This window comes from Megalops cyprinoides, chromosome 7 (genome assembly GCF_013368585.1).
Source record: "Megalops cyprinoides isolate fMegCyp1 chromosome 7, fMegCyp1.pri, whole genome shotgun sequence".
Taxonomy (NCBI): Eukaryota; Metazoa; Chordata; class Actinopteri; order Elopiformes; family Megalopidae; genus Megalops; species Megalops cyprinoides.
This window is the reverse complement of record NC_050589.1, coordinates 24,553,451-24,697,204: the sequence shown is the minus strand read 5'-3', so window position 1 is coordinate 24,697,204 and position 143,754 is coordinate 24,553,451. Positions and strand designations below refer to the sequence as shown.

Genomic DNA, 143,754 nt, shown 5'->3' with positions numbered 1-143,754 from the left:
ATGACAAATCCCTAGTGGTTCCTTGCTGGATTTACTCTGGTTTGCATAACTACTTCCATTAACCAAAAATAAAATTACTGGAAGGTAAGTTTTTAAAATCTCACTGTAGATGTTATTTTCATACAAAAAGTGCATCAGTGACTGCATTACAGAGAATAAACTCATATCCGTACCATCTGAATTACAAGTAATTTGTAAAATAATGGGACTGGATTAAAAATTAATTCCGCATTCACATTTAGTATTAGTCATTGTCATTTTATTAATGTCCAAGAATAACAATATTCCAGCATATTTTCTGCATCTGTTTCATTCATGTCACAAACCCACAAATCTATGTACACGTAATCGTGCATGATCAACAAATGGCATTGTAATCTTTACTCCACACTGAACACTACTGACCGAGATGTCAGTGAAAAGCAGCAAAGCCCTTATGGATTAAATAATTTTACAGCTCATTTGTTTTAAAACACACTTATTAACTCCCCAAGAAACATTCATATCTAGATGTACAACAGAAGTTTTAGTCTACATTAGTCTGAGGTCAGCTGAATGTAAAATGGTGTAGCTAATATCTTTCTTGGATGCAAACAACCAAAAAAAGCCACCGCAATATCACCGCAAGACAAGGTTTGTTGCTAGGTTCAATTTTTGTTGTTTGGTACTGTGGCAGCAGTATGGGGCTAGCGGTCTGATGTAGCTGTGAAAAACTGGATAAGATGAGTCTGGCTGTAGGTTGTAGGTTTGAATTCCACCACACTGAGTCCTCCCATTGTACATTTAATGCTGAATTGTATGAGTACATACCCAACTCTATAAAAGGACAATGTATGACATGTTAAAAAACTAAAATTTCACCCTAGATTAGGTTTTACAATACTAAATATTTGTGGAAAAAATTGCTATTTTGAGATTAATTCAATGCATAATAATAACATAAAGACACTTCCTAAATGATTCATGTTTGTTTGTTTTCTTCACTGAAAGCCTCAAAAGACAGAGTGATTAATGTAGATTATAAATCAAATAATGTTTTTTCATTAAAGTAGCTGTGCAATGTTACCTTCTCTCTGAGGCATTCTCATGGTTTCAGTCTCTATAAAAATCAGAGGTAGGAGATCCCTTCACCTGCATGCAAACAGACAACTGAATTGTCACTGGCAAACCCACAGGAGTCGAAAACATGGAATGTATATTCATTGTTGTTGTTTTAAGCTGTCTGGGCTCCACGAGGACTCTAAGAGGTCCAGATGTTGCCATTTATTATTTCTGTTTGCCTGTAAAGTCAAATGTATAGTACTGCAGGCCATTTGATGCCCATAATTTGTTTCTGAGTCTATGTGATTCACAATGTCAAATATTGATGTGGGAAGAGTCCTGCCCCAGAATAAAATGAAAGAGAGTAATCACCTCTCATCTCCTTTGTTACTTGTAGTGACTACCAATGTCTCCAGCTCATGGGAGTTCTCCAAACATTTCACCTGCAAGACAGACACCACACTGTCAGGTGGCAGAGCGGGGTCTGTTGACTGGGCTCAAAAAGAACCTTGCAGGGAAGCTGTGGCAATACTTTGAATACTACTATCAGGTTCCCTGAGTAGACCTCAGCCCCTGGAGGATGATCTGCACAGCTCCCTAAATAAAGATACATGATTTTAAATGCTGCAGTTTATGGTTGTTGCAGGGGGAATCAGTTGCAGATGCAGTAATGGCCCTCAAAAGCTGACCCAACCACAGGCACTAGGGGGCGCAAGAGGTCAAAACAGGTTGGAGAAGTAGCAGCAGCCAGCAGAACAGTATTTGGTATGTTTTATGCTTTCATTTTACAAACAGAGGGACTGGACACATTGTAAGGAATCTAAATATATATGCTGTAATGCTCAGAGACACAGGCAGAAAGACATTTTTGTGAATCAGGTGTAATCAGCACATTTTCACTTTCTCTACTCTTTAAATGAAAGTAATGTTAGATTTTGTCTTTTCAAATTCAGCTGCTTTCCCCCAATAGTTTGTGTTGCCTCTACCGTTTTCTCAATACTCAATCACACATGCACATTATGACAATATACGCTAGATGTCGCTGTGCTATTACTTGACCTCAACAAAAGGCGAATTCAGGACACTATTACTGAACAAAAGTTATGATTATTACCATAGAAATGGACCGTGTTTATAACCATACACAAATCCATTATGGATTATATGTCTTTGTATTTGTCATCAGTGTGTCAGACGTAGCTCCTTGCCTCACCCTTGAATACAAAACACGAATAATTTATAGCGGATACCTTCTTTAACCTCGCTAGTCTAACTTGTCAATGCATGTTAACGAATGAAGCGGAGATAGCCGAACATTGAAGTCACTCCCTTCGCCGGAGACAGCCCGAGTATTTCCGGAATTGTCCGACGTTTTCCGAATCGTCCGTCCTGCCGGACTGCTGGAGGCGGCCGCAGCGCCATGTTGAGCGAAATCTCCCTTCTCAGTGAAAAAGGACTTTTAAAATAACACTTACTGAAAAGCAAGATTAAACAAGTCAAGCAGGAGAAGCCGGCGAGATTCCTCCGGGAAGCATAACCGAACCGGATCAACGGATACCCCGGCCGGGGAGGGGGAGACAACCCCCCACCGTCCCCCATGAAGATAAAACCCCAATAAAACATAGCTAGCTAGCTAACGTGCTAACGTTACTCTTTCCATTAAAAAGGCATTTTTATATCCCGGCTTGCCACCGGGAGTTAGCTAGCTTGCCTAGGCCTTGTGTGGGAAGAATTAGTTGCCGTGTTTTTAACATAGCTAGATAGCCCGCTAGCTAGCTATGTATTCTTTTTTTACACCGCTGTATTAATAGCTAGCTAGCTATTTCTTATTGTACATATTTTCTATATTTTGTTTAAATTTTTGCAATGAGTTTGCCGCCGAAAGCGGTACCGAAATCAGCCGCTGCCGCAGGAACTGGACCCGGACCTGGGCCATCTCCATCGAGCCAACTGCGGACTCCCCTGACCTCCGTGCCGCTACCGGGAGCCCCGGTCACTCCGCAGGCGCCCGCTGTGCCACCACCGCAGTATCCTTCACTCATAATACTCTCCTCCATTGCATTGGGGTTTCCCTGAGGAAAAAAAGCTTGTTTTGGGAAGGAGGGGGGCGGTTTCGAGGGGGGTGTTAGCCAGTTAGCAACACAGCTAGCTATCGAGCGTTTTAGGAGGTGAAGTATACCGGCTGAGGGTAAATGTTCCCAACAAGCTCACTAACGTTAATGTTACTTATATCGGTTTACGGAGTAACGGTCACTTCAGTGGAATTGTACCAGTGCATTTATTTGTCAGATAGACAGCCAGCACATACCGAGAAAGAGGTAAACTGTGGGGCATTAAGGGATCAGTAAGTCGGCTTTGTTCTGTGAACTTGGCAGTTTCGTTTTTCAGTGTGCGATGAAGTGTATGGTAGATAGCGAACGTTGACTATCTTGCTCGCTAACTAGCTATCAGATGTTAGTCAGCTGTAATAGTGTTTCAAAACCCAAGACCCGTGTTGTTGCCTTATCCTTATTAAAGGTAGGTACTTAACGTTAGCTAAGTAGCTAACTGTGTGGGGCCTGCCACGGTGTCGGGATTTTTCCCTACATCTTTTCGTTTGCTATAGGCAGCCGTTGATATGTGCTATGGCCTTTTAACAAGCTAGTCTTTGTCAGTTCGGTAGACCGGTATTTAGCTAAGACAGTCACGAAGACTAGCTAACGTTAGCTAGATCTGGTTACATCCTTATAGTTGGTTCATTTGAGATTGCTTTACTTCATGTTTAGCAAGACAGATACGATTATCCACGCGAGTAGCTAACGTTAGCTACCAGTGAGAGCTAACTGCACTGTTGTCTTTGTTTACGGCCAAAGCTAGCTAGCTCGCTGGCTAGTGCATCAGACAGTCAAACTGGACCGCCGGTGTGGTAACGTTAGCGAGCTATCCTGCTGTTTTAATATTTGATACGCTTGATGTAAGGGACAGCTAGCAATATTGTAGTCCAGTGAACAGTTGAGGAGTGGTATATAGCAGTTGTCATTTTTCTCTATGCTGCTGTGTAGGTTATATGCGTGCCGATGGTAATCAAGCATGACTTTTGATACAGGCTACGTTACACCGTGAACAGATGCTGCGCAGGTTTGATCGTATTTAATGCTGCGTCAAGAGGTTCAAGGTGTGTGTAATCTGTGCTCTTGCTAAACTTGATTGTCTGGAGTGCTGGAATTAACGATTGGCGTAACTAGATGAGAAATTACCAATTCAGATGGGAATGTCTGTAAAGGGTCGTAAACTGAGGACATTCCGTTAAACACGATTGGGAGTCGGTCTATTTTTTAAATGCCCAGTAACATAAGCTTGGCCTAGTGCCACGGCATTACTTTTTAGCTCCCAAGAAGATACGGGTAGGTTAAACAAAACCTGCATTAAACAGCAGTAGATGACAGTTGATCTTAATGCGCCCTCATCTGTTGTCGGCTGTATGAGCTAATGAAGAGTTCATCAAATATCCTAGCTAGCCTAGGGGTCATCGGTACAGCGATTCCAAGATTGCTTGGTTTGATTTTGTAAGACAGAAGAAAATAATTTGTATTTTTCGTGTGTCATCATTATGCTTCACTGCCGTTATTACAGCGCCCCTCTGTGTTTTCTAATTATCGCTGACATTCAAGGTCTGGTACTTATTTCAGGGAGCATTTGAGTTTGCCACCTTGTCGCCGTGTCAGTTGGAAAAACGGACTCCTTTCCCATGTAGGCATGTGGAATCGTGCTTGTCCCACTTGTTGGTGCTTTGTGTGGGGGTTCAGCCTATTCAGGCTGTGGCAGTGCTGTAATTTTACTGCTAGCCCTGCAACCCACACGTGCTTACCGATGACACGAGGATGCAGATGCTGCGAAGCACACATTTTGCAGAGAGTAGCATGGTTTCTTGTGCAGTTCATTTTACACCATTGTATGTGAAAACAGCCTAAATGGATTTCATTTCTGTTACTTTATTCCAACTAAAAAGTATAAATGTGTCTAACTGATGACAGTTTCTCTGGGTTCATGGGCGGAATTGCAGCGTGCTGTGAATTCCGTACGACGTTTAACAGAGATCCGTCCAGTGTTATATTTTTACAGATGTTTTCATTGTAGTCGTGCTGCCGTTTCCCAAGGCTTGGATGCCATCGTAAGACTGTAAAAGCACGCTCTGCTTTGCTAAAATCGTATCTGGTAAAGGTGATGCTACTGTGCGCCTGCCCACAAGCGAGGCGTTTGTTACCACGCCTCAGTTATAGGGGATGAATTGACAGAACGCCTCCCACCAAAGACGGATGACGCTGTTATAACTCCAGCTCCAAGTCTTTAAGTAGTTATTCATCTACTTATTTATTTTATTTATTACCATTGAGCAAATCAGAGCCTGCAGGTTTACTCCAGAATGTGGGAAGATGACTAACTTGAAGGTTTCATCGCCTGTCATCCCAGTTCTTCCTTCTGCTCTTAGTGAACCTTTATTTAAGAAAGAAAGGCAGCTAGACTGTCTAATCATGGCCAGATTGCTGCTGAAAACATCCAGTCTTGCAAATGCTCATCTTCACGTTCAGCCAAATGTCTTTTACTTAGCAGTTGCAGTCTGGAGCAACCCATGTCCAAGCTGGACAAAAAGGCAGTCCTTCCTTTGCAAATACAAATCAGCGACAGCTTACTCGGAATAACTGAACCACATTTGACATGGAGCATGGTAAACTAGTCTCTGCTTTTAGGTTCTATTGTTCTGATCACAGTATTAAGTCAATATTTCATCCGGTCTATAGACCTCTTCTAAGGACTGTAGGATTACCATCAGGTTAAGTTCATATATACACTGGGGTCCAACATTATTGGGACACTCACTTTTTTTTTCTGAAAACCCACAATATTTTTGCTGCATATTCCATCAGACATTGGGAAAGTCATATTTATGTCAGTGTCAATTTCAGCTTCATCTTCTGTGACCATGTTCCAACCTTGTTAGGTTTATATAGACTTCAGTATGAGTGTTCAATTAGGGGGCAGGGCAGCGTTCAGTCAGGGCTAATTGAAGTGATGGTCATTTTTGTTCACTTGTCTGCACTCAATAAGTATGCAGGTACCTTTTAAAATTAAGTTAATGTCATGGAATTGTCAGTTTGTTTGGCAGAATTAATGTCATACATATTATTAAAATGTTGGAAATAAGGGTAGTCATCAGGCAATTGTGTGCCAACCACATAAAGAGATGTTTTGAAAATGTTAATAGTTGCCAAAACATGTAACTGTTTTCGCCACACGATAAATTAGGTTCGAGTGATAAAACTAATAGCTACATGGACACATCCACACTTATCCGAAATGCCCAGGTGTCCCAATAATTTTGGACCTCAGTGTATACATATACATATATATGTGTGTATGCATACATCGTATTTATATATAGGTATGCGCAGACATTATAGCCACATTATTGTTTCATTTGGCTATACTGATATACCGGCATGGCTGACCTTGAAAACTGATCTTATTAGCTCTTTATTAGCTAACTCATTGCTTGGAAGGCAAGAATACCAATGAGATGTGAAAGCTGTTGCAGCTGTTGATAAGTAAAGTGCCATCAGTTTCAAAACCTTCGTGAGAGGAGTATGTGTAATGTAGCTCTATAGTGAGCGATGATGTGCAATATTGTCATCGCTCACTCACGTCCATTGTACCTAAGGCCATAGCTAATGGGGCTCTAAGTAAGGTCGTGAATGTCGGCATATGTATATTGTTGAAGAACCTGTGATGGTATGTGGGAAAACTTGTATTCTGCGCTCAGTCTGTAGTGTGATAGCTCTGTCAGCATGTTTGTAGTCTTGATAATAGGGATGAATAGCTTTAGGATCCCTCTTTTTCAGTTGATCGTGGTCTGAGGCTGGTCTAGTTGTATGCTTTTTCTGTCACTTTGCTTTCCTTTCATTTCACACTGGTTGGTCAGGACAAGCTGTCCACTGCAGCAGCCATGAAAGACAAAGGCGTGTAATAAACTGGGGGAAGCAGTATGGCGTAGGGGTAAGGAGCAGGATTCCTAAGCCTGGCTGCTGATTCAGTTCTCAGGTGGGGCCCTGCTTATGTACCCCTGGGCAAGGTATTTAACACTAACTGCCTCAGTAAATAACCAGCTGTGTAAAAAATGGTGAACGATGTAAGTCGCTCTTAATGAGTGCTTGCTAAGCAGAGAAATGAAAATAGGGCTGGGCGGTATAGCCGTCACGGTATATTGGATAGCTATTTTTAGCGCAATAACGGCTATCCCGGTATGCGGTGTTAGGTTTCTTCCCGTAATGTTTTCGCTTTGGTTATACCTGATGCGGGCGCATACCTTCTCCTTTATTAACAATAAAACAAATAATTCACTGAATAATCGACACCAATCGTGTATTTAGAATAAATGATTTTGCTCGTGAAACACAGCAGATTGTCTGTAGTTTGTGTACTTGCGAAAGCTACAACGTGAGATTGTTTAATTAACAAGGATGGCATTTATCGATTTAAATTACATTACATGCTCACGACACAGCTTTTGTGAGGTCTGTGTTCTAAATGTTATTGTTCACTGCTCTCGACCTAACCTAGAAGTTTATTCTCAGTAATTTAAATTGATTTAACTAAATTTAGCTCCATTTTGTAATTTGAATTTTGTAACACAAGAAAGCTATAATGTGAAACATTTAAGAGAAAGCTTTGGGATTACTTGCCACTTAATTATTCAAATTGCCATCCTTGTTGATTAAACAATCATGATGTAGCTTTCGCAATAGCAAACAAATTTCAGATAATCTGCGGTGTTTCGCGAGCATAACCATTTGTTCTAATTGGTGTCGATTAGTCTGTGAATTATTTGTTTTATTAATCAAGGAGGATAAAGGGGAACAGGTTGAAAGTAATGAGACATTTAAAGGTAGTGTTCGGGCTTCCCCTGTTTCCAGCTCACCCGCCGCCACTGCTCGTATCTATTCAATGTTGATATCACAGCAACAGCACTATGCTGCTTCCATGTGGTAGATAGAAACACATGGCTACAAAGATAAAGAGTGAAAACATATGCTATGTGTTTTTCAAAGCTAATAGGTAAGTTAACCAACATATAGATACAAGTGATATTTTTCTGCCCCGGAAGCATTTCACTGAATTTTAGAGGTGTGCTCCTGCATCAGGTATGACTAAAGGGAAAACAATACGGGAATAAACTTAACGCCGCATACTGGGGATAGCTGTTATTGTGCTAAGAATAGCTATTTGATATACCGCGACGGCTATACCGCCCAGCCCTAAATGAAAATGAAGACATGTGTAAGAGTCATAAACAAGGGCATGTAGCTGCATTGGTCTGTCATTATGATTGCTTGGAGTTGCAATTTTTACTGCATCTCTATTTTTAAGCAAGCTCTACCTGGCTTTGTGTCCATGCCAGTCCAATGATTAGAAACACTGTCCTTTAAATGGCGTTAATGGTCCGGTTCGGTTTTGCATTTGGGCAATTCTTTTTTTTCCCTTTCAGGCTGTAGAATATGAATTATACCGACACAAGACAATATGTTTTTGTTGTGCCAGCGCCAAGCCACATTCCATTATGGCCAATGGTGTCAACCACACCACTCCCCTGTTGTCGCCATGCTGTTTGTTTCTCGCAGTGCAGTTGCTGGGCTTGGCTTATGCTCTGCAGTGGTAGAAATTCACAAAATATTTGTGGAACCCACAGACCTGTACCAAAGCAACTTGACTCACAGTTTGGCGGGGACGTACAAATGCGATGACTGCGTAAACGAGTTGTTGCCGCTGAACATTGATCTCAGAGCTGTGTTCTTAAATGAGAAACGTCTCATGACCGTGGTTTTTGGACTGCCATGCCCTTCATCACTCTTATGGCTGTGGTCAGGTTGTGATGGCTGCGGTTGAACCATGATCTCTCCAGGATGCTGAACAACACAAACACTCTTGCTTCCCTCAGGTTTCTGCATTCCTCAATTCCCTTCAACGTTCTGTTCTTTCTTACCACTGTCTCAGCTGTTTAGCCTCTCCATCACACTGTGTCTTCCCCATTCCTGTTCTTATACCCCATTTCCATTGACAGCTGGATAACTTCTGTAATATCAGTCACCGCTTTCTGAGCCTGCAGCCCTGGCATTTCTAAACTCCCTGACAAAATAGAGATTGACTTTGCTGAACTTAATCTCTTACACCCATTTCTAGCTGCTTAGATTAACCTTGTTTTTTTTCCTGAAGTCCTGCAGTGCATCATTTTAAGTTTTCCATTTCTTGACATCTGAGTTTCTCTGACGTCGCAAGTGGTTTCTACATTGACATTTGCTCATGTTTCATCATGCTTGTCATGTGATCAGTTGTTTGCATTCAGTCTGTCGCTTGATATGTTTGTTGCAATCAGTGCCATATGTTTTGAAAAACTGCTGGCCTTACAGTGTCTGTTTAGTGCCAATACAAATATTTCAAGGAATAATTCTAATAATAGCCTAATCAAAGTTGCTGAATTATTCATACGGTTTGTTACCACACTTTGACCCTGCAGTGCCTTTTAAACCTTGTGGATGTCAAGTGGACTGTCATAAACCCACCTTCACTTTCATGTGTTTCATGATGCGGTGTGTGGCTGCACTGATTGCCATAACTCTGCGGACCAGCAAAAACAACAGCACTATTGTTAACCCCTCCCCCTCCTGATTATCAGATGTGGGAGAGCTGAGAGACCACAAAGGAAGCCTTCTGCCGGAGCTGAACGGAGGCACGGTTTCAGTGTGGGCTTCAGGGTGCCGTTTACACACTGCGCACTTCAGCGCACTCTGAAGGCCGGCCTCTTGCTCTGCTCTGAAAGCGAGCTCATGTTACGGTCAAAGCCAGTCAGAGGTCCGCAGCTGGTCTTGCCTTCTGGCCATTAGAGATCAAGAAATAATAACAGCTGGGATCAGCGTCTGACCCCAGGTGTCTGACCTTTGATGTGGACAAGCAGTCACCACAGGGCAGCTTCCTCCTGTGATGTCATGCCTGTTCCCAGAATCCCTTGGGTTCCGATCAAAGGCCAGCCCGGCTGTTTGGCTGGTCTCTCTGCCTGTCGACAGCTCATCTCTCGGCAACAAAATGGGGATTCCCCCAGCTTACTTACAGTAAATGTTTGTTCTCCTTGATGTTCCTTCCTGTTCACATCGAAATAAGTCCACTGTCCTGTACAAGGCTGTCCTTCTCTCATTCTTCACATAGCAAGGATGTCAGGCTCTTACGGTCTGGTGACATGGTGTGCTTAGTAGACTGTACTCCTGTGGAAGGTTGAGAGCTTCTTTTGGGCACAGTAATATGTTTGCCTTATACTTTTGAAGACAGTATATTGAAATTTTGCTGCAGTACTCCAGGTTTAGCATTTAAAATATATTCATGTGTCAAATTTTCTTTGTTAAAAGCCAAGCTGTGTATAACCTCAAATAAATCAAACTGTAACCTGGACTTAATATACTGGAAATAGTGTAAGAGGGCCACAAACTTTTGCTACATAGACAGTTTGAGGTGTTTGTCTAAAAATATCAAATAAAGTCAGTGAATCATGAGTTTATGTAATATGTACCTGCTCTAACTGTGGGGAGTGGGCATCACTTCAAAGCTCTGGAAAGATCTCTCCATAACAAAGGGCAGTGGGTATTGACGTAATGCTCGAACACGTCCGTCCAGTGACTCGGATTTATTGCACCGCAGCCTGCAGTTCTGCTACATTGTCATTCGCCCGTGCCCGTCTGACAAATGAGAGAGCGGAGGAAAGTTTTAAAAAACACAGCGCCGGCGTTTATCTTGCCAGAGCAGAAACCGACGCTGCAATCAGTCCTGCGGGTCCGCTGACGGACATATGGGATTGACGGGCCCAGATTAGGCAGAGCCCTCATTCTGCTGCACTCAGGTCCTTCAGGTTCCTCCTCCTCCTCCATGCGAGGACCTGGGTTTATGCAGCACTCAAAGCAGTCAGCCGGCAGCCACACACACACACACACACACACACACACACACACACGCACACTCGGTTAGTCACCGCCACTATGCGTGCCTGGTACTGGGTTGTCGAAAAGGAACATCTTGCGCCTGGGGATTCTTGCAGAATGTTCCGTGTTTTGAGTGTCACCTTTCTCTGGTCAGTTCTGTTTGCCCATCCTCACCCTCCCTGTGCCAGCTGGAAGAACTATCAGTCGGTTCCCCCTTATTATCCACAGCCTAGCATTGCTTTCACTTCCGACTACTGAGGTGCCTTGTCCTTAACTTAGTTCCAAATTGAAGTGGGCATTGCATTTTTTTGCAGTTTGTGTGTTGTTTTTTTTGTGAATGTCTGAGACAATCACACTAATGGGAATGGTAATCTTGATTACACCTGATGCTTTACCCATAATTCAACACTGATTTACAAATCTCAGTGTGGTAAAGGGGGGTGTCCAGTCTACTGACACTTTCTTCTTAACTTAGATGACCAAATTTAGACATTTAATTTTAAATGCATATATGCAATATATGCAACATTTATCATTACTCTTCAGTCTTTTTTTGCTATTCCCTACTATTGATGATATTGTAGTGTGTATATTGGTTGCTGAAATTTAAGAACACAGCGCCATGGAAGTTAGATTGGAGTGAGCCTGTCGTAGTGGCCAATGGCAGTAGGGCAATGCAGTGGTCCCATAAGACCGTGTGTGTGTGTGAATCTGTGTCTGCTCTCATGGTGAGGGGAAAATGGCCTCTCTGCGAGATCCCTCTCCTGTCTCCACTCAGAAAGCACTGTCCAGGTTTCCCATAAGAACGCCCCAGCCAGAGAAGGAACGGGGCTTTGCTGCGTGCCTGTGTCATGCAGTTAACCTGCTAAACTTATGGAAGGAACTGGAAAAGCAGCTGAGGCTTTTAGGAGTTTAAAAAATAAGGGAACAGTTAGACTCATGGATGTATCTCTGCATTGCTTCTCTTCCGTCTGGGGTCCAGTGGCACTCCATCATCCTCTGTACTCCAAAGTTAGCCCTGTCTCTCTAACTGATGACTGATGCCGTGTAGGTCAGGACCCTAGGAAAAGGGGGGAGCCCCTGACTGCGCTCCCCTCCTCTCTGCTCTCTCGTGCTGTTAGCATTTACTCTGCACAAAGTGGCGGGTCGTTTTTCGGCAGTGTGCAGGAGGCAGCTGAGTTTTTATGGCCTTCCCCATCACTCCCAGAGCTGCAGAGCAGTGTAGAGAGGGGAGATGCTCCCGTCGGCTGTCTTCTTTCTCTCTCTGACTCTCACACTCTCTGTCTCCCCCATTATTTCTCTCTCCCTCCTTCTCTCTCTCCCTCTCTGTCTCTCTTTCTTTCCTTGTAGTTGGTTCCCTCTTCTTCTGTCTCAGTGTTTCTTTCTTTCTGATTCTCTGTGTTTGTCTCTCACTGTCAGTTCTGTTAGCTTTATTTCCATAACAAGTATATTATTATGTTGCCAAAGCATGTGCTGAAATAAGAAATATCAAATAGAATGATAAAATAATAAAATCTAAATAAATAAATAATATAATAATAAGAATAAAATATAAATATAGCAACGGGCACTTATAGGTACTTATTTTCTTTTCGTATCTTCCATATTACCCTCTCTCGGTGCCTCCTCGATTTCTCTGAGGTGAAGGGGGGCGGTCACACATGAATGAGATTCCCAGCCAGTGGCTGTGCCCCGTGTTGGCGGGGGTGTTGGGGACGGGGCTGCCCCTGTTTTCCGGAGCGATGTGCGCTACGCTCCCCAGACAATGGCAGGTCTGCTTAGCATGCAGGGCTGGAGCCCAAGGGGGGCCGTTCTCACCGCCTGCCAACAATGGCGTCTCGTACGCGGATCAGGGCAGACACTGAGGAGTCTTTCTTCTGCCCCTCTTTGACCGTATGTGAGTGGAATTCCTGGAGATGTTTCCTCAACAAAATGGTCAACACTTCCTGCTTGAGACAGGTCCCAAGGGCCTTGTATTATCTGTCTTTCGGTTCACATGCTTTTCGTGGAGTGACTAATATCTTCCTAAATTTAACATTGATTTTAAAAACGTATTTCATGGAAATCTAGATTACAAAGGATAGAAATGTTCTTTTCAAAATGGACGCTTTGTACACTTGTGCGTTCTGAGGGCTTTGGGAGTGTTGGATGTCATTTCCCTGTTGCCTTGTAATGCAGAAATGGTAATGAAAGCTAACTCTAACATGTGGTGATTTTAAGAGGTCCTGGTAGTGGGAGCCCAGAGAAGAAATGCTTGTGGTGTTCCACAGCATGTGAACATGTTGCTGGAATTGCTTGCAAGAGGAGCCAGCAGCAGTCAGTTGATGTGAGGCTATGTCAGTTCCAGTAGACCAGCGTTTCTCAAACCTCTCCTGGAGTACCACTTGTCCTGCATGTTTTAGATCTCTCCCTGTTCTAACACAGCTGATTCAAATGATCAGTTTGTTATTAGGCAGCTTCAGGAGTTCATAACAAGTTGATCATTTGAATCAGCTGTGTTAGAGCAGGGAGAGATCTAAAACATGCAGGACAGGTGGTACTCCAGGAGGGGTTTGAGAAACGCTGCAGTAGACCATTTTCTGGTAGTGCCCTGTTTAGCAATCCTGACCAGACCCATTGGGGGAAACTCCAGGCACTACCTGTCACTTGACAGCCCCAGGTGTATAGAATCGATTGGTATTGTAATGGGTTGCACTATTTCCGTCTTGATTGGCTGGTGACAGAGAACCCCAGGGAGAGATGTGATTGGATAGTTGAAGCATAATGTAACTTAACAGCACACCTGTGACTACTTTTCCTAGCATTCCTCTTCCTCTTGCCCACACTGATCAAACCGTTTAGTAAATGTATTTTTTTTTTCATTGTAACAGGGCTCCAGACCATTTAGTCGCATTTTGCGATCATTTTTGGAGACTAAATTTTATAACTAGGCGCACCAGTGCGACTTGCAAATATGCCCGCATATGCGAACATTTTTTGAGAGTGTGCAAGTTAAAATTTCACGTGGTCGCATTCGTGCGAGTGCATGATGATCATTTTGGTGGCCTTCCCGCACGGGTACTGCGTTAACCATTGTGGTAGAAAGTAGTACTTTTTCTTCACTGGCTTAGTCGGTCTCTCCCTACACGGGCACTGATGATGAAATGCACGAAATCCATTTAGCTGTTACCCTCTTCCAAAGATGGAGCGGTCTATAGCTGATTATTTTAATCTTTTAGCACGTAACTTATTTTATGCTATGTAGCGTGCGTAATGTTACATGGTTCATTATGTTTTCATTAGCGTTATTAAGCTTCTCATAGTTTTCACCACCGCATTTGCTATAATTTTTAGAGTTAAATCGCTGTTGCCTCAAAGCTAGAATTAGCTAGAATTTTTCCAGTCTCGTGTTCTAATCGCACCAGTTTTAGCATACGCGCTAAATGGCTAAGCACACCGGTGTGACCGTACGTGGGAAGGGGTTAAAAAAAAGAAAGACTGGTGGAGAGGGAGAGCCAGCGAGAGGTCCCGATTCAGACACAACTGATGATGAGAGCGCAAGTGCAGGCAGGGAGAGGCCGACTGAGCCAGTGAAGAAGAGAAAGTAGTACCTGTGGTTGCGGTACGAGGGAAACTTAATGTTCAGATTAAAATATTTTGCAAATATCAAGTCTCGAGTCACTGTCAATCTTTACATCAATGCAAAACTAGGGTATGCAGATTAAGACAACTATTCATCAGCATGCGAGGTCATTGATTAATACCATGCTGCACAAAACAAAGGGTGCGACCAAATCATGTGCGGGTGTGACCAACTGAGAAAGTGCTACCAGTGGAAAAGTTAGTCTGGAGCCTTGTGTTTACATTTGTAAATTTATGTTTTGGTGTTTATGTTTAAAAAAGCACCATTTAGCTTTTTTTCTCTTAAAGCACTACTTCACTTTGTGCCTTTTTCTTTTAAAATAAAACAGCACATTGCTATTTCTGTAAATTGTCTATTTATTACCAAAGCATTTATCAGTAATACAGTTAAGATGGAGAAAATATGAATCTGTTGCATTGCATGTCGATTTAAGTGGTGCGCCTAAATTTTATGCTGGTGCTCCTTAAACTTTCAGTAAGGAGCACCAGTGCTGCTAGTGGAAAAAGTTAGTCTGGAGCTCTGTTTTAATGTTAGTAGTAGTGTTATTCAGTCAAGGTTCAGTTGTAAAATAAAAGTCCTGTTTGTTTGCCTTTAGCTCTTCCTGTTCGTCCCTATTCACTGACACCATGAATGTGCTCACTTTGTGGCCAGGCAGAATGCCCTGGCTTTGTGATGTCTCCTGAGCTGTATGCTCTGGATGTGTCTGTATTGCATTTTCCTTCTCTATCTGGCAGTCCTTTCTCCCTGCTTTTCTGGTTAACTGCCTGGCTGAGCAGAGGGTGAGGCCTGCACTCTGTGTCTTTACATTTCCGTGATTCACTTTTGCAGCTTATGGACATGTGACTAAGCTCTGTTTGGCTATTCTAGCCGGTGTGAAGTGAAACCAAGCACACAGGCCAGCACTGCTGCATCCTCTTTCCAAGAAGGGCACATTCTTGGCTGCTTAGTATGGTAGCAATTAAACTGGAGTCCCAGCAGCCAGTAAGTTCTCTCCTTGGTGTCTTATGAATGGAACCAGTTGCTTGTCTTTGTGGTATAGTCTGAATGGAGCCAGCGGGTTATCTTCCAAGGCCAGTCTGAATGGAGCCAGTAGGTTCTCCGTTTAGTGTGTTAAAAGTGGAACATTTGGTTCTCCCCTTGGTGCATTTGAAAGGAACTCATAGGCTCTGTTCGTAGTGCAGCCTGAATGAAATCTTTAAGTGTTCTCCCTGGTACAGTCTGAATGGAATTCAAAGGTTCTCTTCCTGGTACAGTCCGAATGGAGTCAGTAGGTTCTTTTCCTGGTGCTGTCTGAATGGAGCCAGCGGGTTCTGTTCCTGATGTGTTCTAAATGGAGTCTGTTGTTTAAAGGACAATTGCGGAGGCCTTCTCATTACAAAGGCCTTACTATTGTCAGGGCCCGGGGTCGGGCAGAGCATGAGGGACCTGCCACCGTGACCACAGAGATGGAAGGCACCCCGCCTCTCGATTCCTCCATCAGTGGCAAGCCTAGCTCTGTCTGTCCTGATTTGAAACTTAGCCTCAGCTTGGACTGAGCCTCAATCCGTCATTGCTGAGAGCAGAGATGAAGACGTCTGTTCTGAGGTTTTGGAAGGCTTAACGGTGGCATCTGGGCAGCAGTGTGGAATGGCAGATGTTACAATCAAAAGTTTGTTGGGGTACTGTTGCTGAACCCTTGAGCAAGGTACTTCACCTTGATTCCTTCAGGAACTGAAAGAGACATCTAAAATGTGAGCCTTAAGTTTCCCTAGATCAGGATATCCTAAGCAATCACATGAATATTAGTAATAACAAAGCTGAACTGAAATTGAAGCTCTTGTTCTGTTGTTTTTCAGTGGAGTAGGATCATTTGTTTGGCTGACAGTTTTAGAGGATGGTAATGTGGTGCTTGTCTAACAGGTGGTCCAGGTGGCTCGGCGGTTCTGCCAAACATAACAGAACAGAAGCTCAGACCTGCCCATATCTGCTGAAATGACTTTGCTTTGCATAGAATTCAGTTTGAAGCCTCATTGAACGTATACATGGATTTGAACTGTGCACTTGTTAATGCATTATGCCATGTTATTACAGAGCTGACACTGAACTGATAGATGGAGTCTGTTCAGCCACTGAACTGCAGTTAGAGCAGACCTACTGTAAATCCAGTCAGAGTAGGCATGGTTTTACAAAGTCTTCGTTTTTGGTTGGTTTAGATGCCGCCCCACTTTTCATACGCTCTGGCCCTGACTCTCCAGTTCTCCCGTGTGTGTGGCCTTCTCCTATTACTGCTGGCTTCCGCACCCCAGAACATCAAGGTCAGATAGATACAGCCATGTATCAGACCAGACATCATCTCCGGGGATGATCATGTATTAAAATGAAAGAATTTATGTGCAAAGGCTGATCAGTCAGAAGCAGCTGCCAACTCAGCCTCTCAGTCAGTGCAAAGTAGGCGTTTCCCATTACATAAGAGGGAAGTGCTTATCAAGCAACTCTCCTCACTGAAATTAGGGATGGTCTGTACATAATTATCTCATACAATATCTGTAAATCTGACAGATATGGCCTATGGCCGGTAACTCGGGGTATGTCTGTAGGGCTTTCACTGTGGGATCTCCTGACCAGCTCTGTGACATGGGCAGTGTGCCATCCTAAATTGTGGGCACGGGCTTCCCCCATCACACAGATGCTGTCCCCTGCTGAGGTCCTTTCTGCACTGCTGCAGAGGCACTGACAGGCAATCCTGACTGCAGCACCTGGCCGTGTAATATTCTGTCTCTGCCAGTCAAGGTGGGCTTTTACAGAGCCCGTGCATTTGATGCTGAATCTGCAGATTTATGCCCAGTGTGTACCAAAGGCCTTCAGAAGCAGGACATGTTTAGACCTCTGTGGTGTTCACTGAAGAATTGTACTTTTTCTGGAGAACTTCTGGGAAGATTCTGCACTTAGCATGAAATGTATTTGCTTAGTTTGCTTAAATGTGAATCCAGTAAGCAGGGATTGTGGCACAAATTTGCATCGTTTATTTGCACCTGCTGTTCTTTGGCCTTTGGCTTTGATCCTGAAAGTAAATTCAGTTGTGTGGGTACAGGGGGCAGGGGCCGTAGTGATCTCGTTAGACTTTGGAATGAATCCTGAAATAAAATTGCAAAAAGTGGGTCAGGCGCTGGGCCCTAGGTTTAGGTGCCCCGTGGGGGTAGTTGGTAGCCTCTCCATAACCGCACTGCCATGTAGCTGTGGTCTGCTGGGACCTGGAGCCTCTGATCTCTCGGGCCGCGCGGCAGCCCCCGCTGCTGCCTTAGCTCCATTTGGCCTTTTTAAAGCGGAATGCTTCTCAGCAGTTCCCCTCTCTCTTTCCCCTCCCACTGGCGCAGATCCAGGCAGAGACGGAGGCTCCAGTCTGCCAGCAGAGAGAGGGAAGAAACGAATGCGAGGAAAGCCAAACCTTGCCTTTCTCTGAAAGCATGTGACCCGGGCACCATGCCGCTCGCTGACACCTTTAGCTGTCAGAACAGGTTGCTCCAGCATTTCCTTTAGCGCTTCCTGTTCAACTACCTCCTCTGCAGTTAGGGCGCCATAGAAACGGGAAACGGGGTTTCATCAAGCCTATCAAAGGTGTGCTAATCCTTTACTTGCTAAAGAAGAAGAGTTACTGGGGACCCGAATGAGACCCTGGTAGCATCATCAAAAGCCAAATGAGACGCACAAGAAGCTCTTTGTTGCCAAACTGTGTAATAGAATAGATTAAACATGACAGTAGCTAATCACTTTGCAGTGATTGCGAGTTTACATTTAATTGTTAATGAAGTTCAGTAATTGCGTGTACTACTTATGTATAATGTCAGTAACACACTGTTGGTGATAAAGATATTAAATATTAATATGACTTTACATTTGATTAGTATCAAATTTGATGTATTTCGTTGTATTTTTGCTTGTGTTTGCCAGCTGGGTAGAATTCACACTTGGTGAATTGGCAGGAGCAAATGTATTCATTGCAGGAAAGGAATGATGAGGGCACTAACAGTTTATTTTTCTGCTGAAAATAGCGTGCAGGAAAAAAGAATCTGCACCCTGTTGCTGACGTGTCTGGCCTGAAAGGGGCGCTTGGCTGGAGTTTTCCTTAATGCATCCCTTTCCCAGGATTCCCAGAATCCAGCCACCCCTGGAGGACCGGATCTTTCCTGCGCAGGCCGGAGTTGCGGCCGTCTACAGTGTGAGTGTGAGCCCCGTGAGCCCCTCTCTCTGTCGTCTGAATATGAGCTCCTCCACACCCCTTCACTCCTCTGTCTGTGCCCCTGCCTCTCTGCCCAGCACCACCCTTCTCTCATTCTCCTAACCCTCTGCCTTCCCATTCAGCCACACCACCCCCCCATTCTCCTAACCCCCTGCCTCCCCATCCCCCCACCGACCCCCCTGACCCCCGTGCTTCTTCACTCAGCCCCACCCCTCTCTCATTCTCATAACCCCCTGCCTTCCCATTCAGCCACACCCCTCTCTGAACCTCCTGACCCCCTGCCTCTACATTCAGCCCCACCCCGCCTTTAAACCCCTGGCCCTCTGCTCCTCCCTCTAGCTGCGAGGCCCTGCACATGCCCCCACTCCTCTCTCTGACTCTCTGCAACCTCTCCCCTAGTGTCCTAACTGAGCTGCTACATGCACCCCAGCTTCTTGCTCTGAACCCTCTGCCTCTCCATATGCTACATCCTTTCTCTCTCACTCTGATTTCACAAACACACAGTGCTGTGGAATACAAGCAGATTGTCGGAATCAGCCATACTGACTGGCCTCCTCACCAATCTGCGCTGCCTCATTTAGAATGCCTAATCTCTCCTGTTAATGGTCTTGGTTGAGGGCTGCTGCTGACTATGGTAAAAGGTCATGTTTGTTATCCATGTTGTTCTGTGGAACTCTGTTATCTCCTGAACTCGTGGGACTCCTGCCAAATTACGCCCCCCACCCCCCTCCGTCCACAAGGTCAGTTCCAGTTTACCGCTCAGGTAGACACACAGCTGGAAACCATGATAATGATCCTAAGGTGGCGGATCAGCGGAGATTAAACTACGTTAACTCCCCCAGGCCTGGAAAATCTCTTGTTTGAGCTGTGGAGGAAGTGCTGAGCACTGGCCCCCGCCCCCTCCCTGTGCTTACTGAAGTGACTCTACTGTCCCGACCCATGTGCTGTTGTGTGACCTTTGACCTGCTGCGTCATGGTGCTGCGTCGTGTCACCCCCGCCGTTTTCGGGCACTCCTGTCCTGGCAAACTGCGGCCCCTGAGATAAGCTGCCTAATCCCAGGTTTAACTGGAGAAGTGGGTCACACTCACTCAGTACCTGAGATTACTGCTGCCTCACAAACCTGCAGCCCATCGGTCCGGGGGGATTGACAGGTGTAAGAGACTCTGTATGAGGGAGAGTGTGTGTAAGAGATGGTGAAAGAAAGTGTGAACTCCAGTGTGTTCTGTGTGTGAATGGAGGGAAACTGTAGTTGTATTCTGCCTGTGTGTGTGTGTGTGTGTGTGTGTGTGTGTGTGTGTGAGAGAGAGAGAGAGAGAGAGAGAAAGAGAGGGAAAGAAATTCAGAACACAGCTACAGGCAATAGAATTTCCATTCTGGAAAAAGGAGAGCTGGTTCCAGGCCATTTTACTGCTCCCAAAGGGTGGGGCTCCTGGTGCGAATAAGAATAGCTCCACCTGCAGCAGGTAGAGCAGAGTTGCTGTTCTCTTCTTAAAGACAGCTGGTCAGTCCCACGATGATCGGAGCTCCGCCCAGCATTTATTTTACACAGTGACCGCAGAGCAATGCCCTCAGTCCAGCTCTTAGTCCCCCACGGCCTGGCCCTGGCCTTCGTGATTGTACACAGCTGAAATGAGATTACTTTCTCTCTGCTGGAGAGATCGCAGAGGAGGACTTTCTCTCCAGTGAGGCTGGCCTTTGTGTGCAGGGAGGGACGGTGGCAGAGAGGCGCAGAGCTGGCAGCTGTCCCGGGAGCGGAGAGCGAGTGGGGCAGCCTGCCCTCATCCCAACCCAAAATAAAGCTCTCTTTCTGTCATTCAGTTCATCCCTTCATCTGTGCTGTATTGTCTCTGTAATAATGTGGGCGTTTCCACTCACAAAGCGGGAAGGAAGTGGCCCCGATTCTGTGCGGTCCCTCTCTCCCCTGCTCCTGCTAGCCTGCTGTCGCGCCCTGCCGTGGATCGTTTGCTCTGGTCTGGAATGTAACTGAGCCGGCAGCTCTCCGATTGGCAGCGGCCCTGGAGAGCACTGCCACCTTTGCGCTTCCTTCCTGTCCTCACTCTGGGTCTCTGTGTGATTCAGGTTCCGAGGCCCACTGGCCCTCCATACACAGCACACGAAATCGCCAAGGGACACCCTAACTTGGCGGGCACGCCGCCCGGCCACGCCTCTTCCCCTGGCCTCTCTCAGGTATCAGTAACCACAGCACATCTATATCGCTATCCTAAAGGCTGGGCGTCAGGTGGAGGGGTGAGTGTGTCCGCGTGCCGCTGTCTCTCTCTCTCTCTCTCTCTCTCTGCATGTGTGTGTCTCACTCCTCGCTGTCTGTCTGTGTCTGTGTCCGTGTCCATCCCCGTCTGTCTGTATCAAGCTCCACACCTGCCAGCGCTGTCACCCCAATCCTGTGCGGCGGCGTAGCCTGCATGTACACGTGCATACAGGGTTAGATGTACTCCCGCATAGACAGAGATGTGATCTCATGTTGATGTTACTCAAACTCAGTGACTTAATCAGAACTCTTCTAGAAAACTTTGAGGTGAGCTGTCTAACGCTGATGCGCTTCAGCAGATATCCTCCTGTATAAATAGATCATTTGGGTAATGTAGGTCAATGTAATGTGATGTAATGTAATGTAATAATGTCAATGCAGGCCTTTACATTGTGATCTGTCTTCGCTTCAGTTTAGCTTTTGTCAAAGGCGCACACCTGTCCAGTTTAAGTCCTTTTAAGTGATGCGTGCACACGCATGCCGTTTACATCCTGCATTGCTTTGAACATCTTCCCGGCTTTACAGTCAGTAGGTTAGATCAACTTTTACGTTGTTGTATGGATTGTAAATGTAGTACATCATCAGTATACGTGAAACCGCACTACATCAAGAGCAGTCAGTGAAAAGTATTTCTTTACTTGTTAGTGGTGTGGGGTGAGAATTCGCACCTTTGTGGTGGTGGTGTTCCGTTTTTTGCAAGGAGGTAGTCAAGTTACGCCTAACATTTAATTTAGGTTTGTTTAATATACACTATATGGATAAAAGTATTTGGCCACACCTGTTTTTCAGGGTTTGGGCTAGGCCCCTTATCTCCAGTGAAGGGCAATCTTAATGCTTCAGCATACCAAGACATTTTGGACAATGCTATGCTTCCAACTTTGTGGCACAGTTTGGGGAAGGTCCTTTTTCTATTCCAACATGACTGTGCCCCAGTGCACAAAGCAAGGACTATAAAGACATGGTTTGATGAGTTTGGTGTGGAAGAACTTGACTGGCCCGCCCAGAGCCCTGACCTCAACCCCATGGAGCACCTTTGGGATGAACTGGAATGGAGATTGCAAGCCAGGCCTTCTCGTCCAACATCAGTGCCTGACCTCATAAAGAATGAATGAATAGGCACAAATTCCCACAAAAACACTCCAAAATCTTGTGGAAAGCCTTCCAAGAAGAGTGGAAGCTGTTATAGCAGCAAAAGGGGGACTAACTCCATATTAAAGTATATGTATTTGAATACAATGTCATTACAATGTAATGGTCAGGCGTCCGAGTACTTTTGTCCATATAGTGTATATTGGATGTTAACTGCATCTGTATCTTCAGATGCTACAATTTTTCCAAATTTCTGGGTATTTGCACTTTTAGAAGACAGAATTGGCTGTTGAATGAACGTTTCTTGGTTTCTTAGTCATTTTTATTACGTAATGTGCCTTGATCTTCCAGAGAAGGAAGGCTGTGTCAGCCATGATGCAATGTCCATGTTTAAAATGGAACACGGCCAACTGCAGGTAGCTTGGAGAGAAGGAAACAGCCTTGCTTCTCTTGTGCCGCAATGGAGAGGGAGAGGAGTGTGCTTTCACAGCTTCTGTTTGAACCGTATGGCTCTTATCTCTAATGATTTAAAGGGAGGTCCCGAAGGTATTTCACTGTACCTCATGAGAGCATGGGTAACATGAACACGCATTTGACACGCTGTACAGTAACTGAGTAGAGCTGTTCTATATTAACTTTCGGAATATGCAACAGTGCTGTACACGCACCATTCCGGCCCAGCCCTGTACGTGTGTGTGTGTGTGTGTGTGTGTGTGTGTATGTGTGGATGCATGTGTGTGTGCCGGTGTGCATGCATATGAGTTGTGAGTGCGCAAAAGGGACATCAAAGCCCTTATCGTCTGCTGCAGTCTAATTGATTAGCCCATTAGCGGTCTCTAAGTGGAATAAAACAGAAAGCCACAGCACTTTTGAAGTGATTTAAATCTTGTGTAATATAGATAACTCATGCATGTACAGCAGTAAGCAACAGGACAGGGGACAGCTGTGTTGCACTCTTAATCACTGTTAATTTGAATTATCATTTGGAATGTTTTATCTCTCGTATTTCTGTGTACAGCAATAACCGATGCCTACATTCAGTTAAAGAACAATGCCCTTTCTCTCTAATTCTCAGTAACACCAATCAACAAATTGTTGCTGTGCTTTTCTTTTGTTTCTTCATTCTTGTCACTCATTTGAGCCCTTATTGTACTCATTAAACACCTAGGATGTCACAGTTAGTTCGGCTAGCGGCCTAAGCCAGAGAATTTCCAGACCAATGAGAACGTGTGCTTGCGCACAGCTGTACTTTGGCTCACGTCTTCCCCTTGGACTCTTCCTGCTGACCGTTTGCATGGCAGTGCTGTCTGTGTGTGAATGTGCATGCGCGTGTGCGTGCATGTGCGTGCGTGGGTGGGTGTGTGGGTGTGTGTGTCAGGGTTTCCGCTAGGATTTTTTCTTGCCGGTCCAGTGTCTGGAAAGAATTTATTTTACCGGACAAATTTGAAACTTACCGGTCATGTTTCAGTAACAGTCTATATTACAAACGCAAATATAACGTACACCTAGGTTGATGAAAGAATGACAACGACCTCAAATTAGTTTGACTATTTAATGAACAGTAACGATTGAGCAAAACCTCAACATTAGCCGCTAAAAAGGCTATTACGAAACATCTGAAACCTGTAATATCTGTAACCTTTTTTTAAAAAAGGCTAGGCCTACATGGCATCAAATGTAGCCTATAGGCTACCAGGTAACATTTTATTTTGTCCTTTTTTTCATTGCGGCAAAGTCGCAAAAATCAAATGTGTCCACTGTGTCTTTGCAGCTTGCAATGCGCATAAGCCGCGTCACTTTCTCCTCCTCCAGACGAATAATTTGATTCTGCAAAGAAAAGCCCCTCTCTGCTGGTACTCTTGACACGGACAGAACACAGGCAATTTTAGCCAGTGTAGCCCAGTTGGGGTACAGCTCGCTGAACTCATAAATAAGCACTTAAAACACAAATGTCCTATTTAGGGATAGCCTTCATTATAGCTACGTTTTGTATGAGCATTATTACCAGACATTTTGACCGGCAAGTTTTTAATTTATCGTATTTTTATAAATTTTGCCAGGCAAAAACCGGTAATTAACAGCTAACGGAAACCCTGGTGTGTGTGTGTGTGTGTGTGTGTGTGTGTGTGTGTGTGTGTGTTAGGGGGTGTGAGGGGGTGTGAGGGAGTGTAGATGTGGTCGTGGGCGTGTCAGCCATGTTTCCTCTGAGCAGAGAGGAGGCGATGGCTGTGACAGGGTAGCGGAACATGATATTGGTGCGTTTAACGGCTTTTGTTGAAGTGCGCTGCCAAAAATGACCATATAGGCCCACTGCAGCCTGTTAGAAACAATCCGGACACGTAGATGTGGGAATTGCTGATGTTCTTATCTGGAGCGAGCCACAGTGCCATAACGGCGAGATGCATACATTGATAAAGCATTAGGCTGAAGCACAGTGTTGAGGAGTACATGTTCCAGCCCAAGCTGTTACAAGCCTGTGCAGTGCATGCTGTGAGTTTCGGTGCACGGTGTGGGAGTGCGCACTGGCGCGCTGGTGCTGTGGGGTCTCCCTCCCATCTGTCCAGTCAGACTGCACGCTGTCGTTGCGCTCGCTGCCATGGGGGGTCCGTGCTCGCCGCACTCAGCCCTCGTGTCTCGTCTCTGTGTTTGTTTATGGATGTATTTTTAATGTGTCTGTTTTTAGCCATAATTCTGTCTGTGCTGTATTCTTGTACACGCCGTCCCCACTTTACGCAAACACGCATGCATATGCGCACACACACACACACACACACACACACACAAGACACACACACACACACACACCTCATCCTGTACCGGGCACAGAGTGACTCAGCTCTTCTGGAGCAAGTCCCCTATGTGATGAAAGAGCTCATGTTGCCACACCACAGCCCACCTACATCACCCCCGAGGAGGCGTGCAGCTCTATTAATAGCCCCTCCAGCCGGCATGCCGAGGGAGCAGAACTTTAATTATCCCCGGCTCCGCTCGGAGCGCTAGGGAACAGCCTACCTGATTGGCTGCTGCTGCGGAGGATCGCTCTGCTAATCATGCATCAGATCACATCCCACCACACCCACCAGCGTGGCAGCTTCCTGCTCTCTCTCTCTGAGTCCGAGCAGCGAGGGGAGGGTGGGAGAGAAAGGGAGAGAGAGGGAGAGAGGAAGAGGGAGAGGGAGGGAGGGAGGGAAGGAGAGAGAGAGAGAGAGAGAGAGAGGGAGAGGGCAGTGCTGTAGGGGCTTGTGCAGCGTCTGCAGTGTCTGCTGGGGAGGGAGTGCTCTGCACCCCGGCGCCTTCGCTCCCAGCCCCCCAGTGCGGGCGTGTTGCGTGTTGTGAAATGACCGCGCTCCTGCTCTGACACCCTGTTCTGATCGCTCCTCCGCGCTGTCTATCTCCTCTCCCCCTCCGCAGTCTCCTTACACCTCCGGGCAGAATGCCGGCACCACCCAGCTGGTCTACTCTCCGCCCACGCAGCCAATGAACGCACAGCCACAGAGTCGCCCGGTAAGTGCGCCCGCCCAGATGGCCTCGCTTTCTGCAGGGGGGATTGGGGAAGCAGTGGATCATGCCTGCTTTTGCTCGGCATCTGCAGCTGATTCATAGTGGATTTGTTGCTAAATTGTGACGCTGTGGGTGGTGGTTGTGGTCCTGAGGAAGAATGTATCGTGTTTGAGTCTGATGAGAAGACGTGTCTGGTGCGCCCAAAGCATCCAGCGACCCACAGTTATGCCAGCACTGTGATGTCCGGATAGGGTGGGGGTATTGCATGAAACGTCAGCACGACACTCAGACTGTTTACAATGTTGTTGTTATTAGTATTATAATGAGTATTATTTCATTTTATGTGCATAGTGCTTTCACTGTACTCCAAGTACTTGGCAAGGATATAGCAGGGAGTAGTTAAGATTATAGCAAGAAAATATACAAAAGTCAATAACAGTGTGAGGGAGAGTGAAAGGCTGAAAAATAAGCAAAAATCCATGAAAGGGGACATGGCCAATGAAATAAGCATGGAGCGATTCAAATCGCTGCTCATTTAAAAGGTGTGTCTGCCGGCCACTTTTAAAACAATCTGTGTATCTCTTTGTGTGTATTTGGCCTGTTTGTGTGCAGAAAGCTTGACCTCACTGAACTGGGAGAGGAGGCATATGAGGACACAAACTCCCTCAGGCCTTGTGCTTTTTAGTCACTGTGTGCTGCATGCCCAACTCGCCGTGTCATTTGCTGCTGTTATTCTCATCTGTTGCTTCTCTCTCTTCCTGCTTTGCCTACACCCCCCCCCCCAATTCTTCCCCTCAGTTTGCAACGGGGCCCCGGCCTTCCCACCATCAGGTAACGTACCTGCACTCCTCTCACACTGCTCACCCCTTACTCAGGGTTTATGTTTAACATAAAACAAGTCTGTGCTCTGGCGGAATTGCATCTGTCATGTGTTCTCTGAGTCCGGTACTCAGAGCTGTGTGCCTGGGCGTGTGTTTGTTTGGTTATGGGTTTTTTTTTTCCCCTCTTTCTTAAAATCACAATATCATTATGAAGGGACCCATCACAATCCCTGCAAGCCGTGTGCTTTGTGCTAATGCCCTGCGGACCAACTCGGCCGTAGAAGCCTGTTTGAAATTTTGCTTCAGGTTTTCTTTTTGTTTCGTCAAATTTGTCGGAAATAAGTGTGCGTAAATGCAGCGCCTCGAGGATACATTCATGCCGAGATTCCGAAAGCGCCGTCCTGAGGCAGGTGGTGCCAGTGGCCCGTGTTTCAGGTGTCTCCTGGCAACACGCCCTACCTGTGGGCAGGGGCCCCAGGGAACGTAAAGCCCTCTTGTTCCTGTCCTGTTTTCCTGTGACTGTGCCCTTGTGTGTCCCATAGTGCTTCTTTCCCATTAAATTACAGCTCCTCTGAGCAGGGAAGTGCGAGCAGAGATTAGCAAAGAGCTGTAAAACATGCTGTGAAAATGAGTGTTCTTTAGGCTGCTGCTGGAATGGGTTTTGACCTACAGTTGCTAGGCACCCAAATGGTGCACTGCCTGGGAACTGGACTAGGAGTTTACAGGTTCGATCCCCAGGAAGAGAATTAAATTATTACAAATTGTTATGTTACATTAAAAATGACAATAATGTAATGTTAAAAATGCTATCCAATCAACTCATGACTGTTTTGGGGGTAGAAAGTTGGAGGCTTGTCTCTTCCCAATGTACAAACAATTATCATGGTCACAAGCTGGCAATTGCTTGCAACATTAACAAGGGGATGCTGTATATTTAGGCTGTTGCATAGCCTAACCTGAACTCATTCTGTGACTGTGACAGCTTCTGCTTCTGTGACAGCCATATTAGTTTAAGTGTATAGAAGTCTCCCTGGGTAAGGGAGTAATACAGTGAATTTTCATTGTATATGTGTTAACTGTGAGGCTGAATAAATGGTAATCGTTTTTTGGTTGTTGAAAGCAAGCTTCATTTGATTACAAAAGTAAAGCTCAGGCGGGCGTGGTTTGTGATGAACATGGAAATAGCTTGCTGGATCATTTGGGACAAGGAGCAGTCCTAAAGATCAATGCACTGTAGCTCTGTGTCAGTAGATATAGCTGGAAACCAGGATCCAGTCTAACCAGACAAGCAATGACTGAGCAAGTCAAGATTGAGTTTCATATTGATGGACTGAGTAAAAGGGAGTCATTTTTAAACAACTCAGCTTATCCTGTTGTGCTAGGTGGATACCTTGTTAAGGATGAGGAAGTTTTAGCGCAAGGTGACATTACGATTGGTTCAAATTATTATATCACTGATGGCACAGGGTAGCTCCACCCATTACAGGTCTAAGAAAGACTCATTGTGACATCACTTTGGTTAGTCGGCTGGTCATGCAGCCTGAAGGAGAAATAAGAGGAGGAGTATGTTTCAGCTCTCACACAGTAATGAAGAGGACTGTGCCCCGCCCTCCTGCAGACCTCTGAGACATCATTTATTCACTGTGCCGTTTGCTGCAGTTGCTTTTCAGAAAACCGGCTGAAGCCCTGTTCCTCTAGAGTGCGTGTCAGGATTGCATCGCCCACACGCACTCCACGCTTCCAGTTTGGGGAGATGAAAGTAGAGCAGATTCTGAACAAAGGTTGTTTCACTGGCATTGCTGTCTGTCACATGCCAGTGTTCAGCATTGCTCATATTTCAGAACCGTGTGCACACTGATGCAGCACTAAAACTGAACCTCACTCATGTGTTAACAGAGTCATCCCTTGTGGCATCAGGAGAAACGCTGTAAATGCTGGTAAAGTTCTGAAAATTCAGACTTGGTCACTTCCATTAGCTTGCAGCGTTCTGCCTGATAAATTTCAGCTCATCTTCCCTGCACTGTCAAAGAAGGAATTGAACGTGCAAGCTCAATTGGTTGGCATAGTACAACTTCCAGACCCAGTTAACTGAATGTTCCCAAATACAGGTAGCTGCTCACTGTCTGAGTCCAGCATGGGGCTTTGCCTTCTGTGGCAGATTTGTTTGCACTTCAGTGCGCCGCTGTACTTGCACGACTTTTTGTAATTTGGTAAACAGAACACAGTGCATCTCCGTGTCGTCGGTACCCCATGTCGATCGTGTTTTCCCTCTTGTACTTCGTACTGCAAAATCATGCTGGACGCATGCTGTTGAGTAAGAGGAAGTAATTAGCGTGACTGCCGGGGCACATTTATGTAACCTTGCCAGTACAGCGCCCGTTGACATTCTCTGCACAGCTACAGTGACGGCAGGCCGTCTCCTCCAAAAATTGAATTTCCCATAACGCATCATTCACGGCATGACTAAAGCTCTGTCCAGGCTGCTCTCAGTTTATTTTTGCAGTCATTTTGCGTCTGTTGACTGTTCACTGAGTAAAAGTGAATAAAGACATGTCTGTGAGAGAATAATGTGTGGGTGGCCTTTTTTTAAAATCGGTTTCCACCACTTTATTGTGGCTCATGGGTTTCTCTCTCCACACGGTACTCAAAGTGATGGTCTCGTTTGCCTTTCTGTGCTGTGTGGGAGCATTGTTTCCCACCTGCTGGCCCACCCCTGCTCTATGCAGGCCTGTGAGCGCAGCAGCACAGAAGGTCAGTGGATGGACTGAATGTGACTCATGCAGGTGTCTGCACGCACATATCTGGTGGAGAAAGGTTTCTTTTTGGTAGGCTTTAATGGAGGCGAAGCTATAACAACCAAAGGAGAGGTTGCATGTTTATCTTTTAAAAACTGTTGTACCACTAATGACAAATTAGCACAGTACAATGAGATGCTTAGAGCAAGTTACGCTTCACTTAATTCTCTGAGTGCTCTGGCCTCTAACCAGGCAAGTATCTCAGCTCAGCTATGTGGCATCGGTCAGGGAAACTGGGCAGAGGTTCAGATGGCTCTGCTGAATGCTCAAATGTCTAAGGCTCATCTCATTTCAGGTACCGAGATTCATAAACTCATGAGGCAGTTGATTCATGACGATTGCATGCTACAGCTTTTCCACACGCTGTATAAATTCTATCCAGCACAAGGTTAGGCTCAAATGCACTCTGCTGGACTGTAGTTGGGCTGCCGTAGTGCTGCCATACTCCCTTCTTGGAGTGGAACTTTATGGGTTTTACCAACACTGAGCTCCCAGTTGTTTGAGCAGCAGGTGTGATAGGAATGTGAATTCTTCTGTATGATGGTCAGGTTGACGTTCTGCAGCTGCTCTCTGTGGTGAGTGAACAGGCGTATGGTTTGTTTGCTTGCAAGGGGTGTATGGAGGTCAGCATGGATTTTATTGACGTAGAGCTTTACTGTGTAGGCCTACATATAGAGCAGATGTATCGCTCCAGTCGGTCATCTGGTATTGTTTTGATACTGCATCCATTGCCTGTGTTAAAGATGAGGACATTCAAACAGGAAGTTTGTACTGTTGTAGGAAGATGTTATTTCTCTTAATTGTGTGTGCTGGTGTCTGATAAAAGTCATTTTATGTCTTTTGGAAAGATTGTTCATGGTGGAAAATTCCTATGGTGTTATTCACCATTAAACCCACGCTGTTCGCCGGCGAGCGGCCTATTTCCGTCAGTAATGTGCTACTCATTAATGGAAACTCCTTGCGACGGAACATTAGCTATGCACATATGGAATTAGTGTTGCGAATGAGGTGACATCATTCTCTGCCTCGAATTCACTATTGGTGCCTGTCAACATGTGGAATATAGAAATCAGGTCAAGTGTTTACCAATGCACCGAGCTGAGGGAAAGTTAATGTCTGGCTTTGCACTGTGCAAACTGATGTTGAAGCCTGCATAGCATCATTATAAACCTTTATTTGTGAAAACAATGAGTCAAGGAAGTGTACACACATCAGCTGACTTACGTTTGAAACTGCATTAGGCTGAAAAGAACAGAAAGGGCTTTTATGAGATAAATCCTTAGTTATGATAAGCCGGTTCTCATTACTGATTTTGTTTTTGAACAGGTGCCCTGCAAATAAACAGCCTCTTAAAAAGAATATTGTCGTTCCAGGTTCAGGTTAAGTCCAGGCCAAGAGGGGAAACGTTAGAAAGCCGCAGGGTCGGGTCCAGCGGGCTTCCCTGGCTCCTGTCCCTTCACACTCTGTGTGGCTAAGCGATCGCGTTAGAAGGAAAACAGCGAGAGTCAGGGCTGGAGTCTGGAGCTGGCTGCTGATTGGCCGGCGCCTGCGAGGGGTGCATATGGCAGGGGAGAGCGGGGACTCTCGAGTGTCTGTGCAGTCTAGCACTTCTGTGCTTCCCGGGGACGACTTCTCTCTGAGGAGAGCGAGGCACCTGAGGTCTCTGTCAGGTGGCACGTGCCTGTTGCTTACTGACACCACCTGCTGATTTCAGGGACATAGCAGCGGCACTGCCTTCTGGAACAGTTCACATAGTCAGTGACATCCTTTTTTTTTGTATTTGTGGTATTTTTTTTTAGCATTTTTTATTACATTGTTGTTATTTTTAATTCCACTGAAGGTGATCAAGTGCAGTGCTATGTGGTGTACTCTGGTGCGGGTACAGCCATTGGTCTTTGAGAGACACAGATGAAAGTGTATTCTGAGGACAAGGTTATTGTTGCCAGGTCAGGCTGGGTCGCCTGAGGTCAGCCGAGGTCAGTTAAGGTTAGCACGCACTCCCCATGCCAGCTGTCACCTGCGAGTGACGCTGATCACAAAGACCTGCACGGGAGAGCCCTTACTTGCCATACAAGAGTGTGAGAGACTTTGTGTGTGTGTCTGTCTATGTGGCTCCTCTGTCCTGCACACTTGTTAGTGTGGTTTCCCATTGGCTTCTCTCTTTTTCCTGCTTCAAAACTCAAGGGAGGATTCAGACCCATTCAGGTAACGTAAAGTGTCTTAAGTGCATGGCATGAGTCCACACACCCACCCTCATTTGCTGCCGCCTCATCCCCCCTGCCACGCCCACCCAAAAGGAAATCAACCCCGCCCTCTTTTTCTCCTCTTTTTCTTCAGTTTCTTCCTGTCCTGATTTGTTCCCATGGTAATACAGGGAACAATACAGGCCCTCATTACTTATTTACTGGCTTTCCATCATTTTAAACCCATCTTCTGCAATATGAATGTGTTTCTTCCCTCTGTTTACCTCTTTGAAGTATGTTGGTGCATGCTAGAATTTCAGGGAGCGTAACGTTTCCGTGTTGAGATATTTTCACAAGATAAGGATGTCAACTGGAAGGATGAGCAATCTAAAATTTCTTTGAAAGACTAGGTCATTATGAAAACAATTCTAAAATAATCAGATAAATAATCAGAATGCCTGTTTCTTTTTTCTTACCTCCCTCCCTCATATCATTTGCCTGTAATTTTCTCTGTGTACTGAGAATGTGGCGGCTGCCTTGGTGAAATGAAGCACTGTGATCCAAAGCTTCTGAGCTAATATGATGGATTGTGGCTCATGGCAGCTGATTGAAACAATTCAGTCAAGTCTGTTTTTTTTTTTATTCTCCCGAATTGTAACTCCAAACCTACTTAACTGCGCACAGTCAGCCACAGTCAAATGAGTCAACCGCAATCTGACCACAGAGAGCAGAGATCATCTTAATGAGCAGTTTCCTCTCGATTCGGAGAGCAGGACGAGCCAGCTCTCCCCTCTGCCTCTGCGAGGCGGGGCGTTCTGTAGCACCGCAGTGCGACCCACGCGTACGCACGTGGCACTCCGTGTCATCAATGAAACGGGATATTTGCCACGTCCATAAATCTCCCTGCTCCGTGCGTCGTGTGAGTCAGCTGGTAGGAGCTGACCGTATCTCTACTGAGTCAGTTTTTCCATTCCCTGGGGGCTCTTGCGCATGTCTGAGGAGTAGAAAAAAAAAAAAAAAAAGCTCTCTTCTGTTATCTATCCTTGCCGTAGGCATCTCTTCCCGCTCCTAAGCATGTGGACGTATGAGCAAGGGATATGCATTTCAAATATTTTGATATTTGTGAATTCCTGTGGCTCATGACTTTGAATATTTGCATTATTTTCTTTCTTCCCCGCAAGGCCTGCATGACACTCGCAGTTCTTTCTGGTTAAATAATGACTCCCTGCAAAGAGAGCTGCAGTCGCTCGCACTTTCAGGCAGGAAGAATTAATGTCAATGAATTATCTCAACTTATGCAGGGTTCTTTGGTTCATCTTAGACAGTATTTCTGAGGCAGAATTTTCTGCTCTTTAACACACATTCAGACATAAAGCCAGGTAATTGGTAGGCAATCTCATGGTTGTGTATTGAAACAATGACAGATTTGGTCCCATCCCAAAAAAAAGATAGTATGTCTCCATTAGGGACCTGGAAGATCACAATAGGACATTGTAGTGTAGAGAGACATTGAGAGCCAAGTGGCTGCTAACCCCTCAGTGCCAGATACCCTGCCCCCTGTCAGCACCAGCTGGGAAACAAGGCCCAGTGGAAGCCTTTAATGATGAACTGAGCAGGTCAGTGCCAAATACACACAAGCTGTCACATTCACACACAAACGTACATATACACATACACACATATATTCAGCACATATATTCACAAACACCGTTACACAAAGCATTAACACACAGACAGCATGTCGACACACGGACTATTCATGCACACAACACGCTCGCATACAAACAAATACACACACTTTCATGAAGAGCTAAATGGATCATAGACTAATGTAAGCATGTGCACGCTTCCACACACAGAACATACACACACACAAATGCACACAGTTCATCTAAGCAAACGCGCACACACACTCATTTATGGTGGAAAACTGAGCAGGGTGTTTGCTTATCTTGGTTCAGTCCTTGTTCCTACGTGGTCATTATTATTTTATTTCCTTCAAAGGAGTAGTTTTGAGTTTTTCTGATGAAGTGTGCTTGCCCGGTTTCAATTTTCAGTGGGCAACTTCTTGGAACTTAGAAAATTAAGAACAGACAGGATCTGTCTGAGGAATCCTAAGAGTAATGTTCTATTACAGACAAGAAGCAAGCAGCTACGGTGTAGTGAGAACAGGCAGCAATAGTGATTTTTCCCATCGACTTAGTATAGTAATTTGTAGAACAAATTTATACTTAGTAGTGGAACTCACAGCGTCCAAATACAGTTTAAGCAATTGTTGAGGCTTCCCTGTGTCATGAATAATGTTGCATAAGGCTGTGACCTAGTTTACATGTTTCTGATCACAAGAGTTTGGAACAGTGGTTGGATTTCCGCGGGCACAGAAAATGTCTCTCTGCATTCAAGCTTGCCGTCACTCTGCGAGTTTAGAGAACTTCCTGCAAACTTTTTAACTCCTCAAAGAAGTCACTCCCTTCCTTAACATCCAGTGACGGCGTCAGCATCACTAAAGCTAGTTTGGGAAGTTAAACTCAGCTGATGTGGTTGTTCAAAATTTGTTCACTTAGCCTGTAGCAGTTTAAATTGCACTTGGTGTTCACATCCTTGCAAAAAAAGTTCATATACAGGATATTTATGGCAAAAAATGATTGTTTTTTCATAGTAATGAATAAAGAGTAAATAAATAGAATTCTGGCTGCCTAATGGAGCAGTGAATTAGTCACTGAAAAACAGTATTTATCAAACATACTGTGAACAGGCCAGTTCCTGCCAAGCAAGCTTAGTGTTGCATTAAATTATTTTTCATAGGTCTTCAGTAGTCTGAAAATTGCTGCTTTCTTCTCGTTAAATACAAGAGAGCTTAAGTCCAATAATTGAAAGCACAGGAACGACCAACAGAAGACGCAGTAAGAATGACAAAAAAAACCCCTTCAGCTCCTCACTGCAAGTAACAGCTGGACCAGCAGCATTTCCTCTGGTAAATTTGCACCGGTTTTCCCTCCTGTGGTGCTGTTCCCAGAACAGTCCTCCGGCCTTCGTTTTACCATCCTATCATATATCAAGCCAGGCCAGACTGATCCACACGCATTGCTATATCCCTGAGCCCAGCCTGTAGGGTGCTCCTGGGGCACGAAGAACAGGCAGGTTTTGACACGGGTTATTTCTATCCAGACAACCTGCTGTCCGATGGTTTGCTCAGGAAATATTTGCTCTACCTAGGACTTCTGTGCATTGATGCACGAGCCTCTGGGGTGGATGAATGGGCCCTTGTATCATTTCTCAGCTGCTGAGATGGTGGAAAGGAAGGCTCCTGTTTGGGGTTTTTCCCAGCATTCCAAGTACCTGTCCCCTGTCTGAGGAGAGAGTAGCAAGGCAGTGGGGACTGGCAAAGCTGCCATTCCTGAAGCATGGGTCTGAAATATCAAACGCTGACGCATCCAGGTGGATTTTGGTGTGTTATTGCGAATGCCAATGGGATCAGGACAGGAGCAGCATGCTGAAAGCAGGCACTGAATAACGGCGAATGCACAGTTTTCTTCAACACTTTCAAGCAGGGCTCGCTGGACCTGCACATCTCCCCGTTCAGATGTCCCTCATACCTCAGTCAATCCCTCATTATATCCCCTCTCTCTTATCCCTCCTGTATCCTCACTTGTACATTCCCCCTCTCACCACCTCTTTTTTCCCTCTCTCTTATACCACTGTCATATCCAATCCCCCACTCTCATGTCCCTTGTCTCACCCCCCTCCATACCCCCCCCCCCTCCATATGCCCTTCTCTCATTGCCCTATGTCATCCCCCTCTCTCACCCGCCTCTCTGTCCCCCAGTTTTTCCAGAGAACCCAGATGCAAACGGCGCGTCCCACCATTCCAAGCAACAGCCCTTCCATCCGGCCGGGGTCCCAGACCCCCACGGCAGCAGTGTACTCCCCGAACCAGCCCATCATGATGACCATGACGCCCATGCCCTTCCCCTCTCCTCAGGCTACGCAGTACTACATCCCCCAGGTGAGGGCACGGTCTGCAGGGCCGCTCCACGCCGCTGGGCTGATCTCGGAGCAGTGAGCGGTCATTAACCCTCCCCCGTCCCCCTGTCCTTCCGCAGTATCGCCACAGCACGCCGTACGTGGGACCCCCGCAGCAGTATTCGGTGCAGCCCCCAGGGCCCAGCACCTTCTACCCCGGCCCCGGGCCGGGGGAGTTCCCTGCCCCATACCGTGAGTACCTCCCACACCTCCAGGCTGCCCAGGCTACAGCCTATCAGCAGCATTTTCCAACAGTTACAGTGGCACCCATGCACAAATTCATTGTTTCATACAGACACAAGCATGTATGTGCACACTTTCTTAAATAGAAAAACATGCACACAGACAGTCCCACACACAAAGGCATACATGAACATAGCCTTACACACACATACATTGACTCCTCTTGTTCCCTCTATATGAGTATGTCCAAACAGCCTGTAGCTGATAATGTAGAACAGCATGTTATAAGGAATATACATCTCATAAATGACAAAATGATTTATTTTTGTTGACACATGAAAAACCACCACCACTTGACAATCACATTCACATTTAAAATGATTTGTCACTTGTTTCACATATCTGTGGTTGACACGCATGTGTATCATGGGTGTTGAGCGAGGTTTCTGTATGTCCTCATTTTGGCCTGTCTCCCTACTCAGCGGGTCCCCCATACTATACCGGACAGGCTGTCTACACCCCATCTCCACCCATCATTGTGCCTACACCACAGCAACCTCCACCAGCCAAGAGAGAGAAGAAAACAGTAAGTTTCCCAGCATGCTTTCCTCTGTGCAGCCCATCTGTGCTCTGATTACTCATTGGGTTGGGGGGGAGGGGAGGGGGGGGGGGGGATTTCCTGTGAATCATGAAAAAAACATTTATGTTGACTTTTTTTGCAGAATTTCTGAGCTTTAATATTGGAACAATCACACAGCAGGCTCAACGTTAGAAATATAACTTGGAAGCAGCAGTGTTTCCAGGAAACTGGCTTTAGTTGGGGCGTAGATTGGAAGTGATAGTGAGGTGTACTCCGCTCTCTGAGGAGATTAATCCAGACAGAGTAAATCCCAAAAAACGCTGAAATGCAGCCCTGACCAGAACATCTGGGCCCACACTCAGCAGTTCATACCAGTGTCTCCTTTTTACCATTAGATACTTCTAAAAAGAAAATAGTTTGAAAACATTACAAAACACATCTACCCACTTGATAGAAAATTTTTAAATTGCATTGAAACTGTGTGGATATATATATGCAAGAATGCACGTGCACACAGGTGCCAGATAGTGTGTACGTACTGAAATGCATAATTTCAGTGTGGTTAATGTGTTAGCGCTGGTGTAGGAGGACTGCAGTCAGGAGCGCAGGGCAGCTGTGAGATTCTGGCGCTTTAGTGAGGTCCCCTGTTTCACGTCATTGTCCTCCCAGATCCGTATCCGAGACCCCAACCAGGGCGGCAAGGACATCACGGAGGAGATCATGGCGGGGGGAGGCGGGAGCCGGAATCCAACCCCCCCTGTCGGGCGGCCATCCTCCACCCCGACCCCGCCCCAGGTGAGCTGCGAGTGCTGTGCCGCAGTGCAGGGCCGGCCCGGGACGGGCTCAGCTTACCCCCGCCGACACACTACACGCCTTCGGCACCGCCGGCCCCCATCTCCCGTTACATGGAAAAACCACACGGCACACTCCCTTCGTGTTAGACCGTGGGCTGGGTTCAGGGGAGATGCTGCTTGGATTAGGCTGACAAGTGTAGTCTTATTCGGGTTCCCCACACAGCGTACAGCAGTTTGTTCAGAGCTGTGTGTAGGGTGACTGACTGGTGGTCAGTATTGATGATGGCAGAGGCTGATCTAGTTACACCTCGTCTCTGGCGCTCAGCCAAGCTTTTCCCCCTGTCTGCCCCTCCCTGCCCGCAGTGCCCTCCACAGTGGCTCTGACAGCGCCACCTGCTGGCACTGAGGGCTACGGCAGGAAATGAGAAAGCACGAAACTCTTCACTGTGTGCTTCACTTGGCCCCGCTCCAATGGTTCCGTCTCTGTCTAAATTTCATCTACAGAGACATCCGCTCTGTCTGCCTGTGTGCTGTCTGGTCTGTGTCATCAGGTGTTCATGTTTATCACCCATTGTGATGTTATCAAGATCTTTTCTAATGAATCCGTTTTGCGCTCGTGTGTACGTCGTAATCATGACCTTGGTTTCCGCTGACACCTTCAGAATGCAATGAGTTCTTTTTCTCCAAACTCCAAACAGAGAAGAGATAGGACTGTGCCCCATCCCATATGAAAGCAGACGCGGTGGTGTATTGGATTGTCTGAAAATACCTCTGTGCCTCATCTTAACCAGAAGACTAGGTGTCTGCTGCATTTTACTTCTGACCTCAGGATTTTGAAAAATGACTCCATTGTTACACAGTAATGAAACCTTCCATACCACTCTTGGTTTCACTGAAGTCTCATTTCTTCTCTGTGAGTTGTCTCTGTTCTGCAGAGCCTTGACAGCATCAGCTCCTAATGGCGGGTCCCTGTCAGCGCGTTACAACGAGGGAGTGCTGAAATGACTTTATTTATAATTACTTAATTTAGTGCTTGTTCATGAGTGTGTAATTTTAGACACAAGCCTAATGTTTCCAGAAAGCGTTGCACAGAGAGAGAAAAGAATCACAAAAAAGGAAGTGCAGCCTGCAGCGATTCCTCGGCAGAACCGAAGAAACAGAGCTCAGACGTGCATTCGCTGGCCGCGCTTTTACCCACTGTGCTTGTCTGCATCTGTCATAGGCCCATCTCTCAAGTGTGTGTGCCCTCTTCTCCCACTGCGTTCCCTCTACAAAGACCCCGACTCATGATCACACCCAGCTCTGACACCAGGAAAAAAGTGCTTAAATACAAATTACCCGCGGACCTGCTTCTCTGCGGTGTTCTTTACAGACACGTTAGCACAAGGATCACATGAAAAGGAACTTGTTTTGTAGGTTGCTAGCAGTGACCGATTTTCCCACGAATTAGAATGAAGTTCTACAGAACTGGTGGGACATAGTGAACTTATGACCAACCGCAGATTGCATTAGTTACAGAGCAGCTGTGCTTGAGAGCTCCTGTTTATGTAGGCATGAGTGACAGACCCCCAGGGTTTGTAATGGCACATTAGGAATATAGCGTCACCCATGCACCAGACTGAAAAATGGCACTGTTAGCTTTCCTTGCCTAAATGTTCGCATTCACTTGAAAGATTCTTAAGAATCTTAAACTTTAAAAGCTTGTGCTGCTTGAGCTTGTGCTGCTGTTATGTAATTGTCCATTTATTTCAGATTTGTTAGTTACCCTCAGCACTTTAAAGGTGTAAATTGTGATAGTGTAAGTTATGTGTGTTATGACTGTAGTCACTGTATCTATTTAACATTAACATATTTCAAGGCGTAATTGCTTGTCATTGCTTTGTAACCACTAAAGAAATGCCACACTACACATAATTAAATGCAGAGGAAGGTGCTTTGGTTTTGCCAGGCGCCAGCAACATAAAATACATTTAAATACTGACATTGTGTCCATCTTCCATCTGCATGTATAGCTAGCTTCTTCGGCTGGTCTCATCACCATTTTTTGTGGCAGTGTTGTTTAAGATGTTCAAACACTGGTTAGCAGACGCACTTCTCGAATGCATACAGCTGTAGCCCCAGAGAAAAGGAAATGTATTTCAGACAAGGCTTTTGATCTGCGCCCTTTGGTGGTCTTTGCAGAGGGAATCCACACTGCTGTTTTGTGACTCTTCTTCCTCGTCTCCTCCTTCGACGTTAACAGTATTCGTCTCTCCTCTCTTTCTCCATCTCTGTGCTCCATTCTTTTGAACTTCCCCTCCTTTGTTTGCTTCTTCTGACCTGTGTGCCTTCACTGCCCCCTCCCTCCCTCCCTCCCCCTATTTCTCTTTCTCCCTCCCTTCCCCCTCCCTGTTTGTGTTTCTGCCCTTTGTCTGCACTCTGTGTGTGTGTGTGTGTGTGTGTGTGTGTGTGTGTGTGTGTGTGTGTGCGCGCACGCGTGTGTTCTCCACGTTGCTAGTTTTTATGTCCGCACCCTCATTATCCTCACATTTTCTACCTCAAATCCCAGCAGCTGGGCAGCCAGGCCCCGGACCCCGGGCCCGTTGGGTACAGTGTGGACAGCGCCCAGCTCCTCTCCTCCACCGTCGACTTGAAACCAGGTCTGACATCAACGTGTCTCTCAACTCTTAAAGCAGTGGAGGCTTCCGCTGTCGCAGGACTGACTGTAGCTGGTGTGAACTGAGTTGTAAAGGCTAACTGGAGGAGTGTAGGTTGTGGATGTTTGCCTGGTTGTAGCTCTCCCCTCTTCACACTCTGCCTGCAGATGAGAAGCCAAAGCTGGAGCCTGCAGCCCTCAAGTCTTCTTCCCCAGGGCTCCGGCTGCTCGACCCCCCCACGGAGAAGAGGGACAGCAGTGGCCCCGTTCCAGACCCCTCCCCCCCTGAGAAAACAGAGCTTCCCCCTCCGGGCCCTGTAGTGGCCCCCAGCGTGGCCCCTGTTCCTGCTGTCAGCCCCAGTAAACCGGCGCCAGTGGGGGAGACTCCTGAACCCCTGGCCCCCAAGGAGGAGCCCAAACCGGTCCCCTTGGCTGCCCCGCAGAGCGCAGACTCTGAGAGACCCCCTGCAGAGCCAGCCCGCAGCCAGTCCACCTCTCCAGCCCCGGTCCTGAAGGCCATCAACGGGCTGACTGAAAAAGAGGCCGGCGACCTGGACGCTCCGCCCCCGGAGCCTGTCCGTCTGCCCTCCCCGCCCCAGAGTCAGCCTCTCCCACTGCCCCCTGACGCCCAGGAGCCCGTCTCCAGAGAGGCGCGGCCCGAGAGCCCCCCGGCCCCTCCCACGGCGGTCCCCGCGGCCCCCGCCACCCCGGCTGTCCCCGCCACCTCCCTTCCAATAGTGGCCTCCGCTGCTGTCACTGCCGCTGCTGCTGTCCTGGCTCCGCCCCCCGGCCTGCCGCTCCTGGCGCAGGCAGGCACAGGCCCGGCCCTGAGGCCCCTGCTGGGTGCAGAGGCGAAAGACACCCTGTGCAGATCAGGGGCAGAGGCAGAGGCCGTGCTGGACAGCACGGCGGACCCACAGCAGCTGGCCAACTCCAGAAAAAGCCCGATTACAGGTGAGCTCCAGGTGTCTGCTGCGCCACTTCCAGCAGCACAGCCCATCGTCTGAGCAAACACCCTTATCGTGAGCACTTCAGATCAGCCAGAAGTAATTGTTTTTCAGTGAGAGCCCTGTTTTAAAATGCATCACATTAACCATTGATGCTGACCCTCGCTTGTCTCTGGTGTGTTGAAAACAGGTGTTGAGTCCATTTTGAGCCCTCCCTCTGTGCTTCTATTCTGCTGGAAAGACACACCAGCTGATCAGATCCCTTGTTGCCCTGTGGGATATTACACTTGTGAACTCATGAGCAATTAAAATTAAGGGCACAAAAGCAAAGTAAAAAAGGAAAGATGTGTTTGAGTAACAGAGAGGAAAGCGGCCCCTCCAAGTCTCTTGCTGTGGCAATGCTATGGCACTGCTCTATAAACTGCATGCCACAGGACTGCTCACCACAGCCACCAACCTGACAGCCAGTGTCACTTCAGCACTCAAAGCACATTGAACCACCTTGGCCCAGATTGGCACCGGAAGCAACTTTCTGCTCAAGTTGTTTTGTACTGTACAGTGTGTCTGAACAGAAATGGGAACAAGCGTACAAATACAGAACAGAAATGCTGAAGAAAATGAAAAGGAGACCTTCTCATTGTTAGTGAGAAATTGTTGCCGAGGTCATTTCTTAAGAAGGATCCTGGTATGGGCAAGCTTTAGTTTCTCGGTTTAAGAAAACTTTCTTTGAACTGCAGATGAGCTAGTAAGCAGTGAAATAGTAAAAATGCAAATGGTGGTACTTAACAGCCTTCTGCAGGGATGCCCCAAAAATGACACTGTTAGGACTGGGGTTCGTAAGTTAATATTGTGTCGTGTAAAAATTCTGAAATGGACTGGTAATGATAAAATAAATTAGCTTGGATACGTTGAGGCCAATGTCATGTTCACGTGTAACACATGGTTATGCTAGTGCCAAAGAGATCGTAGAAACCTTCAGACCGTGCCTCCTTCCTCTTTTTTTAACACAAATAGCCCTGCCGCTTTATGAACAAATGAAAGGGTCTATTCTGACACATGCATATTTATTTCCTTTCCTCACGCCTGTCTCTGCGCTCACAAAGTCTTGCCTGCTGACATCCCCAGGTGTTACCTGATCTGTTTTCAGGATGGACACATATACTAAATCATACAGACAAACCATTCAAAAAGTAAATGAGAACTTTTCAGCCAAAGAAAATACCCACATTTTCACCAGCGTCCAGGGTCCAACTATTATTTCACACTTGGCGAGTTACCCCAGTACATCTGCTATTGTTATATGAAAATATGGTCTGAAGTCTGAAGAAAGGCACCAGTCAGCTGAAAGTTAGTCAGATTGTCTCATGTTCTCATCAGCTTTAACTGCCCTTTTATGTTTTTCTGACATTAATTGTTTCTGTTTCTGTGCAGCCCAAGCTGCTCCGACTGCACCAAAGACCTGGAAGAAGCCAAAAGAAGTGAGCCCTGTGGGAGAAGTGCTGGACAAGGAGAGGGAGGTAAGGGCAGCGCAGCTTTCTGGAAAGGCGTGCCCTTCCATGTATCGCATGCTTGTTATGGGAATTACAATGAAGGGCACCTCTGGAGTGTGAAAAACCAAAGCCGCGAATTTTGCTATCCATCTTACTTAGGCACAGCAGCCTGTAATTATAAACTGATTGAGGCCATGTTCTCTCCCCCCCCCACTCCAGGAAACACCTGTGGGGGAGGAGTCTGGTGACAAAGCCCTGCCCCGGGAGGCAGAGCGGCAGAGCCCCCCGCCCCCCGACCCAGAGGAGAGCGCCCCGGTCCTGGAGGAGAACGGGGAGCGCGAGCCGGAGCCCGTGAGGAACGGTGCGGAGCACGCCTCGGAGACGGAGAGCAGTGACAGCGGCGTCACCTCGGGCGAGAAGGACACCTCCACAGGGGCGCCCACTTACGTCTTCCAAGAAGGTGGGGACCCGTCTCTGCATCCCGCTCTTAGTTAAAAGCTGCTCCTCTTCATTTGTAATTTAATGAGTTTAAAGAGGTTTAGATTTTAAACACCCATTACTACCAAGTCCAGTAAAAAGTAATGGGTTTATCAGCCTATTAGGTGTTTGTGTGTAATTTATTTACACAGCAGCATATTATTGAACTGAAATTACATTTTTACATTATGTTTCTCATCTTGCACATTGATTGAATTGCACATCCCAAAAGCATTATTGTACAAATTAGTATATAATTTTTACTCGTATAATTGCGAATGCATCATTTATAATTGAGTGACTCACGGTAGTATCAGCATTAATAATGCACATAAATGAAGCGTTAACATGTGGTGAATGGCTGGTGCATGTCCATGATGGGCGCTCTCTCTCTCTCCGTGTTCCTGCCTCAGAGCCTGTGGAGCCTGATGGGAAGAGGCAGTATGACAGGGACTTCCTGCTGGGGTTCCAGTTCATGCCAGCCTGCGTGCAGAAGCCAGAGGGCCTGCCCCCCATTGCTGATGTGGTGCTAGACAAGGTGCCTGCCCCCTACAGGCCTACGGTGGTACTGAGGCAACCTGCTTTGGTCGATAAGAAGGGGGTTGTTGATGGTGGTGGTTTGTGGTAGGGAAGGAAATGGCAACGACTCTCTCTTTCCTGTAGATTAACCAAAACAAGCTGCCGATGCGTCCCGTGGACTCGCGGGTGATCTCTCGGGGGCCTGACTTCACGCCCGCCTTTGCTGACTTTGGCAGGCAGAGCTCAGGAGGCAGAGGAACACCGGTGGGTCACACACGCATGCATGCACACACTTACACACATACACACCCTCACAATCATACACAAACTTACACACATACCCTCATGCACACTTGTGTGCGCACACACGTGCTTACACACACTGACACATATACATGCAAATGCACTCACAATAATATGCATGCACAAACAGTCACAGATATACCCAGACGCCACACAGTAAGAGTCACAAAGCACTGCGCGCTATTATTCTCTTTCTGCTGGAACACGGTCTCTCTGTAGGGGTGCTGCTGTTTCTGACAGAAACCAACACAGATTCATACTGTGGGGAAAATACACATATGAAACATTTTGTGAAACTTCATCACTGACTTTTAAGCACATTCCCCTCTTTGAGGGGGTAAAAATGTGAAATCTTTGAGTTTGGCAGCTATAGTGACAGGATGAGTGGCACTTTGGTAGTCAACGCCTATTGGATGCCCCAGACCAAAAGAATGACAGTGCCATCTGTCTGTCTGTCTGTCCGTCTGTCCCTCCAGCTGATGAACGTGGGCCTCAGACGGCCCCCGCCGCGGAAGATCATCATGAACGTGTCTGTGAATGATGAAGTGCAGCTGAAGAAGGCGGAGAATGCCTGGAAGCCGGGGATGAAGAGGGAGAGCGGGGCAGATGACCCTGAAACCCAGAAAACACAGGTGGGTTCCCGTCCCGATGCAGAGAAGGCCCCTCCCCCCTCCCCCCACCCGCACTGTCCGTGGGCCGCTCGGCCTCCGCGACTAATGCAAAATGGCTTTCTGTCAGAGTGCCTCAATATGGTATTGTTCTGCCTTGGTAAAAACTGATCACTCAGAACAGATTTTTATTTTTTTTTCCAAAAGTTTCTTGCATGTTTTTTGTGTTCTTTCTGTTTGTGTTTTGTTTCTGAGTTTTTGTGGTACTTATCTTTTTTGTTTGCGTTCTTCATTCATTGCATCATTTTGTTAAGTACATTGCTTTTGTTTTAATGAATAATGCATAATGAACGGACATACAACAGAAACACTCTGTGACCGGGAGAAATAGAATTGTCTGGTCGTGTGACAGGAAGTGCCCTCTGCTGATTGGTTGTATGCTCTTCGCCAGGAGCTCTTCCGAAAGGTGCGAAGCATTCTGAACAAGCTGACACCCCAGATGTTCAACCAGCTGATGAAGCAGGTGACAGACCTGACCATCGACACGGAGGAGCGTCTAAAAGGGGTCATTGACCTGGTCTTCGAGAAGGCCATCGACGAGCCCAGCTTCTCGGTCGCCTACGGCAACATGTGCCGGTGCTTGGCCACGGTGAGCTCCAGATCTTTCTGTTTGTCCACAGAGTGTTGATGTACATTGATCTCAGGTCAGGCCCCGGGATTTGTTCATTCGTACATACTAATCTGTGTTTTTTTCTGTATTTTAAATGGCAAATTAAGCTCATTTTTTTTAGACTCTATCCATGTGTGCTATGTACAGGAAACTAGAGAAATTACCTGTTGTAATAGAAGCAAAAGTGGTATATTGGTATATTGTACACACACACACAGGCACTCACACATCTTCTTTCTCCGCCTGGCTCTGTAGCTCAAAGTTCCGATGGCGGACAAGCCAAACAGCACGGTGAACTTCCGCAAGCTGCTGCTGAACCGCTGCCAGAAGGAGTTTGAGCGCGACAAGGTGGACGACGACGTGTTCGAGAGGAAGCAGAAGGAGCTGGAGTGCGCGGCCTCGGTAAGAACGGCACAGCTGGACACTGCTCCACAGCACAGTGCAGGCTCCTCAAGAACCTGGAAGCTGCTCACCTCCCAGAGACCTGAGCTTGCCTCTTTCAAAGTAAAGCCCAGGGAAGGTGCTTGGTTAATACAGTCCGTGCATTTATAAATCTGTCATTTGTTTGTATCTTTTAACCCTGTATACTTAACAACGACTCTCCAAAGCTCCAGTTAGTTGTACTGTACATGTTAAAATGATCACTGCAATGTCTTTTCAAAGAACGGTCCTCTGTACCCTTCAGTTTACAAAGCCGGAGCAAGACTGGGTGCAGCATTTAAACCTGTATATTCGTAGAGTAGGACTGTGTCACAGTGCAAGCCTGCAGTCCTACCTGGACCTTTCACTTCCAGCCTGCTGAAGTGGTCCTTCACGGGCAAAGGCGGCACAATATATAGGGCCCTCTCCCAGTCCCCTCTCACGCCCTGTGCTCCTCCCTCCTATAGAGCTGATATATAGGGCCCTCTCCCAGTCTCCCCTCACGCCCTGTGCCTCTCCCTCCTGTAGAGCTGATGTATAGGGCCCTCTCCCAGTCCCCTCTCACGCCCTGTGCTCCTCCCTCCTGTAGAGCTGATATATATGGCCCTCTCCCAGTCCCCTCTCACGCCCTGTGCCCCTCCCTCCTATAGAGCTGATATATATGGCCCTCTCCCAGTCTCCTCTCACGCCCTGTGCCCCTCCCTCCTGTAGAGCTGATGTATAGGGCCCTCTCCTAGTCCCCTCTCACACCCTGTGCCCCTCCCTCCTATAGAGCTGATGTATAGGGCCCTCTCCTAGTCCCCTCTCACGCCCTGTGCCTCTCCCTCCTATAGAGCTGATGTATAGGGCCCTCTCCCAGTCCCCTCTCACGCCCTGTGCCTCTCCCCCCAGACGAGTGAGCGTGAGCGCCTGCAGGAGGAGCTGGAGGAGGCGAAGGACAAGGCCCGCCGGCGCTCCATCGGGAACATCAAGTTCATCGGCGAGCTCTTCAAGCTGAAGATGCTGACGGAGGCCATCATGCACGACTGCGTGGTCAAGCTGCTGAAGAACCACGACGAGGAGTCGCTGGAGTGCCTCTGCCGCCTGCTCACCACCATCGGCAAGGACCTGGACTTCGAGAAGGCCAAGGTGAGGGGGAAGGGGTGGCGCTTCCCAGCCTTATGCAATGCCACCGCCTTTATCATGATCGACCAATCACTGAGTGAGGTTTGAGCAGAACCATATGGAAGGAGGGCAGGCGAGAAATGTTCTGCTGCTGATACACAGCACTATGTAGTCCAGCCTCCTTTGTGATGACGTAATGACCGACCAGTCAACGATCAGCCAAACTGATTGATAGGAGAAGGGGTGCAGTTGCCAGCCAGCTCACTTTTTGGATAATAGCAGCAGTTTGTCTCTGAGAAGCCTCCAGATGAGTCGAAAGGGGTTTGGCAAAAGTTCGATTGCTAGCTTTAAAGTATATACAGATCATAAATAAATTGCCCATAAACATTGAGAACTTGAAATTGAGATGGCTATTAGAGGGTGTTTACTGTATCACTACTAATCGTTGTAATGGTACTGTGAATTATCCTTTCAAGCTAGATAGCTTTATCGATATCTACTGAAATTAGAGTTTTGGTCTTTGCTGTTTTGCTCACCTTATTTAGACACTTAGCAGCTTGAGCATCAGGTCTCTTCAGCCTCTGTTCCCTTTGCGTTTTGGATAAACACATTTAGCAGCGTCTGTAGGGTTTAGGTCTCAGTGGTCCGTGTGCTATAAAGCGCGCTGACTCTGTCTGACGCTGGTGTGGTTGTAGAAGGCACTTGTTAATGCAGCGCCATGCCTGGTCTCCAGGCTCCAGAGCAGCTGGTTTCCATTGTGTGTCTGAGGGGTGAACTGCGGGCCCCGCCAGGCAGGAAGCGCACCCCAGAGGTTAAACGCACCGCGCTGTGCTGTTGTTTGGCCGTGCTGCGCTGTGCTCTCCCTGGCAGCCTGTGCCGTGCACAGATGACTTCCAGCTGCGCCGACTGGAGCCTGCTGCAGCCAGCAGGGGACTGAACATGCGGCTCTTTCTTTCTCTTTCCTTTTACCCTCTCTCTCTCTCCCCCCCTTTCTCTCCGTCACTCTTACTTTTTCTTTCTCCCTTTCCGTGTCTCGGTTTGCCAATCCCTCTGTCTACCTCTCTTTTTCTCCTTTCTCCTTGTTCTATCCCTCTTTCTCACTCCTCATCCTATCCCTCTCTCTCAGTTCAATGCATGACTGTTAAAAACAGAAGGAATTAATATTCAATACTTTTACAGTGTCAAACTTAAAAAAAAGTCGGTTCTGTCTCTTTCTTCCCGAACACTCACACTCTCATTCTCTCCCTCCATCTCTCTTTGTCTCTCCCTCCTGTTTCCCCCTCTCTCTCCCTTCTTTCTCCTGAGTGCTTTTGATTTCAGGTTGTGAAAGGGTGCCCCAGCTGGCTTCTCTCTCCTTTTCTGTCCATATGGATGTATTTTAAAAAGCTGTGAAGGTGTCAGGGCTCATGTCTCTCACATGACTTAGCCTATATATATTTTGTAAAAGCTTATAATAGTGCATTTTGATTCTGTCATGGGGCTGTATTTGGTTTCATTAGCCCTGCAGTCTGAATTTTGAAGACTGCTGCGTGTTTGGCCTGGGTAGCCAGTCCAACACAGGGCGGATGTGCTTGTCGTAATAAATCCAGTGAGCGGTCTTCCCAAATCTCTTACTGCTAAGACATGTCTAAAAATCTTTTTATTCATGGTAGTGTGTGTGTGTGTGTCTGTGTGTGTGTGTGTGTGTGTGTGTGTGTGTGTGTGTGTGTGTGTGTGTATGTGTGTGTGTATGTGTGTGTGTATGTGTGTGTGTATGTGTATGTGTATGTGTATGTGTATGTGTGTGTGTGTGTGTGTGTGTGTGTGTGTGTGTGTGTGTGAGAGTGTGTGTGTGTAGGGTACCTTTCATACTGCAGTATTAGTATTACTGTACCTCTTCACTTCAAGTGTGTTCCCTTCCTCCCGTGTTTTCCTGTCATTTTACATTGATTTTCAGTTTGTAGACATTGATTTTTTAGTTTGAATCATATCTGACTGCTCAGACAGCTGCTTTTGATGTACCTTTGCCCTGCCATGCATAGATTCCTACACGAGCCAATCATTGTGCGTACTGACATTTTCTCACCCTTGCCACAACCTCTGTCGTCTCTCCTCAGCTCGTTGAGGTTTTACAGGTCTCCGGGGAGGGGAAAGGTCAGAGGTCAGGGATTACCTCATGCAGAGTGGTGATGGCTCCATGCGTACTGTAAACTGAATTTAGTTTTATGCATGACCACTTCCTCAGTTTACAAGAAGCTCAGCCAATCACGAAGCGTCTGGCTATGTCACAGAAACATATGTGGAAAATGGTGTACGATCTGTTATCTAAAGAGCTGACTGCAGTCCCAGAAAAACTAAAGGTGACATTGATGTGGTATAAAATGATCTGTGAATGCTTTATCAATGAAAATAGAAATGCCCTCCATATGTCTGTGGGGTATTTACTCAGTGATTGCTTGTGAGCACTCTGGCACTGCTGCAGACTGCATTTGGTGCATTGTGACTATAGGGGCTATAGGGTCTCTTCTCCCTCTCTCCCTCTCAGCCTCGCATGGATCAGTACTTCAACCAGATGGAGAAGATCGTGAAGGAGCGGAAGACGTCATCTCGGATCCGCTTCATGCTGCAGGACGTGATCGATCTGAGAATGGTTAGCATGGTGGCCCGTTTACAAGCTCTGTGCTCTGTCCTATGTGTATTTAATGTTGGCGGTCCCTCACCACCATGTGCAGGTCTGTACATTAAGCAGTATTTCTTAGTCATTTTTAATCTGCCCAGAATGTCCAGACTTTTTGGCTTTTTGCCTCTGTCTGTGTGATACAGTGCCATTTTACTTCATTGGTTGCAGCTGCAACAATTAGTAAGAAGATAAATGTACTTGATTGTTAAAGTAGTGGCAGCAATTTAATGTGCATCATATGCCTGATCAGCTGGGGGACTTGATTGTGCACCTTACTGTCTTGAATCAATTGCTGATATTCTGCACACTAAGTCAGAGAATCAGGCAGTCAAACACCAAGTCAAACCAACAGGCTGCCGTTGTGTGCTGGATGCTGACTTTCTCTATAATGATCCTGAAGTAGTGAGTGCCGAATGCCTTGCCTTCCTTTTTCAGCACAACTGGGTATCCCGCAGAGCGGACCAGGGCCCCAAAACCATCGAGCAGATCCACAAAGAGGCCAAGATCGAGGAGCAGGAGGAGCAGAGGAAGGTGCATCAGCAGCTGCTGTCCAAGGACAAGAGGAGACCAGGTCTGATCGGCCAGCTAATCCTCTTTCTGGCTTTAGTGTGTGTGCTCGTGTGCACGTGTCTGTGTGTGTGTGGCTGTGTATCTGTGCACATGTTTACATTTGTGTGTGTGGGTGTGTGTCTGTCTGTGTGCATGTGTGTGCTTGTATGCGTTTATGAGTATGCCTTTGTGTGTGTGCCCAGTGAAGGAAGCATGTAGGCTGGATAGTGTGAGCTCTGGTGACCCCTCTTTTCCCCTCCACAGTGGTCCAGAGAGAGGAGACCTGGAACACGGTCCCTATGACCAAGAACAGCAGGACTATAGACCCCAGCAAGATCCCCAAAATCTCCAAGGTACTGAGTGTGTGGGTTTTGCGTGGGTTGGAAAGCACATCTGCCCCTGTAACAGAATATGAAGATGTGCTCTGGCAGTCAGCCCACAGGTTCTCTACACACTGTTTATCATAACCGCATCTCTGTTACACAGCTCGGGTTGGAGACGCATCGCTGTAGATGCAGGGCTAGAGACTCTGTGTTGGAGATGCAGGGCTCTGTATTATGGTTCAGGTTCTTGGCCATGTTGTAGTTGAGGCTCATATGGTTTTGAGCCTGAGTTGGGATGTCACCTCCTGTTGGATGACATTAGGTGTAGGTGACATGCCGAGGGAGGATGGAGCTGGCGTAGTCAGCCTGGTGTGGTCAGGTGCCTGTAGTCTAGAGAATAGAGGGTTGTTAAACAGCTTCTCTGGATGTGGTCATGGCTGGTGAAATTGGAGCTGGCAGGACCAGGCCATCCTCTAGGTGATTTGCCTGACTGGGGTTGTTCAGCGATGTGGAGGAGATTCTAGCTGGATGTCCTCCATCCATCAGTAACAGGAGACGGGGGAGATGGCCGGCCATGTGCATCCAGGTGTGTCCGTGCGTATTCAGGTGCATTCAGGTGTAACCAGGTGTGTCCGGGAGTCTGTGTTGCGGAGGATGGATGATTGTCATACAGCTCAGCCTCAGTGCTTGTTGCTCCATGGTGCTCGAGTCTGACGAACAGTAAGATTGCAGTATTAGTCCCCTTGTAATGTCAGAGTGGCTCCTGAAATAATGACAAAAATAAGCATGTCGTCTGATGGAAAGTCTTTCACTCACAGTAGTTGAAGAGGGTGGGATTTCTGTGTGTGTGTGAGAGAGCATTCCCCTCTGGAACCTTGACTGGACCACATTCAGTTAGCCTGTGGAGAGCCGTTTAAGATACACCACACCACAGTCTATGAAACACAGGGAGTCTGCTGTGCAGGCACATCACTATAACCTGTCGATTTATTGTTAAGTGAATCGATGAATCGGCCAATTAATGAAGAATGCAATCAGCTAAAGTGTCTCATTGCCTGACAGCCCAAATAAGTATCCACCCACAGCTTTTCCTGCTGTCCCTGAAGCACAGCTGCACTTTGCTGCGTTGTTAAGCTCCACGGCGCCATCTGCTGGCAGAGGTGGTATACTGAGCACAGAGCAGTGACAGCAATGTGGAGGAGAATCAGTGCTGCTGTGACCAGACCTCTAAACAGGTGCCGTTCTGTCTCTCTCTAGCCGACAATAGATGACAAGATCCAGCTGGGGCCGCGGGCTCAGATCAATTGGGTCAAAGGCAGCAGTGGAGGAGCGGGGGCCAAGGCCAACGAATCAGGTGAGGACCCACCGGCTCTCTGCTGTCTCACGGCACCTGTCCCCGGCGCCCCTCCTGAGTGCTCACAGCTGTGGTTCTCCTCCGCCAGATTTGTCGCGGTCCAGTGCCAGCAACCTGAACCGTTACTCGGCGCTCCAGTCGACCACGCCCCAGGCGGCCACGACCCCTCCCTCTCTGCCCACTGACTTTGACTCCAGGAGGAGTCTCAGCAGGTAACGTCCGCTGGCACCTAGACTCTCAACATTCTCTTCCTATAACCTGAGTCAAACTCAGGGAAAACTAGTGGAGACTTAATGATAAACAAGTTACTCTATTAGAATATTAACACTGTCATAAAGTTAGGAATATGTACGTGCTGGTAAGCTGTTAAAGTGACGTCACAGTGATGTTTTGAGGCGCATGCTGTCCTGCTGGCGGTCAGCAGGAGGCGTAAGAGTGGCCCTGAGTGACATACGCTTACCCCTCCCAGCCGCGGCAGCTCGGGGCGGGAGCGGAACGATAAGCCGGCGAGCTCGGCGCCATTGCGCACCACTTCCTTCTCCCGGGGCGGCAGCGCCAAGGAGCTGCTGGAGAGCCCCGCTCTGGCCGAGCTGCGCAGAGAGACCGCCGACACGCCCAAGCAGCCCAGTGCAGCCGAGGACCGGGCCGAACCGGACCGCAGGCCCAGGGACCCGGGTAAGCGAGACCCGCAGAGCCTCAGAAACCTAGCCCACAGAGTTACAGAAACGCAGTCGTAGACTCAGTCACAGAAACCGTAGACCCAGAGAGTCATGGAGACGCACACAGTAACAAAAACGCAGAGTTTCACAGAGACCTTGGTCACAGTCCCACTGCGCAGTAAAAACATCAGTTACAGCCCCCCTCAGACGCACGACACGTCTGTTCTATTCTCATTGCATTTAGTCAGTGTTTGGATGTGTTCTGACCTCATTTCGCATAGTCAGTGTTTATGCATCACGGTTCGGTAGTGAGGGGTGGTATGGGGTGGTTCTGATCCGGTTCCTCTCTCTTGCTGCAGTGAAACCTGAGGCTCCAGCAGCACTGTGTCCAGAAAAGCCCCTCCTGTCAGAGGAAGAAATGGAGAAAAAGTCAAAATCCATCATTGATGAGTTTTTGCACATTAGTGACTATAAGGTACGCTGTGAGGAGTCACATTTTAACACTGTTTATTTTGGTAGACAACAAGTATCACATTCGTGATTATCAAGCACATATATTTGATAACATAGTTAAAATGCGTGGCCAACAGGCATCACTATGTAAGTGAATACAAGCTGTTGTCTTATCAGTTATAAAGCGAGAATGTGGACTGCATAAAATTGTGCTTTTTAGCATTTAGCAAATGTATGAGTAGATCAGAGATAGTCTGGAGCACAGCAGAACCTTTCCTTCCTCTCGCTTTACTTTTGTAATGAAGCTTGGAATATAATGTTAAACTTACTTAAGCATACTATGCTGTTATTTTAATTCCTCTGATTGTTTTACACTGTTTATAAAGAGGGGTGGGGTCCCCTCCAGTTTGCCCTACATGTCACAGGTGTACTTAGGTGGTGTAGTGCTTCTTCGGTGTCTGACTATCCTGCTTGTGTATGTGTTTCCTTCTCTCTTTCTCCCTCCCTCTCTCCCTCCCTCTCTCTCTCTCTCTCTCTCTCTCTCTCCCTCCCTCTCTCTCTCTCTGTCTCTCTCTCTCCCTGGGTGTGTGTGCTTGTGCATCTATATGTGTACCTCTTTGTTTGCGTGTATGTGTGCGTGCGTGTGTGTGTGCGTATGTGTGCATATCTGTGTGTGTGCATGTGAATGTGTGCTTATATATGCCTGTATATATCTGCGTGCAGGAGGCTGTGCAGTGCGTGGAGGAGCTGGACCAGGCCTCTCAGCTGCACGTGTTCGTGCGGGTGGGTGTGGAGTCCACGCTGGAGCGCAGTCAGATTACACGAGACCACATGGGGCACCTCCTCTTCCAGCTGGTGCAGTCCGGGACCCTCTCCAAGTCCCAGTTCTTCAAAGGGTGAGGCTCGCTCCATGAATATACAATCCACTGCAGCCCTCAGACCCAGCCCTGCTCCCTCTCCTGTAACGGCAGATAACTGGAAAGGCTGCTGAATACATTACCCCTCCCCTAGTATAGAGTGCTGAAGTCTCTGTCCGCCTGATGCGTTTGAATGGAAAATAAAATGTAAGCTTCTGAATAAATTACTCCTCCCCTAGTATAGAGTGCTGAAGTCTCTGTCCGCCTGATGCGTTTGAATGGAAAATAAAATGTAAGCTTCGGAATAAATTACTCCTCCCCTAGTATAGAGTGCTGAAGTCTCTGTCCGCCTGATGCGTTTGAATGGAAAATAAAATGTAAGCTTCTGAATAAATTACTCCTCCCCTAGTATAGAGTGCTGAAGTCTCTGTCCGCCTGATGCGTTTGAATGGAAAATAAAATGTAAGCTTCGGAATAAATTACTCCTCCCCTAGCATAGAGTGCTGAAGTCTCTGTCCGCCTGATGCGTTTGAATGGAAAATAAAATGTAAACCTGGAAGACTTGACCTGTTACGTTATCAAGCGGAGTCACGTCCCATGTCAGCCCTGTGGAGGGGTCCGGTTACAGGGGACACTGCACAACACGGGGAGAGAGCGAGCGAAAGACAGAGAAGGGCCGTGTTGGAGTGGGAGGCTGAGGGGGTGAGGGATGACCGCTTGACTTTATTACTCCTGTCCTCCTGTCCCACAGGTTTGCCGAAACGCTGGAGCTGGCCGACGACATGGCCATCGACATTCCCCATATATGGCTGTACCTGGCCGAGCTGGTCACCCCCATGTTACGAGAGGGAGGAATCTCTATGAGAGAATTATTTAGGTGAGCGTGTCCGCCGAGCTGCCTGTCAAACCCGTCATCACGTGAACCATTTAACCGAGAGGTGAAAACGCCACGCTTACTCCCCGGATAGAGAAGCAGCACCCACAGGGTTAATAGAAATGCCACGCCTCTGCTGAGGGAAGCTCTGAAAGGCAGTCTTTAGCACTGGCGTAACACCAGGGCGCTTTCAGCTTTGGCACTCACACAAATGCTGCATCTCCACGCGCACCGAGAGTCCCAGCGCTGCAGCGGTACCAGCTGACACAGGGCGTGTGCCGCGTCCACACGACCCCAGGACTTATGTGCCTGTAGAGACCCTCTGCGACAAAACCTGCCTACCAAGTTTTGCACAGAGGTTTGTAAATGGATGTGCATCCATGTTTCTGTGCATTTAGCCTGTCAGTGTCACCCCCTTCCTTTAATCTGCCTAATTACCTTTAATGACCTCAGCTGGTACATTGCAGTTTCAAAGACAGTTTTGCATGGGAGAAAAACCCCCTAAGAGCAATGTATAATCAGTAAATACAGTAACAGGGCACTATGGTTGGATTGGTTGCATCCTTTTTCTAGCAGTTTTTTAATTTTAGTGATTCATAACTTGCTATTCTGCACATACACCCTTTTTCTTGCAGTTCCAGTCGCTGTTCAAATTGTTGCGCTGGCAGGTCATGTAACTTCTGGTTTAGCAGTGTAAAGGCTGGACTTACGTGAAAAAGAGTGTCACCCTTGTTTTATACCTGTATGTTTTTTTAGAGGAAAAAAACATCATATCAGTACATTTACTAGAAACTAGTTTAAAAGCTTAGAAACCACCAAAGATCATTTTTTTCTGTCTTTTCCTGCAGTGAATTTAGCAAACCTTTACTTCCTGTGGGAAGAGCTGGGATATTATTTTCTGAAATACTGCACCTTCTATGCAAACAAATGGTAAGTGATTTCTCTGTTTGCCCTACTTGATTTTGTGAACGCCGCAGTGCAAAATGTTTTGGGAAGTTGTAACAGTTTTGAAATGAGAGTAGCACCTACGGTGTTGGTCTTGGTAGTTCTCAGCACTAGTAGGGAGGTGCTGGGAGCGATTTGTGTTTGGGGGTTTTTATGTTGAAGGTGTTTATACTGTGAAAATGTGATTTTCCTAGTACACCACAGGGGGTGGGACTTTCCGTGCCACCATTCAGGAGATCAGATCATTGTGTCTGTGTGCGTTTGTTTGCGTCTGTGTGCGTTTGTTTGCGTCTGTGTGTGTGTGTGTGTGTGTGTGTGTGTGTGTGTGTGTGTGTGTGGGGTGTGTGTGTGCATGTGTGTGTGTGTGTGTCTGTGTCTCTCTCTGTCTCTGTGTCTGTGTGCGTTTGTGTGTGTGTCTGTGTGTCTGTGTGTGTGTGTATGTGTGAGTATGTCTCTATCCGTCCTCCTGTGCTGTTGGCTTGACGTGGGCCCGTCTCTCCTGCAGAGCCATAGGAAAGTGGGGGCCTTATGGAGGGAGTCTGGTCTGAGCTGGGGGGACTTCCTGCCGGAGGGGGAAGATGTGCACAGCTTTATCTCTGCCCAGGTGAGCTGCCCAGGTGTCCCTGAGAACCACCGAGGAGCGCTAGAGAGTCTCGCCTTACCCACTCTTCATCCTCTCTCCCTCCTCCACCAGAAACTGGACTTCACCCTTTCGGACTGCTCGAGTCCGGATGAAGCACTTTCGAAGAGAGCGCTTTCCCCTGAGGAACTGAATAAACAGCTGGAGAAGCTGCTCCTCGAGGACATGGCGGGCGACGAACAAATCTTCGACTGGGTAGAGGTACAGAGGGACAGCTCGCTCCTGGTCCTCGTTGTTCAGAGCTTGCATGTGCCTGCATACCAACCAGAGCTGAGGAGTGTGCAGTCCAACTGCTAACCCCAAACAAATTTGCCAAATGAGTTTAGATTAGTTTACCAAATAAGCTCTATTGCATTTAAAAACAGTGAAATAAAGGTGTGTACTTGCAGCTGATTTTGGTGGAGATGTGATTCTGGTCTTCCTGCATTCCAGGCAAATTTAGATGAATCACAGATGAGTTCACCTCCATTCCTCAGAGCTTTAATGACTGCTGTGTGCAAGGCAGCAGTGACAGGTAAGTGCTGTTACTGTCATGACTGCTGGGTGTTTAACCTGTGAAAGGTTAATGTGTCAGTGGTGTTAATGTAATGACTTCTGTGTGTTTAAGTGGCGAATAGTTAATAGTTAACATATCCGGCTGGTATTGTAATGATTACTGTGTATTTAAGCACACAGTATTCATTATAGTAAAAGGCTAGTCTGTCGACCTTGTTGTGGCTATTATAAAGAGGTAGAGCTCAGACTCTTGTCATCGGAGTATTTAATGCCTAAATGGGTCTGCACGGTCCTGTCCCTACTGCTCTGACCTTTGATGGGTTGTCTTTGCAGGCCTAGGTATTTCTGTCTGTCCGTCCCAGTGCACCGTTGCCCAGACCATGGGCTGTGCTCTCTGTGCAAGCCAAGAATTCTGTCATACCGTTTCATTGCAGCTGCTCCTTCAGTCAATGCTAGCTCTGCTGTAGTGTGCCGTATAGCTTTTACTGTGCCAAACTGCAGTGTTCATCAGGGGGAAAGCGTATAGTGGGGCACATGCTTTGCTTGGTGCTTCCTGCAGCTGGGAGGGAATAAAAGAACAGATCGAAGAGATGAACACCCTCTGACCCTCTCGCTGGCTCTCTCCGTCTGGCGTAGGTGACGGCACGACTTGCAGAGTGGACACCACCATCATCCAGAGGAGGCTGCCTGTATTACTCAAGTACCTTAACTCGGACACAGAGCGACAGCTGCAAGCACTTTATGCACTTCAAGCATTGATAGTCAAACTTGATCAGCCTCCTAGTAAGTACCCCAATGCAGGTGAGAAGTTTGCCTTTTTTTTTTTGCCTAGCCTTGGTTTTGTACCACACTGTCATTTTTCTGCATGATAGCAGCATTCACTGTTTTAGGGGCTTGTCTTTTTCCCCTCGAAAACAAGAAAAACATATGTCTCCTGTGGTATGGCATGTACAGGACTGTATTTCTAAATTCCGTCTCTTGTTTTGTCTGTCCTGGTCCAGATTTGCTGCGGATGTTCTTTGACTGTCTGTACGACGAGGACGTGATCTCAGAGGACGCTTTCTACAAGTGGGAGAACAGCAAGGACCCCGCAGAGCAGCAGGGCAAGGGCGTGGCCCTCAAGTCCGTCACCGCCTTCTTCACCTGGCTCAGAGAGGCGGAGGAGGAGTCGGAGGATAACTGACAGGAGGAGAGCAAGTCTTCGCCAATTAGTGCAGAATGGCCAACTGTTGCTGACAACAAGAACCGCTTCTTCGAAACAAAAATGAATTACATATGCACAGACGGGAGCTGATTGGGGGTTGGAGTCACATGGTACGGTACCCAAGAAAAGCAGCGATTTCAGTTTGCATTCAAATGGCCAGAGCACTAAATACATGTATTATTTATAGAAAATATTTAGTTTTAAAATTTAAAACTTTTTTCTTTTGTTACTTTTTAAGAAGAGACTTAAAAATACCATTTCTGTGCAACAAAGAATACAATACATAGGTTCTGAACTCTTTAATTTATTATTTTTTTAAGGACTGCAAATATGGAAGTTTATTTAACATTTGCAGAAGCTCAAAAACACGGAGAACATTGACGGTAATAGAAATAATAATAACAATAATAATAATGAATAATAATGACACTGATAGCCTCCCTGAATTCCAAGCCTTTTGATTTATAAAAATAAAAGTTACTTTGGGGAAGGAGGGAGGGCAAGGTTACAGGGAGGGTTGATGGTTTAAGAGTTCAAAGGTTAAAGGTTATTGTGAAATAACCACAAGAACCGTTTCTTCTGCTTTGGCTTGCTCTATTGGAAATGTATATAATCCTCCAAACAGGCAAAAATCAACATTCAGGAAACCAAGCAATCTGCAAAAAGAACTAGAAATAAAAAAAAAAAAACAAAAAGAACAATGCAGTACACAAAGAAAAAAAGAAATGCACCAACCTGTGCAGAAACACGTTTACGTGACATTGCTGATTCTAAAGAGCTTGTAACTCCTCAGACTCATAGAGCAAATTTAAAGCTTGTAAATACATTAAAGACAAAAAAGATATTTGAAAAACAAACCAAGGCCACGGTGGTGTGTATTTCTTGTCGATCGAGTGTGGTTTAATCGGTTTTAATGAGTTGCAGTATCTACTATCATTTGTACCAACGAACAAAACACGGGCGTATCCAAAGAACTGTAACAGGTATGGCTGAAACAGTCGGACAAAAGCATGTTTGTATCAGTCATCGGAAGTGGACCAGACTCCTGACTAGACCTGTACACTTGGACCTCCCTATCTGTTTGAGTGCTGTCTTTCTGCATTTCTGATCCATGCCCCCTGGTGTCCATCAGGATGGCTTACACAAACACCACGATTCCTCACTTAAGACGGTTTGACACCAGATGTGCTCAGCAGACTGCACACACATACATGTATGTATAATGTGTGTGTGTGCATGCAAACTTTCCAACTAGTACATATGGGCAGCCAAGAATCAAACTGTCAGCACAGTATGCTTCACTGCTTGGATCTCAAAGTGGAAATTTAGTCACTTCTGCAGTTTGATATGTTTTGTACTGAAACACACATACCTAGAAGTAAGTGTCCCATTGACCTCCAGAAGTCTGATCGGTAAGCTGGTAGGTATGCAACTTATTTCACCCCCACATTTATATACCAGGGATACATATGTCTACGACATGGTTTGTGTGTAGAGGAAAAAAAGGAATCATGAGGTTTGTCAGTTTATGAAAACGGCTGTAGACACTAACGGGCAGATGGGTTGGGCCATGAAACCAGGTCTTAAGGAAGGCAGTGATGCAGAATGAGTGCAGGAAGTCACCCACAGCACCACATTTCCACCGGGCCAGAACCACTACTTTCTCTTCATACGAGACCAGGCAGGCCAAAGATCATCTCAGCCAGGAGCTGTTGTAACAAAACGTTTTTTGTTTGGAAAAGTACTACTTTTCTGAGTTGGCACTTTGCGTGGAAGATTTTACAAGCACATGGAAGTTTTTTTTGTGGTTTTGTTGTTGAATTTATTTGTTGACACTCCCATTTTGAGGGTCACCTGTATTTTAACGATGCCATGTCTTACTGGGAAAATAGCTTTACACCTGCCTGTTAATTGTTTAGCACGTATTTGTGTGACCTCTCATACTTGCTAGGTTCTGACCTTGGACCACTAGAACTGGATTTGAATATCTTGGTGGTACATTACTAGAAAGCAGTCCTGCTAAAGAAGTCTAATGGTGGGCGCATCAAATACAGTGCACTGTTAAGCAAAGCAAAATATTTTCCGAGCAGACGTCTACAGCATTGTGACACACGATATTTACAAATCTCAGTATAAATGATATTCATTGTTAGAATTTCTGATTCAGCCATGATAAGGGTTTTTGCCATACAAAGTTACACTGCTGTGTAATATAATGCTAACATTTGAAGCTTGTGTGTAGAATTAATGGTTGTGTGCATAATGCTAAGGGATGTACTAGTTACGTCCATACAGTGCTTATGGTTTATTTGAGTACAACAAAGTGGACTGCGAATGGTTTTGATAAAGTGGTTTTTTCATTTTCACTTTTACAGATTTTTAATCCCCTGTTCAACACATTGTGAACATCCTACATTAAGTTCTGTAAATTGCATCATGTCCTTGGGAAAATCACGTCTGGTATTGAAAGTAGTTTGATTGCTGCATTGTGAAATGAACCACATTATTATGGGGAGGATCCACATACAAAGTGCACAGAATGAAATCTCTGCAAACCAGATCCTATACATTTACCCCCACCCCCTTAAAACAGGGTCAGCTAGTTGCTAGGCAACCAGCCATACAGCCGCTCCTCTCAATGTGTCCACCTAAAACTGTCCAATCAGCACTCGGAAGCACTCTATTCAGAAAACGGATCCAAGAGCCTCCTGCATTCCATCAGCATTGACTCTACACCAAAAAGGCATTACTGCCATCTTGTGGCCATGTTGTTTTATGGCCAGCACATTCTGTCCTTATAGTTACTAGAATACCTCTGAAACTAAACTGTCCAATAATTACCAAACCTCGGTAGTGTGTAGAATGGATTATCTAGGATATGGGTCCTCAAGTCAAATGTTGGGTCCCATTTGGGGGTTGAGAAAGACTTTCGGGAGTTGTCTTTAATCACATTAAGAAATCTGAATGTTGGTGAACAGTCTTAACATATCAACTACACATCTGTGTTGGGTTTTGAACTTGACAGATTATCATGAATAAATATCTGATTAAAGTGAAAATCCTAATATTCAGCCCTTTGGAAGATTCTAAGAACAGAAATTAGGGGTATGAGTATGTCTGATTCTACAGTAGCAATTCGTATTGTACTAAATCGTTTGAATTGTCACCTTGTGCTAAAAACACAAATAAGTCTTGTTAAATCATGTCTCGAACTTATGTGAACTGTGGAGGAACCTCAACCATGTGGTGGATGAGGTTTTTCTCCTCTGACATTACTGAAGTTAGAAGGCTATCAAGGGCCCATGCCTTGCAAACTGTGGTCGTGTCAAAAAAGGATATGAGATGGATTTTGCTGAAAAGAGAAATAAGGGCCACGTAAGGTGTTCAGTACCTTCTCTGTTTGTATCTTCTGGCCTGTCCTAACAGTTTATCAACATGACCAACGGTGAAAGAACTGCACTTATAATTGGATGATTGCGGGTTCAAATCCATGGTGGGGCACTGCAGAGGTTGTCCCTTAAGTGGGGAGCTTAAGCAGAATTACTTCAGTTAATAAAATAAATGGATTAAAACATGTTAAATATAGGCTGTGGAAGGCACCTGGGGTAAGTGCCTCTGCGTAGGCAGTGATAAAATGAGAACGATGATAAAAATGACAACACCCTCCTAGGCTTTCAAGCACCTTGGAAAAATGTGAACTGGTTTTGTTTTACACATAACCTATTCAGATGGCAGGTGATTTGTGTGACAAATTTCAAACCTCTGTGAGTCCAAAAGGTGGAAAAAGGCTTTGAGGAGTCCAGTGTGTACCGTCTCTGTTCGCAATATGGTTGGAAATTTTGAAGTGTCTGCAAGTTGTGACAAAAGGTAAATGGCCATCCTCCCAATCAAAACCACTTAAGGGTATGATGTGTTACCATAAACAGAGGGAAAACAGAGTGTGGAACCCTGATGCACCCAAATACAGCTAAGCATTATACTGTGACATTAACTGCATACTTTAATACAAGCATAAGGAGTGCTGTCCATCAGAAAATGCAAAACAACAGTGTCACCACATACATGGCTGAGACTTCAATCAATGCAATTCGTAAACTTGGGGATGCATATTAGGGACCTTCTAAATTAACAGAACCAATTGTGTATGTGTGTCGTGTGTGTGTAATATATATATACGAATTGTCCAGCGAATGTCCAGTACTTCAACTTCAACGAGGGACGTTTTAAAAGCCCTTACTATGTGCGTAGGCTGTACAGTCTTAGCTGACATTACGCGTACGCTCAAGCACACGTTCATACATCGTGACCCTATCAGCAAAACCCTGAAAAGCAGTTACCATCAAAATTAGCTGATTTTGTGTACAGAACGTCACGGTCATTTAGTATTAGGCAATTACGGGAAAAGCACGTATATCAGCGAATCATTGGTTGCACCAATTTACAGAATGCACAAAGTGTGTTGTATTCCAGGTTATTAGTGTACCGACAGAACCGTGGCGTTTAGTTCAAACGTGGCGAAAAAGAAAACGTTATCCGGAAATTTTACAGTATGTCTGCTTGGAGAGACCTTTCACCGACGGATGAAAACCGCTCTTTGACTAGGGTACTGCTTTATGCCACTCTGTCAGCGCTGTATTTTCAAACACCAGTATTGCTATTTTTACCAAAACACACACAACGTATGTTGTAATTAAGCCTTATTCAAACGCTCCACTGTGATATGCGACGGACGTCTGATAATCGTGTTCATATATTTTTAATGTACCCTGAAAAACGTCTGTTACAATAGAACACGCCAGGCGCAACCCGACGTACCGTTTACGCTGGGAGGCGTGGCACTGGGACTGATCAAATTCTAAAGAAAGGAGAGGACGGTTTGATCAGCTGTAAACAAATATATACATTTCCACAAAGGTAAGAAAGAAAATGCAATGTTTACACGAAGCAGAGACGACTGCATTTGCGATTACAGTGCTTGCGTTGCTAGGTTTGCGAAAGCGTTTTTTCATTGCAACTTATTGCATTTACCCCTCGGCTCAATGCAGCGCCATTACTGTGTTGGTAATTGACAAAATGGCCATAGTCGATTTTTTTCTCATTGCTACAGATGCATTTGACTTGATATCACCTTTGTAACCTCTAACACCACATTTATGAAAATACCGCATCGCTACCGCCCAGATAATTTGCAGCGCTAAGTTAACGTTTGCGCCATGCACAAGCTAGGAATTACACTTCTTTATTTTTCAGAACATAGCATTGAATGCATTAGCTGCAACTTGGTGTTGATGTAGGCCCTAGTTGTTTTAGGTGCGCATGTCAAGGTAAATTGAACATTATCACCGCCGTCGTCAATAGCGAAGTACATGCTCGTTGTTCGTTCTCTACACCTGTCTTTCTTAGTTCATGTTAAGTTATTAATGTCTAATAATGTACAGTATTTTTCATTAATAACTGGCGGACTGGTGTTTTTTATGTATTTACATTTCATGTTGAACACCAATCACTGATGCGTATTTTTACAACAGTTAGGTTAACATGATATTCCAGCACATCCATTAAGTCTCTGAAACAGGACGTATATGTGTGAGATGAGAGGGGACGCTGACATTTCTTTCTTACTGCTTTTGAGTTTCAGGTTGAACCATGCCCATTCGCCGTGCAGCAGGGGCTGGACCCCAGGAAACGCCCCCAAAGAATGCCCCTGATGGAGGTGAGAGCACAGTCATGTTGACTAAGATCTGGGTGGTCCCACCTGGGTGACACAATCCATCTGAAAAAAGAAAGTAGCTCTCCTTAAATGCCCTCACCTCGAAGTTGGTCTCATCATGGTTGCCATAAACATGAGGTTTTTTTAATCATTATCTGACCAAGTGTAAACTAGCTATTGGAGAATGAGCCCCATTATTGGTGGAGCTACCATGTGCTATAAGTGACTCACTGATTTGAAACAATCGCTGTGTTTTGTTATGGAGGGCAAAGTCTTCTGATCAGTTCAAACGAGCCAGTGATTACCTTCAGTCATAGTACATTGCCACTTCACCCCTTATGGGTTCATGAAGCCTCATTCTTAAAATCAGTGTTATTCAGAGAGATAGGCTGAACCGTGAACACAATTCAGTCTTAAAATGTAATGCACTGTGCGATTTGACCTGAAGACACTCTCTTTTTTGTGCTGTGTCTTATTCTCTTTCTTTCTCTCACTCGTTCTCCGTTTCTCCTTCTCTCATGCTCTCTCTTTCCCCCTGTCACAGCTGACCCGGATGCCAGCTCAGAGGAGTCCGTCTCCACAGGGGAGGAGCAGGAGGTGGAGGCGGCCCCCGCACCCCCAGCCGAGGAAGGGGAAGAGGCTGTAGCGAAGGAGGCCGGTGACAAAACAGAAAACACTGAGCCAAGGGAAAAGCCACAGGAGAAAAAACCTGAAGAGGGGCAAGGAGAGAAGAAAGAGTGAGTTACAGTGTCTGTTGTTAAGGTTAATTTGTTTGCTACTTCAATGTTTTGAGTGCAGGAGACCCCAGCTATAGAGATGGCCAACGTGAAAGAGACTTCTCCCCATACACATACCCCCCCTCATTTTCTTCATCCTGATGATGTGCAGAGAGAAGGATGCTGGGAAGGAGAAGGTGAAAAAAGTGAAAAGGACCATCCCTGCCTGGGCCACAATTTCTGCCAGTCGCCGAGCCCTGACCCAGAAGTCCTCAGTGTCACTGTACAACCACCCCAAGATGGAGGACATCCTAATTGAAGCCATACAGGTGCGTCACGTTAAGACACAAGGGGAACCCGGGGAAGGAATTTGTTTGGACATACAGTTGCAAGAATTTATGAATTATCTTCATATGAGTGATTTTCATGTGGATATGGTATGTCCTAGTGTTTTCACTTTTTTTGAAAACTTGTTAAATTGAAAGCTTTTTCAAGCTCCAATCACCTACATATGTTTAATAAAAATTTATTGGATGAATTGATGATGATTTTTCAGAGAACCCTAGATGTGTCTGAAATACTGATCAATAAAGCTGTGTGGCCTGTTACAAAGTTACAAATGTTACTGAGTTTCTGTGCATGTACAGCGATAATGTTTTAATGTGTTCTTAAGCAATGGCACAGATAGCAAGCACCCACCCTTCTCTACATATTACAGGCATGCAAAGAAAAAGCATCTATGTATGCCATCAGGAAGTACATTATGAAGAATTATGCTTCCTTGGAGCTGGACAAGAGGACCTTTCTGCTGAAGAAGGCTCTCAAACGGTTGCTGGAGAAAAGGGCTATCAAACAGGTAACCTGCTCAAAGTGTCTGTCACCTGCACTGAATCTGTGCAGCCAATCAACTGATCCTTATGTCGATCCTAAATGTATTTGTCCTTTAGTATTGAGCTTCAGTTTGTGTGTGTGTGTGTGTGTGTGTGTGTGTGTGTGTAACCAATAAGCTGCTGATTGACTGCTAGTAGTAAGTGATGTGAACTACACTGCTGAATAGCCAGTAATCAAAGGTGTTCTGTTTGTTGGCTAAACTTGGAAAACCCAGCTCATTTTTTTTTAAAGAAAGTTAAAGTAAAAAATAATATCTCAGTCTCTAAGGTTTATAGTGGCAACTTAAAGTTAGAATTGAGTTTCAAAGAGGCTGACATATTGCTTAGTAGGAACATGTTCAGGAACAGACACTGGTTTTGATTTTGTGAAGTCTCACACATACCATCTAATAAATGTGTTTATAATCTGTGACAGAATTTTTTTTTTTGCATTAGTACAATTGCGGCCTCACAGTAGCACAACTGTGGAGATCATCTGGAGCAGGTTCTACAGTCCGGTTTTGTTACCGTTGTTATCAAACCTGAGAGAGTCAGGTCCTTCTGAAATGTCCTGTTCATGTGCTGGCATGATTACAGCTCTGTGGGTCTGAGGGGTAGCCATTTGCAATCCCCTATGTTACCCACCTCCTCTCTCTCTGAACGACCCACTTCCCTTCTCCCTGTGTGATCCACTTCCTGTCCCCCCGTGTGACCTCTTTCCTCTCCTTCTGCAGCTGAAGGGGAAGGGCCTCTCTGGGAGTTTCAGCATCTGCAAGCAGCCCCAGAAACCCACTGGGAAGGTAAGAGACAACAGACTCTTAGTGGGCTTCCACTGAGGTGAACCTTCAAAGTGCATAAAGATAGTCAGGAAAACTCCTTGTTTCACTTTTTCTACAACCTTGAGTTGAGTATTGAAAACCGGCTGTGACTGTGGTTCAAAAGGCAGCCTTGATTATAGACCTCCTTGTTAGAGTTTATGGCTAGCATGAGGTGGTTATGTCAGTGGTTATGTCACTGGACTCTGGACCTCAGGGTTTGTGGGTTTTTATCCACAATGGGGCACTGCTGTTGTACCTCACTTTCCCAGTACAGTGCTGCCTTTGTTGGCTACTTAATGTCTACAGTGTAAACCCTCCTAAGCGTCATCTTTCAGGAATAGGGCATCTGACAAGCAAATGAATGCTATTAAATGTTGTAGAATGGAAAACCTGAGAGGTGCTTTGTGTTTGTGCGATTCCCATGCAGAAGCCAATGGTGGCATCGTCAGCAAAGCCAGAGACACTGGGGGACACTCTGCCACTGATCATCACTCAGCTGTGTGAACCCAAGGAAGCCTCCTACATCCTCATCAAGAAGTACCTGGAACAGCACTTCCCCCAGCTCAACGTGGAACACAGGTGGCTGTATATACAGGAGGGAATACATCAGACAGGTTTCTCATGGCACTTCTTAAATCCTGGAAAACATTCTCACCCAGAGGAGTCTTTTTAACTAGGAAAGATTAAGGAGTCAGATACCCTACTCTTCTATGAGTGTGCAAATGTTTTGTGTAGACATACTTGTCAGTAAACAGTATTGGCATGTTATAGGTTTAGAATGTGTTTACGTCCTGCGAGTGTGTTCAACGCTATGTGAAGACACCATTTTGATTCAGAAATCAGGGTTGGGGTAAATGGATTGAGGTGTCAAAGCACAGTGTTGAACAGTAAGTAATGATGACTACTGGTTTTCAGGGAGCGCAGGGGATAAAGCTTGGTGCTGAATAGCTTGTGATGATGTTCCTTGGTTCATTGCCAGACCCGAGCTGCTGAAGAGTGCCTTGCAGAGAGCTGTGGACAGGGGTCAGCTGGAGCAGATCACTGGCAAAGGAGCCTCTGGAACCTTTCAGGTCAGTCTTTGTTTCTATAGGAGATGCTGCCATGAGTCGCACACCCTCCCTCCACTGCTTATATTTCCAATGGATTTAAAATAAATTTGACTTTCACATTTGACTTTAAAGGGCTGGTTGCTCTCTATTATGAGTATAATCTGACCCAATCTAGTTTTGAATAAATTGCCTGTCTTTAAAGGAACATGCATTGAAAAAAGCCAGGGTTGTTGAAAGTTATATACAGCGGTTTCTACTGAATTTCTCCTATGACGAATGTAATATTTGAATTTTTGACAGCATGAATTAAGATCATGCAAAGATCCCAGAGCACTTTTAAGCAAAATTAAATAGAAAATTGAAATGAGCCAAAACTGAACTAAGGAGCAGGTGTATGAAATTTTGTGTCATGTTTTATAGAGCAGATTAAATGCTCTACTTTGCTGATCGCAATTGTTATGTATCACAGACCTGTATTTGTGGAGTATTTGTCTATAGAGTATAGAAGGTGTTTGCATTTGTGTCTGTGTTCATATGTGTCGGTGAGTAACTCTTCTTGGTTCCTCTTGTAGCTGAAGCGTGCCGGGGACAAGGCACTCCTGAAAGGTGGCCCTCTGGAGGATGCCATCTTAACCGCCATCACCGCCATGAACGAGCCAAAGACCTGCAGCATTACCATATTGCGCAAGTTTCTTCTGGAGAAACACAAGGACAGCAAGGTCTACCTACTCGGTAAGGCCCAGTGCCAGGGTCCTGATGTCAACTGCCACCCACACAACATGTTTGTCCCGGACTGCCACCCCGAAAAGGCTACTTAAACCACTACACATGTGGGTCTACCCTACTGAGGAGAAACACTGCACTTAAATCTATAAATGTGGGTTCAGTTGTTTCTGTGCTGGATAAATGTTTGGCAGGCTTCTAAGCCTTGGCATTATGAGGAATAACGACCTGCGGTTAATCGGGGATCAATCATTATCGTTATTTATGGAAGGAGTGATGACAGTGATGATGTGATTTATTGGTAGTGTTTACATCTTACAAAGGTCATTAGAGTTCTGAGAGCTAGAGCTCTCTGCAGAGAAATCATTACCAGAAAGGTCAGCTGCATGGTGGTATTAGAGGCTGATGGTGCAAACGAATAGCGCTGATTTATTCTAAATGTAGACGTGAATGTGTAGCAGTGTTAAAATGCACTCTTTTCCTTTGCCCTGCCGTAGTGAACAACCTGAAGAGAACTTTGAAGACGTGCAAGAGGCGGGGCTGGATGGAGCAGATCACTGGAAATGGCTTCAATGGGACCTACCAGCTGTGCTACCCCTTCTATCCCAGGTGCTGTAACATGACATAGTGCTCAGTCAAGCGCTCGGTCAGATGAGCCCTTATACGATAATATATGGAAAGCACCTGGTCATAGATGGACCTCTGTACACTAACATATAGAAATTGCTCGGTCATAGATGGACCTCTCTACATGTTCGGACTTTTACACCTGGGTCATGGGTTTTCAGCCTGCTGTGCTTAAAGCCTTATGGTTTGTCTCACCTCTTCACAGCCCAGCTATGCTGTTCCCAGAGAAGGAGCTGCAGAAACAGAAACCCAAACGCAGGAAGGTGGAAGAATCTGATGAGGAGGAGTCCGAGGAAGAGGAGTCGTCAGAGGAAGAAGAGTCTGAGTCAGAAGATGAGCCTCCCTCCAAGAAGAGGTGGGTGTAACGACCCCTCGAGACACTTGGTGGTGTTGACTATGAACCTCGCACATTGCTTAGCTCTATTTGAGTTGGCTACATACATTGACTAGTCAATGATGTGTGAAAAGATTCTTTCCCATGTTGCTGATTTTTGTCGCCCCCACAGGAAACAGCAGAAGAGGCCACCTCCCAAGGTGTGCCGCCCCCCTCCCACCCAGAAACGCTGGCCTGCGGGCCAGGCACGAGGCCGGGGGAGCACTCAGAAAGCCAAGGAGCCGGTCCGCTCACCCGCTAAGGGCAAAAAACTCATTCCCGCCAAGAAACCGGCTGCCTCCACCAAGCGACCAGCACCCCCTGCTAAGAAATCAGCTGCACCAGCTAAAAGGCCGGTGCCCCCTGCCAAGAAACCAGCGTCTGCAGCCAAGGCATCCTCTCCCAGGAAAGCGCCCCCTCCTTCCAAGACCTCACCAACCAAGAAAGCTGCCCCTTCAACCAAGTCCAAAACACCAGTCACCAAAAAAATGACAAGCAGGGCACCGAAACGCTTGGCGCCCAAGCGTGCAGCACCCAAGGCAGTAGCTGCCAAATCGGCCGTGAAGGCCAAACCGGCTGCACGCAAGTCCCAGAGGTCGAGAAAATGAGTAACGTGGCTCAAAGGGTCAAAGGTCCGCTGTAGCAATAGACTGCAGTGCTTTGGCATCCCCCTCCCCTTTCTCCTCCCCAGCTCTTAAAGTTTACTTGTTGGAGAAACAGTATTACCCTATTACCCTCTTTGAAATAATTGTTACGTACTAAATCCAACCGCTAGAACATGATGAATTGAGGTTAGAGAAAAGAGGAGAGCTTTCATCATTTCTCCAGCAAATTTGTGTCAAAATTGAGTATTTTTGGCTTTTTAATCTTTTTGATAATTTGAGTTGGCAAATAAATAGATGATTGTGTTTTCTATACATATGGTTATATAAGCTTTGCAAAATTCAGAAGCTTTCGTATAACAGAATACTTGCCTTGCCAGTTGGTTTTGAAGTATAGCACTTATTAAAAATACCTTTTTCCCCCACTAAAGGAAGATCTCTTTTGGAAACAGAATGCTTCTGTGGGGTGATAATTTTATTTTTTCATAATTTAATTTATTTTCCTTGCATGCCATCTTTGCTAGGCCCACACAGTTGCCATTATCTTGACTGTTGGTAAGGATTTTTAGAGTGTGGTCTAATGTCATACTGTTTCAATGGCATGTGCAATGACATTTCTTTCAATGATCATTGGTTAAAGGTTGGAGAGAGGACAGCAATGGCTCTTAAAATCCCCCTAGTATCATTTTGTGTAAAGATAAACCCAGGGAAAGTATTTACTGGATGTATCCAGCATTCCTCTGTCAGCCTTATGGGGCCACTGACATGATGTATCCTTGGTATGTGCAACTAAGCACTTTCCCTGTGTCTCATTTTCAAATACTTACTGACTTCTCAGTGGCAAGTGGGTTAACTATGGTTACCATTTAACATGTATAGGTTGTAGTTTAAAACTGTAAACTTTTCACATGCCAACTGCCCTTGTTAAAGGCTAAAGACTTTTGCACATAGCCAAAATGTTTAAAAACAGTGCTGTTCAAAAGTGTTAGAAGGGCCTGGGTTGTGACCTGGCATGCCTGAATTGGAGTTTGGGGGGGGTCTATGGTGTTACTTTTGCATTTAGTGTAGATTTGATGGAAACGTGTACCTAATTCCAAATTGTTCCTGTATAACATACACTTCTCAAGTAGAAACTTGTTTTCATTATCTTGCTTTAAGTTACCTTATTTTTTCTGTTGACTTTGTTATATGACATGGGATACAGGACAATTGTAGAGGGCAGAGCCTGATTTAAAAGACACTCATTATTAGTGAATGAAGATGGTTAAGAATAAGAGTCAGCTTTGTTTTGGAGAACTTCTACTCATACATTCTTTGCATGCATGTAATAATCCAGGTTGTGATGCCTTTTCTGTAGTCAGTAATAAAGTAATTGTATATTTGTATCCAGGTAGTTGTATTCCAGACATATTCTGGTTTCCAGAAATAAAAAACTGACCCAGATGAACCAGGGTCTGATTTGTATTTTTCTTTTACAATTTTAACTATATTGACTTCCAGTAAAAACATCGAGGTTTAAGTATGTGAGTCATATATTGTAATTAATTTTGTTGAATTCCTCAAGGCATTTAAAATGGGCTTAGATCCTGAGGTAATGTTTGATTGGGGGAAAAAATCCTCTGATAAAGAAATTGCTCAAGGTTTTCCTCTCAGAGCTTTATGATTTAGTATGTTCCTTTGTCATTCATGTTATACAAAGTAAAGTGTCAATAAAAGTCACTTTTAGATGTCAGTTCCAGTTATGCGTGCCTGTGTGGGCTTATTTCTAGAGAAAAAGACAGGATTCCAAAATATATGGTTATATCCAAAAAAACATGCCTTTCTTTAAAGCACTGTGCTCCTTTGTGTAGTAGTGTTGGTTGGAGACTAAGGAGTCAGGCTGCTGAAAACGATATGTCTTCAGAAGTCACAATCTCACCCCACCTCAGCGAGAGGTTTCTGAAGGCTTCCTGGAATCTGTACACCCCTCCTGCACACATTCAGTCAGTGCTGACTTCTAATGTAATCAATACTGAATACATTGAGGAGTAAGCTATTTAGTCCTATTGCTAAAATGCTTAATTTTCTATCTGCATTGCTGTGGCTTTATGTAAAAGACAACAGATTCTGTATGTAAACTTCAGATAGCTTGAACATGACAAACTGTCATAGAACAGAGGAGTGTTCCTACACAAGCCATATAGGAACAAGATGATGAATCACAGTCAGGAGTGAACACAGAGTTTTTCTATCTCAAAGAGAGCCAGCCATATTAATACAAAAGCATTTGGTTTTTGAGGCACAGCTGAGCATTGACAAGCTGTTACACCATCACTGGTAGGAGGGCAGTGAAACTAAAACTATTATCACATTGTAACCTACAAGAGGTAGGGTAGGTTAGCTTCAATATGGTGTCACCTAAAGATGAACAGTTCCTGTTGCTATAGTCATTGCCCTTTCCCCTTTACTATACATTACAAACAGCAAATCTTTCTTCTGTGTCAGCAGCTCCTAAAATGGTGACAGGCTACAAGATGAAACCAGTGCAAGCTTGATTTGCATGTGGTAGTATGATCGGTAGTAAACAATTTCTCAGCATAAGCACAAACGTATACAATTTTACATGAGTTCCACAGTGTTAGACAATGTGTACATAACCGTCAACATATGCCATCTGGCAGATACAATGCTAAAAGTGTAGAATGTGCATCCGGGAGTGAAATGCAGATTGAGAAATATAACAACAAAAAACCAATCTAATGTCTTGATTGGTTATTCACAGGTTAATTGATGTAACTTTTATATGTCAGGGCATGACACCAGCTGTTAATTATCCTCACTGAACTACAATGGGGATAGTCCATTTGGCCTGGGGGTATCCCAAAAACAAAATGTAAACAGGTGGATACCTTGGTCCCATTTTCTTTCCATAAAAGAAGTCACATTTCACGGAGACCTTTTTTTGCCCCTACGTGGAAATACGCTCAAGTTCGATTAATACACACATTTATCAGTGTATGGAACACTGCTCACCAGATAGACACTTTACACACAAATACACGTAGGGTCGGCCTCCTGTTCTAAGTGTATACATCTGCAGACTACAACCCCAATCCCACAGAGAATTAATAAGGAACCATTGCTGAAACCAGCTAAAATTACTTCCAGCAATGGGGGGAGCTCCATACTTCCAACTCGCCTGCGGTTGTTACACTACATTACTAAGAGGCTGGAGAAATGGTATGGGTGGTACGTTTTAAATCAGGGTAAATGCATTCATGCAGGATTATTGATAAATATCAACAATGAAAAAAAAACCGAACTAATGAGTACCAACTTCAAAATAGGTAGCTTTATTCATATTGAGATGTCGGTCTGATTAACCATGTTTAGTGCTGTGATCAAAGAAGCAGAGTAAATCTATCCTTTCATACAAAGTCCTTTCATCCCATCAACTAATACAGATACGTAAAAATGATGGGTCCCCCCCCACAAAGACTCTCATGCTTCACATTTGAGATTAATGAAGAAACTGAGAAGCACACAATATGTCTGTCAAAAGACAAAATGTAGAACCCTCAGTAAAGGCATGGCCATTGTGCATCCTCTTTGGAGAACAGCAATTTAGACATAACAGGCATGAAGACACACAGTTGCATTATTTTAGAGAGAATTTAGCTGCAGTTAGTCTTATTCTTTTAAATTTGGTTTCTGCATTCATGCTGAAGTCAAAAGTACTGCATGCTTGGTTGCACAAAATATACCTATGTTGTACGGTGAAAACCACTGACTAGACAGCCGGTTCCGTCTCTTAATTTGTTGAATTCCATTATTCTGTCTAGTGGAAATTATAACAAGAAAACCCTTAACAGAGCCCTATTTACTGAAATTTACTGTAAAATATTCAGTCAGAAAACCTTAGTGTGATTCCAAACTGAAAACAACACTAAAGCTCAACATATTTCCAAAATGAAAGAATTTGATCTACAAGTATTTTATGTTATGCGAGGGAATATAGATTAGTTAAGAAATAATGTTATAAAACCCTTGACCTGTAATAATCTTTGAGAAAATAATGAGGAAAGGGCGTTTGCAGTAAAGCAGCAGGGTAAACACTTAAATTGAAACAATTAAATGTTGAGAGATCGGACAAAATCGACTCAAAGCTGGTTGACCATACCATTACAAAACTGTATTTACAGCACATTTGACACACTGCCAGTCATGTCCATAAATGTACAGGTAATTCTTGGTTTACTATCCTTTCACAGGAAGCAGTAAACAAGCACCAATTCTACAGGCTTCATTTCTCTGCAGAAAAACTCAGTTTTATAATTAATAACAACCAAAAAAACACCATATAAAGCATTAGGTTTCATTCAACAAAAATATATTAGAATTATTGGAAAAGCCTATCGGTATGTGACCACAAGTTCCAGTCCCCAACTCATACCTTCAACACAAATGGCTTAACTACAGGAATCTGCATTCCGTAACTTGACTTTAGCAATGAACCCAATCGTCCCCTATGGTATATATGCTACTTGTGCTCATTTCCCAGGACAGCCTGCTCCTGTGAATCTCGGCTGACACGGTCTGTGGCTCTGTGGTCCTCCATCAAACCTCCCTGAGGGTGATGGACTGCTGTCCGACAAGTGGACTGCGGCAGCAACTGCGTCCGTCAGAGCCGTTTCTAGAGCGACCGTCGCCCCCGGACGGCAGTAGAGTAGCAGTAATCAGTGCAGAGGCGCCAGGTGCCTCCAGTCCAGTCCCGATACCAGCGCCCCCTAAAGGCCCTACGAGTCTTTCAGCATGCTTATTCGAGCAAAGATCTTGAGCGCAGGTCCCAGTTTGATGTTCATGGCGCTCATGAGGTGGTCTTCTTTCAGCAGGAGAAGAGCCTGGCCATCGATCTCCTGAGAACGGAACTCCTCTGCAATCTCCTGGCAACCTGAAGAACAACAGACAACATCAGTCTTTACATCACAGCGCCTACACTAAACCGGCAAAAACTACAGCTAAAGTGGCATGCATGGGTGGGCTCTACACACTGTTCTTGTCATTACACTTAAATAAACACCTGACCTGTTTAAGATTCATCTGTAAGGTAAATCACAAAGAGTTTGACAGAGTGCTTCTCTGGCGGACTCGTTTGCAGTGCGCACCTGGGAGAGAGCAGATGAACTCATACACGTGTGCCACGTTCCACTTGGTGGGGTCACTGGGCAGGAAGTGCTGCGTGAGGAGGGGCAGCTCCCGGACGTGGCCCTCCCCTTGGTCCGCCCCTCGCTCCCCCTGAGACCTGAGGGCCCTCGAGCTGGCGGCAGACAGGGGCGAGGGGGGCTCCTCATAGCTGGACATGTCTGAACATTGGCTGGACTCCCCCTGGCTGGGCTGGGAGGGGAGCGGGGATGACACTGACACGCCCATCGTCTGCTGGGGCACGGAGGGCCCCTGGAACACATGCACACAGCAGTCAGTGCAGGCAGCAGTGGTTAGGAACATAACCATTACCCATAATAACAATCGTAACCCCCGAGATGTGCTGGTGGGACTCCCAGGTGGTGCACTGCTGTTGTGCCCCTGAGCAAAGTGCTCGCCCCAAATTGCTTCCATAAATATCCAGCTGAATACACGGATGATATGTAAGCTATTTAGGTCACTTTGGATAAAAGCATTTCCTAAGCAAATAATGTGCTGCAATCACTACAAAACAGTTCTGATATTACCCAGAACCTCTTCGCAGGCAAGCAGGCTTGTTTCAAAGGAAAGAGAGAGGTTGAGACTGTTGTGGGTGTGAGGGTGGTGGTGGAGGTGGGGGTGCAGGACCGCTCACCTGCTTCTTAGCCTCCGTGTTCTGGGCGCCGCTGCTGCGCGATCTGGCCTTCTTGTGTTTCTCTGTTTTACTTCTATCTGGATGGATAAGGCCCATTCGCTTGGAGCACCTGACGCTGTACCTGCTCACGAACATGAGCAATGGGAGAAATTCAACCATCATTAAAAGAATCATTAGTTTTTAGTGCCGATGTCCTTAATTATTATTATTATTAATTACTGTGGTGGAGATTTAACTGCAAACAGGCCTTGTCTTTCTCAAAACACTTTAAAACTCAGTTCTATCACGAAATGCTCTGACTCTGGGTGATGCACTGCATTCTTACTTTTTCCCCCAATACTTCCACATTAGTTTGGTGGTAGCTGAAGTTACACTAGTGTAATGCAATCAGTTACAGGTAAAATCCATTACATGACATTTAGAACGATGCAACTTGCAATTAAATGGAATAGACACATTATACAGTTCATTCCTATAAAACCAGACCCTTGTGAATTACAGACAGTGATGTATATACAAGATTCCACTGACAGACTTCACAACAGGATAGGTGTTCTTCATGCATAATACATATTGAATATTACGTACATCTGCACAGTCAGAAAGAAATAATAATAGTCCCTCTAAATTTTCAGTTAAAGTTACTGTTTTGAGTTCATGGTGTACTGCTCTGAAGAAATGCAAAAACTCTCCTAAAGACTAAGCAACAGTGGGACTTAAATTGACAGAAACTTTGCATGGTAAGATTTGACCCATGAAGACGCAGGTTTAAGCACGGTTCAGGGAAACAAGTGATCCACCTTTTGGCGCACACCGTAGAACAGAACCTCTTCGACCGCTTGAAGTTGCTCGCAAAGTCGACCAGGCCACAGAGTTCACATTTCAGCATGGGCTCCTCCTCCTGCTCTTTCAGCTCTGAAAAAGAAGCAGAGATTTCAACAAGGCCCACCGGGCATGTGCTGCCAAAACAGCCCGCTCTTCACCAGGTAGAGCCCGCCTCACCTGGCTGACTCAGGTCCTCCATCTCTGAGTCAGTGGGGTGGCTCTGTGGGGGCTTCTCCGGGTCTGACGGCACCTGCTGCTTCTGCTTCTTCAGGTTCTCCATCAGCAGGGACGGGCGCTCCACCTGTGAAATACAGCACACAGACTCAGCCACTGCCATGCCTGAAAACCCCAGCCCTACACTCCACTGCCAACGCTTTGCTCTTTCTGTTGCTCTGGTCTACACAGCTAGCGTATCTGCAGGCTTCAGTTCCAGGCTTGGGACAGGGATGACTGCTGCTGCGCAGTAGGACCCCCCCGCTCCCCCCCCCCCCCCCCATTGAATGGATGTTCAGTGCTGGGACGCATTACATGTGCAATGGTCAGCATACTAGAGTAACAGCCACAGCGTCCACAGAATCAATGCTGAAAACAACAGCTGCCTTTTAGGACGTCATGCCGCGCAGAATTATTAGCAGGTTCATGGACTCTGATCTTGAGAACATGGATCTTCTTAAGTGGGCACATGGAGTCAGAGTATCAGCGAATTAGCTACAGTCACTCCCATTGATCTCATCTAGATAAAAGCTTTAACACTGTGAGGCACTTCTGGCCACAGCTAAGTCAGTGTTGTCTTTGTCTCATACGTCCACTAGAGGGAAGTGCATTCCTTCATGTGGCGAGCAGCGCTTGTTCCAGTGTGTGCAAATTACACACTGGAAAAGTCAGTCATCACGAGCAGCTGTCACAAAAGCCCGGCAGTGAGGTATAGAGTTATATGCAGACCCACGTCATCACATGAACACTAAATAGGGCCTTAAAAACCACAATGAAGCCCAAGTGCCACGCTGATCTCTGGAGCCGCCATTAGACCTGTCATCGAGGTGTCTCTCTAATGAGCTCATGCTTACAGGTGAGAAACAGAGTTATTTCTTATCCTTTAGCATGACCTACCTTTTTTTCTATCGCATTAAGAAATACATAACTATGTGACTTATGACTCACAGCTGTAGCTGAATCTTTCAGCAAATGTTTTCCAAAGCTTCTTCTCAAATCTCACTCATTGCATTGTTGCTAACTGGTGACAGATGTATCCTTTGTCAGTTCTAAGAGCCAGACGTCAACCTTAGGGTATTAAATAACTTAACTTAACAAGAACCCCCTTAGCCATACCTTTCAATTATTTATAAGTATTGGTTGTTTACTTACATTTTGTAAGATTTTTTTTGAAACGGGGAGAAAACTCCATGCATTGCAGGTCGGTCTACTAATTTTTAGCCCAGGGTACGTCATCTGAGAATATGACGGAGTGGCATATTTTATGAGAATACACATAGCTACACATCGACACACCAGTCTACGTTCAATGATGAGCACATTGCAGAGAATCTGCGCAGCTTGAGTGTATTCCTACGGTTTCTGACACCTCTCAGTGTCCCTGGGGAAACTGCGCAGAGAGCACTGCGTCCTGTGCACCGAAAAACAAGGCGTCACATGGGAGACACGGCGGGGGACTCACGGGGAAAGGCTCGGCTCCCTCCTGTATGACGAAGCCCTCGATGACGTGGGTGAGGATCTGCGGCTTCACGATGGCCTGGGGCGGCTTGCTCTCCCCGTTCTGGGGCGTGCTACCGGTCACGGTGGGCGCGTTGTTTCCATTTCCCGAGGTCATGGCTGGAGGTGTGCCCACAGAGGACTTCGCATTCACCCCTTCGGCAGCACCCAAATCTGCGGACGACATACGGACATCGCGGGCTACTTCACTTCAGAGCTGCAAATGACTCAACGCGGGGACACAAACAACTAACCGTTAACTTCTGCTACAGAATAAAACAGGAAAAGAGGCAATAGGCAGCTAAGATGTTAACAATACCAAACAGGTCCCCAGGCGTCTAATACTGCTACCTTGCCTAAGTACCATTTCAACAATTCAGCTGGTGTGGGTAATGGTGTCAAAAATGCACTGAAATCAATGGCTTGCTGACCAGCAAATGCTGACCGTTCCCTTGCGCATTAATCTATGAGAGCACACGCTACAAAATAATTCACAAGGAAATTCAAAGCATGCAGCTAACCAGTACAACTGCAACCGAACTGCGGAGGAGCCCCTGAGCGCGCGGTTTGTTTACTTGCCCATGGACTGATTACGTCTAACGCAGCTATTTAGTTACAACGTGCGATCACAGAGGAATTCTTTTCCTGGTCGCCGAGGAGATTTCACCAACAAAATCTGCTGAGATCATTCGTCTACTTGACATGTACTATTAACCCAAACACAATTAGCTACTAATTGATAACAAGTAGCACGCCAACTTGCCACCTATCCAAGCTAGCCAGCTAAGTTAGCTATACAACTTATTCGTATCTGTCTCTGTTCACCAACAACGTGCAAAGTCAAGTGTAAACCTGCTACGTGCATCGCATAAAACTGAACGATACCAGCAACCTAGCTATCTGACTAGGCTAATTTAGCTAATACACGATTTTTGAGAGAAGAAAATGTGAGCGCTTCATACATACTGGGATCCTGACAATAGTCGCCAGCGGCGGCGGCAGCACACGCCTTTGTTCCGTTCTGTGATTTACCACGAAAAGAATCCTTGCTGTATTATTTCCCAAACGCCAGGTTAAGAAACAAGCCCCGTGGCCCCAAACTGTACGCACTGCACTCCACGAATAATTACTATCTCTCCTGTAAACCAAACAGTAACCGGAACACAGATACTGATCTCATCCAAACTTTTTCGTATTATTGTTTGTTCAGCCCCGTTCCTCTCGCTTGAGCAACACAGACGCTCTCTAGCTAATCCTCTTTGTATGAGGGAACTGAATAGGAAACAACGTGCTCCAGCTATTGGTCAGCCACACTTGGAACGGTGTCCAATGGTGACGCGCATTTGCGACAGGCGCCTTCTGTGATTGGCGAATATATCTGACTCACCCCCTGATTCATGTCAAACGCGCAGAGGCGGCGAAAGAGCAGCTGAGATAACTCAATGGGATGCCATACCCTTTCTACCAACTGAGCGTAGGCACACCGCTAACCCCCGCAGGTTTAAAAACAACTTTTCTATCTTGCTTTAGGCATCGAGTTCACACGCTGCATGAATAGCACAGCCTACATGTGGCCTAACAATGCTTCCCCCCCCTTCTGACACCCGCTGAGCAGAAATGGGACTCAGTTACTGAGTACTATTAATATAAGACCTATGATATCGTAAGCAAAGAAAATACCGCAGTTTGACATAAAAACCCTAAAGCCTGGCATAATCAACAACTGTTTTGTCAAAGATCACACTGTCCAATCTAGACAACGTAAACATATACGAAATATGGTCAAATCCAAACACTATAAAGCACATTAAAATAACTGTGTAAAATTGAACTGAATTAAATGTTGAATTGGAGATAACCACACAACATGCCAAGGGAAACATATTTCCAGAACATTTGCAAAGGGAATGACATGTCATTTCAAGACTGACATTCTGCTTCACCCTGTCTGTTACAACTAGTTGAACACGCTATCTGGTTTGTTGTGGTGCAGTTAAACTACAGCAAAGCTTGCTTTTCCTGCCCTCCCCCTGCTATGACTGCTATTCCCCTGCATATGTCTGATCGCTTCATTTCCTCTCCAGAGTGAGCACCAAACGCACTCCTGTCCGTCAATATGAATTGCACACTTATCTGAGAGGGGAAGAGAACTGGCCTATCCCCTAACACCTGCACTCCAAACACAACAGGGCTCTTACTGGAAGAGCACTATTTAAAAAAATGATAATCAGTTTCCTGTGATCAATGGTAAAATGTCCACTTAGTAAAGCAGATCTCAGCTTCAGGCAAAAGGACAAACCACAAAGTCATAAGTCCTATTTGCTGCATAAGCCCTCTCCCTGGCTCTTTGAGCATGAAAAGATTGGCCTGGTTTGAGCCCTATTTTGTATTTGTCTATAAATGGCTTATTCTCTACACCCCCCCCCCCCCCCCCCCCCACCAAACATTACCAAAGTGCACCTCGATAAATACTCCTCGGATTTGCTTGGGTAAGAACAATAGCCTTCAGATGTGCAGTGTGATAAATGCACTTGGTTTTCACAATGACAATGGGGGAGCCACAGAACCACAGTGGAGAGGTATGGTAACCTTATCCCTTTAAGAGATACAAGGGGTTCATGAATTAGGAGCCCCCTAGGCAGGCAGGTGGGAAACGCCGGGCTGCGCCCGGGAGGAGACAGGACAGAAGAACACCGACGTGGCCTGGGCTGATAATGCCACCATTGTGTGTCCTGCCAGCAGATGACCAGGGGCTGGGAGGGATGAAACACGTTCAGGTTGCTGAGACCCTATTGAGGGCTGCTGCCCGGGAGACAGGAAGCACAAAGCGGCACATGGAAGAGGGCATGAGGCGACTTCAAGGTTTATTTAAGGTTGAATGGAGCAACCACTCACCATAAAAAGAAAACAAGAAACAGTTTGGTGTATATAACCCACAGAAAACTGAACAAAGACAGTGAGGAGGTCTGCGTTAAATAAAAAATAAGAAACTTCCTCTAGTTTCACTTTTTGTAGGTTTTAATATGACCAAGAGGACAAATGCAAGTGCACATTTAAAGCATAAAGAAAAACTGGAAAATTGTAAACTTATTTCAGTCTGGTGTTTTTGTGTGTACCCCCTCACTGTCTTTGTTTATCATTTCTGACATCAAAGGGGATTTCTTCCATTTATTTTTTTGGCAGCTAAGGTGCTCCTTCTGTCAGCAAGATCAAGCCGCATAAAAAGACCATTCACGGGTTTCCATTTTCATTATACGATGAATTGGGCAATAAAAATAAGCCATCTTGAAATAAGCCAGAGGTGCTTATTAAGCAGTCTGGAAGGAGAAGTGTTTGGGGTACATGTTCTGGTTGAGTAATTTAGTGATTAAAGGAGCACACCAGTTGAAAATTATGATTTGTTTCGTTATGGATGTATCAAGTACTTGTACGTGATTGAATGTTATGGACACGTCCTGTGCCCTGTGTCCTGTGAAGAATGTGAGAGGAAGCCCAAGACTTTCACTTTCAGAAGGTTGCCTATATTGAGAGGATTTGTGAGCATCAAGTCTACTTAGTTTTCAGTTTTCTTTTAGCCCTTACTAAAACATCACCATACACAAAACATTATTTACATTATTACACCTATTTTTTGAGTGGTATTCCCTTTTAAAGGCATACATTTTAATTCCAGATTATGATTGACTAAGTATTGGATCTGGAAAAGCATAGTTTTTTGTTTATGTGACTGCTTTGAACATGTTTGGAAAACAAATGCTAAGGACCTTGATCATAAAAAGAGAAGTCTGATTCTTTCGGAGCGTTCACGGAACTACATTTAGATCATGCTGACCTATGTGAACTGAATGACTATTGACCGTATTTGAATGCATAGATGGTCGCAGACACACCTGTTCACCCTGTCACTGCTTCGGTAGGCGTGTCCCCCATGCTCCCCTGCATCAGTGGGTGTGTTCACCCCGCCCTCCCTCAGTGGGTGTATCCCCTGCTCCCTCCCTGCATCACTGGGTGTGTTCACCCCGCCCTCCCTCAGTGGGTGTATCCCCTGCTCCCTCCCTGCATCACTGGGTGTGTTCACCCCGCCCTCCCTCAGTGGGTGTATCCCCTGCTCCCTCCCTGTATCGGTGGGTGTGTTCACCCCGCCCTCCCTCAGTGGGTGTATCCCCTGCTCCCTCCCTCCCTCAGTGGGTGTGTTCACCCCGCCCTCCCTCAGTGGGTGTATCCCCTGCTCCCTCCCTGCATCAGTGGCTGTACAAAAGCGGAGCCCCTCTCCCCTAATTGTAGCTGAAGTTGAAGCTGTCACAGCCCCACGAGTGCCAGGGAAGGACAATAGACACAGAGGCCGTGACAGATTTGCTCTTCCGCTTGAGGGGAGAGATGAAGAGGGGAAGGTCTTTGTGGGGTCGGGCGGCAAGCCCACAGATGGCAGTGACACAGCACCCCGCACACTCCTGGCCAATCAGACCTGCCTTAAAGTTCAGCCACCTCCTGAAAGCGTTTGGTCCTGGGGGACACCAGTCACTGAGATATTTCCTGTCTACTTCTGTGAGGGGGGGGGGGGGGGGGGGGGGGTGGGGACTATTGTACTGCTTCAGTAGCAAATTCAGTAGCAAATTCAGCATATGATGACAATGTCACGAATTACATCCAAGCGTAGAAACTGAGTAAGAGGCGGTACCTTGCGCTTGTGTGGTGAGCTTGCTGGAGTCTGATTTCAGCTGCTCCGTGGTGGTGGCCGCTTGTGTGGGCATGCACACAGGCTGCTGAACACTGGGGGTGGGGCATGTCTCCCTGACTACCAACGGAGTCGGCTGGTCTCCACCGGCAGTATCCTGGACCAGACAGGCAGTCTGAGAACCAATAGCAAAGAGGAGGAGATTATTGTGAACATCCAGCAGTATGATGTCATGTTCAGGGAAAAGGGTTTGTAACCACAAGGATGTAGATTTGATTCTCAGATATAACACTGTTAGTTGAATTACTTCTGTAAATCTAGGCATATAAATTAATAAAGTGAAATAATTTTAAAGAAAAATAGAATGAATTGAACGGATAGTAATGTTTATTTTCTCATCTGTAATAAAATTCTTGCACAGCCACATAAAATCAGTGATGACAGTAATTTGCATTGGAAACACTGGATAGTTCACAGATATTAGATGAGTCATACGGACACAGCCAGACGGTTTGGCAGCAGGAGAGGCTCTTACCGGAGCTGGTGCTGGCTGGATCTGGAGGTTGACGGCGGTCAGCTGGACGGGCGGGGCCTTGGGCTGCACCTGGGGGCTGGCGGTGGAGTGGAAGATGGTGGCCTGCTGGGTGGGGGCGGGCAGCTTGGGCAGGACCGGTACGGAGCACGCCTGGCTCTGGGGCGCCGATGCCACGGCGGGCTGGATGGCCAGAGCCTGCAGGTGGGGCTGGATGGAGGCGGTCTGGAGGAGCTGGGCCTGCGACACCTGGGGCTGCTGCTGGATCACAAACTGCTGCTGCTGCTGCTGCTTGTGCTGCTGGAGCAGCTGGTGGGGCTGGATCTGTGTGTATGCTGGAAGACACACACACCAGCGCTCACTCTCAGAGGCACAAGCGCAGCTCACCTACAGTCAAAGCGAACCAGCAGCAAATGCGGTTTGGAGCAGAAATGCAGACATTTCTTCCTGGAATCTTGGCGGTTTATTCTTTGATTTGCACAGACTGGATACACCGCATGAAAATAAACTTTAGCAGTCTTAACTAGAAATGCAAAGATGCACACAATGCGAAAATATTACATTTTACAGATTAACGGCTGAAACTTCCTTTTTTTGTACAAAAATAGCCTTCTGTGAAATAGCCAAAATTATACCTCTGCACATTTTGTACACTCTCAACAGCAAGGGGGACAGACATATCAGGGAACAAAACATGAAGAACATATAAAAACGAAACAAATAAAGAGAAATAACCTGTCATTGCCTGTCGCTCCCAGTGTTTGGGCCCAGGGCAGTCAAATCTGATACATCTGCGGCAGCGGTTAGTCACAGCCATGTCCCATTGTGGCAGGTATTCATTTTTTTTCACCAGTTGCTCATATGTCTAAAGGCAAATTGGTTCAGTGAACCCATAACTCCCTTTCGCAGCCCTCGGCATGTTGCAGGGCAGCCCATCAGTCAAGCCCAGGCCACGCCTGAGAGAGCAGGTTTAGACCACAAAGAACAGCACGTTCTGGGGCTAAACATGTCACTGTGGTGAGCGTTACGCAGTAAAAACTCTCCATTCGCAGTACACTGCTACAACTTGGGTCGAAGGCCTACTCCTCTTCCTCCCAAATACAAATAACAATAGACCACCTGTCATCAGTGTTGGCTCTGAAACTGGACTTGCAATCAGATGGTGGTAGGACCATACATAACTACTTTGGTAACCTTAAACACAGTGCTTAACCTGAATGACTTCAGGATTGTTATGTGAACATTCAGTTGCAGAAATGGTTAGCATCTGGACAATGCTCTGTAGAACACAAAGTTGTTCCTACAGATTCATAAGGCTTACGAAGACAAAGCCAGTAATGCTCCTACAAGGTTGTGTTTTATATGCATTGTTTTCAGCACATTCCCGTGTATGGAGTGATGCATCTCACAGTCCAAATGAAATAAGCACAGAGTGACTTTGGGGACTCAACTGCTGGCATATAAAAGCAGGAAAAATGTTTTTATTTACAGAAAAACATGGTTGCGATGGTAACTTCCCCTCCTGTTTTTCCTGTATGAAAGCCGTTACAGCGCACCGCCACATCCTGAGTTTGACGCAGTGCAGAGATCCCCCGGGGCTGCCATTGTTTTGGCCGGTACATTGCGCTCACTCCAGGTTAATGGGCTTGGTCGCCCACGTCCTATTGCACGTGGCGGAGCGTATAAGAAAGACGGAGACCACGCCACCCCTCTCGCAAAGCTGAACTGATCAGTTTAGACACCCGTGATGCTGCTTCTGTCATAATGTTCTCATACTGCAGGACACGTCCGAAACGTCGGCCCCTTCATTTCCAAATAACTGGAGTCTCCGAGTCAGTGGAAAACAGAAATCTCCATGCAAGTGGAGTAAAATGTGGTTTTCTGGTTTCGCCACGGCCTCTGGTGGAAACACTTTCATGTTTGTGTGTGTCTGTGCTAAAAATGTCATTTCTTTATGTGGTAAAGATTCTACCAGCCCTACAGGGCAGGATAATACTAAATAGCAAGAGGGAGCATGGTAATATCACATTAGTAACAACCTTAAATGTGAAAAGGTTTTCAGAGGACAGAGGTGTTTTTTTTTTTTTTTTTTTTTTTTTTTGCTTTAAATAACTTTTACTGAGTTAAGAAGGGCAAGTGAGAACTCATTTCCCTTTTACAGCAGTGACCTCAGAATGCAAGGGATTCCAGCGGTGGGGGGTGATGAGGCGGCCAGGTGATCAGATCATCAGTTCAGAAAATCTGCCGGGGCAGTAACACAAGTTGGCCCCAAATGGACATTGTCTGAAGCACTCTCGCATGACTCTCCCATGTAGAAGCCTGATCAGCCATTGGCCACCAGGCCTTCACCATTACACCAGTCAGAGAGCAAGAGGGTGGACCATGCAATTAGTAGACCATTTACCTGATTCATTTTCTGTGGGAAGTTAACACAACTGAAGTGTTGCAGAATGCATTCCCATGTTACGATTTGTGCATTTAAATGGTCTATTATGATCACCCCTGCATTTGTGTTCTTTACTATCTGAAGAAAGGGCAAATTTGGCCACAACTTCAGAACAAACATTGTCACTCATGTCTGCTCTTCCATGACTTGGCCTGTCACAGAATGGTAATTAGTACCCAAACCCACCAATCCTGACTCAACAGGGGCTATCAAGTTGCTGTTTAGAGTAGTCTAGGGAGCCAGACTGGGGCTTTAGCCTAGACACTCCTATTCAGATGACAAATTTGATAAGGTTTATGATTGGTGGCACATCATAAATGAAGATGAAGCTTACAGACTGGGTGGTCTTAGTGTGGTGTCAAGATGTGCCACCAAATTTTCTATGAACACAGTACAAAAAAAGGACTCTGCTTCCAAGTGCAGGCCTTTTACAATCAAATGTTGGAAAGGAAGGAAATGGCAGTAATGTCTGACTTGGTGGTGGGCTGGGGCTGGGGGGGGGGGGGGGGAACTTTCCCAAAGCTGTCAGGGTATGAAGCTGGATGATTCAGACCTCCCACAGATGCACTGCTCTCTGTTGTCCAGTGGAATTGAGTCAGTCTATGATCCTGCTGAGATGCACGCATGTGCACGCACACACACATATAATCACAGACACACACACACACACACACACACAAATCCCTGGAAAGCCCCCCAATCAACCCCCTTACCCTTCAGCCCCAAGTTCCCAGCACCCAGCAGGACCCAGCCTCCTCCAGCCAGCACGCTGCCCAGTGAACTCCACAAGGCTGTCAGACATTAAAGACCAGGCCCTGGTTTTAGCCCCACCAACATCAATACCCTGGCACAATGTGTCCCAGCCTACGTCCAGAACAGGCAGCTTACTGGAAGGGAAAGTGGGGGGGGATACAGCCATCTCTGAGGAGCCTCCAGAGCCACACAACCCCAGTCCGCCTCTCCTTCTGAGGGGCTGCCTGCGTTTAGGACACCCCGGGACAGTACCGTAATGGAAAACACACCCCCAGCTCGGCGGCCGCCCAGACGCAGAGCGAGCGCCAACGCCCACACTCTGGGTAGCTCGGAGCTGCCACTCTACACGCGGAAGCCTGGAGCCGGGCCCGCTCTATTTTAGCAGGCGGCAGGCGTCCAGCGCACAGATCTGCACGGTGGTCCTTCTGGGATTCTGGATGGCGTGGGCATGTTCCCGCAAGGGGCTGGCGGCTTTTGCCAAAGAGGAGGGGATGAAAAGGCCCGAATGCTCAATGCACAGAGCTGCAGGACAGCTGCTCCCAGGCCAGTCCAGATTCTGGCGAAACTCTATCCCTGCTTGAGGCGGGGCAGCAGAGGAACGTCAACAACGATGTGTAATGGACGACTCCCCCAGGGGCCGTCTCTCTCTCTTTCACTCTCTCTCACACACCACACTCCTTCAATAGGAATTTCCATCTGCGATACACCAAGCCTGCTTAAAGTAGAAAGACTTGGCATTTAATAAATTAAAATAATCCATTTATAGGTTTATATTCATGCAGACATGAGGGTGTGAAATTTTCACCAGGTGGCGTTTAGTGAAAGAATTAGCAAATCTCATTTCAAACATCTTTGCAGATTTACACCAGAAAAAACATCTCTACCCGCAGGGAAACAGGACTGCAGCGTGGCATCTTACCTAAAACGTGGCATCTCCCACAGCACAGCGTCGCCATCACTGCACTGGGGCATTGGATTACCACTTGGTTCAATGGGAAGACTGCCTGCTCTTGGCCCACCAACGCTGTTTCCAGTAATAACCGGATTTTCCCTGGAGGTCTCCCATTTAAATACTAGCCAAGGCCAGTCCTGCTTAGCTGATGCCATTTGCTACAAAAAGATGACATGGCCAAGATTATTTGCATTAATGGACGTACGCCAGGAACATTTGCATGGTTCTCGGCACACAATAACCCACTTCAAAATGGTCTGCTCCTCAGCAATTTCTGTCATCCGACCTGCAGAGGCAAGACTGATTACTTGCATTTCACTGAACAGCTAAAGTTTCAAACAGGTAGCATATCTGAAAACAAGCCATTGGTATTTTTACCTGCCACACATTCCCCTGTCACCTCCCCTTTGCCAAAAGGCCCATGAGTGTTTGGATGAATACACATGAATGAGACACAGACGTCTCAGAGTCTGCATGCACTGGTGCAACTTCACAAGCATTTAAACCTTGATTTATAGGCCACTTAACGAGTGACAGTTGTCATAGCTTTGTTCTCCAAGCTAAGACAATGTCGAAATGTTGCCATCATGGCAAAGTGCATTTCACAGGAGCAAGTTCAATAGGAACATAAGTTGAGAGCATCCAGTGACACGGAGTTTGAGCATCAAGCTAAAAACCACAAAGATGAAATGTCTGCATAGAACAATAACTGTTTTATGCTGCGTACCTCACCATTACTCTACGGTGCACAGAAACCAAAATCACACTGATATGCTCACAACGCTCTTAATTACCTGTAGCAGCAGCATTACCTCATACCACAGATTGCTCACCTAACCCTGACCCTAACTGTGACCTTGACCTTCCCCCTCACCCCCCCTCCCAGTAGCGGCTCATCAAAGGACCCGCACGCCCCCTGGGGCCCCAGGCCCTCTCAGCCCGTCCGTCAGTCGCGTCCCCGCAGTGTCCCCACCCCCTCGTCCGCAGGGTCAGTCCAGGCAGCGTCTGGTCCTGCTTACGGTGCGCTCCTAACAAATGAGGTCCTGGCAGGAAAAGCGGTGCGCGGGAGAAAAGCTCCGCCCACATCACAGTGAGCCGCTTTTAAACTCTAATGAGATTCTCATGCAGAGACTGACCAGCTCGCTGGGGTAGCACGGTCTCCCCAGTAAATCAGGCCAGCATCTGCCGTACGGCTGACCTGGGGTCAGTACACACAGCCCCAGCAAGCCTCAACTGTAACGGCTCCCTCCCGGACGATCTGGAATCAGTCAGCCCGGATCGGAAGTGATTAGTTCGGGGAAGCCGACCGGAGGCGAGGAGGGGGTCGAGCTCTGAGGAATTCAGATTTAAGGCTCCACGAGGAAGGGGCCAACATTTCCTTTAGTACTCACATATGTCACGGGTGCCACTCCGGGGAGGCACCATGACACAGCACTGCGCTAGCCACAGTCATTTCCCCCAACTATCTGCATGTGCCGTCAATGACTTATCCATGCATATGAGATCGGTTTCCAATACGTTCGTTAAGAATGAAATATTTCACTGTGGTTTTATGCTTCTTTGACTGCTGCTCTTCCTGCTGCCCCTCTCCCTGCAAATCATGAGTGACACCACATTCCCCATTATGGCTGCCCTTCAGAAAAGGAATGGTGCAGTGTAATGAGAGCCTGTAACCTTGAAGCACTCCTATACTCCTGTATAGGAGTGCTTCAAGATGGGAGTCACTTCAAAAAGTGGCCATATCCTGTCACAGCAGGGAGCTGTGGAGCTTCAGCCAGCAGTAATGACAGTTGTGTAGGCAGATTCCCCGGTTTTCCCTTCCTTACAAAACAGCTTATTGGTGCTTTCAGAAGACTATCTGGTCTAGCTGTGGGCTTCAACAACCAGGGAACAGCTGTAGAAAATTGTTGTTTCCTGTATCGTACAAATCATTTTCATCCTACTGTAAAGACATGTACATTGTGCATACACACATTTAGACTGTTTGGCAAAGGCTTACTGTGAAGGGTCCCACAAAAGATCTACATAAGGCCTTCACTACATAACAATGTCAGGGTTCTGGTATGCTTTCTCTTCATGTCCTTCCACAGAAATGCTCCCAACCACTGCCTGCTCAGCCAGTCATGGGGGGTTGAGAGGTTTTAACAAGATGGCAAAACAATCTATCAGAACAAACTGTGAAAGGGCTGTGGTTATTCTTGGAGAAATGTCTGCTAACATTATGTGGAATTTATCTTTGATCTGTCTTGAGGACGACCCCGCTGAAATCTATGCCCGTAGCCTGCTGGAATTATAAAACAGCTGTTTGCTATGCAGCTCCCCATAGATTTGCTTATTATAGACCTCATAATCACACTCTGTCTAGCCCACACTGCTAGTGTTAAAACTACTAATGCAGTGAGATGAGCACTTTTGAACCCAGCTGAACCTGAACTGAACTGAATGCCAGGGAAGTGACTTTTTCAAACAATAAGTGGCACCAACAGGATAGCCAGGTTACACAGCCCTATTGCCCCACACACAGCCCTGCTTTCACTGAATCAATGGAAGTTTCAGTACTGGCAATCCATGGCTCCACTTTGTGTAGGTCTAGTTCTCCAACACTGAGAACCCAGTGGAAAGGCTCCCAGAAATAGAACTTTGCGGTTCTGCCTGGTTCCAGTTCTGATGGAAAATCCCTTAATTGCTGGTGTGCCAGGTCTTTCTCCACGCTCCACATCTACGCTATCTCTGCCAGTGTCTCTGAGCTGCACCTCGCTGCTCTCCGTGTGTGTGTGTGCACGCACGTGCGTGTGTGTGCATGTGCGTGTGCACGCGTGTGTGCGTGCGTGTGTGAGTGTGTGTGCTCATGTGTGTGTGTGTGCGTGTGTGTGTGTGTGCACGCTGCCCCAGCAGCTGCCCTGAACCAGCTTGAGTGTCACATTGAAAGAGTGGGACAGACGTGAGCTCTCCAAAATGCAGGCTCACTGCACCAAAATTAAAATGGGACACGCAAAATGCGTTTACATGGCTGTAACACAGCCATGATCCGGGCTTACGTAACCATGAGGCACAACAAGGCTACAGCATTTCATCATGGCAGCCTTCTTTAAAATATATTCTACTGCAGACATCTAAGCAGATTAACAAGACTACAGCCACACGGATAGTGGTACTTATTAATGAAGTATGAGAAGAGGCTCCGTTTAATTACTTGCTGAGGTGAAAATCTGAATGGGGTGTCATGGTGTCACGTGACCTTCAGGTCTCCTAAATTGTTACTGGAGTGGGGCTCCATTTACTGGGGCTACATTGTTAAATGCACAGAATTCTGACGCACAACACACACACACACACACACACACACACACACACACACAGCTGCAGGTGTGGTTTCCTTCATCTCCTGATTGGTGCTGCCTAGCAACCAAATCCTTTCTTTGACAGCAAGTGGTCAGCCTATCCGCTTTTTTATGCAATTCAGTAATAAAACAAAGCTATCAACACAGTGCAGGAGGTCTGTCTCCATGACAGCACATGTACACACACACATACCACAAACACACACATACACACATACACAAACACACACACACACAAACACAAATATGTACATGTATTCACACAAGCGTAGACACTCTTGTTCATTCATACAAGCACACATGGCTCCCACACAGACACACATACGCGCGCGCGCACGCACGCACACACACACACACACACACACACACACACACACACACACAATCACCTTCCTGTGACCCCTTGCTCCCAGACAGGAACACAGGAAGGTGTCTCTGCAGCTCACTCAAATGCAGAGATGAAAGAGGCCACGTCTTTATGAGGCGTGATATATTATAGAGACAACACGTTTCCCCTCCCTCTCCGCAGCGAGCGGTCTCAGGACACATCCAGACATGCCAAAGACAGTGCAAAGACACCCACGACAGAGCGGTATTTTTGCTTTCAGTCAGATCGTCTCATGCATGGGGGCGTATGTCAATGATAGTCAAAACAATGATAGTCCCGAAGACAGAGGCATAATTTAAGGTTTGAATTTCACATGTGCAACTGACTGGAATGTGGGGTCCTGTTTTTTTGGACAGTTCCCTTACACAGTATAATCTCCTGTCAAAACCCATTACAAAACTTACAAGTACAGGGTGTACGGTATCATTGAACATTGGCATGACAGACCTGCTGTCTCACTATGGTAATTAAAAACTATTTTAGGCTTGCTGCAAGCAGCATCACACAACAGTAAGCAATCACAAACATATGTTATATTATCACAGTAGAAAATATGTCATATGTACATAAAGGAGTAGTAGCCACTCACTGCTGTAGGTCCCAAAAATGCCTTCACTGGAGGGTGAACCAGAAGCTGGTGAACCAAACATTTACGTGGCGAATGGAAGACCAGGCAGGTCAAAGCATCATGTTTCACCATTATAGAAATGCATTTTCAGGACAGTTTGCGGGTACTATTCTTTCACCAATATACTGATCCATTCACCAGTATGACAGCATAAAGCATGTTTGTTGTTGCTCTGTGACACCGCTTGTAGCTGCACTAGAAGTAAGTGGAAGTAAGTACAAATGTAATGAAGTTATTTGTTGGTTTATCTAAACTTTTGCCTAGCAATTAATGGATGTGCATATATTTTATGTTGGACTTATAGCCAGCAGTATAAAAATAAAAATTACAGAATATACACAATATATTCCATTACATTATATTACATTACATTCACTTAGCAGACACTCTTATCCAGAATGACTTCCAGTACAAAAGAACTGAAGTGTATCTATTAAAATTGAATGACCAACAGTGTCAGACCAGGCTAGCAACACTCCCAGACCAGTGAGTGTGAGCATAACACTATTCAAGCCCTACCACAAGTTAACTTGTGCAACCTGACTAGACAAGGGAAGCCAAGTGTACTACCACACACCAGTCAGTAAATATAAAAATATAATAATACTGCAATACAGAAATAAATATATCATGTGTAATATCAGTGTAACATCAGTTCATTGTCATGAGAGGAAGTCAGAGGCTTACCAGGGGTGATGAGGGTGTGGTTTGTGACAGCTGTCACTGTCCGGCTCACGCTGGCCATGCGGGGCGCCAGGTCGTTGGTAGGATCGCCTTTCTTTGGCCCCTCTAAGGGACCCTCAAGCGTCCCTCCTTTCGTTGCTGCCCCAGGACCTTGTCCTCCCTGGGCAGGACCCTTGAGCTGGACTGCAGGGTGGCCTGGGCTGGCAAGGGAGAGCTGGTGGCCCCCCTGGGCCTGCTTGAGGCTCAGGCCCTGGAGCTGTGTCTGAGAGGGAGAAGCCTGCGTCGCCCCCTGCTGGCCACGGATGGCCAGGTTCTGCACCTAAGAGGAGACCAAGGTGAGGAAAAGGAGATGAGCCGGGCCACGGCCTGGATGACTCGGGTACACAGCATGGCGTTTACACTCGTTAATGCTGTGAAAGGTTAAAGGTCAAGTCTGCATTTCTTACAGTACCGCCCTCCCTCTGTATGTCTAGAGCTTACTTTGCTACTCTGATGCCCTCTAGTGCAGTTCACAGTAATTACACAAACACCTGCTGTGTAGCAGCGTGTGTGTTGCTCAATTGCTTGTCACTCTGATATTGTGTTTCACACTGGCTGCCGCTCTATTGTTACTCTAATATTGTGCATCACATCAGCTGCTTTCCTGGAAACACAGTCATAACTGATTTGTTTTTCAGGCCTTTGGGTGTGTGTGTGTGTGTGTGTGTGTGTGTGTGTGTGTGTGTATCTGTGAATCTCAGCAAGTGAATGTGTGTGTATTTGGTGTGTGCTAAGACTGTTTGCATGTGTGGATGAGTTGTATGTATGTGTATTAACTGTGGATACATAGTGTGTGATGCTGTGTGCGTTGCTGGGGTGCGGGCGTTACCTGTGCAGTAGCAGCCTGTTGAGCAGCAGTCTGTGTGGTGGCCTCTGGCTGGACGGTGGCAACGGTGGCGGCCGGGGTGAAGATGAGCTGAGGGGACAAAGGAACAGCACGTCCTAGGCTCCTAGCTACTTGCACAAGGCTACTTTGCTGTGCCTGAAAATCACACGAAAACGGGGCGTCCTTGAGCTCCTTCCCTGGGTAACGCGCTCACTTCGTGCAAGAGCACTAACCCTGGAGGGAGCACCTGCACATTTACCCCCAATACACACTGTAATCACGCGTCACCAGATCCGCCGCTGTCGGGTCAGACGTCTGGCTGTTGACATGCCAAGTGTCAGGAACATCTGTTTCATGATCACTGCTTTCCATCGCAGTCTGCAAGCAGGACGTGAGCTAAGTGACTCTGTCATTAGAACAGGGGTAAAGTTCAACAGCTCAGAGACGGGGAGAATGTACCAGCAATCAGAGCACACCACTATTCACAGGTGCGTGTCTACCAGCTACACGGAGGCAACTCAATAAAGCTGCTGGGTTTAAAAAAAAAAAAACAACGCCTCACTTTGCCCTCCATTTATACCATCAGTTCTGAGCACAGCTCCTGAAAATCCATCTGGCAAAACCACGGCAGCAAAATCCTGTTTACTTTAGTTGGTTTCACTGCACCATTCCAGTAGTGAGGTATAAAAACTGGTGAATAGAATGAGCTGCTGCGCTGTTTTAAGGCTCTGTTTTGATTCCGCTGAACTCTTCAAACATCCTCTGCGACACACCAGTCAGGATGTAATGTATGGGGACACTGGCAGCCAACAGAATGATGGCCACAGGACATGACCATAAAATATTAATGTACTTTATATGGAAAGCTGTCCTGTTGAGAACACAAGTCGTATAACTCCGACATTACCATTGTTAAAGTGCAATGCGAACATGCAGGCAGTTATTATTGTTGGCTTCTGGTCTGATTATTGTTTAGTTATGCTTCTCATAGCCAGCCAAAAAACCCTCTCCCAAGAGAACTTGAAAACATTCATGGAAAGAGGGTTTGATCATAGCAAAAACAAGGAGCCAGAGGTATTGTTGCACAAGTATTTAAAGATCAAAAGGCATTCATGACATTTTTATACACTACAGCATGGTGGACAAGGCCATTTGAGTCCTCTGGGATCTTAGGAATGTGAATTTTTGTATTTATACATTGCATTTTGATGGAGTATGGTTTTACTGTTGTTTCAAAATCCCAGTGAGGTTTCTATAAACTGTGTGACTGGCATCTGAACTGCTTTTAATTAGGGGGCTGGTGAATCATGTAAGCTGTTGGCAGATCAGCTGGCATGAATCTAAGTGTTCAAAACTGTTTATTTAAACACTGCTGAATCATAATGTACTTCATGTACTATTCCCAGGCATCTTGCACAGCCTGCCAGCCCACAGAATCCAAGAGCATTGCTGTAATCTTGGAAATAAATATGAGATGGTGCAAAGAAATTAAGCCATATAAATGAGTATGTCACTCTAGACAGCTTCTGTTCAGATGCATGTCCGTAAACAAAATTCCTGTCAATTACCAGCACGTATCTGCCAACAGAATGGGACATTAGCTGCGACGTGTGCTTTAGACTGCGGGAACAGTCTGTCTAGACATCTGTGATAGCTGGAGAGTATTTATCACACACAACATGAATATGCTGAAACAAGCACAAGACCACATGTGGGCAGCTCCAAATAAATCGATAGTGATGACAAGCAAAGCTGTTTAATATAATCTGGGGCGGTTTCGATCCAGGCGCGCCACCAAAAAACGAAACCTAACCCATTCCTCGGCGTCGGACAGATGGATGGGTGGCTCGGCCTTTCAAATCCACAGGGACCCCAGAGTGCTGAGGCTAATGATGGCCTCGGCCTGAAAAGCGGCCATACCGCACAGCGCTTGTGCCAGCACAAACATGCAAAGGATTCCAACATGAGATTTGCTTGTTTTCTTAATTAGCTGCTGCCATGCTACAACTTCACTCACACACCCCGGCTGCAAGACAGACCAGCTTCTTCAATGGAACCGAGATCCAGATGACAAACTGGAGGGAACCTGACCTGAGGTCAGTGACACGCAAAAGCATAACGTGGCTTCTCTCTCTAACATATGGAGACAGAACAGACTGGCTGTGGAAGGTCAGAGAGCACTCCTTAAGTCTCACCCCTGGGTTCAATCAGCATTTTGTCCTTAACTCTGAAGCAGCCCTTGCCCTCTGACTTACAAATGAATGCAACTGAGCTTTTTGCAATACAAACTGAACTTGCCAAACTGCGACTTACAAATAAAAGTAATACTTGCATTTATTTGGAACTATTTGAAAATCGGATTGCCTTTGGCTGTTACTTCCAGGAGCAGCAGGGATACTTTAGCCATGCACAATCATTAAATGGCCACTTGACTGGTGATAAACAGGAATAAGAAATGTGTAGAAAAACATGTGTGTGTGTTTTCACTACTTGTCTTTAAAAATACGCTGAAAGCAGAGAAGGATTTTGAGTCGTGATACTGAGGTTAAAAAATATTACAAAGACATGACAAACATATGTAATTATTGTTTTGTATGTGTCAGACACAACACAGTCTTATTTATGTATGCAAACTGTAACTAGATACATGTGTAATTATGGTTATAATTGGTTACAATTTCACAGCTATTTGTTCAAAACAGATATTTTCAGCAAATGTCCATACCTTTTTTTTGGTTAAAATCAGTAACTTTATTTTCAAAGGAGAGCATGAACTGCTATGTGCTCTCCACACAATAAAATGCAAACTGAAGCAACTTTTGATAAATCTGATGTTTTGTCATAAGGCAACTGTAGTGCACCACCAGGAAAAACAGAAGACGTGGCAGACCAAGCTGCCCTCTATGTATACATGCAGATGTTGCAGGGTGTTCAAGCACCGATTAGTGCAGAAAATCACCTTCACATGGAACATTGTTTGTTGCCATGGTTACGGTCATTGCAGTGTAGCAATACAGAGGTGTGCAACACAAAACTCCCACAGAACACACGTATAACCATACAGGTGCATGAGGCACATGTGCGATAGAGTCTTTATCTCAATGGTTTTCAGTGGAATCTTTGGACATACTCCACCCACAGGATAATGGAATCCCCCCCCACACACACAGCAAAAACTAGGCAACCAGAACAGATTTAAGACAATTCTGCAGTATGCTTACGCTTCCTGTATATACAGAACTCCAATCATTCAAACAAATGTCTATACTGAGAAATGAACTTCAGCAATATCTCACAACCTCACCTAAAATAATTTGATTCACACCAATACACCGGTGGAGTTGGGCATCTTTCTAGATGGTGTCTGTGATGAGTCATCTTGAATCTGTGTAATTGTGTGGCTGCATGTGTATGATCCATGCATGTGTAAGCTGTAGATGTGTGTGTATATATGATGAGCAAGTCTGTCTGCATATGTTGTGTGTGTGTGTGTGAGATACATGCTTGGGCATCTATGTGTGTGTATTGTGTGCGTGCATGCATGTGTGTATATACTACATGCATATGTGCACATCTGTATGTGTGTGGTGGGATGAAGTCCTTACCATCTGGGCACGCAGATACATCTGTGCCTGGCTGAGGGCAGGGCTGGAGGCGTTTCCCAGAAGCACAGCCTGCTGGGTAATGCCCGCAGGGGCAGAGTTGACACTTTGCGCTCTGCTAATCAGCTGGGCGGCCGCTGGGGAAGTGGCCAAATTAATCTAGAGAGGGGAGAGAGGGACACTGATATTACCTAATACTGGGGTGTGCTGCATGCAAACCACACATGACCTCATATAGGGGCTCTCCCTACAGGCAAACCATATGAAGCAACTATTGCATATATGACATATTTGACACATGGCCCAGACCTTCATTTTCAGCAATACAGAACAAATATGGCACATTTTAGTGTGATAATTTTGTCAGTAACTCTAGCAGCAGCGAGGCAGTCACTAACTCCAACAGCCTGCATAATTGAATTGAATGTTTGTTTTAATTAAGACAGATTACACAGAGGTTTCACTAAGGGCCTGACTGAAGCAGAGTTGCTTCCACTGTTGCACAGTAGACACACACACACACACACACAGATATACACTATATAATTACATACTGTATGTGTGTGTGTGTGTGTGTCCTTTTAAACTCTCTAAGCTCTGCTTCATAAGTGCAGCTGCAACAGCATATGCAAGGCATATAATCCCATACGTTTGTGGCGTAGACTCACTGTGGTTTGAGAGGATCCTGTTTGCTGGGCTGTGATCGCATTCTGGGTGGAGTTCTGGCGCCCTGCGGCGAGACTGGCCTGAGAGGGTGAGAGAGCAGGCAGACACATGGCCTGTTAATCTCAGCTACCACACAGAAGCGGCTTTCACACCAGATGCAAGCCTGTAACCACCCTCAGAGCAAAGGGGGAAAGAGCACAGCATGGCCACGGAAAAAGACCACTCCCGTATGCCCGCCTACCATTAGCTTACTGCAATTAGCTTTTCTGAGCTGCTATTGGTTCTCAGCGCACTTATTTGTACGAATGTGTGCATAACTTTATAACTAAATGTAATTATGTTACTTACGTTTACAAGGCAGTTGACTTATTGTCCTTATTGCATGAATGAGTATACAAAAAATAAAAAAAACATAAAACCGAATGCAGATTTTTTTCCTTTTCACCTTTCATGTGGGAAAATGTTTGCATATGTACTGAATCATGATATGCCTGCTTTAGAAAAACAAAACTAAAACCTCACTCACTGCATTTATGTGAACTCATGCAGTTTCAACCTTCATATTTTCAGTCCATTTCTTTCATTTTGTTTTGTAGTTGCCTGGTTGTACTCTAAAACACAGACCCTGTGAACTCAAAGGCCGCTCTGTTCACAGAGGCACTGGCCTCCGGATGTGTAGGGGTTGGCCAGACATCCTCGGTCCAGCCCGAAAGCGAACATTGAGCGCGTGGGGCCGCTCACCCCAGACTCTGTGAAAAACGAGAACGCCCTCGGGGACCGGCGTGCCTCGTCCATCAGCGCCAGTTCTCCGAAGCCCGAACGGCGGGCAGCTCATGAAGGCACAGATGCGTCCGCTAAGGCGACAGTGAAGCCTAGCTGAGAAACTGGCATCGTGCCACTACATCGTGCCCTGTCTGGGGGCTGAGGCGAATGATGCCAGCTTCAGGAAGCCATGTGACGTTGCACCATAGTGTTATTTTGGTGCCACGTTTTTTTTTTCCTCTTTTGAAAGCTCTAAGGCCCACATTCTGTCTGGCCACAATGTGCTTTGTCGAGTTTCAGATTCAAGTCATGTCTCTGATTTTTTTTGTTACTGTTTCGTTATGACACTTGCACAGCATCGTAGTTCGGCAGTCCATGGAGCTTTGCACTAATGATGACAGCGTGAATCACAGTCATATTGATTATAGATCTAAGAGTTGATCATTTATCATTTATGCCTGTTTTGTTCCCTAGGCAATTCACATGACAAAAACCTAAGCGAGTGCATACACCATAAATCTGGCCATTTAACAATTTGGAGTCAACAGTGACACACTGTGAGCCATTACACACTAACAATTTCCTTCTTAATGCATTTATTTGACTCCCTCCTGCCCAGCTCTGACACCTTCCCACAAGTCATTTGAGGCCTGTGCTCTGTCACTTGGTAACAGGGGTGGCGTTCCCCCAGGTAAAGTGACATTAATCACTGTCACCGCTCAACAAGCAGCCAGCAGGAAGTGGGGGTGCATTCTCTGCAAGGGGTCTGGGAAACGTGTCTGCTTGGGTTTCGTGGGAGTCTGGTGGAGAACACCCCGCAGAAACAGGGCCACAGTGAACGAAAACACCGCACCGGGTGGAATTTTAAAATGGGTTTATTTTTGGGCCATTTTGACAGCCATCACCAGTCTGTTTATCTGGCATCGGTAACGAAGTGATTTTCTTTTTATTGATTCAGTTGTATCGGTTACTAACACTGAACAAAGGCTGCTCAGTCTCACACTTCAAAAATGCAACACGATGCCCTTTGTTTCTTATTTCCCATCATCCTTTGCTGATGATAGGATAAACATGAACCCTGTTCCCCCCGGAGTGACAATGAAAAATTGGCAGTTATTTTTAAAAAGCTTCCTCCAGGAAGGTTGCATGTAAAATCTTAAATCAAGTTCTGACATTCGAGACAGGACCCACAAATCTGGCCCACAGCACATCTGACAGGTAGTCAATACATTTTTCAGTGCTTCTCTCGGTTTAAAGGGATCATTTGCCTGGGGTCAAGGTTGATAGCTTCAGAGAGACAGCAGGAAACATAAATAAGAAAAAGCACTCCAGCGAAGTGACATTGGCAGTGTGGATAATGCATGCATTCAGAGCAAAAGCAAACCCCCCCTCCGGAAAGGCTGCAATCTGAATTACATGGTATAAGCATGGCTAATGTGGACAGAGGATAAGCATGAAGAATACTGCTGACATTTCAGGATAAGTAATCAATTACTCATTGTAATAAATTAGTATTGTGGTAAAACCACACATCAGACACAGACAACCCATTGATCTTAAAAAAAGACAATACACTATAAACACTGGACAGGACTTCACAGTGTACAGCATTTGAACTTTTTTGACTAAACCTACGACCAAGGACCAGTTTTTTCATTAACACTTTATTAAGTAACATGTTTATTTGCCAGCACTGATATGACTGAGCACTACATGCATTTTACTTTTCATAGGTATTTTCCGCCATTCTGCTGTACGCTGTTAATATGTCAATTAAAAATGCTGTTGTTTTTATTTTGCTTTGTAAAAGGCTTTTGTAAATCTGAACTGTACGGGTAATTTATTCATTTCCTTGGTATGTCATTTTTAAAATTCATAACTTTATCAAGAAATTTTATATAAAACTTATAAAAATAGATATAGTTTTCCAATTAAATCAAAAGTTAAAGGTAGAATTACTGGTCATTTTTCAGATGTCTGCCTTTCTTTTAAAAGGCAGCAAGGATCTCTCTGTGAGTTATTTTAAATGATTTATATACACATGGAGATGAGCAAGTGGAAATTAAACCCAGAGAGAGGGTTTGGGCACTCTATGCACACATCATGCTGATGACCCTAGCAATGATGGCTGTCTAGACAAAAGCTTTTCCTAGGTTTACCCTTAGTGGAGAATCAGTCTCTCCCGGGGCCTCCCCCCTGTGTGTGTAGTGTAGGTCTGCAGTAGGATCTGCAGGGTCTGCACTCACCTGTTGGACAGCGGCCAAGCTCTGCAGCTGCGCACTGCTCAGGTGCTGCTGCTGGAGGGCGGCGGTCTGCAGCATCAGGTGCTGCTGCTGGGCTGCATACATCTGCTGAAGATACTGTGCAGCTGTGCTGGGCTGCCTGTGCAGGGCCTGCTGAATCACCTGACATGCAGAGACAGAGAGAGAGAGAGAGAGAGAGAGAGAGAGAGAGAGAGAGAGAGAGAGAGAGGGAGAGAGAGAGGGTGGTAGAGATAGGAGGAGGGAAGCAGGTGAAAGAAAGAAACAGGTGAGAGACCAGGAGTGAGGGAGGGAGAGAGTGGACAGAGGGAGTGGGAAAGACAGGCAGAGAAGAACAGGGAAAGATAGATACAGGGATAAATGGGAGAGCAAAAGGGAAGCGGGGAAGAGCAAGGCAGAAAGAGGGGAACAAGGACAGAGAGAAAGAGGGGGACAGGAGGAACAGAAAGACAGAGGGAGTAACAGAGAGGGAGAGATGGAGGGAGATGAAGGAGAAAAGACACTTTTAGGCACCGTCACACTGGCAAAAGGCAAACAAAAAGGCAAACATCCTGAAAAAACACATTCCTAATGCAAAAACAAGCAAGACAACTAAACATACACCTATGTATCCACCTTCAAATACAGCTTTGCTAATGACTTCACACTTAGACTCCCCTTCTCACCCACTGACAGTTGCCAGAATATCATTAAAGGTAGAGAACGACGTGAGAAAATGAAGATCAGACTGAACACTCTTAATTGTGGAGGGAGGGGCAGCAGTTGGTCGGTGCATGGTACAAATGGCCATGATGAAAAAGTGTGAACAATATATTGGACAATCCCCATGAAAGTGCAGAGGTAAAAATCAGTACGATGCATAAGCAAAGATCATGTTGCCTTCAAAGAGAATGCCAAAGATTCTGTATAATAATCACCAATACACATTTTCAGCTGCTCTGTATATGTTTTAATGTGTGCAAACAGTAATCACAGCTGAGAAAACCCAATCGAATAAGACGAATAAGACTAGAAGAGTTATAAGAAAGACAAAAGTTGGCAGGTGACATCCACAAGCCCATTATCTTTTTCACTCTTCTCAATAAAGACTAATATCCTTCTGATTATTTGCCTTTTTCAATTACCCTCCTGCCAATTCAAACTATAGAATATGATCCACTCAAAGCAAACATCAAAATGCATGCACCGCAGACATCTGCAGGTGAAACAAAAAAGCTGGCAGGACATTACTTCATAGCTCCACTGTCACTTTGGCTTGTTTTGTTGTAATTGCTACTTAGCACACTGTTCTCGTGTATCAACCCACGTACTGAGGGTTCAGGTAATTGCAACATTGCAATTCTAGAACATTTTACCATATAATTACCCCTTTACCAGGAGCTGTAAAGTGCAGCAAAAAACTGCTTCCTCGTTGGGAAGTCTTCTGCCAAAAAAAAAAAAAAAAAACTGTCCAGCCCAAATCCACTGGACACCCTTCCCCCTGCCCATCTAGGAAGAGAAGAGGGGGGTCAACACTCTCGATCACGACAAGCCCATCTGTCAGGGGCAGTGACAGCGGGGCCACATTCCCCATCTCTCCTGGGCACCACGCTGTCTTGAATCTGTCAGCAAGGGGGCCCTGCATTCACTGGGCCACAATGGAGGCTGGAACGCTTCGGACCTTTCGAACCTGCGGCCTGACGCCTGGCCATCTGAGAAGGGGCATTCCAGAATGTGAACTCCGACCTCAAGAACCGCAAGATTCACCGTTTCTTTGTGTGTATAACACTGTCACGGATTGGATTCTCTTGAATTATGGGGTGAATAAAGATAAAATAACAGCACAGAGAACCTGGGATGTTGCCAGAAGGAAAAAAAACATCGTTGCATTATGGAGAACTCACCAGCTTGTGCATGGTGACAGGATTATTACAGCCTTCACTTCTGACTAGTATCTTTACTGAAGACAATAAAAGAACAAGTAGAGAAGGAGTGATGGAGATTGTTTTGGATCTCTGGTGTAAACTGTACTGCATCATCTAGCAGGCTCCATGTCTCACCACATCAAGATGCAATGCCAGAAAGCATGAGTGATTCAGCACCACTGGCAGAACAAACCATCTTTAGAATATGAATCCAAGTGCTTGTCCTAAAGTCTAATCAGAGTGAGCCGTGACTATTTCAATCTTTGGCTGTTGCTACAACGGAATTTCCTCTGCCAACGCAAGGATGCTTACACTGATCTCTGTGGAAGAGCATCAATTTACAAATGGGCTGTGATTAGTCAATTAAAAACACTAACATTAACACTAACTTTTTAAACCGTAATATGACCTCATGATACAAGTGTGATATTAGATCAGATATATATATATATATATATTTAGCACAGAACACAACTATTTTTTTGTTTTGTGCAAAATGTGTAACTGTACTTTCACATTTTGCAGATTGTTACACTAAATATGTACTTACTTACATACAAATAACGTCCTTCAGAATTATAAAAACATATATCTATTCATATCGTGATTGTAATGATCGTTAACACAAGGTGTTGTGGAAATAACCTTTTTTTCTTTGTCCTCATGGCAATTATATTCACATTCTTCAATTATGCAGTCAATTTAAATACGTTGAAAATTAGAAACACATTGTGTGGGCGGATTACAGCATATAAAACTTTTTTCAAAATTCTTATCCACTATTCTAAGACACAGTTCTTTGGTGTACATGTTAACAACACATGACACGGGCCCTAGAAAATATACTTATAAATAAATATAGTTATAAACCTTAAGGTAACTGTCTTTCCACAGACAGATACAACCCGTCCAAGTCTTTCTGCCATTGTCACTATATCTGTGTTTAGCGAAAATGTCCGGAGCCCTTCATCCGTCCTGGGAGACTGCGCCGTTTCTCTCCTTCTCTCTATCCCAAACTTCTCTGCAACACACATCGCTCTCTCACACTTTCGAGGATTGCCAAGGCCTGGAGCTATCTATATCTAACGCGTCGAGTTTTTCCAGAAACAACCCTTGTTGAAATCTCATCTCTCTCCGCGTTTTACTTTAGTCTTTGAGATAGTTAAATCAAAAATATAAATGCTGCATATTTCCTCAGAGATCTGTCTGCAGAACAAAGAACTCAGTACACAATTTACTAAAGTCAATTTGGCATCCTTCATCTGTTCTACCCATCAAACCAGTGTAATCGTATTACTGTAGAATCAATAGAATAACTGGCAATCAAAAGAAGGCGCAAGCATACCAGATCTTACAGGGCTTCAGGTAGTGAGCGAGAAAAAGCAACAGCGATCCCGCGGCAGAGAATTGTTCTTTATAAAGACCGATCGGCCTTCACTGGTGAGCTCTGAATACTGATCCACAGAAACGCTGACGGCTAACAACCTGAGCGCCTTCTAAATCGAGATAAAATGTGTTTCCTACGATGCCAGTGGCTACCCGTTACAGAAAAGCGTCCTGACCTACTGGAATTTCAAACTTCAGGTTGGCACCGAGAAATAGTGCGGATCCCTTTCTTAGCCAATGGCTGCCCACGAAGTCCGGATAGTTCCTGTGAGCTCCTCCCATTTGTCCTTTCAAGGCAGTCCCCACCAGAGTGAGGTCTTTATTTCCGAAATTGACAAGCGGCCTCTGTGTTGTTGCCAAGCAACAGAGAGAAAGATGGTTCAACTTTGACCCTTGGCCTGAGAACCCCTGCTCTCCCCCCCAAAGTCAGCCTCAGCTCAGCTTCGTCTTCTGTCAGACAGACATCTCTATTCACATACGCCTTTGTTGTTTTTTTCTCCTCACCAACTGGGATTGCAATGCGCAGCATTCGCGCTGACAATAATGCTGACTTCCAGATGCCTGGCAGTCCTTGAGCTCTGAATGAGATGTCGTCATTCGCATTCATGTGTTTCAAACGGAGTCGAAAACAGGTCAGCTCCTTGACATTTTTTAATGACTTTTTTTTTTTTTTATTATTATTATTATGGAACAGATTCAAAAGCAGTAATACAAATTTCTCTGTTCTCCTTGGCTTTGGATAAATTTTTAAAGCAAAATTAACATCAAAAAGTGTTCGTTTACATTTTTGTCATGTTAAAAGAGGCTTATCCGGTCCGACTTACAAAGAACGAGTACAAAAAGCATCTACCGACGCCACATGAAAGACGATATAACAGCATACAACTGACCACATTCGTACACGTCTCTTGCACAGCGCTGTAACAGCTAATAAAGGGAAGCTGAGTTACACTATAGAAATAAAGAATGTATAAATTAGGATATAGAAATAAAGTTTCTCATTAAGTGCCAATTCAATCCCCAAGTATCTTTGTTTTCCAAATTTCACTCTGCATTCCTCAGATAAGAGGTTAATTGTCATGCGCAAACTGTACAGTCTGAATAGCAGTATTAGGACACTGCTTCAGAACAAAGAGTGGGTGACAGAATTCGGTTTCCTTTCTGTATATTTTAAAGGTTTTTAAACACAATAAATACAGGTGACATAGTAAGCCTAATAACACTGGATTTATGGACTGGAATGTATTCGACTGGTTTTAAACACCACTCGTGGTCACACTTATTACATCTACAGTGGGCTATATTAAATAGAAACTGAAACAGAGTTTCAAGGGGTACTGTATCCATTGGTCTTCATTTGAGGTCCTGTCTTGTCTTTTTTGCTGTTTTTGTTGTGTTTTGTACATACAGGACATTGACATAACCTCAAAAGATTCAGCTACAAAAGCTACAGTTCCCTTTAGTAAGATTCTCATGATCTAGTCATATATAACTGTGAGGATGTAATCATAATATCTAGTCTACAGTGAATATGATCACTTCGTCTACTTTTGTCTTCAAAGACCCGGTAGTGTCTGACGCCACTACAAATCCTGCAAGTTATTCCAAAAATTAATAATTCTGTACATAAAGAACTGCCTAGTGTAGGTCCAGTTTTATTGTAAGTAGTTTTTTGTGGACATACTGGGCTATGCGCCATACATTTCTGTTTCACTTGCATGGTAGTCCTCGGCCAATAGATGGCAGTACTGCATTATTTTTCTCAGTTTTCTTTCATTTTCTCTGGAGTGTGCGATTGTGTTGGAAGAAATTCTGACAAATTCCAACAAAAGGGCGCATGTATGTCATATAATTATGATTTTTGTGTAATCACTTGCTAATAAAGACGATGAACAAAGAACACCACTCACAGTAAATCGTCCTGCTGACATGACAGAAAGAAAATTTGAAAAAAAAAAAAAATGAAGGAGCGATCCAGGCAAACACTTATTCTAGAAATCGTTATCCGTTGCCTTTTTTTTGAGTCGTACAACACTATTCCTTAAAAAAACTGGAACAGCCTTGCAACAATGGCAAAGGTTTGCAGCCTCTTTGCACTATGAAAAATGTCCATAAGGTGGCACTCTTTAAATAAAAATAAAATCCACTGGCCTGACACAAATTACTAATGAATCTTACATGAGGAATGTGAAAGTGAGATTAATTAGGCCCTGCAGCAAACAGAACAACAAGAAGATCCCAGGGGTTAGATAGTGTATTATTTTAAGTTAAGTTGTTAAAAGTGGAACAAAACCTTCTAATGAAACCAAGAGAGAACATGTAGCGAGCTGAAGTTTCTGTATTCCTCTGTTTGGTAGTATATTTGTTGTCATCAAAGATCCAGGGGTCACAGGAACAGTGCTTCCAAATCCAAGTTGATTTTTTACCGCTATAGTTTACCAATGTCAGAATTAATTCCTCTAGTGGATAATGTGACTTTCACCTGTGTGGAGTTACGGTGCATATGGTTTTTGGTTCGAGAAGACTGGAACTGACTGAGCTGAAATGACCAGTTTACGACCAATGTCTCGGTTCACAGGGGATCTCGAGTGGCTCAGTCAGCAAAGTGCTTGACTTTTGCATAACATGAACCCTATAGCCTGGGTTCCAAGCTCTTTTCCCTGTACAGGCAATGCGGTAAATCTGGGGTTCAGCAATCCCCCATAACATGCATGTATCATACCTGGACAGTCTGTCTGTCAGGGATCCCACTGTACACAGATATCTGGGGCACGGTTGGCCTCCCATTGCTGGTGCTGGTGCTGGGGTTGCTGGTCCCAGTGCTGCTGCCGCTGGAGGCTGTCGGGCCCTGCTCATTCTCCATGGCTCTGTTGGCCCGTCTCCCCCCGCTCCACGGCTTCTCTTTGGGCCGACACTCCTAGAAACCTGACAGGGTAAGGGAGGACAGCAACACCCTTTCATCAAATTTGCATCAACACTTTAAATGACTCTTAAATGAAATCATCATACTGAAACTAGTCTGACTGCCAAACAGAGCACAGGAACATGAAGCACTGAAAGGAACAAGTATAATGGTGCAATCCACATCAGCACAGACCTGCCAGAGGATAAGCCACTCCAGTCAATTCTGATTGGTCCTTGCACAACTGAACAGCTCAAACTTCAACATCTTCATTCTCTGGCTGCCTACTTGTCATGACCTTAAAGGGGCACTTTTTGAAAAGAGACTGAAACTTTGCTGGTAAATGGTTTCATTCAAGTTAGAAAAAAGCTGAGCTGCCTATTATTGGAAAGAAAGGAAGGAGGTCACCTCTTGTAGTTGTAATATACTGTACCTGTGATAGTTTTTGAAGGAACACTAAGAGCTACTAAGTTGACCGTAGATCAACTGACTACAGTCAGTTACCAGAGTTTTCATGCAACAATAGCTCGTAGCTCTACTTTGACATGTGATTTGTGTGATTTTCGCAGAGTGTTGCAAACTCAGAGCCTGTGATAATAAATAAGGTGCATTGTGTTGAGTTTTCAGAACCCTCAGGATTTTCCTTTGTTCGGTGTAACGCTGCTGGGGTGTTAAACATAGGAGCTCGGTTTCCCCCTGTCTCTGACCCCTGACCCCCATCCTGCTGTCTCGCGGATCACTCCAAGAGGTGAAAGGATGCTGACTCAGGTTACTAACAAATTACTAGCTAAGAGGTCGTTAGGTGAAACCCGAGACAAATGAATATGGAGGTCCCGGGCCACGCCCATCGCTCTGTAACAGAAATGAAAGAAACTGCAGGATGCAGACAGCATTGTGGCAGCACTCTCTCTTTCACTGCCACATTTGAATGTTTGAAGGCCTGTGCCCTTCAGAAGCCAGGGTTAGCTATCTGCGTATTAAGTTTACATCAACCTCAGTGCATCACAATAACACCATGCATTTCAAGGCATCCTTATAAGGCAAACATAACATGGGAAACTAAAGACAAAATAAGTTTTAAATTGAAGTTTTTTTTGACAATTTGCAATGTTTTTAAAGATGCTTTCACTAACCATGTCCAGCAACATCCTTCCACAGTTGCATAGGTTAGACCACATATGACCACAATGACCATATGATATATTGTTAGATTAGAATACAAATAAGAACAGACACCAACAGAAATGGCAATGGTTTGTTATATTTGTGTTAATACTAAAAGACATTGAGGGTTCTGCTTGAGTGGTGACAGGTTAGGGTTTTCCATTAATTATGTCACCGTTCTCTGCACACCTGTAAGATGCCCTTTTCTAAATTGCTCCTGGTCTCTTGGTGGGGCAAAATATGTTGCATTGTATCATATTGTAAAACATGCCCCATCAAAGAGTTTACAGTTTTGGTCCTGGGTATACTGTGCGTTTACATGCATAATCCTCTAGATTGGGGGGCAGCAGTGTGGCATAGTGGGTAGGAGCAGGACTTGTAACCAAAAATTTGTCGGTTCAATTCCCCACAGGGGCACTGCCACTGTACCCTTAGGCAAGGTGCTTAAGGTATGCACAATTGCCTCAGTCAATATCCAGCTGTATAAATGGATAACATTGAATTCTGTAATTGATGTAAGTCACTTTGGATAAAAGCGTCTGCTAAATGCCAATAATGTAATGTAAAATATAGTGGTGTGACTTGCCGTTTCCTTTGGTTGGTCAGGCACAAATGTGAACATCACACTGGTTGAAAGGTAGCACCAGGGCAATTTCCACTGTCAGCTCACATTTTGACAGGAAGTTCAGCAACAGGAACAGGAAGTAAACAAGGAGTGTGTCTGTGTTTGTTTGTTTTCAGTGTTCTGTACTGCTGTAATCAAGTCCACAACAAGCAAAATGGATCTGACTTTCTGAGGAAGGACTCAGGAGCAAAAGAAGTCACAACAATGTGCACAGCAGACAGCATTGAATTGAAACTAGGGATGAAGTGTGTGTCTGGGTGCTAGTTTGCCAGCTAAAGACACTCTGCAAGGCTAATGTTAGCTGGCAGACTGGTGCCAAGGCAAGCCAGATGCTTACGAAACAGGGAGAAAATAAAACCAATTACATAAAAGGAATTTGCACCCGACCTCTCAGGATGCACACAGATTAGACAACCAACTAGGAACACACGCATTAATAAGCCATTTCATGGGAGTGGTACAGCCAGCCCTGCAGCATATGAGAAAACTGCTTCTGACAATCGCTTTTCAGCTCGTAAAGTTCCTGTCACTCTTCATCTGTATCTGCGCTGAAATGTTGGTCAGATGAAATCATAGATTTAAAAGACACGTGCATTAAAATGATCCTTTAGTGCAGGACTCAAGAGTTGTCACCCAAAGCTCACCTGTGACAGTTGTTTTATTATATTTGCAATTGTCGCATTGCGTGACCATACCAGAATCGCATTGCTTGATTGACTTCATACTGGGTCTGTAGACTCATCTATGATTAGTGAATGGACTTCTCCTTTAGGAAGTGATGTGACAGATATCAAATGATACCAATCTGGCCAATTATGTCACAGGGATGCAGTTGAATTGCAGCAGAAGGGGTACCGTGGAAGGCATTATAGACTGTAAAGGAATGTGCGTATTTTTAAAAATCATGCTTAGTGTGAAAGCAATATGAGCCATATTGAAAAGAAACACCACAAAAATGTATTTACAGCTGACTTCCATTGGCCAACATTCTCCAGAGACACATCTGTAGTAAAAAGAGTTAGTGTTCCCAGTGTTTCTTTCAAATATGGAGGAGTCCAGATGGATGCTCATCTCTTTGCACCTGCACAGAAACTGCAGCAAGTTTCTGCAGCAAGTATCAGGCTGGCTATATTCTCACTAGAGCCACATTGATCTTCACATTTACATGCTAACACTTAGCAGATGCTGTTATCCAGGGAGACTTACAAAACAAGGATACGAAAGTACATCTCATAAAGTTAGAAAACATTACATTTGCTTGGCAGGTGCTATCATCCAGAGTGACTTACATAGCTTCATTTCATACATAGATTTAACACAGACTTCTGTCTATTTATACAGCTGGATGTTTTACTGACAGCCCAAGCCCTTAAGCACCTTGCCCAAGGGTGCAACAGCAGTGCTCCACCTGTGAGTAGAATCGGCAACCTTTGGGTCAAAAGCCGTTGCCCCTCACCACAACGCCAAAATGCTGCAACTGCTGCAATCTGAAGAGAGTCCAAACTGAGACAACACCATGTCTGCTCCAGCCCTGTCCTCGCCCCATATGTGCTTCCAGCTGACGCGTCCCTTTCAGTCCCCGCTCGACAGCACAAAGCCAGCCCTCAGGAAGGTGCCAAGAGCCTGGCAGCCACATGACAGGAGCGCCACATTCCCCCGTCCCCTTTGATCTGCGGGGACCGTGTGGCCTGCCTCTGCCTCAGCCTCAGCCTTCCCGGACGCCACAGTGTCACTATATCGAAGTGAGTGATGAATTTGGGAGGGAGGAGAAGCCACACGGAAGGTTATGTATCTAGGAGGGAACACGAGATTCCCATGCCGGGGAAGCTCGTATCTTCACCACGTTTCTTTTCTTGCTCTCGTAATTTTGACAGTATGACAGAAACCGAGGCCTGATTGAACAGCCACATCCTCAGCAGTTCCACCCTTAAACCCTCTAAGGAAATTGCAGACAGCATTTACTACCTTTAGTCACTTCAGTTCAGGCCTACCCTTTACAATGCATGTTCAAATTACCTGGACATGTCACGTAAGGGAAAAAGAACTGCAAAATATTCAGACAGACATAGAAGTTACTTCTCAAGAACTGCAAAGCCCAGAAAGATAGACCCGAAAGCTACCAACATCAAACAAACATAGAAAAGAAACGGATAAACACAGAAGTCTTTCAAAGCATAAACCAGTGCATTAATGCAATATTACAGAGGATGCTGATGTAAAGACATTATGGTCAGATTGGCTATATTGCTTTAATGGTATGTAAGATGTATATGGGATGTGAGATGACATTCTACACCATAATAATCTATGTATATATGATAGTGAACAGCCTTAGTTTTCACACATTGTTTCTGGCAAAAAATACAATGATATGTAATAATGACTTAATATTTTTGCCACACAGGGTCACTCAGAATTGCTAGTGTATTTCATAATTTAGTAATCCTTGTACACTCCTAATAAGACAGAAACAAATCAAGTGCATAAAGATGCTTATCTATGTCAAACAGTTCTTACCAGTTGCAGCCTGAGAATATGTATAATAACAACAAGCCCAATTTCAGCATTTCTGTCTGATAATTCTGTTTATACTACATGCTCCATTATGCATTTAATGACATTAATATTATTTGGAACATGACCCCTTGCACAGGCAAGTGAAAATATTTTGCTGACGCCAAACACATTAGCACCATCATGCAGCTTGCTGACATCACTGTCCTGGAAGCCGCTGTCCCACAATGCAACACTGAAGCGTACAGATCGGGCCTATTAAACAATTACACAGCACATGGATCAAGTGTACTCACTGGAGCCAGAGGAAGGCCTGCTTGCCAGTGTCTCTCTCCCTCTCCCAGGCCACAGACGCTATAACACTCGTGCTCTGTGACAAACGACTCCTCATTCTCCTCTAGGGGCCTTGACTCCTCCCACTACAAAAGACTGGGGGCCTATGGCACTCATTAAACAAACACACTTCAAAGGCTAAGACTCCACCCCCCCCCCCCAGATACTTCCTCAGACTGGAGTGGAGGGGGGGGGGATAGGGGCTAGGCCACACTTCCTTGATCCACCCGTCCAAACAGCTACACTAACACAGCCGCCAAATGGAGCTAAGGATCAACTGATGTGTGAAGGAGAAGTACACCTGCCACATAGCGTCTTGAACACATGTATACACACATGCGCACACACACACACACACATCATATGCGCACAATTAACCACACACAAAGACTCCTGTATCCTCTTCCACAAATGTCCTCTACAGAGCACACCCGGACACACACGTGCACACACACACATACACACAGGTCTCATCAGCGGAACTTACTGATGTCTAATTAGCCTTCTGTCAGATGAGAGGCCTCTCAAGGACACTGTACTGCGCCCGTTCTTTCAGACTCATAAGAAAGGCTGAATGAGCTGATGCAAGCCTCTCTTTGTCCATGTCTCTCTCCTTTACCCTCCTCCCTCTTCTATCAATTCCATTTTTAATTTATCTGGCTTTATTGGCACAACAAGAACACACTAATGTCGCCAATGCATGTGCTGATATAGCAAATGCAACGATGAATGAAAAAATATACATTAAAATATCCATAGACCCTGGAATGGAGGAGGTCTTTATTTTGCATCTCTTCCACCTCCATCTTTGTCTCCCCCCTTCCTCTCTCCTCTGCCTCTCCTGCCCTGTTCACACTCGCAAATTGAACAGAACAATGCGTCAGGAGAGAGCAGAAAAGCGCAGATGTGAAAGAAAAAGCAATTAGCATGTGGCTCTTGCCGGGTTCTGCTGGCCTCTTTCAGGACTGCTGGAACAGGTCATCTCTTCAGCCTCCCACTGTCCTCTCAAAAGACATGATGGGACCTGCAGATGACTACTTCCTTTGCTTCCTTAGCTCATGTCAAGCACAAAATCACCATTGCATCCCACATACCCCTGACTGAGCTGTCTTAGTTATGAGCCACACTTAGCAAGCTACCTAGCAACTTGTCAAGGTAGGCACAAATGCGTAAATGAGCCAGTACAGAGAAACTGATTTAGCTTTGTTTTTGTTGATTGACTCAATTTATAAGTTTCACTCTTCAGACTTCAGACACAAGCTCTAAAAAAGTTAGAAGTAGAAAATAGATAGCTAGATGATCTGCCTAAGTAGCTACCTGACAAGTCATATTCATTGGTTTTTCATTGATTTGGAAAGTAGTTGTTGGTCTGTCTGAAAATAGATAACTGCTAACACTTTCAAACTATTAGGGCCAAAGAGAAATTCCAGTATTCAGCTGCAAAGTCAGATGAAAAAACTTCAATTTCTGTTACCACTATTGCTTTCCAGGTTGCTGTGTTTTTATGCAGATGTGTGATCCTCAAGAAAGAAGAAAGATTTGCTTCACTCAATTAAAAAAAGTGTGAAATGGAGAAGTTACGATCCCATATAGCCTGGTGTGCATTCATCCCTGTAATCTTGGAACAGATCAAGTGAAAAGTGGATCCTTTCTCTCACCTTTTCAGATTATCTCTTTCTCTATTCTCTCTCTCCTTCCCTAGTTTCCTGTCTCTCCCTCTGTCTCTTCCCCATTCTCATATTTTCTTTCTCCCTCTTTCTCCATCTTCTTTTCAGATTTTCTCTCTCCACTCTCCCCTTTCAGTACCTCTCTCCTCCATTTCTCTCTGAACTTTATTCTATCCTGTCATCCTCCAGCTCCCTCTATGTCCTCTCTCCTACCTCTCTCGTGTGTGTCTCTCTCTCCCTTCATTATCCTGCCGGCTGCTGTGGCACACTGCACATTATCTCACTCAATTGGCTCCTTCCCGTTGGTTAGGTGGCAGCCCGCCAAAGTTCAGCCACCCATGAAGCCCACAGCCCCACTGTCCCAGTCCTGTCCATACTGTATCCCAGCCTAGAATCCCCCTTTTCCCGTCTGCGACACCCAGCGCTGTCCTCACTGATTCAGCTGAGCTACAAATTCATCTACAAGCCTCACACTTCAAGCAGAAAGGTTATGGCTAAAAATAACACTAATACTAAACCAAGCAGTGATCGCCATAATCCAGAGAGAGAACCGGAATCCATTTTCCTCTCTAATTATCCAACCTATCTGCATCCGGACACACAGCCAAATATCACACCCCCACAAACGCACTCAAGAGTTCTGCTATTATGTCAAAATTGAGCCTTCCCATTACTCTGCTTCAGACTGACTGGACCCTATCATTTCTATAAGTGTGACATTATGCTTTGATTAAAGCCAAAAGACCCTTCATCTCCCTTCTAATTCTTTCTCTCCAGCTGCCTCAGCAACAGCTGAAATGCTTTTTTTTTCAGCAAGACTGCCATAATCATGAGTCTAAAGGGCTTTGCCAGAGTCATTGGAAATTGCTGACAATGGACAAAACCACAAGCAGATTTAGCCGGGTTTTATTTGTGTAATATGTTTGTCTTATGGCTTAGGTTCCATGTTTCTCTCATAATCGCTCATCTCTACCTCAAATACAGCCCTTCAATATTTTTTAATGGAGCAAAAATCACATGTATTAATGCTTATTTGTGGTTCAGTGAGTCATTCCCTCACACTCCTTTCCACAGGTGTCCCCAGTTGAGGGATTTAGCCTAAAGGGAATAAAGACAGCAAGTGATATTTGAGGACAATTTATGCTGTCCTAAAAAAGATATACTGTATGTCTAACCAATGGAGCCTCTGCTTCATAACTAGGAAGAACTTTACACATCAAAAGATGCACATTGGGCAATGAAATGTCTGCTGTTGAAGCGATCTGATGTGTGAACACCAGCAGGCACTGTGCTCATGAGGATGAGACAGCGTCAGGGAAGAGGTGCTTGGTAATTAAGACAAAACAGAGTCACTTCAAACAGACCTCTCCAGCCCTCCCCAACCCCCCAAAGGCACATTGTGACCAGATGGACAGGACACTCAATCCGTGGCAGGTCTGGACTGGACGTTATGGTTACGCTGAGCTAGCCTATGGGAGTCCTCCAGCCATGCTCTGTTTCCCAGGGCTCCTGTATCCTGTGTCTGCTGTCCAAACACTCTGAATATATACTGCTCTTCTAAGAGCTGCCAGCCAGGGTTTTCACAAGCTTATAAAAGTTATTATACAGTTATACAGTTTCATTGAACGCAAATGCGTGCACGTGCACACACACACACACATGCACACACACACACGCACACACACCTAAGTTATTGTGGACAGTTACTGGGCTCCTAAATGCCACATTCCCCTCATTATTTTGGCCATCCATCCAAGCAGCTTAAGTTTCGAAACTTACCCATTAATTATCTTGACTAATCTTATGTGAAACCTACATATATGGTTTATGGTGAGGACTGTTGCTAAAATTGATGGTTGTAAATTGACCAGCATCCTAACATATCTGACATTCCATACCCTTTAATTATGAGGTATTAAAGGGTTAAGAACACAGTATTCTTTTAAGAGAGGACAAATCAATGTAGGTGTCAAGCTCATTAGTCTCTAAGCTTTAACTGAGCTCAACCCGCACAGAACTGTGAATCAAATATGACTCCAGAGACCTTTTTGCACCACTTCCTTTCTCTGTTTTGGGCCCACAGGCCCTCTTCATTGTGATCTGGTGCCATGCTGTTTGTGTGTTTTGGCCTTTCAGGATATAAGGATGTTCATTATCACAGGCATGCAGCCTAGTGTTGATCCTGCCACCTCTGACAAGGTGTAACCAGTGACAGTGATACCAGAACAGCTTTCCTCTGTGGTGCTGCATCAATCATGGGGTCTGACTCAACTTCACACACTCATTTTCTCACTCGCAACTCTTGTTTTCACTCTTTTTCATCATCAGCTTCAGTTTTCCTCTTTTTCCTCTACATTTTAGCTTTCTTTTTTTAGTTACAGCTTTGCTGTTAGTGGAAGGGAGGGTGCTCCAGGTTTTTTTTTTTTTTTTTTTTTTTTTTGGGTTTTTATCTTCGTAAAAGAAAATACCAAATGTTACTATGTAGGACTGTGTGGTAAATGGGAATCTATCACACTAAGTGATTTTTCCTCTCTTGTCATTGGATTATTGTTCCTCATCTAAATTTAAATGTTGTCTCATAGCTTAACTTGCTTCTTTGTGAAGTGCTCTGTAAAGTGTTCCTTTGTTAAAAGTCTTATATGAATAATATTGAATACTGTTTCCATAGAACATAACACATTCAACACATTTTGTGTTGAATGTGCAAATTCTGAACAAAACAGCAAAGAATTAGACTTGGTAAACCAGTTAAGATTGTATTCAATGTACAGTTCAACTGGTTACTCAAACACAACACTGAAAATTATTCATTGCAAATTTCATACTGTTTTAAAAAGCAACAGTCAAGATGTTTGTCTACTTTTACACTGTATGCAATACTGCCCAGCGGTAGCTGTGTCTTGTTAAACTTGCAAAGAAGAACGAAGAAAACACAGAAGCAAGCACATGAAAGAGACACCTGGTTTGTGAATGGTGGTTGTTGTAACACCTTAGCTTCTGTCTTTTACCCTGCAGGAGGTTCGGCAAACACTGAAGTCCATCAACAGCCGTGACTACAGCACCAGAGTGATCACAGCACAGTCACCACACCGTCATACAACAGGACCAAGTCAGTCCAGTAAGAGGTATAATTTTCTTCCAGTAATGAACACGTCTGGTAATGCTTTTAATTAATGTCAGCTTATAGATCATCAGTAAAACTGCAATCAATCCCTATTTCAGCATTAACTCAATGCCTCATTCATTTACACATGCTTATTAATATAAACGGCTAAATGACTTATAAGTGTTGCAATTAATGGCTATCAAACCCTAAATAACGATCTGCAACAGATCAGTATTAATCAAGGCAAGTTTTACTATAGTGTGATGAGTTTCAAACTCACCACAGAAAGAAAAGAAAGATAAAGAAAGACAGAAATATATTACTAATATTATTTCTAAAAATATAAATGAGTAACTGAGAAAGGAGCCTACTGTACATTTACGTATGTATACATCCATCCAGCCCAAAGTACATTCAGATATACTGATCTGATATCTGCTGAAACAAGGGTTATAATTACCGATACAAATGAACAGAACAAGGAGTGTTAGTGTGGCCTGTTTCTGGTGACCTACCAACAAAGCATTAGACCTTATTCTGGTCTATATGTTATATATGTATCTGACAGAAAAAATCAACTTGGACCTGTGATTTTCAGATTGACAGTAACTCCCTGACCATGTTGATGTTCATTCTTTCAGCCAGCCCTTCAGGGAATTCTGATGATGACACAAGCTCTTTAGTTAAAAAAAAAAAACCCTAGACATGAGGTATGTTCAAAAGGTGTAGGTCTCTCAATCAGGTTATAGCTAGCTTTCAAATAAATGATGCGGCTGCATGTCTCAAGAATTGCCTTAATATCTGTGTTGTTCTCTGCAAACGCTATTTTAGTTCGTACAATGAAAGTGCAATAGAATCTGTTTCTGAGAACCACAGAACAAGGAGAGGAGCATAAAGAGTTAAAGAGTGAGAGGGAGAGAGAAATCCTGCTCATAGACAAAGCCTATGCCTACCTTCATAACCCCCCACGCCCCCATTGCTCTGAGTGCCTTTATAGCAGCCCCCCCCCCCCCCCCCCCCCAGGACCCCTGTCCCAAAAGGAAGCCCTTTGTACGTAAACCCCCGGCCAGCTCTCGCTGCCCTGCCCTCATCCCAACAGCAACAGTCACGGCAAACACACTGCCTGCCATCCTTGTGAGATTATGTGGTCTCCTAGCGACCACCAATGGGGTGCCTGTGGGCTCCTTTCGGCAGTGTTTCTAGCAGATTTGGAGTTCGGAGAAATGGCAATTGGGTGACGGGTGATGGCTTGCTCCAAATCACAGGGTGCCAGAGGATAAGTTCTCTAATTGATCACACGTTGACTTATGCCCCACTTTTACCTAAATATCCAGTTTCAGATTTGTTTTTCTCCTTTTTTTCCTGCTAGACAAATGCAGAACTTCATCTTCCTAGGAGGGTTTAAATTCTGTACTAACCATGGAGTAACAATAATACTGTAACTTCACCCTGAGCTGTCAATCAATGCTGCTGACAGGCACTTGTTACACAACACAGTTCGATGTTCAGTTATTGATGACTGATATTAGATGACTGACATTATTACCTTTGAAACTGATTTCGGTTTTTCCCAGCTCTCAGCTAGGGTGTCCTGCCCTGCAAGACAAATTTCTGACACAATTCTCCATCGCACATTGTATTATGAGAGGAGTGGCTTTCTAGCGCCAACAGGACAGGGGTTTGATTTGTGTCTCAAGTTGATTTGCGGCCCCCATTTCCTTGAGGCCCCGTCATAAACCTGCCAGCTGAGTCTGCGGGGGGAGCCTTTTGTTTAACGACCACTGAGGAGAGCCTGAGACTGTTTCTGCTGTTGTCATGTAGGATGCCCACACCAACCTGTGTTTTTTGGGGGTTTTTAAAAATCAAATAGAGGTTGCATTCCATTATAGTCATTGGTGTTTTCCAACAGCAATGTTCCTCTTGCTGCGTGATTACCCAGCTTGGGGTATTGCTTTTGCATAGCCTGGTGATTATATACTGAACTTATAGTGCTACCCAGCCTGGTGGTTTCTAACTTATGGTGCTTACAGCTCCCAAAGCAAAGCTGACCCGCACCAATGAGTTTATGATATTCACAACTCTTGCAACTCTTGTTTGTCCATATGAAATCCATCAATGTTCAACCTGTGGACCTTAACTGATATAAAGGAAATGACTGAAATCAATTCAGACAAAAATCACTGCATTTTCCATCTGTAGCAGGGAGAGTTTCCAGTGGCCCTAGCGGCTTCAGAAGAGGTTTTCAGCTCATTTAATAAAACTCTTTTCTATGGCGACCAGGACCACTTCCCTGCAGTTTAGCATCTGGATGAGGAAAGTCTCTGAATAAAGGAAAACTCCACAGTACGGCAGGAAATTATTATATATAAAAGATCTTTTGTATTACTGAGTTATTTTTGTCCATCTCCTTCAAACTGGGAAGTGAGAGCGTGCTTTGAATTTTTGTACATTATGTGCCTGTAAACTGTTCTGGGTGATGCAGGCTAACAAATGGAGCAATCATCAGTGAGACTCTGTTAAGATGTCACATATGAGACAAAAGGTCAGGCCAGAAAGGCCAGAAAGCTCAAAGTCCAGGAAGTTGATAAAGGTGTTTGAGGTCCTCGCCTGTTTCTACATTCTTGGTGAAAATAACTCTCCACTCATGTCTGAGGAAGGAAAGATGACTGACAGCTTGTTCTTTTCCAGTAGCTCTTCCAGTAGTTCTTTTCCATGAATATGAAACTGAACACTCCCAGCTTCCAGTCTGCTAGAACTGACAGAGTCAAATGACCTGCTTTTAAATGCATATTGAAAAGAATGTAAAAATATCATAACAAACACAGTACAGATATCCTCTTATGAGTAAGGGTCCCACAGAGCCTTTAAAAGTCTCTCAAATATATCTAATTTCTTCCAGATTCTCTACTCTATCATATCATATTAGACTAATACCCTCTGTTGAAGAAGAGAGGAACACCCTAGTGCTGATGTACACTTTTACTTAAGTGTATTTCTAGGGCTTATTTCAATATTGAATGTATTTTGGAGCTCACAAGTGGTTCTGACAGGAAAAGGCCTAGTTCTTCATGGAGTCTGAGCCATACAGCTGGGCTGGCTTGTGTATGTTGCAGAGGAGTGCATGTGCCCTGTTCTGTACTCTCACTCCAGGGCACTCAAGGTGGGGCAGAGCTTGGCAATCAGATGGAGTTCCTGAATGATTGAGTTAGTAAACGGGGGAAATTTTTTTAGGTAAAAAGTGTTTTTAAAACATCTTGAAATGTATGTATTCCTTTGTATATACAACACTAATAAATTAACTTGAAATTTGTGGGCTCATACATACACATGCATGCACATGAAAAATATGTGTATGCCACTTCAGAATACACACTTTCCAACTGAAATGTGATTTATACATGTATGTGTGTGCTTCAATGGCCTTGCCTATGTTATGAAAATCAGGCTCTCTCATGCGCATATGACATTTAATATGTCACCAATCGAATTGCTTGAAAGTTGCCCATATCTTTTTCTTTCTGCAGATCCAAGCTACAGAACAAAGGCATTTATCAGCTTCATTTAGGCATGAAGCATCATCCCATATGAAACTCAGTGCTTGTGTGTAATAAATATATTTCAGTCATCTGCTGGGGCAATATTGCATTGATTGGGGGCAGTCGAGCACAAAACACATTGATTGTTACCTGCTCATTAGCATATAAATTAGCTGCTTTTTGGGGCAAGAAAGGGGCCATGGGTGTAGAAAAAAAGGGAAATTGGGGGTAAAAAAGGAGATGAATTCTAATAGATGAGGCTGTGATGCAGTGATTCGGTCCACATCACTGCACTTGCGCACTGATCCGTTCAGAGTATGACCAGGATTGAGTACTCAGTTATGTAGTCAGTTAAAAGGTTTGAGTAAACCGAGGCCTGGATTCAATCAACATCTGTCTGATAAATTTGCTTCACTGATGAATGCAAGTGTTCTTTTTTCTCAACGCAAGCACATTTTTTCATTAGTTTTAGCAGTAGGAAAAAGTAAGCCTTGCATTTAATAGTCACTTAGTCAGTTAAGGACAAATGCTGATTGAAGCCAGGCCTGAATCTGCAAGCAACACATACTGTGGGTTTTACATATTCACTTATAAATTAAAGAAAAATGAATACATGTTGATATCTATAGGGGTACATCTCACAGCTCCCTCCTGCTCTGTAGGAACACGTGTCACGCTGAAGCAGCATCAGAGCTTGTGCTCCCTCTGTACTCTCTGTGTTTCCTCTGTGTTTGATGCGCTCCATTGACAGAGACACCAATCTCCTTTCATCTTTTTTTATGTAAGGAGCGAAGGTTTCCCAGATCTTGCGTCCAGGGTGTTCTTGGGTGAAACGCAGAAGTCTGACTCTAATGGACTTGTCTCAAACAGTTGAGTGGTCCGGCACAAAGAGACCCACAGAGGGGCCTTTTCAGAGCGGCTGGCCTGACTCCAAACGAGCACGCACACGGCCCCGCTCCCCTTTTCTTCTGCTATCACACGGCGACTGACAGCCAGACGAGGCCGGCGGTGGGCTGCTCCCCTGTGGCGTTGCCTGGCCACACGCGGCTGGCTATCGGCAGAGGCCCCACAAGCTAATGTTACTAAACAAACAGGGAAACAGATACACACCTACAGCTCCCTGGAGATCTCTGCTTCTTTCCTTTTTTTTTTCCACCAACTCATTTGTTCAGCTGGGGTCAGAGCCCATTGGACGGCGTTTCTGCTTTGTCGTGAGAAGTGTGGCAGAGCTGGGAGTTGGCGGGGCTGTTAGGGGGTGGATCTCTGGTTGGACCACCAAGCCTTCAAGGGGAAGCTTTCTCTTGAGAAAATGCAGGGACTTACAACCCTCCACTGGCATATGTGAAAACATCACCCAGACTCTGCTATTCAGCATAGTGGCATTACATAGTGGCCATAACACTATTATTACTATTTACATTTCACTGGCTCAGAACCACAAGGCTAGTACTGTAGCTTATTGCTCCTACTGTCTAAAATGGTGGCTGTGTTGCTAGGTTAAAATGCCCTACATATGTGGCATTTGAGGTAGCATTTATGGTGCTGGAGTACAAGTTAACATGGAGTGACCGTCACAGACACAGCCATGCATACAGTGAAATGCCTGTTAATCATCTTGATTTAAACCCCCTCCCATTTTCGGGGAGAAAACCTACAGGGTCCACACCATAACATCAGACAGTGTGTGTTAATCAGCGGAGATCAAAGGCACAGCTGCAGGGTGGGAGATGGGGCCCGGGGACCATGTGACAAGGGGGTCATAAAGGGTCACAGTTATCACCACCACACCCAACAGCCCACCTCAAAGCCCAACTGAGCATTAGAACATCAGCATGAAATGGCTTGCCTACAGTCCTGGAGGGGGTTATATCAGAGGCGTCCGATAGACGTGAAAACATTTATGAGCGGAACTGATTCCCTGCCATGGCTTACATTTCACGCATTATCCACACATACACAGCTGGATACTCACTGAACCACTTTCAGTTAAGTAACTCACTCATGAGCGCAATGGCCATATTTCTGTTGGGATCCGTACCTAGAGCCTACTGGCTCCCAGCCTAGTTCCAGAACCATTTTCTAAAGCCACTTTGCTAAATATCTTCAGCATATGATATGTGGATATTACTCTGTGTGATGTAATAGGTTTTCTCAGTATTTGATGGTTAATACTCAGCCAGATTATCTGGTCGGAGAGAAAATGACAGAGCCGCTTGCTCATTCAAATAGGGGGTTCTCAGAGGGGGATCCGGTTTGGCGTACAGTCAGGATGCAGGCCTAATCTGTTTGTCAGCACTAAAAGCAAGAGTGTTTCTTCGCATGTCATCTCTACCTCCAGTTTATCCGGGAGACAAGAGGATGATCCTCCTCGGCTCCTCTGGGTGTCCCTGTGCTCAGCAGGAGGTCTCGCACGCTCCTGTTCGATCTCACGATCACAACAGGATGTCGCACTGATGGCATTAAAGAAAAATCCCTGAACAGGCAAGGAGACTGCAACTCTTATTTTAGCAGACCCCCTGCCTGGACTGTCTCTGATGCAAGCCTTCATGATTCAATCCTCAGCATCACTTCAGATGAAGTGAGTGCTAAATGTCTATCCATCATCATGTACTTAATCTAATCCCCAAATCAAAAACTGTTTTATAGCTAAAGATTCTGAATTTAGGGGGTTAGTGTGAGAGGACAGACACAATGGATCTATTTCTGTTAATGCTAAAGCTCTTATGAAACATTTCATTGCACTCTTATCCACAGACATGAATAGAAGTGTAGATTCAAACAGAAGTAAAGCTCTTGTAAGGAGTATCAGATGATCTGTCTCTCCACTCACCTGGCTCTGATCTAAACAGTTAGAGACCAGTGGTTGTGAGGATTATCTGGACACTACCTATTTCACCATTTTCTGTCAGTAAAAGGCTTATGGGTGCTTTCACCGTTTATTTAAGATGTCATTTAAAATTTAAAGTGGAACATGTTCATCATTTGCACTTTTAAGTGTCTGTACTATAAAGAATGCTAAGAGTCAATCCAGGACAGAAAAGTATTCTGTTGGTGATAAAATGATCCTCTAAGCAGAGGAGCTTTGGCTTCTCATGCCCTGGGGTCCAGGGTGGCAGGCGAGAGGTGGGAACATGCCTCACACGGGCGCATTTACGAGGCTCAGCGTGTGGAGCGGCCGTGTATGGGGGCTGGCGGCGAGGGGCGCAGAGCGGAACAATGAGGGGGAATATAGGTCAGACGCCAGCACTTATGGCCCGGGGAGCGCAGGGGACCAAATTAGCGGCTGGGGCAGGGGCCGGACGGGGCCTCCGTAAAAAGAGGAGAGATTTATTTCTGGCAGCTGTGGGCCTGTCAGGCTAGTGAGGTGGAGGCGCATGGAGGAAGCACGAGGCCAGAGCGGGAACACCTGGATGTGGAGAATAGAGCAGCAAGTGGGCCCCCAGCTCTCATCTGCCTCCAGCCTGGACCAGCAGCGGCGGAGCTGAGGGGAGAGGGGCGATGCCCCCCCCTCCCCCGTTAAACGGAAAGCTGAGACCTGTCTGCACTCTCTTCGCAGCACACCCCAGGACCCTGGCGCTGTCAGCAGCTTCCGCACTCACCTTTTCACCACCACAGGAAATACAGCCGCACTGTCTGTCTTTTTGATCTGCCACAAGCTGAAAATTCAGTCAAAAGAGTTACATTTGGCATGTGGCTAGCCTCGAAATCAGAATCGTCAGGAGGAATGACTTTCACAAGGGAGAGGTCTCTGCCCTGGTGTGTGCTTCTGAAAACATTTCTTTGGACACGGATGTGCATTTTTTGCATGTGCATGCATGTGTGTGCGTGCGTGTGTGTGTTTGTATGTATGTGAGGGTGTGTGTTTGCCTGTGCATGTGTCTGCGTGTATGTGTGTGTGTGTGTGTGTGTGTGTGTGCATATGGTGGTAGTTAGATAAAGCGGAAAGAGAAGGAAGAAACTGAGAGATTTCCTTCATCTGTTCTGCACTGACAGGAGGGGAGTGGCTCTAATCAGCCCCCCGCTCTCTAATCCTCCCGCCGAGAGCTGTGATGAGAATGGGGGGGGGGGGGGGGGGGGGGGGGGGGGTGCAGCAGAGAAGGAATTATGCAGATGAAATGCCAATATAGGATTAGAGCGGCAGATATGAGGCCTAAATGGCACTATTACGATGCCTCCCAGCCCTGCCCCATACCCTGCCACCCCTGCTCCTGTGTTGAGAATCTGTGTGGGCGCTGGAGTTTAAACTCCCGCAGGACTGAGACCCTGTTCCTCTCCATCATCCTTCACCTCTTATCACCCGCAGGCCAACTTGCATACCCCCCCCCATCATTACAACTGGCCGTCTTCTCATTGCGCCTACTGTGAACCTCTCTCCATCCAAAACGCACGTTTCCCCCATTCACTGTTCCCCAATGACAAACTGGACCTCATCCGCCTCCTTCTAAACCACATTGAACTCTCTTGCGGGCTTTTGAACATCTTTTAATGAGCCAGAGGAGCAATGGTTCTCTTCTGGATTAAAAGCCCATGAAAGGAAATACCAGCCCCGCTGCAGTGGGGGAAATGAAAGCATTCTTCTGCTAGGAGTAATTTCATGTGTTTTTCACACCATACCCCCCCTCCCCTGCCTTGGGGCGCCTTGCCACATAGCCCTGACTCACACATCGCACAGCAGAAACTCAGCTAAGTGCACCGCGCCACACAGCATACCACAGGACACGAGCTCTGCTGCCGGTGGAACCTGACGTTCGGAATGTGCATGCAGAGCCAAAGATGAAAAAAAGTGGCTCTCAGTGTTTCTTTAAATCAGAACAGCTCCTCTGAGGGCAGTCGTCCTGGGGGATTGTGTGCTGGTCAGGGGGCAATACCATGTGCTGCATCAGGTGGGACCAGCGCTGATTTGCATTACAAGGGATGGGAATCACACCTGTGGTCACTTCCCTCATCAGTCCCCCTGTAATGTACACTTCAAATTCGAAGAGCTGGTGTAAAGTACCTGTATGAGGTACTGAGAGAGAGGGTGGGTGAGTGAGTGAGTCAGTGAATGAGTTAGTGAGGAAGGAGGGGGTTAGAGGGAACGAACAAGTAAGAATCAAAGTTTAAGGATACAGAGCACTGGATCGCTGTTATAGAGGACTAAACCCTTTTTCTGCCTGATGACCATTCTGAGGGAAAAACTGAAACATTGATGACCACGATGATGGCAATGACCATTTCTTGTGTTTTTTGGTATGCATATAGCACTGTGCTTCACAATCATTCACAGACACAGGTCTAGTTGTCTCGTAGGAGTGGAGGTACTTCAAATTCAGATCAGGCTGAAAAAGAGCTGGAATTTTTTCAGTTTATTTGGTTTTTCCCTCAATGCCGTGACTCCCAACTACTCCCTGAGCCCTCTGTAGTTCTTCCATTAAACATCAGTATTTCACTGCTTTCCTTTCGTTTCTGGCTGGTGTGCTCTGCTTACAGCAGAACTGCTCATGCAATGTATTTTACCTTCTGTGATCAAAGTGCAACTTTGACACTAGGAGGCTGCAACATCTTGTTGTTAACTGAGAACGAAGGCTACATCACAGATGTTTGATTTTATTCTCTGCAGAGCACACACTGTGATCGCTGACCACAGTGGTTTGCATTTCATGTTACAGTCACCTGCAGGCGCGGCCACCCAAACGCAACAGCGCCGGGCCCATAACGGGGTCAGCACCCCAGTAAGTCATCAGACAGCCAGGGCGCTGCCTCCCAGCCAAGGCATGAGAGAAAACACAGAATGAGACACAGCAGAGACAGCCGTCGGAGGTGGTTAGATCTACTCTATCCCCCCTTCTGCACCCCAGCCATGTTCTTGGCCCGTTCTGAGGACACAGTCTACAGGGGCTTCGCACATCCGTGAATCACCGCAAACAGAAATCCTCTTCAGGCCTCCGCAAGCACTGGCGTCTCCCTCCGTGCGGGGTGAGGGATTAACCTTTGATAAAGGGGAGATGAATGGTCTTTTAATGAGGAGGCAGAGAGGGTCAATCCCACAAACCACGCCACTCACCGCGCCTCACAGAGTGGCCTCTTATCCTTTAAACCCTCCGCGGCAGAAGAAGCGCCCAGACAGGACCTGGCAACAAACACCGCAGGCCCTCTCCAAATGATAAATGAAGTGTTTCCATTGCATATTATCCTATCTGTGAATGGAGCTTACCTCACATTCCCTGGGAATCGACCAAACAGTAACCTCCCCTCAGGGACACACAGTTAGCAACGTGAAAGAAATTCCACGTTTATGTTTGACATCTGACAATTCTAACATCGTTTAATCTTTGCAGGATGGATTGCTTCGTGCAATTTCGAGTCCTGTTTTGCACGATGTCGATTCACATACATTAATCTACAATCTAAAGCAGCTTTTCAATTTACACACTAATGGGAATGTGAGTGATAATCTCTGCGTCCTGCAATGGATGAGCTCTGTATCACTTTTATATCCATTACAAAACCAGATGTCAGAATGTCAGCATGTTAATTAAATTAGATGTTGCATTATTTATGAGAGGTATCACACTGTGTGATCCCTGACTGACAGTCACTGCACGTAATCTTTATCCCTGAGATAAGACGAGGTAATATTGCCATGGGTTGACTCTTGTGTTGTTTTTGGCTATTTGCATAATTTACATAAACGTTGCTGGTCACAAACATTCTGCTGAACGGCCTAACCGATACCTCAGTAAGACATTAAATCATGTCTCTTTTTGAGTACAGTATATTTGTTGGTAAGCACGGAAGGACCACAGCCTCTAGTGTATCACCAGCTCTTCCTGTCTTGTCAGAATCTGCAACCACAGAATCGTAATGCAACTCAATACAAGAAAACATTCACGTGATCTGATACTGAGTTTAATATGATATTATGGCTAAATACGAACTGATTGGTTTTGCTTTAGTTGTGAGGACTGACTGACTAAGCAGATGCTGTTCTCTGTCAGGAGACTCGGTGCATCTGCTAGCAGGAATTCACGGGTAGCAGGAAACAATGCTAATTTCTGGGACCGCTCTGACACGGTTTCATGGCCCTCCGCTGGGCTGTTGAAGGCCCGAGCTCAGCCTCGAGTGACCCCCTCATTTCCTGAGCTGCGTGGTTGGGAGCAGGGGCCTGCACCTCCATACACAGCTTTGATTGATTCTCTCTGTGACCCTCGGGGAAGAGGGCGAGACACTCGCTCTCTCTGTACCTCCGTGCTACCGAAAGGGCAAGTGCGAAAAACCCGATGCCTCCCCAAAGAGATGGGGGCGTACACGGAGGAGCATGGAGGTAGAGACCCGCCACGGCTAAGAAAAGCCAGGGGAATCTCACACTCCCTAGGCAAACAGGGCCATTTCAGCACCTTGAATACATTATGCAAATGCATACAAACAGAACCTCCACACCTCGGACGATTTTGGAAGGAGCATCTGTTTATTCTGGAGCCTGGAACACAGCTGCCTGATGGTCCGGTAATGAAGGTGTAAACAGGAGCTGGTGCCAAGCTGGACCCATTTTTTGGGTTTGCCGGAACAGGACCAGCGGGTTGTGGGACTAATTGAAACATGCGGAATGTTGTGTTTGGGTACAAGTCTGTGCCACATTAAAATGCTGCACATAAAAACTTTATGCAGACTGCCCCTGAAAACCTAAAATTCACAATAAATCGCAATACTTGTAACTGTAAAGTATAAGCAATACGAGATTAAGATAATTAATTAAAATAATTAAAAACATACATATATATTAAGCAGTCACTTTTGTTGATAGCTTGAAATCTGTCCTGTTTTGCAGTTAGAAAGGTTCATGATAGGAAGAAGCAAGACTATCAGAATCTCTTATACACTTGATGAAGACAACAGAAAGGTATTTGAGATGCAATGGGACAGAGGCACGGACAAGCACAATCCCGGCACTAAGATTCCAGAAGAGGAAGTGGGTTCTAAAGTGTCTGCAAAGTGTGCAGAAAGTCGGCTAGCTGAGAGGCAGGATGCACTGTATCAGCATTTCTGTGATGTCACACAAGAGTTCCAGCGCAGAGAGCCGGAGTCCAGGGAAACCGGCGTATCGCTTTCTTACAGGTCAGCAGAGGAGCCCCGGGGGGGACCCCCAAGCAATGCCGCAGCCCATCACTACAGGGAGCGGTAACTACGTGCCACGCTTGCCAAGATAAATGTGCCCCCCTGGGTCCTGACCCCGTGGACACTGTCTGAACCCTGTCCCAGAGGCCAGCTCTTTTCTGACCGTCTTGTCAAGACGGCTTCAGAAAGCCGCTGTGAAACATCTCTTAGAGGCAGAGAGCACCAAACAAAAAAAAACATTTTCAGCAATCTGGCCGGTATGCTGCATTCAGCCACACACCCTCACAGAGATCTGCTCAAAAAGAAAAAAAAAGGTAGGCTTTGTTTATGCACAGGGCTGGGGAACACCACGGTAGGTCCCACATGATTAACCAGAGGTTCCCACTTCAAGCAGCTGCATCATTATTCTGTCAGACACTAAATAGTCCTGCATTACAAAAGGTCCTGAAAGCATGCAGCCTTACGCACATAGACACTTGTACCCACGCGCACAGAGCCTGGATTACAGTCACAGCAGCAAGCTTCTGGGAAACACAGAGCCGTGTACTTTTGTAAAGAAACAAGGCCAGCTTCCATACCTTCTCTCTAGGCCTCGTTTCCCTCCTTGGCTTCAGTTTCTTGTTCCTTTCCTGTTATCCCACACCATTTCTGGGTCTTGTTCTGTCCGACAGTCTCGGAATAGACCAGGAGAAGAGGAGGAGCTGGCGAGAGGAAAAAAAAATCCTAACACGAATTAGCATTCCAAAAGGTAACATGTGACCCTCTCTGGCCAATAGCCTGACTCCTTGTGCCTCTGGCACTCCCCTTCCCCCTCAAACACTCCCCCCTCCTTCCTCTCTTGTTCTCCTATAGAATGGCCGTGTCAGGTCAGTAGTACAGAAGGCCTATCATTGTCTCCATGGAAACACAGAAGGGTTTAACCCTTTCTTGGAGTTTTATGGCATCTGCCTTCAAACTGGAATGTTGCCTTGCAGCAAGATGCAGAGAAAGACACTGAAAGCTAGTTAGCCTCTTTTTGGGGGTTGTGCTGACCTCCTGGAATGGCGGGTATTCCCCTTTGATTTCTTTAAAATTGTTAAAAATACACATTAAGATGGATTTGCCTTATGACTAATCCATGAAAGCTTCCTCACAAAAATTAAGCAAGCTGACAAATAACCCTTGCACATTTTAAAATTATTCAAGGGTGGGCGTGTTTAATGTGTTCATTTGCAACAAGCTGAGGTTGTTTCACGATTACGACTGTGGAAATGTCAGACGCTGTGGGACTCAGCTTTCTGAGCACCTGACTGGGACACACTGCTGTGTCAGGCTGCAGGGGAGAGGGGTGCAGCCCCTTTCTACTTTTAAGCCCCTTTCTGCTCTAGTGTGCGCAAGCACAAAGCCCAAATAAACAGGTGACAAACAGTTACATGTTAACAAATAATAAAAACATCAATACCATAAAAAATAATGAAAGTTCATATTTAGGCATTTTGAACTTTTCTTGTTATTTTATTCACAAGTAAGATGACAAGTTAGCTGTCAATGCTAAAATAAACATACAGTGATCTTTACATAGGTTATGCAACAAAAAAAAAACCCAGAACCAAATATCAGACACCAGACATCGGCTATCAGACGTGTATTTCCTGAATTACTGTAATTACAAATTCTTAGTGATTAGTATAATTACAATAATGTTAAATTGTGATTGGCATAATTACTGTAGATCACAGAGCCTTGGACATGTAGTCTCACAGCCTAAACAGATGTATAAGAAGAGCCACTGCGCTGCGTGTGAAAACTCTGCGGAATGCTGGTGTTCAGAGGAAAAACATTTATTTTACAGTCAGAAAGAATGGAGTCGGGAATTCCCGGCAGTACTGAAGTCTACTGAAAGTCAGCTGTGGCGTTGACATGAACTTTACATTTGAACAGCTACTCAGTCAGAATGTACTCAGAATGTGCGTGGCTATTGAATATTGTGACTGCCTGCTTCAGTAAATGTGAATGGCACAAGACTCTCTTCTGTACTTTAAGGATAAATACAGTGACAAGTAATCTGATCACACATTATGGTCTGCAATGATTATTATGCAAAAGATACGAGATACTGTGGAGTATCTCGCGAAAGGCACCATTGATAAATATCATCACAGACGGAAAGCCTTTTTCTCTTAATAATTTTTCTCTCTTGAATGAAAGTAAAATACTTTGTGTGTTACATTTGGCAGAGAGGACTGATCTCCTATTGGGCTCTTTATTTAGTTCACTTTCATAATACCATGAGGATATTCAGCAATAGCAAATTATGTGCAAATATAATGTGATTTCAGGATATGCAGAATTATGCATTGCATGTACAGTCCTTCTTTACTCTAGTGTGCATTTTCTCCTTTGTCACAACCATAATTATTGCTGTAGCAACACTGACTATTATCGGCAGCATGAATAATGAAATGTTTTGTCTGTTCTTGTTCATCTGTGCCTCCCTAAGCTTCTGGACTAACTTGTGTGAATCATATTATAATGATGCCTGTCAACTGACAGGTGAGGAAGGAGGGAGGGTCAACAACCTCATACGTGTCATTTAAAAGCTCACTGACGATACCAATCATGTAAATGTCTTCCAATATCTTCCAATCAGAGGCAGTAAACCTCAGGGGGGAAGCATATAATACACGCCCATTGCTTACAATTCAGATCAGATTTAATTTACTTGGAATAACAGCAACAGTGACATTTTCCCATGCATTGTGAAATGCTTAATGTAAAATGCTGACTTTTGCCCATGGAAGAGGGGCTAACCATTTAGCCAAATATTTCAAATCAAAATGGCAGCCGTAAGCGGATGCAGTGCTGCTTTATATTTACAAATTATGTGGTAAGGAGAAGGTGGAATATTAAAGAAATGTATTTTTATTAATTTTTTCATGTGTCCTCTTACAAGCCACTGCTGCTTCCAATATATGGCATCTGTCATGTGTGCAAGAACACAGAGTAGGTTGCCAGGTGTGGCACTGAAAGAGAGACTTTGTCTGTATCTCTGCTCAATACCCCATCTTATTTTGGATGGCCCCTCTGCTCAGACCACCCCCTCCCCCCTCCCGAAGCACACACACTCGTTTCTCATTACTGGATATGTGAGGCAGCTGTGAGATGATGGCAGCTCCTGGGTTTACCTGCCCCCTTCACCAAAGACTATTAAGAAAGTAGTATTCATAAATAAGTGTACTGCTGAACACTGAAGAGAATTCTAATTTGTCAAGTGTCTGACTCATTTTGAGCCTGACCGAAATAATAACGATTTGTTTTCAGGCCTAGCTCAGGGCAGTAAAAGATCTGTAAATTAAATTTAATTTTGTAACGTAAAAAAATCTGCTAAGCGATTGTGGCCATAATTGCCTTGGACGCACAGGTGCGATCTCGGTAACGAGATAATTAAAGAGGTCAGAAAGTGGCAGTGGGATCTGAAGGAGGTGATTGTGTTATTTTCTTCCCGGATAATAATTTCCTCATGCTTCTTTCATGTGTTCTTTCAGAAGGAAAGCGAATTTGGTTATAATTAGTTGTGGCCAACCTGACCGGAAAACAGGTTGCAAGGGTGGAGCATGTGGTATTTTTTAATATGAGAGCGTGTATATGGACAGGAAACCTCTCCCTCTACTGCGACTGCACCAATGACCTATTGATCATGAAAAATATTTATAGAACATTTGCATACTGTCCAAGTAAGGCAAAACAACCCAAAATGACAATAAACGTAACAATATAATATTGTTCCTTTTTTATTGTACAGGCTCATATAGCAGATGCAATCTGAAGAAGATGTAAGTGGATACCAGTTGGGCAGTGGAGGGTATTGGGAGTGAGGGTTCAGGTAGGCAGTTTGATAGCGGATTACACCATTGACCATAATGTAATGGAACTGTTTTTTGTTGTTTTTTTTTTTTACAGTCTAGTGAAAACCTATAGTTATGGAAGGTGTGTGAGTTTTGGACTAGAAATGCAGTGTTTGAAGGTGGCAAGGAGAATGTCTATCTGGCAGGAACAGTTTTTTTCTTATGAAATGTGGACTGTAATCAGTGGAAGGAGGTAAGAAGAGGATCACCATGGGGAAAAAACAGGAAGCAAATTTCAGCAGGAAGTAGTTGAGGCAGGAAGTTGGGCTCTGGTTTGTATGGGGAAGCTTGACCTTGGCAGGAAGGCCAGTTTGGGATGGAGTGATGAGCAGCTGGTTTTGGACCTATAGCAGGGGGGAGCAGGAGGAGAAAAAGTAATCTGCAGCTCAGCCTCACTGAGGCAGGGAATCACAACGTTGTGAGAGAAGGCAAGGGTGACATTGAGCGGGACTTAACATCCATGGAGGTCTCAGAAGCGGGTCACAATAGTTCTTTCTCAGGAAATGATCAAGTCCTGGATTGCAGTTTACCTGGATGTCAATGGTGTCATAAAGAATTTCCCAGTTTTATTAGTGGTGATTGCCTATATAGTGTTTGCCTACATTATACCCTCAGCATTCTACAACTGGTAAAGAACCATCAAACCAGCTGGTTCTGAAAAGGTTCTGAAAATCATTTCTGGTTGTGGTGCACTTTTACATAATTTACTAATTTACACTTTCACATAATTTACATAATACTGCATTGGGGTATAAATCATTCCCATTACAAGATTTAAAATACATTTCAGAGGGTTCCCACCCAATCGGGCTCTTAACATTTACAGCCGTCATTGTTGTTCTTGTTTAAGGTCCATGTAATCTGTTGGAGAGAAACAGGGGATGTTGGGATGTGATGACAGGTCAGGACTGTTTGGATCAAACGGGTTTTGACCAGCTGGAAGCCCAGGCCAGTTTTTACTCTCTTCCACCCCAGTTTCCTGGGGCAGAATTTATAGCTTCCTGTTCTCGGCACATCTGTGCTGATACAGGCCTCCTGCCTATTTCTCCACCAATGGACAAACACTTAACTCTCCCTCCCAAAGCATTGCAAAGAGCTCCAGGCAATCTGCAGACTGTAGCTGTACTGGTCTGAGAGCAGTTTACTCATCAAGTGGCAGGATAATTAACTCTATTATGTTATTCCTAGAAGCAGTGTCATCTTTAGAGAGGGCCATTGGTCAGAAAATCAACGCTGTCTGTATTTCTTCTAGCAATTTACTTGCCTGAAAGAGGACTTGCCTGCAGGCATACCAGCTTTTAACCCTCTCTTGACTGGAACTGAAATGGGAGCTCTCCTGAAAGAACATTATTACCACACTGCTGGTGGAGATGGTGGAGGATCATATCATTTGGGCCTCTTGCTGTGGGCCTATTACAAATCCCAGATAAATGCTGAAGACACTGTTCTGTGGGAGGTGAAGTTGGTTGGATGGGATGTCAGACAAAGATTTTGCTCATTATATTCCATGGAATTTTCATGTTGTAGGGGTTGGAAGTAGTAGCCAGATTCCTAATCCATCAAGTCATACCCCCGCCCCTGCCCCCAGCATAATTTTTGAGAGTTCTTGCGAAAAATGACTACATGTTGTTACAGGTTGAGATGAATTATATCCTTCAGTGAATGGTGATTCAAAATACTTGGCTAAATACAGGCAAATCATGACTATGATTTATTACTCAATGTCACAGTCAATCTTAAATCATTACTTTCTGTCAGCTGATACAGCTGTACATTTATGGACTTATTTTGAATATGAACAATAATATGAATGTGAATAATTTATAACATAGAGACAAGGCAGAGGCTTACTGCCCAAGTTTTGTATCCAAAACACTAATTTCCTTGAAACTAGCTGGAAATCTTTCACTTTTTTCCACAAAGTCAGCTTCATTGAGTTTCCACAGGGGCTTTTAAGGCTGTGCCATCACAATGGCGGGGAGTAAAGGGGGCAGGCAGAGGGCCAGCAGGGGGCCTGGGGGCTGGAGAATCTGTCATCCTTTATGGCTCGCCTGTCATCCTCAGAGGCCTGTCCCTCTCTTCCAGGTCCTTATCAGCTGTGGAATTGTACCCATATATAAAGAGCCCCCCCCCCCCCCCTTCCCCTGCTATGGCCACACTAAATCAGCCACACCTTGCAAAATGAGGCAGGCTGAGCAGGGACCTGACTCATTCACTGTGCCTGTGATCTGTGTATGGTTTAATGTGTTTCAGGCTGTTCCTCTCTGATGTACCCAATGCATTCAGGAGGCTCCGCCTATATTGCTACTATACTTGCATACAGGCATTTTCCATAGACCGTTTATTTGACAGAAATTTACCTGATAAACTTTAACACTGCCTTTAGACACACAGGAAATATACACATTATCAACATTGTTCCAAGGCGTTACCACAGTTTTTGTAAAGATTGTATCCTTCAAAAGTAAAAAGTGGTACTCATCTGAAAGTCAAATAAGCTGTGTAAAAATGCATTGATCAGAGAAATTTAAGTGGCTTTAAGTACAAGAATATTTTGGCTTACGTGTTTTTTCTTCTGGGTAGATTAAAAATAACCACTAAACACTGGTGCTTTATTGATAAAAACCACTAATGTATTTTGTGGTGATTATAAAAAGTTGACACCAAAGTGCAAAATATGAATTACTAAGTCTGAGCTATGTAAAAATAAAGGCATATCTAAACATAGTGCTATTGTCATAGAGTGATGCATCTTAGAGCATAGAGCTTTAGGGTTAGCTACATTAAATGATGTCACCACCTAGCGGCAGAGGAACAGTGCAGCTGGCATCGTCATCTGCGGACTTGGGTCTTTAGCCCAGCCAACTGATAATTGTATCAACTGTTGTTCTGTTATTAGGTCAGGGCTGTTGTTCAAAACCTGCAGCAGACCTACCACTGTCTCCCAATGTGATGGTATGGAAGGCTTGTACCACTGTTGAAAAGATGATTTGTGGTCCCTGTCAATTTTTTTTCCCCAAAATCTGCTCCCACAATATCCAGAGGACACATGTCAGATTGAAGGGTAATAGCTCTTTTGTCTGTCATTTAGCTGTGAGGGAAATGTTTGGCCTGGTCTGCAGTATACTGTCCAATACAGCCTTGCCACATAGCTGGCGGAATACTACTGCATGTTGAGGTATAGCCACAGGAGATGGTGTAGTACTTTACTGTGTTAAATGATAACTGTAGGGACATCCAGTGGAGAAATGTGTGAGTGCAGGCCTAATTCAATGAGATGATGAGGAAGGGTGATTGAGGAGTGATGCTGTACATGCCTACCTTCACACCGCCATCTTCTGGTAGAATATGAACATGACGGAATATACAGAAACGCATGATTCATGCATGAGGGCTGGTGTAATTTCTTATTGTGCTACCAAATATACGATAATGTTCAAAATATGACACTTCACATCCACATATGCAAACTAAAAGAGGGATATATACATATAAAGCTTCACTTGAATCATGGATATACTGATTGCTGTTCTTTTCTTCCACACAAAAACTTGCAGCTCTGTCCATTGTATATATCACAACATAGTTGGATGTAGTTTAGTTGGATGTATCGAGCACACTCAAACTAATTTCCCTGACCAGGTATGTATTTATATACACTATATATTACTGTTTACTGATGTAGAAGTGATATATGCCCAAATGCTCCCTATACTACTCACAAAGAAAGGCTAGGTACCTTTTGGAAAAACATCTCTCAGCAACAAATGCTCTAAGCTCACTCAACAGGTGTGCTAATTCAACAAGCTCACCAAAGCGTAATGAAAAATAAACTTGAGCTCAAAGCAGCTCACAGTGGTTCAGTGACAGCTGCTTGGCATGAGTGAATAAGCTGAGACCTGTGTGCTGTTGGGGTTATTGGTTTACTGGGCTGATGAAGTGTTTGGACAGTGGCTGACAGCTTCAGGCAATAGTTGGCTCTAATGGGAGAGGGTGGAGGATGAGTGTGTATCTATGATCTTGGAGAGTGCTGGGGAGTATGGTCCTGTGTTTTTGCCCTCGATCCCTCCCTCTCTCTCCCTCTTCCTCTCTGTTGTTTTCTCTCTTTCTCTCTCTCTGCCACTCTCTCTCCTCCCTCTCCCTCCCTCACTTTGTCTCTGTGAGCCCCTCCCTCCTCCCCCCCCCCCCTCTCAGTAGACTCAGAGCACTGACCCTGTTCTCACCCTGTCTAGTCCCTGTCTCCTGAACATTCGGCCTCTTCCTCCAGCACCATGACTGCCCCCGACCCAGGCAAGCCGCCCCAGGACGCCCCTACAGAGACCACCAGCTTGGTGAGGGGGTCCGGTGACACAAAGGTAAGGACGCGGGTGCTCCTCAGGTAATGACAGACCCTGACTCAGCCTGGTGGGACAGCTGTCATTATCACTCATCAGCACTGGGGGGGGAGTCCGTGCTATTTTCAAATTCCCAGGGGGACCAACTTCTACTTAATGATACAATGTCTTCTCTTTGCTTCTGTGACACAAGGTATTTTGGGCTCTTCACTGTCTCTCTTAGTTTGAGATGAATGTTTTTAAAAATCTATTCTTCAAGAGTAGGCTGTTGGTGTGTAGATGAGGCTTGCTTTTTATGACTTCCACAGGCTATATACAGTAGCTGTTATTTGAATTTATCAGTTGTGTCTGGACAGAGTAGTCCCATGATAAAGGGAACGAGATTCGCAGGGAAGTGGCCATGAAACAGACTCTCAGCAGTGCAGAAGGACTGTCTCCACCGAGTGTGACGATGGAAACGCACTGCGAGGGTTACGTGCAGATGGAATAATCTCATTATTCTATGGGGTACTGTGGTGGACATGCAGGACGTGGCTGACATTAAACATGTGCACTGCATAATCCTTTAAGATGTCTGAAATTAGCCGACCCCTGGATTACTTTTGTCTTTCTGAAAAGCGCATATGAACAATGTTGTACTGTGCATCACATTAAAAAGACCTGGCTGCTGTCAATTACATTCAATTAAACCCCACAGAAAACAACCCATGATGTGGCTGTAGCATTGACAGCCTTGGATCAATGCAATTGCGAACAGTGCTAGAAAAAAGTTTATACTATCTACTAAACTGTTTAGCCAGTTGCATTAATTTTTTTCCACATACATTTGAAAAAGATAGTATGTAAGTAAGATAGTATTTCTTTTATTAAGAAGTATGCTGTAGGAAAGCACAATGCAAGCTAACATATGTTTACATAATTCATAAAAGTCAAAATTCTGCAAAAATTTGTGAGTCTGATTTGGTACACTAGCAGCAAAGTCTTGTTTTTTTTTTCCAAAAGACACTTAAGGTCACAGATTCAAATTGATTGATCTTACATTGTATGGACTGAACAATTGCAAGTTTAGCACAAGGAAGTGAAAGGTTTATGCTAATAGCTGAATACTGACCATGAATATCAGAAATATCAATGACATTAACTTGTGAATTGAAAGATCGGATTGATCTATCTCTATTTTTAAAGATGTGATTGTGTGTGTTCCAAATTTTAGTATAAAATAGTATCATTCAGAGATAATAGGGAAACACCACAGTGGTTAGATTGCATACCCCCAACCCAATTTAGTAAAACCTCAGAGAAATCATAGTTTTCAAGCTCAGTGGAACTTTCTGTGCCTGCATCATCATTTGAAAACATGGCATAAGATACACATTAAAATGTCTTGCTGTACCCTTGAGGTCATGGATACATGCTAACTGGAAGCCATTTGCTTTAAAGAAAAGGTTGATCGAGTAAGAGTGAAAGATCCAAAGGTCTGTTAATATCAACAGAGGACATCTGTCAGCCATGAGATCCTATGATTGGAATCTTGTGTAATAAACTTAATAAACCTAAACTTAATTTCGCCCCTCTGGCAGTAAAGTAATGAGTTCCCTGATCTGCTCATAGCTTTTCTGCTTAAATTGTACTGATCATCCTTTTGATCAGCTATGAAACTGAGCTCAACTGGGGCAGGGAAGTAAAGCTAATTCCATTTATAAATGTAAGAATTAAGGATAAATTAAGTGCTTGCCATCATCCCCATTGCTGTAGCCTGATATCTGATTGTGGAGACCCTGCTGTGGGACAGAGGACAGGTGTAGGTATAAAAGCAGTAGTAAGTAGCATACAGCCTATCCCCTTTCAAAACGGCTGGAAAAGCCCTCCACTTGGGGCCTGCTTTTGGCTTCGCAAAATATCTGCTTTTTTATCTGGTGTCTTACATCTGAGGCTTAGTTTCTACAGGTTAGCCCTTTCTGGCCTATACTAATGTAGGTTTACACACTGGAGGCCAGAAAAAGAAATCAATGCAGACAGGGCTGTCCGCTGACAAACCTATTTAGTTTTGCAGGGTGACCTGTAGTTAACTCCCAGCACTCAGTAAGACACCTGGGGCTGTCTGATCCTTATTGATCCCAATAATCCCAACCCCGACACATGCCCACCCTGTGATAACCCTGATATGACAGGTCCAGGTCAACACAGCCTTTGTGTCTACAGAACCTTCCTGAGCTGAGCTATAATGTGTTGCATTACATTAAGCTTAGTGAATGCATTTATCCTTAGTGGCTTACATTACCTACAATTTTTATATTATTCATTTATACGGCTGGGTATTTACTCCAAAATATCCCAAGGGTACAATAGCAGTGCCCCACCTAGGAAATGAACCCAGATGTTTTTGGGCCATGACGCCTGTTTCTTTCCCATATTCCACACTGCTGCCTGCAATACCCTCATCAGTGAGAAAGCATGAGTCAGAGCAGGGGCGTTTCTAGCTATTGAAAAAAAATATCAGGGTCAAGTTTGCCTGGGGCTTGTCTTTTTTTCTGAAGGGAGATCGGCATCTGTAGGTTGGGGAGGTTATATCTACCTTTGTAATAAATAAATATTATCACACCTTTGGATGCTGCGAGTCAAGTTACACAGTTCATCTGTTGTTTTGCTATAAACACCACCTTTTCACGGCGGAAATATTCGGGGCTAGGCTTAAAATATTCGGGGCTATAGCCCCGAATGATCAGATCTAACGATGCCACTGCGTCAGAGAGTAAAAAAGAGCCTGCTGCACAACGGATGCATGTCAGTGGGACGCTAGCACAGTGTTTGCAAAACGCCGCTCATTTCTTGCCATGAGAGAGAGAGAAGCAGTTGCTGTGGGCAGTGCTGCTGCACCTGGCTGATGTGTGTCAGGTGTGAAGGTACCTTGGCGGGGGGCTGCGAGAGGTGCCCAGGGCAGAGGTGGTGCTGAGCGGCCAATGAGATGAGGGTCCTGCAGAGTACAGGAAGTGATGTCACTCCTGAGGGCTCCCCAAGACAGTAACCTTTCCCTGGGGCTGGAGTCCAGTTGATCCTGAATGGCTACTGGAACACGAACAACCTCTCCTGGGGGAATGTTTCTGTGTGTTTGGAGATGGATGGGCAGGGAGTTCCTGCTGTTTACCTCTACAAGGGTACTTGTGATATGAGTGACTGTGCTGACAAGCAAGGAGATCTCCTCTGGGAGGAAGTCTCTCAGAAGCCTGGACTCAAGGGCAATGCCACTGGTATCTCATGTGTTTTTCCATTTGCCTGGGGTAAAGGAACTGACAATATAATAATTTGATACCACCCCACTGTCAGCACCAGAAAGAGGGAAGCAGCATGTTCCTCAGCCTATCAGTGGAATTGTGACAACACTAGGGATTATATTGTACTTAACAGATGTGCTCAAGGGGTCAAGAGTTCGTGCTTGACCTCTTGAGCACAAGGATCAGCTGCATGACCCCTGGAAAGCAACCTTCCGCTGTCACATTTCATAGATTTAATACAGCAATAAAAAAGAGCTTGTTGCCTTAGTCATGTTAAGTACACACTGCACACTGGCATTCATCCAACGTAGCCTGCAGGAAAAGTTCTATTGCATGGATTCAGTTACCTGTATTGATAAATTGCATTCACTTCAATCTAAATGTGAGAACATATGTCCAGTTTTGTATTTGCATAATTAGATATATGACTGATATGATTGAATTTTCATAGATGGTGATGTAAATTAGATACTAACATGATTTTATTTGTTCATTCATTCTTCTGAAATTATCCCCCAATATTTATATCTCTGTGTGAATCGTGTTTAGTTATCCAAAAAATATTGGAACATCTCACCACCCTAGACAACCAATATGTTGCGTAGCTGTAACATTTATTTTAGTCCCTACAATATCAGCAGCATTTCATGCAATACTCACTGGTCAGAACCGTGAGAAAGAGTTATCTCATTGCAGGTACCTATTTTCACAAGGTAATGGAAACAGTCTGTTGATCCTTAACATCTTATGAAGTGAATGTCAGATGACCAGTATGCCCCAGCTGTAATTGAATATAATTTGTTAGCAGGGCCCAGGGCAGATCAGTGTCTGGTTGTTTTTGCTGAGCTGGTCTAATGCAGTTATGCAGATTATTGGCTCTCACTGGCAAATCCAGAGGAGAGTAGGCTCCAGGTGTCCAGGCGTCCCTGTCATTCACTGCTCATTCACTGTTTTATGTTCAGTTTGCTTTGAACTTGATTGATAGTGCTGTAACACTCTCTTTACGCCAAAGTAACACATGCATTTTATGTTCATTTGTATTTGGTGCATAACTGAAAACGTGAAGTTTTTTTGCTCATTCACAAATTGTCACATCTTATGTACGTTGTTGACTAATATGGAAGTATCTTTATTTGATTGGCAGAGCCCCTTACCCAGGGTAACTTTCATAACTTGGCTTTTAAAAATATTTTCCATTCCTGCAGAGCTGGGCTTTAACTGAAACAATTTCCATTTAAACGTGTAGCTGCAGCCCGGAGTGGAAGCGCCCCATCTGAGCTTCAAACATGCAGTTTGCTGGTCAGGAACACAGTTCATCAGCTGCAGAAATGCACATTGGTTGCCATGACAATGTCTGTGAAGGGAGAGGATGGCGGGGCTCTTTTTGGGATAATTCAATAACAAGGTGTGCGTGGTGTCTCTGGTCTCACGCCAGTGGGCCAGCTTTTCTCTGGCTGCCATATATGACCGTTCCTTTCACCCTTAGCAGATCTGTCCCCACATTTACACTTGCCCTGACTGTTTTACCCTTGGAGTGTAACTCCCACCTCCAACACAAACATATGTAACTCTGAGAGACTGCATTAGATTGCTAGTAAGTTTTACACAGCTGTTGCTGGGTATTTGGTAGAATACACACATATGGTGTAGTGTATCTCTGATAACTCATTCAAAACCATTCTGAACCAATAAGCAGAAGTCTGCCTTTCTATTTGCCATAAACCAGTTTGTGTGTTTCAAACAGTGATAGAGAATTTACCCACAAGCCTCCTCTTTCAGATTCACTGTTATCCGCTGAGCGGCCCTTTCTTTCTCTGACCTTGGAAAAGATAAGTTGCACTTCTTGTCCACTAGGGGGAAGCAGCACACTGTCCATGACACACTTTAACTCTAGCTGCAGCAATCGGCGGCGCAGTATCGGCTAACTTTGAGGAGGTCGAGGCCATGCTGTGCAGGATGATCTTTCTAAGACATCTATGATGAAGACGTCAGGGTGTGGTTTCCAAACAGATATAGGGTCAAGGAAACAGTACAACGCAATTTACATATTGTCGGATTTCTTGGGAGGGTGGTGTTATGAGGGTGCTGCCTTACGTAATATCCCCCTTTTGCGAAGCAGATTCCTAGCTATGCATGTTGTGTTAGTTACGTAATCATAGCAGCATGTGGCTGGTTTTACTCAGCGTTTACACAGCAGCAAACAATTTAAACATCCAGGGCAGAACATGAATGTAACACTGGCTGTAAAGTGAGGTCAGTGTAAACCTGCATACACTGCACATATGACGTAAGTCCTCATGTTGAGCTTCGAGGCTTTGCAGCGTCACAGTGTTTGTGTGCTTTGAGCATGGTTTATTTGAGTTAGACATCCAGGCAAAGCAATAAATACGGCTTTTGTGCCTCTCTTGGGCATGCCCGGTTTACAGGCCACACCAGGACAGAGGAGCCATGCTGATGTAAACCATTTGTCTTTCTTAAGGCAGACACTTTTAACCATCCGTTCAGGCAATGCTTTGGATTCCAGTTCTCTTATTAGCAACATTCATATCACAAGCATGAAATATCCAGGCACATTTCGGACTCCGACCTGAAGGAGATGGACGATTATTACCTCTTAATCGATGAGTCTGGCTGATGTAAATTTGTTCTGCACCACCTGTGAAGACCTTCTTCCTGTTCAATCTGTCATTTTTTGAAAAAAGGGAAGTTGAAATATAATATTTAAATCACCAAACTTATTTAGAAATGTGGTTGTGCCACAGAACTAGAGCTAAATATTTTTACTAGGATGCCAACATTCTGCTGCAGCTCTGTAATTTCCAGTTTCCAAAATTATGAAGAAAAGCAACATGCAAGTTTCTTTTTTCAGCATAAAAACAGTTCACATGCTCCGTGTCATCACAGAAATATTGATCGCATTTTGAGTGTGTTGTGTGTTTATTGCAAGGAAACGCTGATTGTGCTGTTCTCGTTCTGTGCACAATAAGCTGTCACAGCTGAGTGGCTGTTTGGGATTTATCGAGATGAACGTTTCAGGAATGACATTTCCATAGCAGGAAACTACCTGCCCTCTCAGTGTGCTAACTAAGGAGCTCTGGCGCATTGTTTCTTCCATTCCAAGCCACTGACGCTACAAAGAGTCAGTACGGCCAATTCACCTCCAAAGCCATTCACAGTTAGCGGGCTTTAAATGGTCATGTTCACAATCAGCTGTAAACTCACATTTAGAGTTACCACCATTGCTCATTAAAAATTATGCTTTCAGTGCAGGATGTCATAGCGCCATGTGGTTGTTTTGCACATTGTTATGAGTGGTAGATTAATTTTACAATCTTTGCATCTGCCTCTAACACTTATTCGTCATTGCTGTTAGTTAATTAGATTAGGCATATTGTTTGTTTGCCATGCAGAACCTGTGCTATAATTAGCCTGCAGGCATTCTCATGCTTTAGCTTTATTCTTGAAATCTGATTTTGCTTCTTGGTAATGTTGAAATTTTAACTCTAATTATGATGAAACCATACATGAACCGACATATCAAATGTTTATGTTGTTCTCGTTTTGGTCTTTGCCCTGGTTGTCCTTGGGATTTTCACGGATGAAATGAATCACATAATTATCCTTTTCCAGCAGCTCTCATACGCACAGAGCACAAAGATCTCTTATTCTGGCGTGGAACCACTGCAGGCCACAGCTAATCTGAACACAGCATGCATTTCTACAGAGTGGCCCTCATGAAAGAGGCCAGAGTCAGGTTCATCTCATCATCAATCCCCCCAGTTGCTTCCAGTGCAGAGTAACATATAATCTGGGAGTGTTCACCACATCTTTAACCCTGGAGCTGATTGGCTCCTGGCTCACTTCTGTTGGGAGGTTTGTAATATACATTTTAACTTGTGTGAGTCCAGGTGTGTTTACAAGGGGGTGTGAGGAATGGTATAGCATTACAGTGAAATCAGCTGATGGGCCCTGCTCCTTGGGGGAGTGGGGGGGGGGGGGGGGGGGGGGGGGGGGTTGAGGGTTGGCTTTCCTGCAGTGTAAGCAGGGAACGAGGGGGTGCAGGCGTAGGAGGAGAGGGAGAGACGTGGAGCTGCATATTGTAGGGGATGGACCTGAAAGTAGGTCAGATCGCCTCAACTTCTCTTGTTTGTGTTTCTTAAAGAGGCACAGCACAGTGCAGTACAGTTGTCTGTGGACCATCCCAGTGTTTAAAGTAGCAAGCATTGGACTGCACTCGTAAAAATCCATGTCTGTTGGAGCCAGGACTTACAAACGTTATAGCAAAGACATCAACACAACACACAGCTATAGTTTCAATTACAGGTTGCTAATAGTTTTTTAATGGTGCCTATAAACTCTCTGTAAGTGGTGGCCGATGAGCTGCAGTTAGCAGAGACAGAAAGCTTACATTTATTTTGTAATTATCCTGATGCTTTAGCATGAATAACATGCATGCTAGTTCAAATAAGGATCACCCATTAGCAGATGATTCCTTTTTATTAGATTGCATCTAATGTGATGGAATCACCTTAGTGCACTTTACGGGAAATTGTCATCAAAACTCTCTGTAACGCTTTGATAAGATGAGAATTACCTAATGTAACTCGATCCCCTTTGTTATAATGATTTTACATGAATGCACACAAGGGTAATACTATTGCATTTAACTCAATAAAGTAAAACAGGAATCAGCTGATGGTGAGGAATACTTACATGAATTGATGGGCTTCTTAATACCAAAAAAACATCACGAGCAGGGAGATTATCAGTTCAAAGGTAAATTCTCTGGTTTGTCTGTTTCTCGCTCATGGCCTGCCACTTCCCTTCATAGGTTCTGTTCAAGACCAAACCGAACACCTGTCGGAGTTTAACTAACACTCTCCTGAGCTCAGGGGTAGCCCACTACCAACCCAGTTTTATTACTGAACAAGTAGAAATATGATTTACTTACTGAGCATGTTCCACAAAAACCTCCTCACAGCCAAAGGAAACAGGTTGTGTTACAAGAGTGAAGTTCAATGCAGAAATGTCCATAGGGGGACCAGAACACATTGACACAGTTAATATAATCATACCATAATTCACAATCAGAATAGACTGAATTAAAATAGTTATACACATACACAGGGGTTGTTGTTTCCTGAATGTAATCTAATGCTCATCAACAATGCAGCTGCACCACCAGTTATTTTTGCCAGTTCTGTTTGAGACGTCCAATTTTTAATGAATACAGGCTGCATTCTGAGGGTGTATTCCCAAGGTATGTTACACCTGAAATGACCCATTCCAGGCTCAATAAGCTGATTTAAGGAATAAAAGAGCAGTGAGAACAGATTTGAATAACAC

The 143,754-nt window shown here is 45.2% G+C and overlaps 3 protein-coding genes across 17 annotated transcripts; 2 read left to right on the top strand and 1 right to left on the bottom strand.

The window, feature by feature from the left end:
• Positions 1-2,428: 2,428 nt before the first annotated feature.
• On the top strand, positions 2,429-58,141 carry eif4g3b (eukaryotic translation initiation factor 4 gamma, 3b). 11 transcript variants are annotated; one of them, XM_036532526.1, is made up of 35 exons: positions 2,429-3,068; positions 18,781-18,853; positions 20,955-21,062; positions 25,642-25,734; positions 26,530-26,562; positions 31,532-31,552; positions 35,357-35,536; positions 35,634-35,745; positions 36,219-36,322; positions 36,977-37,111; positions 39,608-39,749; positions 39,914-40,699; positions 42,124-42,209; positions 42,402-42,642; positions 43,073-43,197; positions 43,323-43,442; positions 43,958-44,113; positions 44,541-44,738; positions 45,015-45,161; positions 46,071-46,307; positions 48,808-48,912; positions 49,378-49,513; positions 49,756-49,844; positions 51,072-51,168; positions 51,257-51,380; positions 51,638-51,843; positions 52,187-52,302; positions 53,004-53,176; positions 53,889-54,014; positions 54,860-54,941; positions 55,462-55,560; positions 55,651-55,797; positions 56,029-56,110; positions 56,728-56,874; positions 57,093-58,141. In XM_036532526.1, the coding sequence occupies exons 1-35, from the start codon at positions 2,908-2,910 to the stop codon at positions 57,272-57,274; spliced, it is 5,169 nt and encodes a 1,722-aa protein (XP_036388419.1). In that variant the 5' UTR covers positions 2,429-2,907; the 3' UTR covers positions 57,275-58,141. The 11 variants fall into 11 exon arrangements, with proteins under 11 accessions (XP_036388419.1, XP_036388421.1, XP_036388420.1 ...); XM_036532528.1 differs by having other exon boundaries at positions 20,955-21,122; positions 36,986-37,111; positions 39,662-39,749; XM_036532527.1 differs by having other exon boundaries at positions 20,955-21,122; positions 36,986-37,111; positions 39,659-39,749.
• A 3,949-nt stretch (positions 58,142-62,090) lies between these two features.
• LOC118780794 (heterochromatin protein 1-binding protein 3-like) lies at positions 62,091-70,384 on the top strand. 3 transcript variants are annotated; one of them, XM_036533482.1, is made up of 12 exons: positions 62,091-62,209; positions 62,928-63,008; positions 63,550-63,742; positions 63,894-64,050; positions 64,440-64,577; positions 65,325-65,390; positions 65,836-65,987; positions 66,388-66,478; positions 67,030-67,189; positions 67,678-67,789; positions 68,013-68,162; positions 68,314-70,384. In XM_036533482.1, exons 2-12 carry the CDS (start codon positions 62,942-62,944, stop codon positions 68,786-68,788), a joined length of 1,761 nt encoding a protein of 586 aa, XP_036389375.1. In that variant the 5' UTR covers positions 62,091-62,209; positions 62,928-62,941; the 3' UTR covers positions 68,789-70,384. The 3 variants fall into 3 exon arrangements, with proteins under 3 accessions (XP_036389375.1, XP_036389374.1, XP_036389376.1); XM_036533481.1 differs by having other exon boundaries at positions 62,934-63,008; positions 68,314-70,363; XM_036533483.1 differs by lacking the exon at positions 62,091-62,209 and adding an exon at positions 62,229-62,619.
• A 2,818-nt stretch (positions 70,385-73,202) lies between these two features.
• On the bottom strand, positions 73,203-127,591 carry phc2a (polyhomeotic homolog 2a (Drosophila)). Of its 3 annotated transcripts, XM_036534252.1 has the most exons (15): positions 127,497-127,591; positions 105,700-105,902; positions 99,673-99,831; positions 96,667-96,744; positions 96,002-96,157; positions 92,400-92,486; positions 91,535-91,850; positions 82,343-82,674; positions 81,811-81,982; positions 77,098-77,306; positions 75,600-75,723; positions 75,398-75,512; positions 74,598-74,718; positions 73,927-74,215; positions 73,203-73,712 (listed from the first exon to the last, which is right to left on the bottom strand). In XM_036534252.1, the coding sequence occupies exons 2-15, from the start codon at positions 105,838-105,840 to the stop codon at positions 73,558-73,560; spliced, it is 2,454 nt and encodes an 817-aa protein (XP_036390145.1). In that variant the 5' UTR covers positions 105,841-105,902; positions 127,497-127,591; the 3' UTR covers positions 73,203-73,557. The 3 variants fall into 3 exon arrangements, with proteins under 3 accessions (XP_036390145.1, XP_036390146.1, XP_036390147.1); XM_036534253.1 differs by lacking the exons at positions 81,811-81,982; positions 82,343-82,674; positions 91,535-91,850; ... (4 more) ...; positions 105,700-105,902; positions 127,497-127,591 and adding an exon at positions 78,099-78,167; XM_036534254.1 differs by lacking the exons at positions 81,811-81,982; positions 82,343-82,674; positions 91,535-91,850; ... (4 more) ...; positions 105,700-105,902; positions 127,497-127,591 and adding an exon at positions 77,654-77,699.
• Between the last annotated feature and the right edge of the window lie 16,163 nt (positions 127,592-143,754).

Bases quoted from the DNA above. Each gene is read 5' to 3' on its own strand.
- eif4g3b (XM_036532520.1), top strand. From the start codon at position 2,908: ATGAGTTTGCCGCCGAAAGCGGTACCGAAATCAGCCGCTGCCGCAGGA. The intron at 46,308-48,807 runs GTGAGGGGGAAG...TCTCCCTCTCAG, and splicing joins TGGACTTCGAGAAGGCCAAG to CCTCGCATGGATCAGTACTT. The intron at 53,177-53,888 runs GTGAGGCTCGCT...CCTGTCCCACAG, and splicing joins AAGTCCCAGTTCTTCAAAGG to GTTTGCCGAAACGCTGGAGC.
- LOC118780794 (XM_036533482.1), top strand. From the start codon at position 62,942: ATGCCCATTCGCCGTGCAGCAGGGGCTGGACCCCAGGAAACGCCCCCA. The intron at 64,051-64,439 runs GTGCGTCACGTT...TACATATTACAG, and splicing joins TCCTAATTGAAGCCATACAG to GCATGCAAAGAAAAAGCATC. The intron at 67,790-68,012 runs GTGCTGTAACAT...ACCTCTTCACAG, and splicing joins TGCTACCCCTTCTATCCCAG to CCCAGCTATGCTGTTCCCAG.
- phc2a (XM_036534252.1), bottom strand. From the start codon at position 105,840: ATGGAGAATGAGCAGGGCCCGACAGCCTCCAGCGGCAGCAGCACTGGG. The intron at 96,745-99,672 runs GTGAGTGCAGAC...TCACCCTCTCAG, and splicing joins GCTTGGCCGCTGTCCAACAG to GCCAGTCTCGCCGCAGGGCG. The intron at 74,216-74,597 runs GTGAGCGGTCCT...CATGTGTTCCAG, and splicing joins ACACGGAGGCTAAGAAGCAG to GGGCCCTCCGTGCCCCAGCA.